This window comes from Salmo salar, chromosome 24 (genome assembly GCF_965601325.2).
Source record: "Salmo salar chromosome 24, fSalSal1, whole genome shotgun sequence".
In the NCBI taxonomy this organism is placed as follows: Eukaryota; Metazoa; Chordata; class Actinopteri; order Salmoniformes; family Salmonidae; genus Salmo; species Salmo salar.
Window position 1 is genome coordinate 38,480,121 of NC_138314.1, and position 144,179 is coordinate 38,624,299.

The 144,179-nt window shown below is 42.7% G+C and overlaps 4 protein-coding genes across 13 annotated transcripts in view; 2 read left to right on the top strand and 2 right to left on the bottom strand.

Annotated features, from left to right (window-relative positions):
* Positions 1-3,324: 3,324 nt before the first annotated feature.
* prr16 (proline rich 16) lies at positions 3,325-12,151 on the bottom strand. Its single transcript, XM_045706952.2, has 2 exons — positions 11,752-12,151; positions 3,325-4,198 (listed from the first exon to the last, which is right to left on the bottom strand). The coding sequence occupies exons 1-2, from the start codon at positions 11,887-11,889 to the stop codon at positions 3,464-3,466; spliced, it is 873 nt and encodes a 290-aa protein (XP_045562908.1). The 5' UTR covers positions 11,890-12,151; the 3' UTR covers positions 3,325-3,463.
* Positions 12,152-14,246: 2,095 nt separating this feature from the next.
* hsd17b4 (hydroxysteroid (17-beta) dehydrogenase 4) lies at positions 14,247-28,855 on the top strand. Of its 2 annotated transcripts, XM_014172544.3 has the most exons (24): positions 14,247-14,446; positions 14,952-15,005; positions 15,125-15,232; positions 15,686-15,745; positions 17,463-17,484; positions 17,651-17,697; positions 18,103-18,187; positions 19,871-20,058; positions 21,680-21,771; positions 21,874-21,898; positions 21,975-22,103; positions 22,769-22,872; positions 23,161-23,397; positions 23,660-23,711; positions 23,803-23,874; positions 24,263-24,366; positions 24,482-24,547; positions 24,717-24,786; positions 24,991-25,097; positions 25,675-25,761; positions 25,906-25,992; positions 26,082-26,220; positions 26,451-26,578; positions 28,087-28,855. In XM_014172544.3, exons 1-24 carry the CDS (start codon positions 14,389-14,391, stop codon positions 28,174-28,176), a joined length of 2,211 nt encoding a protein of 736 aa, XP_014028019.3. In that variant the 5' UTR covers positions 14,247-14,388; the 3' UTR covers positions 28,177-28,855. The 2 variants fall into 2 exon arrangements, with proteins under 2 accessions (XP_014028019.3, XP_082824826.1); XM_082968700.1 differs by lacking the exons at positions 14,247-14,446; positions 14,952-15,005; positions 15,125-15,232 and adding an exon at positions 17,100-17,212 and having other exon boundaries at positions 15,695-15,745.
* A 64-nt stretch (positions 28,856-28,919) lies between these two features.
* dmxl1 (Dmx like 1) lies at positions 28,920-92,278 on the bottom strand. Of its 7 annotated transcripts, none has more exons than XM_082968697.1 (45): positions 91,994-92,278; positions 90,737-90,939; positions 90,223-90,348; positions 83,228-83,305; positions 82,981-83,059; positions 82,562-82,697; positions 82,399-82,465; positions 82,084-82,262; positions 81,793-82,000; positions 81,091-81,262; positions 79,140-79,319; positions 78,130-78,365; positions 67,700-68,387; positions 67,477-67,598; positions 67,281-67,370; positions 66,571-66,670; positions 66,343-66,462; positions 66,011-66,232; positions 63,705-65,501; positions 63,431-63,541; positions 62,978-63,147; positions 59,215-59,312; positions 58,936-59,101; positions 58,393-58,666; positions 57,273-58,285; positions 53,670-53,861; positions 52,898-52,974; positions 51,568-51,689; positions 50,561-50,812; positions 50,038-50,228; positions 48,414-48,559; positions 48,227-48,312; positions 47,798-47,999; positions 45,146-45,263; positions 44,720-44,782; positions 37,016-37,102; positions 36,427-36,548; positions 36,020-36,158; positions 35,834-35,894; positions 35,514-35,641; positions 35,137-35,214; positions 34,489-34,580; positions 34,282-34,334; positions 31,289-31,506; positions 28,920-31,030 (listed from the first exon to the last, which is right to left on the bottom strand). In XM_082968697.1, the coding sequence occupies exons 2-45, from the start codon at positions 90,821-90,823 to the stop codon at positions 30,806-30,808; spliced, it is 9,171 nt and encodes a 3,056-aa protein (XP_082824823.1). In that variant the 5' UTR covers positions 90,824-90,939; positions 91,994-92,278; the 3' UTR covers positions 28,920-30,805. The 7 variants fall into 7 exon arrangements, with proteins under 7 accessions (XP_082824823.1, XP_082824822.1, XP_082824819.1 ...); XM_082968696.1 differs by having other exon boundaries at positions 50,038-50,225; positions 58,390-58,666; XM_082968693.1 differs by having other exon boundaries at positions 58,390-58,666.
* Positions 92,279-113,310: 21,032 nt separating this feature from the next.
* LOC106585847 (semaphorin-6A) overlaps positions 113,311-144,179 on the top strand; it is a 105,612-nt gene continuing 74,743 nt past the window's right edge. For all 3 annotated transcript variants that reach the window (XM_014172532.3, XM_014172533.3, XM_014172536.3), the window contains exon 1: positions 113,311-113,705. The gene's annotated coding sequence lies outside the window, so the exon portion shown is untranslated. The remainder of the gene's footprint in view (positions 113,706-144,179) is intronic.

Genomic DNA, 144,179 nt, shown 5'->3' on the forward strand with positions numbered 1-144,179 from the left:
GTCTCTTGACCAATTCTTCCACTTGACAAATTCTTGAGTGTAGAGCTGTACAGCTGTATCACCATTTGAAAAACAAACAAGTCCCAATTGCAATATTGTTTATCTTAAAAAAGGAGATGCAGCTGATGTCTCTCCTTTTAATAGTCTCCAAAGGAGCATAATAATCTGATGTCTCTCCTTTTAGTTTCCAAAGGAGCATAATAATCTGATGTCTCTCCTTTTAGTTTCCAAAGGAGCATAATAATCTGATGTCTCTCCTTTTAGTCTCAAAAGGAGCATAATAATCTGATGTCTCTCCTTTTAATAGTCTCTAAAGGAGCATAATAATCTGATGTCTCTCCTTTTAGTCTCAAAAGGAGCATAATAATCTGATGTCTCTCCTTTTAATAGTCTCTAAAGGAGCATAATAATCTGATGTCTCTCCTTTTAGTTTCCAAAGGAGCATAATAATCTGATGTCTCTCCTTTTAGTCTCAAAAGGAGCATAATAATCTGATGTCTCTCCTTTTAATAGTCTCTAAAGGAGCATAATAATCTGATGTCTCTCCTTTTAGTCTCCAAAGGAGCATAATAATCTGATGTCTCTCCTTTTAATAGTCTCAAAAGGAGCATAATAATCTGATGTCTCTCCTTTTAGTCTCCAAAGGAGCATAATAATCTGATGTCTCTCCTTTTAATAGTCTCCAAAGGAGCATAATAATCTGATGTCTCTCCTTTTAATAGTCTCCAAAGGAGCATAATAATCTGATGTCTCTCCTTTTAATAGTCTCCAAAGGAGCATAATAATCTGATGTCTCTCCTTTTAATAGTCTCCAAAGGAGCATAATAATCTGATATCTCTCCTTTTAGTCGCCAAAGGAGCATAATAATCTGATGTCTCTCATTTTAGTCTCCAAAGGAGAATAATAATCTGATGTCTCTCCTTTTAGTCTCCAAAGGAGCATAATAATCTGATGTCTCTCCTTTTAATAGTCTCAAAAGGAGCATAATAATCTGATGTCTCTCCTTTTAGTCGCCAAAGGAGCATAATAATCTGATGTCTCTCCTTTTAGTTTCCAAAGGAGCATAATAATCTGATGTCTCTCCTTTTAATAGTCTCCAAAGGAGCATAATAATCTGATGTCTCTCCTTTTAGTCGCCAAAGGAGCATAATAATCTGATGTCTCTCATTTTAGTCTCCAAAGGAGCATAATAATCTGATGTCTCTCCTTTTAATAGTCTCTAAAGGAGCATAATAATCTGATGTCTCTCATTTTAGTCTCCAAAGGAGCATAATAATCTGATGTCTCTCCTTTTAATAGTCTCTAAAGGAGCATAATAATCTGATGTCTCTCCTTTTAATATTCTCCAAAGAAGCATAATAATTTTAGATTAACATTGCTTCACAACTTTCTCAAACACGCCCTCTCTCTCTCTCTCCTAATATGTATGAGATGTATTATTAGCACTCTGATGTTTTGATAATGTACTGTAGGTGAGCACTATTTTGATATCTCCATTATAGATGGAACGCCTCTGGAACAAAACTGTCTTGCCATATTTCATTTTCCATTTTGTTTAATGTCTTTTCACTTTATTTCAATTTAGGAAGCATGTATCCAATTGAAATGAAAGACCTAACCAAGTGATACATGTTGAGTATATCAACAATTGTGTCTGGAACTGTAGTACGATATGGAAGAGTATGATAGCTAATTGTATGATAGCTAATTGTATGATAGCTAATTGTATGATAGCTAATTGTTCATTGGAACAACTGTAATTGTGTCACATTTATGCATATTCCTCTTTGCCAGGTCGGCAAGCGATGATGTCACGCAGAATCTTTAACCATCAGCTCAATGGATGTTAGAGTTTTGCACAATAAGTTTTACACCAGCATTCTAAATTTCCAGAATAGTTTCCCACCCACAGGCACATGCAGAACATGTACTGTAGCTGGGTGGGTGGGATTCATCATTGCGATAGATATCTCTATATATAGTTCTGCTGTGGGCACACTGGTGGAAGTCTTTTCTGATCACCCTACAATGCCCATTTCCTTTTAGTACATTTATGCATTTATGTATTTCAAGGGAATTGTTCTTAATTTGTTAGTATTCAATATGACATACATAGAGCTGTACTACTTGATGAAGGTTAACACATTTATTTTATTTCTCCAGAATAAAATGTTTTTTACTAATCTCATCCACAATGCGACCGGGCGAAGCAAGCCTGCAGGGCATAAGCTGATATCGCTACATCCTTCATGGCATTCCTCATGTTTGTTACATTTTTTTCATGTTTCTGTTTATTTAAAATGCTTGAATAAGCACCAATCCCTATCTAAATGTTGAATGCGGGTTAGTAAGCTTGTCCATGAGAGCAAAGACATCATGCATTGAATCTCAGCAGCGTTCACATCCCACTTTATGTCTTTGTTCACACAGACTCACACACATTTTACACACACATCGCTTTCCCATGTCTACTTTAGAGCATTGTCAACATTTGTGTTGGTACAAAGGCAGTATGAAATAGTGTTATCAGCACAGTAATAGCCTAATCCTGCTCATTAGAAGGCTTGCTAGTAGAAGGTGCTACTATTTCCATCCACCTCCAGGGTATGCCTAATTTGTTCCCTTCCAAAGCACTGAAATGCTTTGTGCTTTCATACCCTTTTGATCATTCCTTTCTGAATGACACGATAACATAATAAAGCACCACACACGGCCACTACTGTTTAATTACAGTTCTATAAATGTATGGTAAATTAAGATTAAAATACCAGCATATGTTGAATGGTAAACCATCTAACTAAGATTTAACCTCAAAACATCTGAGGTTAAACACTTTTGAATAGTGTCTGTTCAGTCCACCATGGGAGATTTGACATGGTTTGTCTTCACAAGCTAAACTCAATGTGACTATATTTATTTGACATCTTCCTATAACCTAAGCCACCAGTAGATGTTGCTCTAGATTCAGTAGTGTGACACCCTCCCCATCTCAAAAAGTGAAGTATGGCAGTGAAGCAATATCGGGTGACAAGAGATACTATATGCCATTATTGTATTACTGTCTCAGCCCTGTACACAGAGGTGTACTGGAGAATATTTGGGTCAGCGGTCGGATTTGAGGCAAGCTTGATTTGTTGTTTAACCCAGAGCATAAATGAATGACATGTTCTAACACAGCTTCTTGTTTCTAAAAAATCCCTTTAAAAAAATGATACAATGTTATTTCACATCTCTCAAACCAATCCTGCCAAACCCTTACACTAGCAGCACAGTTGTTAGATGCCACTCACTCACCTCACCGTTTATTCTCTCCTTGTGCATTTCTGAGCTCATGGCCAAGTCTTCTAGTGCTTTTTTTCCCTCATCGTTTAGATAATCCACGTTTGACTGGAGTAGAAAGTGCTCATGAAATAGAAAACACTATAAATTATTTAGAAATATTTAAATTAAGGGTGATTAACATCAAACCGTTGTGGTGGTTGATTTTCGAAGGATGGTTTTCTGTGGTTTCAGGGAAGGGTTAGAATGAGACACACAAGGCAGTTTTGTAGGTGGGAAACTATGGCTGACACTGAGGCCGCCATTTTCTAACATGAGCTGGGATGGTGGTGAGGAGGAGGAACACTGATGGACAGGGCTCATGTCATCAGTAAATTCTGGCTGTAAGTGCATATCTGTGTTGTCAACGTCATATTGCAGGTCACAGTCAGGGCAGTACCCGTGATACTGGACCTTTTCACTGAATCGGACCCTCTCCCGGGTTGCCTGAGGGCATTTGGTCTTTTCATGCCGTAGCAAAGGCATAGGCATAAGTCCTCTCTCTTCCTTTGTACTATTAGAGATGCAGTATGATAAGTCTCTGTTTGGCTTCCCTGGGAAAACACCATTACGCATAAGAGTCCCGTTAGCCTTGGCTAGTAGGCTCCCTGATAGTGGGTTCTTGTTGTGCTCCTCTGCTTTGATAGGTGTCAGCCTGGGAGGGGGCAGCGGAGGGTGGGGCTTCTTCATCACGGTCAGGATGGCGTGGCTGACAGACGGGGGCCTAAAGATGGCGATCTTGATCTTGTCAATGCTGGAGGCTGTGGTGGTGGTGGTGGTGCTGCTAGAGCTGCTGTTCAGGGTGTCTGTCTTGGAACTGTCTGTCATTTCCTCCTCCAGCTGTAGGTCACACGTGAGGGAGTCGATCTCATGCACAACCTGCACCAGGAGAAAAGGAAAAGGAGGACAGTACATATTTAGTTTGACAGACATTGAAATATAACAGACTAATAGAGTAGAAAATACAGCAGCAGCCAAAATGTTACTGTATGAAGCACTTGTTGTTGTCCAACCTGGTTAGTAAATAGTTAGGCAGGGGGAGGGAGCTTCTACTAGGCTAACATATGGAATTGTTTTAAGATGGTCATACCAAGGATCATTTAGCTATTTGATTTTGAGTTTTAGGACCCCTTTAGGTATATAACAAACAAAAAAATATATACTCTATATACTCTATATAAAAAAAATATTTGATGAAATATTGAATTTGGCCTTACTGCTATTAGCCCATAGAAACACATTGAATAACAGATTCATACATAGTCCAAAAAATTTATACAAAGGAATTTTGTTTTAAAGTGTCTGTCCTATAGCTGAGAGACATAAGAAAGATACAGAAATTATTTGTATTTTTTTTACCCATATTTACCCCCTTTTTCTTTTGCACTGAACTACTTCCATATAGATATACACTACATGACCAACAGTATGTGGACACCTGCTCGTCCAACATCTCATTCCATAATCATGGGCATTAATATGGAGTTGGTCCCCCCTTTGCTATAACAGCCTCCATTCTTCTGGGAAGGTTTTCCACTAGATGTTGGATCATTGCTGCAGGGACTTGCTTCCTTTCAGCCACAAGAGTATCACTGAGGTTGGGCACTGATGTTGGGCGATTAGGCTTGGCTCACAGTTGGCGTTCCAATCCATCACAAAGGTGTTCGATGGGGTTGAGGTCAGGGCTCTGTGCAGGCCAGTCAAGTTCTTCCACACCGATCTCGACAAACTATTTCTGAATGGACCTCGCTTTGTGCACTGTCATGCTGAAACAGGAAAGAGCCTTCCCCAAACTGATGCCATAAAGATGGAAGCACAGACTCGTCTAGAATGTCATTGTAGGCTGTAGCATTAAGATTTCCCTTCACTGGAACTAAGGGGCCTAGCCCGAACCATAAAAAACAGCCCCAGATAATTATTCCTCCTCTACCAAACTTTACAGTTGGCACTATACATTGGGGCAGGTAGCGTTCTCCTGGCATCTGCCAAACCCAGATTCGTCTGTCGGACTGTGAGATGGTGAAGCGTGATTCTTCACTGCAGAGAGCGTGTTTCCACTGAGTCCAATGGCGGCGAGCTTTACACCACTCCAGCCGACGCAGGCATTGCGCATGCTGATCTTAGATTTGTGTGCGGCTGCTCTACCATGGAATCCCACTTAATGAAGCTCCCGACGAACAGATGATGTTGCTTTCAGAGGCAATTTGGAACTCGGTAGGGAGTGTTACAACTGAGGACTGACTATTTTTACGCATTATGCGCTTTAACACTCGGCGATCATGTTCTGTGGGCTTGTGTGGCCTACCACTTCGCAGCTGAGCCTTTGTTGCTCCTAGACGTTTCCACTTCACAATAACAGCACTTACAGTTGACCGGGGCTGCTATAGCAGGGCAGAAATTTGACGAACTGACTTATTGTAAAGGTGGCATCCTAAGGCGGTGCCACGTTAAAAGTAATTGAGCTCTTCAGTATGGTCATTCTACTGCCAATGTTTGTCTATGGAGATTGCATGGCGGTGCCCTCAATTTTGTACACCTGTCAGCAAAACAACTGACATGTATGTGTTCGTCAGAGTCTCACCTTTTCATAGAGGCATATTCATATGTAGCCAAACAGTTTGGACGCTACTACATACGTTTTCGTGAGAAGACCAATTTTTGGGATGTCTCATGGTCTGACAAACACCGCTGTAGCTCGGCCACCTTCCACCGCAGATGCGGAAGGCCGTCATTGGTGGATGCGGTAGAATGAGACATAGACATCGACTCTAGGGCGTTATAAAGGCCCACTGCAGTCAAAAACTTGTTTTACAGTGCCTTCAGAAAGTATTCACACATTTTCCACATTTTGTTGTGTTGAATTTAAAATTGATTAAATTGGGATTTTGTGTCACTGGCCTACACACAATACCCCATAATGTACAAGTGGAATTTTGTTTTTAGACATTTTTACAAAGCTGACATTTTTTGAGTCAATAAGTATTCAACCCCTTTGTTATAATAAGTTCAGGAGTAAACATTTGCCTAACAAGTCACATAATAAGTTACATGGACTCACTCTGTGTGCAATTGTAGTGTTTAACATGATTTTTGAATGACTACCTCATCTCTGTACCCCACACATACAATTATAAGGTCCCTCAGTCTTGCAGTGAATTTCAAACACAGATCCAATCACAAAGACCAGGGAGATTTTCCCAATGCCTCGCAAAGAAGGGCGCATATTGGTAGATGGGTAAAAATCTTAAAGCAGACATTGAATATCCCTTTGAACATGGTGAAGTTATTAATTACACTTTGGATGGTTCATCAATACCCCCAGTCACTACAAAGAAACAGGCGTCCTTCCTAACTCAGCATGCGGAGAGGAAGGAAACCGCTCAGAGATTTTACCATGAGGCCAAAGGTGACTTTAAAACAGTTACAGAGTTTAATGGCTGTGATAGGAGACTGAGGATGGATCAACAGCATAGTATTCACTTTACAATACTAACCGAAATGACAGAGTGAAAAGAAGGAAGCCTCTACAGAAAGAAAGTATTCCAAAACATGCACCCTGTTTGCAATAAGGCACTAAAGTAATACTGCAAAAAATGTGGCAAAGAAATGTACTTTATGTCCTGAATACAAAGCGTTATGTTTTGGGCAAATCCAACATAACACATCACTGAATACCACTCTTCATATTTTCAAGCATGGTGGTGGCTGCATCATGTTATGGGTATGCTTGCCATCGGCAAGGACCAGGGAGTTGTTTTTTTAGGATAAAAAGAAACAGAATAGAGCTAAGCACAGGTAAAATCCTAGAGGAAAACCTGGTTCAGTCTGCCTTCCAACAGACACTGGGAGACAAATTCAAGGCCAAGAAACACAAGGCCAAATATACAATGGAGTTGCTTACCAAGACGACATTGAATGTTCCTGAGTGGCCTACTTACAGTTTTGACTGAAATCATCTTCAAAATCTATGGCAAGACTTGAAAATGGCTGTTTAGCAATGATCAACAACCAACTTGAAAGAGCTTGAAAAACAAAAGTACTAATATTGTGCAATCTGGGTGTGCAAAGCTCTTAAAAACATAACCAGAAGGACTCCCAGCTGTAATCGCTGGCAATGGTGATTCTAACATGTATACTTACAGTTAAAGGTTTGGACACACCTACTCATTCCAGGGTTTTTCTTTATTTTTACTATTTTCTACACTGTAGAATAATAGTGAAGAAATCAAACTATAAAATGACACATGGAATCATGTAGTAAATGTTCAACAAATCCCCAAAAAATTATATTTGAGATTCTTCAAAGTAGCCAACCTTTGCCTTGAGGACAGCTTTGCACACTCTTGGCATTCTCTCAACCAGCTTCATGAGGTAGTCACTGGGAATGCATTTAAATTAACAGGTGTGCCTTGTTAAAAGTTCATTTGTGGAATTTCTTTCTTTCTTAATGAGCCAATCAGTTGTGTTGTGACAAGGTAGAGGTGATATACAGAAGATAGCCCTATCTGGTAAAAGACCAAGTCCATATTATGGCAAGAACAGCTGAAATAAGCAAAGAGAAACGACAGTCCATCATTACCTTAAGACATGAAGGTCAGTCAATCTGAAAAATGTCAAGAACTTTGAAAGTTTATTCACATGCAGTCGCAAAAACCATCAAGCGGTATGATGAAGCTGGCTCTCATGAGGACCGCCACAGGAAAGGAAGACCTAGAGATACCTCTGCTGCAGAGGATAAGTTCATTAGAGTTACCAGCCTCAGATTGCAGCCCAAATAAATGCTTCATAGAGTTCAAGTAACGGACACATCTCAACATCAACTGTTCAGAGGAGACTGCGTAAATCAGGCCTTCATGGTCGAATTGCTGCAAAGAAACCACTACTCAATAATAAGAAGAGACATGCTTGGGCCAAGAAACACCAGCAATGGATATTAGACCGGTGGAAATCTGTCCTTTGGTCTGATGCGTCCAAATTTGACATTTTTGGTTCCAACCAGCGTGTCTTTGTGAGACGCAGAGTAGGTGAACGGATTATCTCCGCATGTGTGGTTCCCACCATGAAGCGTGGGGGAGGAGGTGTTATGGTGTGGGGGTGCTTTGCTGGTGACACTGTCTGTGATTTATTTAGAATTCAAGACACACTTAACCAGCATGGCATCCACAGCATTCTGCAGCGATACGCCATCTCATCTGGTTTGCGTGTGGTGGGACTATCATTTGTTTTTCAACAGGACAATGAACCAAAACACACCTCCAGGCTGTGTAAGCGTTATTTGACTAAGAAAGAGAGTGATGGAGTGCTGCATTAGATTATCTGGCCTCCACACTTACCCGACCTCAACCCAGTTGAGATGGTTTGGGATGAGTTGGACCGCAGAGTGAAGGAAAAGCAGCCAATGAGTGCTCAGCATATGTGAGAACTCCTTCAAGACTGTTGGAAAAGCATTCCTCATGAAGCTGGTTGAGAGAATACCAAGAGTGTGCAAAGCTGTCGTCAAGGTAAAAGCGTTGAAGAATCTAAAATCTAAAATATATTTTGATATGTTTAACACTTTTTTGGTTACTACATGATTAAATATGTGTTATTTCATCATTTTGATGTCTTCGCTATTATTCTACAATGTAAAAAATAAAGAAAAACCTTTGAAAGAGTAGGTGTGTCCAAACTTTTGACTGGTACTGTATGTAAATTAGATATTTCTGTATTTCATTTTCAATAAATTTGCAAAAATGTCTAAAACATGTTTTCACTTTGTCGGTATAGGGTTTTGGGGGTAGATGGGTGAGAAAAAAACTTTCTGAAGGCACTGTATATAACGTATATTTCCACACTATGCGGTTGGAATAATATTGTGAAATTGTGAAAATGATGATAATGTCCTTATAGTGTAAGAGCTGTTTGAAAAGTCTGCCTGAAATTTCTGCCTGTTTTGGTGGGATGGAGTTTTGGCCTGCCTGGTGACATCACCAGGTGGTTAATTAGTTAATAGACCAATAAGAGAGTTTCAGACCTCTTCCAATAACAGCTAGTCTTGCGTTTCCCCTCCCCACTCAGACCACTCGCAGACAGTCCTAGCAACATTTTTGCTTGAGAAATTACTCATTGCTGAGAAGCTATTTTTGTTTCTTTTTGACCATTTTAGTTGAAAACAATCACAGTAAGGTAATTGTTACCAGAAATGATTTGATATGGAAATAAAAACTGCTTTTTGGCCTTTAAACTAATGAATTATTATAATAACTTTGTAGACATATGGTCCTCTCAAGCCAGATTCGCATGCAACACAACAATATTACACAGTATTCTCTGATTAATTGCTGGTCGTATTTGATTAATTAATTTGCTAGACGTATTTGTAAGGTAAGGGCAAACTAGAAACTACCCATAATAGTCCAATGAAAAGAACACACACCAAACTGTATGAAGACTCTTAATCAAAAGCAAGACCCTCTGGCAATACTAACTTGATAACATACATGATCAGTTTATATAACAATGAATTCTGTGAGTATGCTCTTGCACGTGGTGGACATATTAAGATGAAATTGAAATGGTTGAAAGCACATACTTGGCCCCTCCATACATTCATAGTTGAGGTGATAATAATATACCTACAGGACAAGCAGTGAAAATTGCAAAGACATTTCTTTGTAGCAAATGACTACATCTTCCCTTAGGCATGTTTACTAGTTTTGAGTAGAAATAAACCTTGATTACTCTTTGTGTATGTGCATATAGAAAAATACACAATGTTCAACACTATTATGGAGATAGTCTGAAATTACTTGTTATTTTGTAATCTATTACTGACACAATACCTACTAATTAAGACCTATGAGATAGACCCTAAGATATAAGTTGCCTATCATTTCACATTTCAGTGGTAGCCAATACTTTGCCAAACCATGTCTGAGAACAGTATCCAGATAGTATACCATTTTAAAAGTCATTATATTTTTAAGTAATTGACGCTAGTGAAGTAATATCAGCATATCCACATTTAATGGAATATAAAACTGAGGTTGGGTTAAAAGCTCATGTAGAGTGAAATCTCCATGCAGTCTTAAATGGATCATTTAGTAGGACACAAAAGAGAGTCACAGTATCCATTGCAACATGCTTAGGGGCATGATAGTTCTCTCTGTGCCAAGCATCTGGGTTCAGCTCCCCTTAAACATAGGCTTGAATCCAATAATTCAAGTGTGTGAGTTGCACTAGATAAATACTGCATCTAAATGGGATTTACTGAAACATTGGCTTTGACAATGAACTGACAATCCCCGAGGTGGGTTGTTTTAGTAGCGCTGTTAGATTAACAGATAGTGTACACTCTCCTAAATAGAATATTGATTTGTATTTTTTACTTCTTATTTAACCTTTATTTAACTAGGCAAGTCAGTTAAGAAACAAAATCGTATTTACAATGACGGCCTAGGAACAGTGGGTTAACTGCCTTGTTCAGGGGCAGAAGAACAGATTTTTACCTTGTCAGCTCGGGGATTCGATCTAGCAACCTTTGGGTTAGATCAACGCTCTAACCACTAGGCTACCTTCCGCACCAGATTGATGTTTCTATAACATTGTGTTTAATTCAAATACTTGTTGAAAATGTTGAAAGAGAATCACTATGTCAGAGGAAATGTGTGTCTTGTATCCATCCATTACATCCATCAATTAAGAAGAACAGTGTAGGTTTCATCTAAAGTGACAACCTGTCGTGAAAGGGCGGGGATTTCAGCACCAGCAGGCCGGACAGTTCCTTTCGTACAAACATCAAGGTAGGCTACATCCACCCGTCAAAGCAGGTTAGATTGCGTGTCATTATAGGGACGATGGAAGACCACAAGGATCAATGTGTGAAATCAACAGAAAACAAATATAGTATGAGTTAAATTAATGAATGCACTAAAATTGATATTCCCAACAATTGTATATCACTTAGACACAATGACAGCGCTGACACAATCCTGATACTGTAACAAGGTGCCTATCGAGAAGAGAGCTGCTGTATAATTTGACAGGAGACAATGATCATAAAAACAGTAGGCTAGACTGCATTTAGATGATGAAATGAAATGCAAAACCATACCGGTGAACTACACGTGATCAATCATGATACATGTTTGCACTTAAATGATCAAAGCCCAGTGTACGCACTAAGGCGCAGCTGCGTTGTCATCCTTCGCACATACTACGTGTCCTATGTCTTTCATGTTCACTGATAAGATATTTGGTCACATACGAAAGGGCAATGCATAGGCCATGGACTTAATTATATCTGAGCCTTCAGATGTTTATTATGGAACAATCGTTTTCCCAATCAGCAAAAAATCTATACCCTAAACATACCTGCGTTAAATCAAAACAATGTTCATCTCAAATAAAAAACACAAAACATAAGCCAGTTATAGGAAACCTATTCCACCAACCTCTTTGAGTTCCTTGGCTACATCCCTCAAGTCTCCCAGTATGGTCTCCAAATCCTTCACGATAGTCTTGATCTGCTTTTTGACTTTAACTTTGGAGACTACTCCTTCGGCCGATTCTACATGTGATGTCCCTGACATCCTTCGTTGGCACAATGTATTTTTAAGGATCACAAGTAAATCCTTCCGCTGCCGTCAGACCACTTTGCCTATGCATTTTAATGTTCTGTTTTCTTCACTTTCCTCCCATACAGGCTAAATCACGCAATAATGTAGCGAAGCGTGGTGACAGCGTCCCGGCCAGCACGCCTGCGCAATAGAGCATAGCAAAAATAATATTATCTTAAAAATGTTTAACAAAATAATGTTGCTGGAGAGGTGTTTCTAGACAGTCGCTCGTGATCATTCCGCCGTTACCTTTAAACATTTCTGTAAAAAAACAAACAAATGCTGATATGTCACATTTCCTTGTGGCAAGATGCCTAGTCAGATATCCGGTACATAATTTTAATCAGACTGAAATAATAAGAGAATGAAAAGGAACATGGTACATAGTACACATCAATCCAATCCAAGTCCAATATTCTAACATAATGGTCCATAGGCTGCGCCAGACATCTCCATTGAATGGATTCTCTCTCAAAAATATATGTATATTCTATAGGCTACATACGACAGGCATAGTATATTCATAAACTGCAGTTACTTTACTGAATAAATGACAAGTGATAATAATCCCTTCTTCACATTGCATCTACATCGAAGCCTCCGTGGTGTCTGATAGCCTGCCCATACACCAGGGGAGAGAATGGTCTTTGCACGGCTGCGCGTGTCATGACACGCGCGCCGCAGAAGCAGGTCACCTAAGGCTGCTCTTCATGTTTTGATTTGGAAAGTGATACATTCGTGTTACTCACCATCATTTCCATAGTGTTATGGTTTAAAACAATGTTTCCGAACCGGTACACGTGACATTACCCTCAGCCAGCACTTTCACATAGGCTATGTCATCTATTCCAACACAAGCACACCTGATTCAAGTAGCCAACTACGGTTGGATCAGGTGTACTAGATAAATAGCCTTTAGATCACATTTGTCGAACGGCTGCGGTTCCCGATGACAGGTTCCTGGGTTAAAGCATGGCTGCATTGAAGCAGTTTGGGAAAGTTTTGCACATTTCTCTTTAGACTTTCTAACTTTGGAACAACATAGATAGCTTTCCAACTCATGATTACATAACATTCATCAAGTTCCTGGAATATTTTCCAATGGGCTTGTTTCTTCTGTTTGGACAACTTATCTTATATTGCCTGCATGTTTATATGAGAACAGCTTTTGACTTCTGCTTTTTTGGGTGATTATGCCTATAGACAAACTTTAAGATGTAATGAAAGAATATTTCCAACCATACTAATCGGCAATACTGTAGGCTATTTTGAATAACATCAGATAGGTAGGGTCATTTAGTCTTGAAGATCTCATGTCCAAGTTAAGCAATCACATCCATCATCATTGACCTGTGTGTGTCTTGCACACTTCACAAGGCATGGATTGCTTGCCCAGGGTAAGCAGTCATTTATAATACTTAGGCCCCACTTGGATATCTAGTTCAATTTTGGAATAAGCGGTGGGGAGCTTCTGTGGTTTGGTCTGTATCCTCAAACCTTGACCCAAAACATGTCTAGGCTATTTTTGCCATAAATGATCAGAGACAGGTTTGATCAATGATTTCATTTGAATAACTTCATATAGGCCCTATGACAAGGTAGGCTATGTGAACAGACTAGAGATATTGGCTTTGTGAAGCTGTGTTTTTTAATTTGAGAAAAAAATGAAAGGACATTTAAATGCTCCCACTTCTTTTCATTGATTTTCTCATAATAATGCAAAATGCTGAAGGCATACAATTGCAAGTATGTATCAGTCCAAGTTGAGTCACTCAAACGCCCACTAAATTGTCTTAATCCTTCCTCACACAAACAAAGTGATTTGGCTGGTAGTGCTGCAGCCTTAGTTGTATGTCAAGAATTTATCTAAGATCCCATGATTGAGGAGCCCTTTAAAAAGTGCTCCTCAATGTAATTGTCGAACTATAGCCTAGACTATAGCCTATTAACTCACCTGTATGTCTTATTGGCCAGAGTCAGAGCAGGGTCATCATCACTTATGTTGAGCCTAGTATTCAATTAGGCTACAACCTACTTAAGATATATTTTGTTTGCTTGGAGAACTCAATAACAATGCCGTGCCATCCACAATGGTTTGGAGAGTTGTGACATTTGTTTGACAAGCTTTTCTTTTTTTTCTTTTGCATCTGATGCCTCTAATTTGAATTCATTTGTGCATCAAATAAGCACTGGATCATTATAGCAAAAGGTTCAGCTCAAGACGTAAGCACTTTTCAGCAGAGGGCATTGAAGTAATTAACAGGTTAAATTATATAGGATTTATAATGGTTTGTACTTGGATCTCTGTGATTGGTTGTTGGTACCTTTGATTACCCAGCACCCCCCTTGCGGAAGTAAGGCAAAGTTCACCCTGATAGCTGTTAACACTCTAGTCGTTGCCCTGCTGTCTTCGCGTACTACCAGCACAGTTTTGAATCTGGACACAAAGTTAAAATCCAGAACTACTTCATCATGTCTGTGCCTTTGGTTTTCGACGGGAAAGTTGTTATTGTCACTGGGGCCGGTGGAGGTAAATGACTGCTATTCTTTGCTAACATAGCTAGCTCCATTGGGATATGCTCGTCTTGTTAACTAGCTACGTTGTGCAAGGTGGTGTTGTGTTTTAGTGGTGGTTGACATGGTTGTGAATCCATTGTAGGGATTGTGGCCAGGGGTATTCTTATTTGTCTGGTAGCAACAGTGGCTAACTAACTAGCTATCCTAACCAGCAGCAGTGCTTGGCGGCTAGGCGCTATGTCAGAAAGTAGCCAGCTTGCTAAGTTACTGTAGCAAGTTACCCACTGCTGTCATTGTTGCAACACTTTATGCTTGAATCTGATATCGCTCGGCCGTACAGGACAAAGTACATTTAGTTCATTCCAGATACCTTATGTGAAGGCATTCTTGCAACAAAGTACCCAGTAGCCCATCCACGCATGACGACAACATGGACTATACTGGACACTTTGCTGCAACCGTAAGTCTTATTTAACTTTTTCATTTGACCAAGTATTAACTTAAACTTATTTCCATAGGACTTGGGAGAGAATATGCATTGGCTTTTGGTGAGAGGGGTGCCTCAGTAGTTGGTAAGTATTGTGAATGTATGTTTTTAAGATGTACATTAAATAAGCTGGCAACTATACAGAAAATATGCTGTTCAATGCTTAGTTCTTGGTTTAATTGTTTATCTTTTCTCTGCACGCAGTTAATGACCTTGGAGGAGATATTAAAGGGGGAGGGAAGAGCTCTGATGCTGCTGATAAAGTCGTGGAAGAGATAAAAGCCAAGGGAGGCAAAGCAGTGGCTAACTATGGTGGGTAGATGGACCAAGTTATCTAACTCGATTTGAACTTTTGCACATGGTTCAAGAGTCTTGCGTGGCCAACCTTTCAAATCCTGTCTAGATCCCTGGAATCTGAAGTTAGGTTCAAGGCTATGTGGGCAGGTTACAGAGCAAAATCACAGCCTTGATACAGTCTCAAATTCCATCCTTCCATTGCCCAATTTTACTTCCTTATGTTTTTTTTTTGAGCCCTCAATGAAACTGCGACTGTAGACATCCAGAACTGTTTAGGAGCATTATATCAGCTGTGAAAAGAAGCCATGCACATTTGTCTGTTTGACGGTTCCCTTTTTTACCTGGCCACCCAGAAGAGCATAGACTGGTCTCTTTCTTCCCAGAGTTTCTTTGCCACCATCACACCTTGGTTAGGCATTTTGGGGGTTTATTCTCATGTTTGTTAACCTGCTTATATTTGCCCCACAGATTCTGTAGAAGATGGAGAGAAATTGATCCAGACTGCCCTGGATGCTTTTGGGCGAATAGGTGTGTATTTAGACAACTGGTTTCCTTGTTTAAAACCAATAACACTATGCACATTTAACAATAATTTTAAACATAGCATTGCTGATGGTGTTAAGTCAAGCATGATTGTACAGTGGGTTTGGAAAATATTCAGACACTTGGACTTTTTAAAAAAACATTTTATTATGTTAAATCCTTCTAAAATTGATAATTGTTTTTTCCCCCCACATCAATCTACACACAATGCACCATAATGAGAAAACAAAAACGTGTTTGAAATTTTATACATACGTTTTCAGACCCTTTACTCAGTACTTTGTTGAAGCACCTTTGGCAGCGATTACAGCTTTGTGTCTTCGCTACAAGTTTTGGGGAAAAACTCCCCAAATACAGGTGTGCTGTTCTTCTCTGCAGATCCCCTCAAGTTCTGTCAGGTTGGATGGGGAGCGTTGCTGCACAGCTATTTTCAGGTCTCTCCAGAGATGTTCAAGTTCGGGCTCTGGCAAGGCCACTCAAGGACATTCAGAGACTTGTCCAGATGCCACTCCTGTGTTGTCTTGACTGTGTGCTTAGGTTTGTCCTGTTGGAAGGTGAACCTTTGCCCCAGCCTGAGGTTCTGAGCACTCTAGAGCAGATTTTCATAAAGGATCTCTGTACTTTTCTCTGTTTATCTTTCCCTCGAGCCTGACCAGTCTCCCAGTCCCTGCCACTGGAAAAACATCCCCATAGCATGATGCTGCCACCACCATGCTTCACCCTAGGGATGGTGCCAAGTCTCCTCCAGATGTGATGCTTGGCATTCAGGCCAAAGAGTTTTGGTTATTAGGCCAGAGAATCTTGTTTCTCATGTTCTGAGAGTCTTTTAGGTGCCTTTTGGCAAACTTCAAGCGGACTGTCATGTGGCTTCCGTCTGGCCACTCTACCATAAAGGCCTGATTGGTGGAGTGCTGCAGAGATGGTTGTCCATCTGGAAGGTTCTCCCATCTCCACAGAGAAACTCGAGAGCTCTGTCAGTGACCGTCGGGTTCTTGGTCAGGGAGGTGACCAAGGCTCTTCTCTGATTGCTCAGTTTGGCCAGGCTGCTAGCTCTAGGAAGAGTCTTTGTGGTTCCAAACTTCTTCCATTTAACATTGCTGGAGAACTGATTTCTTGGGGACCTTCAATGCTGCAGAAATGTTTTGGTACCCTTCCTCAGATCTGTGCCTCCACAAAATCCTGTCTCTGAGCTCTACGGAGAATTCTACCACCTCATTGCTTGGTTTTTGCTCTGACATGCACTGTCAACTGTGTGATCTTTATATGGATAGATAGATAGATAGATGGATAGATATGTGTGCCTTACCAAATCATATCCAATCAATTGAATTTACCACAGGTGGACTCCAATCAAGTTGTAGAAACATCTCAAGGATGATGACTGGTAACAGGATGCACCTGAGCTCAATTTCAAGCCACATAGCAAAGGGTCTGAATACTTACGTAAATAAGGTATTTCAGTTATGTTATATACATTTGCAAACATTTAACCTGTTCACTTTGTCATTTTGGGGGGGAGGTCTGAATAAGGCTGTAACAAAAGTTGAGGGGTCTGAATACTTTCCGAATGTATTGTATGTTCAGGCTTGATTGAGCACATAATTACATGTTGATGTGCAAATGGTTTGCTTTGGCATCTTACAGTACATGATTTGGTGATGAGAATTTTGAATTAAACAGACCTGTTGCTTTTCTTTTCCAGATATTGTTGTTAATAATGCTGGGTAAGAATGTGATTTATCTAAATCTCTTTAATCAGATTTGATGAGCACTTTTTCCTAAATAAACTGTAGTGTTTCAGATGGATATGTGACATGAAAACTATTCCATTTTACTCAATGTATAGAATAGAGGTCAAAGTGAACAACACCCTGTTTTATTGATTTCAAGGATACTTCGGGATCGTTCCTTTGGCAGAACGAGTGATTTGGATTGGGGTAAGGAGTTTATTTCTGAGTACACATTCATTCTGTCAATCATCACGGAAGGAGAATTTTGCATATTAAACAGTCATGGAATGAATAGTAAATGTCTAACAGGCTGGAGAAGAGCTTTAATTCCAAGGACTTCAGCATAGAGAAATTAATGACTAATAAAGTCTGAGTAGTAATATGCAAGGACAGGATAACCTCTACATAGTTATTGTAATGCAACATTCGAGCCTGGTTCCTCTCTAGGTTTCTTCCTAGGTTCTGGCCTTTCTAGAGTTTTTCCTAGCCACTGTGCTTCTACATCTGCATAAAACCCCACTGTTTGGGGTTTTAGGCTGGGTTTCTGTACAGCACTTTGTGACAACGGCTGACATAAAAATGGCTTTATAAATACATTTGCTTGTATTTCAGACCTCATCCATAGAGTCCACCTGAGAGGGTCCTTCATGGTCACTAGAGCTGCCTGGAACCACATGAAGAACCAGAAGTTTGGGAGGTGATGTCAAGGGTCAGACCCAGCACCATGTTGCCTATGTAAAAGGAAGTTGAGATGACTGTTCTGCTGAATCCCAAATCGTACCCTAGAGCAGGCTCTGCAGTCCTGTAGATCAGTGTGGATTGGATAGGAATAAGCAACATGGTAATTGCCTTCTGATAGCCTGGATGGAATTCTCACCATCGCTTTGTTGTCATCTATTCCAGGGGTTCTTAAAGTGGGGTCCGTGGAGGTACCCCCCCCCACTTATTATTATTATTATTTGAAAAATATATTTACATTTTATCTAATTTGCAATTTCTGTTCTTAACCCTGGCCTACATGGGCCTGGGAGGCTCACAGGGATATTGGTATCCACAGTACTCCAATTGTACTTTTTAAAATCTTTTTTTTCCCCCCCAACTCCATACAACAAAATTCCCTATTACAAATTGTGCAGAATTGTAGGAAATCTGCTTGAAAATGGCAAAATTTGCAACCCATGCCAAGAAATGGGCCTTTAAAATGTTCCTGCTCGGGACTTGGTTTGTCAGGACATGCACTGCCATAGTCCTAATATAACTCCCTGCGTGCTATTTCTATCTCACTCAAGTTGTTCTGATTGAGGGGGGTCCCTGATGACTTTGCCATCATAAAATGGGTCCCCGGGCCCAAAAAGTTTGAGAACCCCCTGACCCATTCAATAATTTCAGCTCATAAGCAGTGCCTAGGGATTCAGAATTCCTTTTGCACATCCAATCAATCCAGCTCTCATACTGAGCACACTCCAAACAGTTAGGTAATGGCCGGTGCAGAGTATAGAGCTGTTTCTGTTAGGTAATTGCCGGTGCAGAGTATAGAGCTGTTTCAGTTAGGTAATTGCCGGTGCAGAGTGTATAGAGCTGTTTCAGTTAGGTAATTGCCGGTGCAGAGTATATAGAGCTGTTTCTGTTAGGTAATTGCCGGTGCAGAGTATATAGAGCTGTTTCTGTTAGGTAATTGCCGGTGCAGAGTATATAGAGCTGTTTCTGTTAGGTAATTGCCGGTGCAGAGTATATAGAGCTGTTTCTGTTAGGTAATGGCCGGTGCAGAGTATATAGAGCTGTTTCTGTTAGGTAATGGCCGGTGCAGAGTATATAGAGCTGTTTCTGTTAGGTAATGGCCGGTGCAGAGTATATAGAGCTGTTTCTGTTAGGTAATGGCCGGTGCAGAGTATATAGAGCTGTTTCTGTTAGGTAATGGCCGGTGCAGAGTATATAGAGCTGTTTCTGTTAGGTAATGGCCGGTGCAGAGTATATAGAGCTGTTTCTGTTAGGTAATGGCCGGTGCAGAGTATATAGAGCTGTTTCTGTTAGGTAATGGCCGGTGCAGAGTATATAGAGCTGTTTCTGTTAGGTAATGGCCGGTGCAGAGTATAGAGCTGTTATAGGTTTGCGCACAGGTGGACCCTGTCTTAAATTCATGTAGAGAAATCATCCTTATGATACCCCTTGATTTGCAGCATCGGCACCAAGAATACATGAGAAAACAGTCTTCAAATGTTCTAGAATAGTTTTTAGGTGGCTGCTAGCTTTTGACAGGCAGTGAAGCGGATGGGTTTCTTAACTATTGTTATTGCCACGTGCCTGAAACAGCCTTGGCGCTTCAGTCTAATTCAGTGCACAGTGTTGACTCAACGTGCCACGGTGCCCTGTCTGTGCCCAGGATCATCATGACTTCATCGGCTGCTGGCATCTACGGCAATTTTGGGCAGGCAAACTACAGCGCGGCGAAGCTGGGTCTGCTGGGATTGGCCAACACCCTAGCCATCGAGGGCCAAAAGTACAACATCCACTGCAACACCATCGCACCGACCGCAGGCTCGCGCCTCACAGAGACTGTTATGCCCCCAGGTCAGAGGAGCTGCTGAGAAACTGCTCTAAACAGGCTGAGCAGCACACATTACTGGGTCATCTTATTAAGACTCAATGATTTGAGTTGATCTGTTGTGTAATATTGCGATGAGTTCCCAGTGCTTGACATGTACTGATGGGTGCCTGTATTGTTTACATTTAGATGCAGGAGCTCTACATACCTTTGAGCTAATATCCTATTAAAGCAATAAGGCCTGAGGGGTTGTGGTATATGGCCGATATACCACGGCTAAGGGCTGTTCTTATGCGCGACTGAACATGGTGTGCCTGGATACAGCCCATAGCCGTGGTATATTGGCAATATACCACAAATCCCAGAGGTGCCTTATTGCTATTACAAACTGGGTACCAACGTAATTAGAGCAGTAAAAATAAATATTTTTGGCATACCTGTGGTATACGGCCTGATATACCATGGCTTTCAGTCAATCAGCATTCAGGGCTCAAACCACCCAGTTTAATACAGGAACTCGAGCAGTAGAAAACGTTTGAGGTGCCGGTACTCTGCTCCAGTGATCTGCCTAAGTCAAGCACTGTTGCATCACGTAATATTATGAAGGAAAAAGGAAACCGCACACTGCTCTTGATAGTATCACTGATATTTAATAAGCTTACGTATCGGCCTAACGGCCTTCGTCAGAGCTTTTGTGAATTTTCTGAAAACAGCACCTCTATGTAGACCTAGCCCCACCCACATCCGTTCCACGCATGGAAAGGGGTTGGAGGCAAAGGAAAATAAATAAGTGCTACCAAACATAACAATATGCATTTAAATATCAGTGATACTATCAAGAGCAGTGTGCGGTTTCCTTTTTCCTTCATCCTGTTTCAACTGTTGCCATGCACCTGCAATAAGATTGCTCAGATGTGCGAGTGCCTTTTTGAATTTTGCATCATGTAATATTGACATGTAAATGTATTACTAAAGTTACCTGCTATTGTTAAACTAGTGCACTCACAAACTGAGTAAACACTGAGATGCATCATGCCTTCTGACAAATGACGTTTATTTATGGGTTGGGCATTTAATGAGGTGTCGTAGATTGCTTTGGTGGCCTCTGCTTGGCTGACATCTTTTATTTAATTTTCTCTGGTGTCTGCCACGTGATGCCCTTTTTATATCCCATATGAAAGTCGTGTGATACTGCCCCCTTTGCTGGTATTGAATAAAAAAACTGTAGGGCATGGGTGGTAACTCATTCCACAGAGGGCAGCTTGGAGGAGGGAATGTCTTCTGGGCTCTCTATCCTGTGTTTAGTGGGGCTCTCTGTATCCCATGACGACAACGAGGGGCTAGTACATCAGCTGGTAAACTCATTCCACAGAGGGCAGTGTGTCTCTGGTTTTCACTCCTCCCTTGTACTTGATTGATGAATTAAGGTCACTAATTAGTAAGGAACTCCCCTCTCCTGGTTGTCTAGGTCTTCACTGAGAAAAGATCAAACAGAAATCTGTGGAATGAGTTCGACACCCCTGTCCTATGGTTTATGAAGTTTCAAAAAATATATCTGTATATACCAGCAAAGGGCTGGAATATCCCCACAATGTGCATACCTTTTCATGTTATTAGCAAGTTAACGTTTAGCTTTTTTTGTCATAGATCTGTTGGAGTCCTTGAAAGCAGAATATGTGGCGCCCCTAGTTCTGTGGCTGTCTCATGACCAGTGTCAGGAAAATGGAGGCCTGTTCGAGGTTTGTTTGAGAACTGTATGAAATGTTCACTTATGCCTTAAACTGTATCGGCTTATTCCCAATCCTTACTGATTATTCTGTTCATGTTCTCTCCCTGTTAAGGTTGGTGCTGGCTGGATTGGAAAATGTGAGTTGAATCTTTTATTGTCATTTGGGAGTATTTTCACCGTTGTACAATATTTTCCATCAATGTGTTTGTGTAGTGCGCTGGGAGCGTTCACAGGGCTGCATTGTGAGGAACAAGAACCAGGGCATGTCTCCTGAGACTGTACGAGACCAGTGGGACAACATCTGTGACTTCACCAATGCCACCAAACCTGCCAACATCAATGGTAACCAAGTGGAGCAGCCCTTAGACTGAACACCTATGCTGCCATATTTTACCTCTGCCAGATACGGTACAGATATTATTCATTGACTTATACACAGATGTATTGAATTTAAACTTTTATAAAACATTTTTTAACAATAGTATAAAATGCAGAAAGTTACTGACTAGGTAGGTGTCAGTGAAACATTAAAATAATAGTCTTTTGGTGTTGTAATAACAACCAATTTCATGGGACAAGGTCTGCGGTGTAAACCGAGTGGCTCACCAGGGATCAAACCTCTAAGAGAAGGGGGGGGACAAGCTAGTAATCCAGTGAACAAACTCATTGGCTTGTGCTGCTATGACACAATGTCAATTCCACCGCCGCTATTTCCCCCTCGTCTTTGAATAAAGAGCACAGTATCGAGCGGAGCGCCTTTGGGTCAGACACAGAAGAGAACATGGCAAGTGTTCATCATTATTCTCTCCTCCCTCGGCTTGCCCTTGGATGTGCAGCAGTAGCATGGGGGTGGCAGCCTCCAGAGGAGTGCCTCATTACCATGACTTTGTAGTGCTCCTCATTTGTACCTTATTAGAGGACTTGTGGCCGTCTTTGTTCCACAAAATCCTTATTGAGTGACCGTAATGAATCTCCTCTTTTCCTGTTTTTTATTTATATATTTTTAGAGTCCTTGGCCACATTGGTGGAGGTGCTGTCAAGAGTGGAGACTGAGGGACTTGCCCCCAACCCCACCAGCGCTATGGCCACGGCTGCATCTGGGATCAGTCCTGTGAGTGGAGAGGTCAACAGTACTAGGCTGGATTGAAGTGACATCATGCCTGTTGGTGACAGATGGTCCCATAATGATGCTCTGTGGGCCATGTCTTCAAAGATGTCTGTTTGGAGTGTCTTTGACACCAAGGGGCCATGGCTCCAAGTCATACAGTCCCTGGCAGGCTGATGTCAGTGTGTCCCTAGCTGACCTACGGGGCCTGGTTCTATCTAAAGGCATGCATAGTAACGACATGGCTTGTGTCCACTTCGTACTGTGCTGATTGTCGCTGTGCTTCCCCTTCAGCTGGAGGCGGTGGGACAGAAGCTTCCGGAGTCGACCTTCAGCTACTCCCACACTCAGTGCATCCTGTACGCCCTGGGAGTGGGCATGTCCACCAAGGATGACCACCACCTCAAGTTCCTGTACGAGGGCCACGAGGACTTTAGCTGTCTGCCCACCTTCGGGGTCATCCCCTCCCAGGCGGCCATGATGGACGGAGGGCTAGGTTCCGTGCCTGGACTCAATTTTGACTTCACCAGGGTAAAAGCTCCAGGAAACAATCCCAATCATCTTTATTTCTGCAAGTACAGTAGAATTGACAGTTTATATGCATTATATAGAAAATAGATGCAGTGAACTCATCCCATACAGAAGTTGCAAGCAACTGTTGCTGTTCTCACACATTTCATTTAGTGGGTAAATAATACATTTTATTTTGCTTGGAACAAAGACTGAAACCGCTATTGTAACCATAACCAATTTACTCACCTTTGTTCATTCTGATATTGTCACTCTCTCTCAGTTGTTGCACGGAGAGCAGTATCTGGAGCTTTTCAAACCATTACCCACCTCCGGTATGTGTGCCCATTACAGATTCTAAGTATCTCTGAGAACAACATTTTCTGCTTACAAAAGCCTGTTAAAATAATTTGTCTGCATTTGCAGGAACACTGACGTCTCAGGCTAGAATCGCAGATGTGTTAGACAAAGGATCTGGCGCAGTCATTCTCCTGGATGGTTAGTTTTGTTACGCTTCCTTGTCCCTGAGAATTAGTGTGGTAGTGTAAAGGGTATGTAAGTGACATTCCACAGGGTTGCATGAGATGAGCGAAGAAATAGCAGAGGAACTTTAAGAATTAGTTATGGACCTGATATTGAAGGAAGGAAATTGAACACATGCAGTCTAAAGATTCTTTCAGAGAAACATGAAAGAATATTTTATTTTCTCCTGTGGAATGTAATTAATTTTTTATTTTTAAATAAGCTATTTAGCAGGCACTTTTATCCAAAGCGACTTAATCATGTGCACACATTTGAAGTCCACTGTCCTGGCATTGCAAGCGCCACACTGTACCAACTGAGCTACAGAGGACCATTTGGAAGATAACATTGTCTTTCTCCACAGTCCACACGTACAGTGGAAAAGAGCTGGTGTGTTACAACCAGTACTCTCTGTTCATCGTGGGGGCTGGTGGCTTTGGAGGAAAGAGAACATCTGATAAAGCCATGGTAACACCACCAATGCTTTCAAACTTTTCAGAAGTAGTACCGTTATTTTTTTCTAGAACAAAATTGTTGACACCTACTATTTTTCTTTCAACGTAACTTAATCTCATTCTTTCAGAGCACAGTGGCGCATCCAAATAGAGCTCCTGATGCTGTGATGACTGACACCACAACAAGGGACCAGGTTTGTTTTTCATCTAATGTATACACTGATTTTTACTACTAGTGCCCAAACTGTTAGGATTCTTTTCAAAAGTTGAAGCATCATATACGTAGCCATAATGGCTCAACAGGAGCCGGACTCTCAGGATATTTCTAAAAGGAGTGACTTGACATTGATCCCATGCTTTCAGGCTGCCTTGTATCGTCTGAGTGGCGACTGGAACCCCCTCCACATAGACCCCAGCTTTGCAGCAATGGGAGGTGAGTCTTCTGACCTGGTACCAGATCTGTTTTGGCAATCGTGTCAACTCCTTGTCATGCCAAAAGAAGAGTGCCAAGGAGTTGACATGATTGCACCAACAGATCTGGCACCAGGCTTTGAGTCTTCTATATGAATAAAACACTGCACAGTGTTATGCAGGATATTGTGTTGAATCATAAAGACCACTTCTCTCCATTTTTCAGGATTCAAATCCCCTATTCTGCATGGCCTGTGCTCCTTTGGGTTTGCGGCTAGGCATGTGCTGAAGCAGTATGCCAACAACGATGCCTCCAGATTCAAGTCCATCAAGGTGAAGCACGATCTTGGCAGTAATGTCATAGACTGAATAGAAAGGCCGTTCCCATCCAAGTCAATGATGGCATAATGGGGGGACTGGCGGCCGTTGCGAGTGTACCCATCAATCTGTGCTGTGATTTGAGTCAGCTCAACTGACATTACAAAAATATATTAAATTGCATGAGTGACATCAGTTAACTTTCTACATTACCATGGAAACCAGGCAGCCATTGCGAGTTTACCGGTCAAACTTCCAGGGTTAGAGGTTCTAAGCCCATTCTATGTTAACAGTTCCCTATATCTTTTTGGAGCTTGGCACTTCATCAAGAAAAATAAGAACACCCTATCGTTGCGCTTACCTTTTCTTACACTTGTCTCTTGACTATTACTGACTTTGCTGATAGCTGCTTTATCGAGGAAGGTTTGACTTATGACTGTGAGATGTGGTTGTCTCACCTAGCTACCTTAAGATGGGTGCTCTAACTGTAAGTCACTCTGGATAAGAGAGTCTGCTAAATGTCTAGAATTGAAAATGCAATCAGCTGTTTTTAAACAACCATTTTTTTCCTGGTCCCTACCGGGTCCTTTAGGTTCGCTTTGTAAAGCCAGTGCTACCAGGCCAGTCCCTACAGACTGAGATGTGGAAAGAAGGAAACCGAATTCACATTCAATGCAAAGTAAGCAGTTTTATCATGGTTGTGCTAGAGGTTAATAGTGATCCATTAAGATTGAAAGAATTACCCAAATTAAGTCCAGTAACCTCTTTCCATGCGATACAGAATATCCATGTTAAATTGATTGGGTTATGTCTTATTCCTCAGGTCAAAGAGAGCGGTGCTGTGGTTTTGTCAGGTGCCTATGTGGACTTGCATGCTGCTGCAGATGGCTCCCCACAAATTCTTCCTGAGGTACATCAGTCAGACTATTCATGTGTGACGTCATTTCCACCTTTGTGTTTTTGCCTCTGACTAGTTTTTCCTGTTTTGAACCCTTCTAGGCAGGGGGACTCAAGAGTGAGCTGGTGTTTGCTGAGATCGGCCGTCGCATTAAAGACCTAGGGGCTGAGATGGTGAAGAAGGTCAATGCAGTGTTTGGCTGGGAGATCACCAAGGGGGGAAACACTGCAGCCCAGTGGAGTAAGTGAACCCTTGTTGCTTTCCAAGCCCTTCTGTCAATCAATGCAGTCATGTTGAACCTATGCGGCCCGCTTCCCGGGCCCTGATTAAGCCAAGTCCTGGACTAAAAATGATTCTCGATGGAGAATTACCATTGTGCACTTTAGTCTACTACTAAACTTAATCTGGATCTGAGAAACTGGCCCATAGTGCTAATGCCTCAATCATAATTTCATTATGCTCTCCCCCAGCCATTGATTTGAAAACTGGAGCTGGCGCCTTACACAAGGGCCCGTACAGTGGCAAAACCGACGTGACCATCACTGTATCTGATGATGACTTCATGGAAGTAGTGCAGGGAAAACTCAACCCTCAGAAGGTACAAACATCTCCCCAAGCCTACATGCCTGGCAACATCTGTGAGACACTGTAGAAAGCTGCAAGATGACTCAGCAGAGAGAACTGCCAATGTGTAGCACATTCACACTTCAAGCTTGTTTTATTTATTTTTTAAACTAAGTACATCCCAGTAAGAGTGGGTTTTCTTGGCAGGAATGAGCTACATTTAACCTTTCATTGTTTTGTGACTTTTGATCAGGGATGGACAACTGGTGGCCCTCCCTTTTTGTAGGCCCGCGGATCAATTTCTGTAAAATAAAATGTTGAGAGGTAGAATACACAAGGTGCAGTTTTGAAATTTGTTGTGCATCAGCAGTTTCTCAACAAAATTTCACTTAGGGCCTTTTACTGCCTGTGGGTATGCAGACCTGTGAGCCACTGCAGCCCATCATGAGTTCAGATTTGTTTGTGGCTCCCAATAAAAGTTGCCCGTCCCTGATTTTTATACAGAACAAAAATATAAACGCAACATGTGAAGTGTTGGTTTCATGTGCTGAAATAAAATATCTGACATTTTTGATATGCGCAAAATTGTGTGCACAAATTTGTTGACATCCCTGTTAGTGAGCATGTCTCATTTGCCAAGATAATCCATCCACCTGACAGGTGTGGCATATCAAGCAGCTGATCATGAAAATAAAAGGCCACTCTCTAAAATGTAGTTGTTTTCACACAACACAATGCCACAGATGTCTTGAGGGAGTGTGCAATTAGCATGCTGACTACAGGAATGTCCAGCAGAGCTCTTGCAAGAGAATTGAATGTTAATTTCTCTACCATAAGCCGCCTCAATGTCATTTTTTGAGAATTTGGCAGTCTTGTCATAACAGCAGACCATGTGTAAACCACGCCAACCCTGGACTTCCACATCTGGCTTCTTCAGCTGCGGGATGTTCCGAGACGCGCCACCTGGACAGCTGATAAATGTGGGTTTGCACAACTGAAGAATTACTGCACAAACTGTCTCTGGGAAGTTCAGCTGCGTGCTCGTCGTCCTAACCAGGGTGAGGAAGCTGAAAATGTCCCAGTTCTTCCATGGCCTGCATACTCACCAGACATGTCACCGTTGAGCCTGTTTGGAATGCTCTGGATCGACAGCGTGTTACTGATCCCGCCAATAGCCATCAACTTCACACATGCCAATGAAGGAGGGGACAACATTCCTCAGGCCACAATCAACAACCTGAGCAACTATGCGGAGGAGATGTCGCGCTGCATGAGGCAAATGGTATCACACCGGATACTGACTGGTTCTGATCCAACCCTACCAACAAAAATCTGACCAACCGATGCATATCTGTATTCCCAGTCATGTGAAATCATTTTATTTCAATTGACTGATTTCCTTAACTGTAAATCTTTTTAAATTGTTGCATTTTGTTTGTTCAGTGTCGCTCCAGGAAGCCCTTAGCTTATGAACATTAATATTGGGTTGTAAGAGCATATATTTTTATCAAAGTGACCTGAGACTTGTACTTGTTCTTCCAGGCGTTCTTTGCAGGCAAGCTGAAAGTGCGAGGGAATGTCATGCTGAGCCAGAAGCTGGAGGTGATCCTCAAAGACTATGCTAAACTGTGAGGTTGAGCCACAGGAGAGCCACTCAATCAGTTATCTAACTTGTTTGTTTCACCTGAGGTAGCAGCATTAATTGCCAATGTGCATAAAGATGGCAGAACTCACGTCATTGTTATAATACGCCAATAAATCAGCACAATGTTCTTTTCTTTGGTTTTTCAAATTGCACCTCTATTTGTTGCACTAATTTCAATGCATCATATGTGGTGAAATAACCTAAATGCGAGTTAAAATGATCATTTGTCCAGTGATTTAACGCTATTTCAACTAATAGATGTGTTACCTGGGGCTGCGATCATGATTTGTACTTTGACGCTGATGAAATGTATAGCGACGTTTAAGATAGCACTTATGTGGAATTCTGAATGTCAGTCAGATGATGGGTGCATGGGGCCAATAAATTACTGATGCAGAAGGTGTGAAACTGTACATGAACAATATACTAGTGTCAACTGGGGATGCTTGCTGTATTCCAGGGCAATGAAAAGGCTAGCAGAACCTGTCTACATCTTTTCACTAAAATGTCATTTGTGCTCCCAGATAAGGCATTGTTTTTTTTCTCCAAGTGACCTGACTTCCCTAAAATCCAATGTAACCTACATTAATGTAATAAAACTGTACCCATAGTGTTGGCTTGGTGCAACATGCTACACTCATTTCTAATAAATCTAATGCACTTTCATCATGTGGCTTCTGACCGGGATAAGCTTTAATACCCTTTAATCAAGGTTCCAAACAGACAAGTGTACGTTACATTAAGTTGCTTTATTATATTACACTTGTAAATCTGACTTAACATATTCATAAAATTAGCTTTCTGAGCATATTCACAGTGTAAAGGAAGAAAAACATGGAACCCCTATTGTATATGATGGTTCTAGTTAAATACTCAACCCTTGTCTGCGATGGCTATAAACCTAGACGTTATAGCATATTGCACTAAGCAATTTGTATCAGGAAATTAACATATCTCCTACGCATCGTTGATTAAAGATTTTATTCAATTACTTTGCAATGAGTATGCAGTGAAATGTGTTTTACAGGGACAGCCATAGTTGTACTGCACCCCGGGAGGAAATTAGGGTTAAGTGCCTTGCTCGAGAGCACACAGATTTTTCACCTCAGTGATTCGAACCAGCGACCTTTCGGTTACTGGCCCAACGCTCTAACCATAAATCAATGTACTTTGATTCTTATGATATTAACCATCTGCCCCTGGAGGAAATTAAACAAACCCAATTCTGCATCATGATCAGACAGTATTGTTTAAAACACAATCCATAAATATTACTGGTATTTCACAGAATTGTCTTCATAAAACATCACAGTAAAGTTGTGAGGTGTAGTTTGTTCTATTTACAGAATGCAATAACTATTTTATCAAGAAAGCTTTTCTCCAGCTTATACCCCAAATATAGATTTTTCTACAGCAGCTATGTGACAGTATGTCAAGGGGGTGAAGTTATTGGGAATAATCGATATCACAATATACATGGGCCTAGATTCAATCTATAAATTTATAAGGTCATTTCCTGAAGGCAATGCATTTTGTAAAAATAAAAATCTATTTTTATTCGTCAAACCACACAAGTACCCCACTAAGGCAGCCAAATTCTGATTTTTTTTTAACCAATCATAAGCTCTGAAAATATCAGATGTGATTGGTCAAAAGACCAATTAGTGGAAAAAAGATAATTGGGCTGCTTGTCAAAATGCATCCTAACTGACAAGCTAGTTAACTCCATAATTTAAGTGACTTATCTATGCATCTGTGGTTGATTTGGGGATGGGAGGAGGAAAGTGCTGTGTTGGAATAAAACAATTTCATACTCAAGACACCCATTCAAATTAGTGCTCTCTTTCTCTTATTGGCTAAAGAAAAGGGCGCTGACGTGGTGTTACTATATGCTTCTTGATAGTTACAGCATTCTGTCTAAAATAATCAAGGGGAAGAACAGACCAATTATATTGGTGTCCCCTGATAAGTGGGTCCTTATTAAAGCTACGAGTGTACCTCAATAAGATGAAGATCACTTGATTGGTCAATTGCACACAAGGTCCAACCAAAACTAAATACCACTCAACAATACCTAGGGGAAATGGGTGCAGTACCAGTATGAGTTAAATATTTATAAGGACACATCACCACTGTTTGAATCTAGACCACAACAATACTAAACAGAATATTCTACTTAAGGCTTGGCTTGCTCTCTGGGATCTAAACTATGCACCGCATATCATTTTACCTTATTTATGAGCAAACAAAGCGAATTCCTTATGATTCGATAATGTGCTTTATATCAACTGGCCTTAACAACTCAAGCAAGCAGGGATGTCAGTATTTTAGTCTTAAAATGGATGCAGAGCACTGTAGAAACACCTGACATCCCAAATCATACACTGCACAGATAATCTCATCTCTACACGACTCATCTTGACATGTAAGATTCCAATATGATGATTGCCTTAGAAAAGTGATCACTGGTGAGAGGAGGAAGCTTGCGTCCGTTTTTGAGTGTCCTCTCCTTGTGCAGACAGACAGTCAGTCCCTCCACACTCATCTTGCAGTAACTTGTGCAAACAAAGGCAGTCTTGGTCACGTAAACCACAAGCTGAGGCTGTGCTCGGTTAGCTAAATTATGAACTTGACGTCGTTCTTCAGGTTGCCATTGTTGACGCTGAAGCGGTCAGGGAGAATCCTCATCTTCATGGTACCATCGGCGCCACAGGAAAAGATGTGGTTGGCCGGGCCCACCTCGATCTGCATCACGCCCGTGCCCAGATTCCGGAACAGGGACTGACGAGCGTGTTCGTTGGGGAACTGATGCAGTAAGCACTGCGTGGACAGGCTCCACACCTGCAACAACGCACCACAGTCAGGGTTGGAGCTAAAGTAACCTTTTTGTTATACTTGCATACGATTTATCGATTTAAATCTTTAACATGCAAATATCTATTGTAATCCTGATTTTGCAATAGGCTGCTCACACCACCCTACTCCCCTTGAACCTCCCAAAGTCCACCCATAAACCCACCCTATACCGATCCTTGACCCATCCTAACCCAGTCACCTAGAAAGAATAAACAAACAACAGGTGCAGTGAGGGGAGGGCACCTTGATGTTGCCCTCGGCAGAGCCGCTGATGAAGCTGCCCTCGGTGGGGTCCACGGCCAGGGCCTTGACGGGGGAGTCGTGGGCCTGGAAGCTCTGGCGCTGGTGCCTGTGGGGGAGCTCCAGCACACTGATCCAGCCCTTCCTGCCACCTGTGATCAGCAGCTGCTGCCTGGCGGCCAGCGACAGCACCGTGGCCCCCGACTCATGACAACTAAAGGCTGCAGAGAGAGGAGGGGCAAAATAGGAACAACTTAAATGTAGCTAACTTGGCCACTCTGTATTATTATTGATGATGTACTGCCTTCAATAGAAAGAGCCAGTGTTGGAGGACTCACCGTGCACTAGACTGTTAATAGTGTTGTGGAGGACTCACCGTGCACTAGACTGTTAATAGTGTTGTGGAGGACTCACCGTGCACTAGACTGTTAATAGTGTTGTGGAGGACTCACCGAGCACTAGACTGTTAATAGTGTTGTGGAGGACTCACCGTGCACTAGACTGTTAATAGTGTGTTGGAGGACTCACCGTGCACTAGACTGTTAATAGTGTTGTGGAGGACTCACCGTGCACTAGACTGTTAATAGTGTTGTGGAGGACTCACCGTGCACTAGACTGTTAATAGTGTTGTGGAGGACTCACCGTGCACTAGACTGTTAATAGTGTTGTGGAGGACTCACCGAGCACTAGACTGTTAATAGTGTTGTGGAGGACTCACCGTGCACTAGACTGTTAATAGTGTTGTGGAGGACTCACCGTCCACTAGACTGTTAATAGTGTTGTGGAGGACTCACCGTGCACTAGACTGTTAATAGTGTTGTGGAGGACTCACCGTGCACTAGACTGTTAATAGTGTGGTGGAGGACTCACCGTGCACTAGACTGTTAATAGTGTGGTGGAGGACTCACCGTGCACTAGACTGTTAATAGTGTTGTGGAGGACTCACCGTGCACTAGACTGTTAATAGTGTTGTGGAGGACTCACCGTGCACTAGACTGTTAATAGTGTTGTGGAGGACTCACCGTGCACTAGACTGTTAATAGTGTTGTGGAGGACTCACCGTGCACTAGACTGTTAATAGTGTTGGAGGACTCACCGTGCACTAGACTGTTAATAGTGTTGTGGAGGACTCACCGTGCACTAGACTGTTAATAGTGTGGTGGAGGACTCACCGTGCACTAGACTGTTAATAGTGTTGTGGAGGACTCACCGTGCACTAGACTGTTAATAGTGTTGTGGAGGACTCACCGTGCACTAGACTGTTAATAGTGTTGTGGAGGACTCACCGTGCACTAGACTGTTAATAGTGTTGTGGAGGACTCACCGTGCACTAGACTGTTAATAGTGTGGTGGAGGACTCACCGTGCACTAGACTGTTAATAGTGTTGTGGAGGACTCACCGTGCACTAGACTGTTAATAGTGTTGTGGAGGACTCACCGAGCACTAGACTGTTAATAGTGTTGTGGAGGACTCACCGTGCACTAGACTGTTAATAGTGTTGTGGAGGACTCACCGTGCACTAGACTGTTAATAGTGTTGTGGAGGACTCACCGTGCACTAGACTGTTAATAGTGTTGTGGAGGACTCACCGTGCACTAGACTGTTAATAGTGTTGTGGAGGACTCACCGTGCACTAGACTGTTAATAGTGTGGTGGAGGACTCACCGTGCACTAGACTGTTAATAGTGTTGTGGAGGACTCACCGTGCACTAGACTGTTAATAGTGTGGTGGAGGACTCACCGTGCACTAGACTGTTAATAGTGTTGTGGAGGACTCACCGTGCACTAGACTGTTAATAGTGTTGTGGAGGACTCACCGTGCACTAGACTGTTAATAGTGTTGTGGAGGACTCACCGTGCACTAGACTGTTAATAGTGTTGTGGAGGACTCACCGTGCACTAGACTGTTAATAGTGTTGTGGAGGACTCACCGTGCACTAGACTGTTAATAGTGTTGTGGAGGACTCACCGTGCACTAGACTGTTAATAGTGTTGTGGAGGACTCACCGTGCACTAGACTGTTAATAGTGTGGTGGAGGACTCACCGTGCACTAGACTGTTAATAGTGTTGTGGAGGACTCACCGTGCACTAGACTGTTAATAGTGTTGTGGAGGACTCACCGAGCACTAGACTGTTAATAGTGTTGTGGAGGACTCACCGTGCACTAGACTGTTAATAGTGTTGTGGAGGACTCACCGTGCACTAGACTGTTAATAGTGTTGTGGAGGACTCACCGAGCACTAGACTGTTAATAGTGTTGTGGAGGACTCACCGTGCACTAGACTGTTAATAGTGTTGTGGAGGACTCACCGTGCACTAGACTGTTAATAGTGTTGTGGAGGACTCACCGTGCACTAGACTGTTAATAGTGTTGTGGAGGACTCACCGTGCACTAGACTGTTAATAGTGTTGTGGAGGACTCACCGTGCACTAGACTGTTAATAGTGTTGTGGAGGACTCACCGTGCACTAGACTGTTAATAGTGTGGTGGAGGACTCACCGTGCACTAGACTGTTAATAGTGTGGTGGAGGACTCACCGTGCACTAGACTGTTAATAGTGTTGTGGAGGACTCACCGTGCACTAGACTGTTAATAGTGTTGTGGAGGACTCACCGTGCACTAGACTGTTAATAGTGTTGTGGAGGACTCACCGTGCACTAGACTGTTAATAGTGTTGTGGAGGACTCACCGTGCACTAGACTGTTAATAGTGTGGTGGAGGACTCACCGTGCACTAGACTGTTAATAGTGTGGTGGAGGACTCACCGTGCACTAGACTGTTAATAGTGTGGTGGAGGACTCACCGTGCACTAGACTGTTAATAGTGTGGTGGAGGACTCACCGTGCACTAGACTGTTAATAGTGTTGTGGAGGACTCACCGAGCACTAGACTGTTAATAGTGTTGTGGAGGACTCACCGTGCACTAGACTGTTAATAGTGTTGTGGAGGACTCACCGTGCACTAGACTGTTAATAGTGTGGTGGAGGACTCACCGTGCACTAGACTGTTCATTGGATTCACCAATGTATCCCAAAGACACACATTCCTATGGAGACAAAACAAAGCATTACTTACAGCGCATTAGACCAACTGAAACAGGCCCTCCATAACATCAGCCCATTTGGTCCCCAGTGAAGTGATAGAGAGGTTTGATCACATGGCTCTGTAGCAAGGCTACGTAGCAGGGCTACGTAGTGTACCTGTTGTCTGTTGACAGCCCTGCTGTGGCTATGAGGGAGGATGAGCCCACAAACACAAAGTCGTGAGCCGTCTTATTATGGCACTGCAATGTCTGTGGAGAGAAGAACATCACCAATAAATAACAACAACAACGCTTCCAGACAGTAGGAGGCACAGCTAACTGCCAAAATAAAGGAAACACCAACATACAGCGTCTTAATAGGGTGTTGGGCCACCACTAGCCACCAGAACAGCTTCAATGCATCTTGGGATAGATTCTACAAGTGTCTGGAACTCTATTGGAGGGATGCGACACCATTCTTTCACAACAAATTATGTTGGAAAATGCTCCAGAGTCTCCGATAAGAGTTCAATTGGATTGAGATCTGGTGACTAAAACGGCCATGACATATGGTTTACATCGGTTTTATGCTCATCAAACCATTCAGTGACCAGCCTTGTCGTGTGGGGGGGGATTTGTCATTCTGCCCATCATTTTTATACATGACCCTAAGCATGATGGGATGTTAATTGCTTAATTAACTCAGGAACCACAATTGTGTTGAAGCACCTGCTTTCAATATATGTTGTATCCTTCATTTACTCAAGTGTTTCCTTTATTTTGGCAGTTACATGTAGACAGAGACAGACGAGTGCTTTGTTCCTACCAGGTAGGGTTTAGGGGTGTTCCCAGTCGTATTGGTCTGCCATAGACGTAGGGCTCCGTCAGCGTCAACGATACCAAACTGGACAACACAGCCAAGAGATGACCATATTAGGAAGATCATTCAAATAGGGAGTAAAAGTAATGTCCAGCAACTACATCCATTCCTCAGCAGTAGCCAAGTTGTTTAGGGACTGAGATGGGCGGGGAAAACGTTACTCGGTGGATAATTCAATGTAAACTAAGTGTGTTCCAAATGGCACCCTATTCACTTAACAGTGCACTACTTTTGACCAGATTGTTATGAGCCCTGGTCAAAAGTAGTGCACTATAAAGGGAAATTGGGAATAGGGTGCAATTAGGGAAGGAAAATGTAGTCACCTTGTTTCCTTGGTGGTTGAATCGTATCCGTGTGACTCTGGAATTGCCTGGACTTCGGAAGCAGATGATCTGCTGAGAGTGGCCCCACTCAAACATCCGGACACTTCCGTCCTGCGCTCCTGTTAAGTCTGAGGGAGGGAGGGACTTGGTAATCAAAACCACAACAATAGGATTCTCCAATCCCAATGTAGTACTGACAATAAAAGGACTTGTGTATATTCTTGGAATATTAGCACAAGGCAAGGATGATAACACATAGCTAGCATGTGTGGCAGTTTCAGTCATTGTATACAAGCAGGAAAGAAGCCACATCTACTTACAGTAAGGCAAGGTTGGGTGGGAGGTCATCCTTCTCACGTTGTTGATGTTCCTTTTGATGAGCTGCACCAGGAAATAAAAGGACAAGATATTTGACAAGACATGCTAGTAGAATGTACTGCATTGTGCTCAATATCAGTGGCAAAAGAAAAGAAAAGGAACCGCAGTAAAAGCTCTATCGGTCTCACCACGGCAGCGCCTCTCCCCGTCTGCAGGCCCCCGAGCCAGGGCATGTTGATGGGCGTCCCTAGGCTGCTGTGGGTGTAGGGGGTGGTGCCGTGGAGGGTGTTGAAGTCATCCCGGGCCTGGATCACCAGGAAGTCATCACTAGTGTGAGAGTGTGTGTGTGTGTGTGTGTGTGAGAGAAGAGTTTGAGAGGACACTCCCAGACAGAACAGTATTAACACAGTGCTGACTGCATCCAAGAGCTAAGCTTGAGGCTTTTACTTCTTGCCAATCTGAACATCTCTGATATGGTCAATAGGAGGTATTCAGCAGCCAAATCACAGGTAGGGACACAGAGGGACACTCAGTTACTACACAACTCTAGAAAACACTTTATTTTCTTGTTTGGGTAATTGAGATCCGAGCTCACCCTTTGGCCTCGGCCTCGGTATCGTCGTCGATCCACGTCAGAATCTGAGTGGCCAAGATGGAGGACACGTCCAGTTCCTGGATGTCATGAGTGGAGGCCATGACTAAGCAGTTCCGATTAGCCTGGGACACAGAGAGAATAGAGAAAGAGGAGCGAGAAAGAATAGAGAGAAATCCAAATCAGTCCTTCCACTTCACACAGCCTACATGTGTAGAACAGACGTCTCCTGTGGAGAACATGTGTAGAACAGACGTCTCCTGTGGAGAACATGTGTAGAACAGACGTCTCCTGTGGAGAACATGTGTAGAACAGACGTCTCCTGTGGAGAACATGTGTAGAACAGACGTCTCCTGTGGAGAACATGTGTAGAACAGACGTCTCCTGTGGAGAACATGTGTAGAACAGACGTCTCCTGTGGAGAACATGTGTAGAACAGACGTCTCCTGTGGAGAACATGTGTAGAACAGACGTCTCCTGTGGAGAACATGTGTAGAACAGACGTCTCCTGTGGAGAACATGTGTAGAACAGACGTCTCCTGTGGAGAACATGTGTAGAACAGACGTCTCCTGTGGAGAACATGTGTAGTACCTTGTTGATGGCGAAGGCGGTAATGATGTCCGAGTCCTTGTGGATGATCCGGGCCTTGCCTCCGGGGTAGCCCAGATCTGCCTCGCTCTGTAGAGCAACGCATGAATCATTACACAGTCTCTGCATGTCTGAATCATTATACAATCTCTGCCCGTCTGAATCATTACAGTGTGACCTAAAGGAAGTGGTGGGAGATGAATGGACGACGCATGCCTGTCTGCAGTAGCAGGGTGTGTATCTCTAACAGAGCCTTGCCTCAGGGCTACAGGGTGGGAGACTAGAGCATCAAGAACCCACAGTTATCAGGATTAGTGCCATTTTCAACCTCTAGAGACAATGCTCAGCACATGAGGCTCAGCAAACCCACTGAGATGGGCGTCTTATTGTATAATATAAAAGGGGTGTATTGACACAAGACGGCGAACGGAGGATGGAGGCTTTCACAGAACATTAGGTTGAATTACATTCTACATCACAATTATTTAAAATGGTAAATACCACATTTCCTCTCAGAGTGTTCGGCTTGACTATGAAATCTAAATATGGTGACTTGCCATTTTCACATAGTACTTATCTTAACCCGACGAACATTCAACGTGACACTCTGGGCCTGCTAATCAGAACCTATTGGACTTCATGACAGTCTCATTCTCCTCTGCACATTCTGTGGAATTAGTGACGAACTATTGCAACTTAATCACTGTATAGACTAGGAAAAGGCTTTATCACAGAACATGCATTTCATGTCATTATTTTACCGTTCAATAATTCTGAAAGTGTTATTTATGGTTCTATTAAGTAAAATCACACCATATACCCTCAAGACCGTATATATAGTGAATGTTGTCTTAGATCTAGTCTACTGTATAACATTCAGATAAAAGCATGGCAATGTCTTTCATGTAGCTCTATACCATGACAGTATAAACATTGTTTGATTCTTTATGAAGCTGTTCATTACAAAATTCATACAAATCTCAGATTGCCTAATGAAAGCAATGCACATGCATTTGTGATCCAACTCTTGTGAGCTCATGCTAACAAGATTTCAATAAAACCAATGCAGCTTTTTGAAATGAGCCAAATTGCTTAACTAATTGGTTCAATTATTTCAAGAAACTTGGGAAATTTGCCAAATGAATAATGCGCTGGGAAAGTGTGACATACACTTCCGTATTTTATTTGTTCCGTTTTTAAATGGACTTCAAGTGCAAAATGCACAAAATGCAATGTAAAACCTTCATAAAATGCATTAGGTTGAAGTAAATTAATTCACTAATCTAATTTGATATACAATGCATCTGGAAAGTATTCAGCCCCCTTGACTTATTCCACATTTTGTTACGTTACAGCCTTATTCTAAAATGGATTACATTGTTTCTTCCTCCTCATCAATCTACACACAATACCCCATAATGACAAAGTAAAAACCAGTTTAGAAATGTTTGCAAATGTATTAAAAATAAAAAATAAAATATTACATTTACATAAGAACGTTTGAAAAGGCACACACCTGTCTATATAAGGTCCCACAGTTGACAGTGCATGTCAGAGCAAAAACCAATCCATGAGGTCGAAGGAATTGTCTGTAGAGCTCTGAGACAGGATTGTGTCGAGGCACAGATCTGGGGAAGGGTACCAAAAAATGTCTGCCGCATTAAAGGTCCCCAAGAACACAGTGGCCTCCATCGTTCTTAAACCACCAAGACTCTGACCGGGCGGCTGGCTCTAGGAAAACTGCGCAATCGGGGGAGAAGGGCGTTGGTAAAGTAGGTGACCGGTAGCGCAGCGGTCTAAGGCACTGCATCTCAGTGCAAGAGGTGTCACTACAGTCCCTGGTTAGAATCCAGGCTGTATCACATCCGGCCATGATTGGGAGTCCCATAGGGTGGTGCCAATTGGCCCAGTGTTGTCCAGGTTTGGCCGGGGTCGGCCGTCATTGTAAATAAGAATTTGTCCTTAACTGACTTACCTAGTTATATGATGGTTAAATGTAATCATTATTTTTGTTTTAACCCGATGGTCACTCTGACAGAGCACTAGAGTTTCTCTGTGGAGATGGGAGAACCTTCCAGAAGGCCAACCATCTCTGCAGCACTCCAATCAGGCCTTTATGGTAGAGTGGCCAGACGGAAGCCACTCCTTAGTAAAAGGCACATGACAGCCCGCTTAGAGTTTGCCAAAAGGCACCTCAAGACTCAGACCATGAGAAACAAGATTCTCTGGTCTGATGAAACCAAGATTGAACTCTTTGGCCTGAATGCCAAGCGTCACGTCTGGAGGAAACCTGGCACATCCCTACGGTGAAGCATGGTGGTGGCAGCATCATGCTGTGGGGATGTTTTTCAGTGGCAGCGACTGGGACACTAGTCAGGATTGAGGCAAAGATGAACGGAGCAAAGTACAGAGAGACATCCTTGATGAAAACCTGCTCAAGAGCGCTTCAGACCTCAGACTGGAGCGAAGGTTCACCTTCCAACAGGACAACGACCCTAAGCACACAGCAAAGATAATGCAGAAGTGGCTTCGGGACAAGTCTCTGAATGTCCTTGAGTGGCCTTGCCAGAGGCTGGACTTGAAGATCTCTGGAGAGACCTGAAAATAGCTGTTCAGCGACGGTCCCCATCCAACCTGACAGAGCTTGAGAGGCTCTGCAGAGAGGAATGGGATTAAGTCCCCAAATACAGGTGTGCAAAGCTAGTAGCGTCATACCCAAAAAGACTTGAGGCTGTAATCACTGTCATACAAAGTACTGAGTAAAGGGTCTGAATAGTTATGTAAATGTGATTGTTTTTTTATTTGTAATAAATTAGCAAACAATTCTAAAAAAAAATGTTTTTTTTGCTTTGCCCTTATGGAGTATTGTGTGTAGATTCATAAAAATAAATAAAACGTGTGATCAATTTTAGAATAAGGCTGTAACTTAAAATGAGGAAAAAGTAAATGGGTCTGAATACTTTCAGAAGGCACTGTGTGTGTGTGTGTGTGTGTGTGTGTGTGTGTGTGTGTGTGTGTGTGTGTGTGTGTGTGTGTGTGTGTGTGTGTGTGTGTGTGTGTGAGATACATACATAAACTCAGCAAAAAAAGAAACGTCCCTTTTTCAGGACCGTCTTTCAAATATAATTCGTAAAAATCCAAATAACTTCACAGATCTTCCTTGTAAAGGGTTTAAATGCTGTTTCCCATGCATGTTCAATGAACCATAAACAATTAATGAACATGCACCTGTGGAACGGTCGTTAAGACACTAACAGCTTACAGACGGTAGGCAATTAAGGTCACAGTTATGAAAACTTAAGAGGCCTTTCTACTGACTCTGGGAAAACAACAAAAGAAAGATGCCCAGCGTCCCTGCTCATCTGCGTGAATGTGCCTTAGTCATGCTGCAAGGAGGCATGAGGACTGCAGCTGTGGCCAGGGCAATAAATTGCAATGTCTGCACTGTGAGACGCCTAAGACAGCGCTACAGGGAGACAGGACGGACAGCTGATCGTCCTCGCAGTGGCAGACCACGTGTAACACCATCTGCACAGGATCGGTACATCCGAACATCACACCAGCGGGACTGGTACAGGATGGCAACAACAACTGCCCAAGTTACACCAGGAACGCACAATCCCTCCATCAGTGCTCAGACTGTCTGCAATAGGCTGAGAGAGGCTGGACTGAGGGCTTGTAGGCCTGTTGTAAGGCAAGTCCTCACCAGACATCACCGGCAACAACGTTGCCTATGGGCACAAACCCAACGTCGCTGAACCAGACAGGACTGGCAAAAAGTGCTCTTCACTGACGAGTCGCGGTTTTGTCTCACCAGGGGGTGATGGTCGGATTCGCGTTTATCGTCGAAGGAATGAGCGTTACACCGAGGAGCAGTGGAGCGGTGGAGGGTCCGTCATGGTCTGGGGCGATGTTTCACAGCATCATCGGACTGAGCTTGTTGTCATTGCAGGCAATCTCAACGCTGTGCTTTACAGGGAAGACATCCTCCTCCCTCATATGGTACTCTTCCTGCAGGCTCATCCTGACATGACCCTCCAGCATGACAATGCCACCAGCCATACTGCTCGTTCTGTGCATGATTTCCTGCAAGACAGGAATGTCAGTGTTCTGCCATGGCCAGCGAAGAGCCCGGATCTGAATCCCATTGAGCACATCTGGGACTTGTTGGATCAGAGGGTGAGGGCTAGGGCCATTCCCCCCAGAAATGTCCGGGAACTTGCAGGTGCCTTGTGGAAGAATGGGGTAACATCTCACAGCAAGAACTGGCAAATCTGGTGTAGTCCATGAGGAGGACATGCACTGCAGTACTTAATGCATCTGGTGGCCACACCAGATAGTGAGTGTTGCTTTTGATTTTGACCCCCCGTTTTTTCAGGAACACATTATTCCATTTCTATTAGTCACGTGTCTGTGGAACTTGTTCAGTTTATGTCTCAGTTGTTGAATCTTATGTTCATACAAATACTTACACATGTTAAGTTTGCTGAAAATAAACGCATTTGACAGTGAGAGGATGTTTCTTTTTTTGCTGAGTTTATATACATACATATAAATAAATAAAGTGCCAGTCAAAAGTTGACACCTACTCATTCCAGGGTTTTTCTTTATTTGTACATTGTAGAATAATTGTAAATACATCAAAATTATGAAATAACACATATGGAATCATGTCGTAACCAAAAAAAGTGTTAAATACAAAATATATTTTGATTGATTTAAGATTCTTTAAAGTAGCCACCCTTTGCATTGATGACAGCTTTGCACACTCTTTGCATCCTCTCAACAAGCTTTATGAGGTAGTCACCTGGAATGCATTTAAATTAACAGGTGTGTCTTGTTTAATGTTAATTTGTGGAATTTCTATCCTTCCTAACCCTACCTTGTCACAACTCAAATGATTGGCTTAAACGCAGAAGATGGCCCTATTCGGTAAAAGACCAATTCCATATTATGGCGAGAACATATCAAATATGCAAAGAGAAACAACAGTCCATCATTACTTTAACCTGTTGGGGCTAGGGGGCAGTATTTTCACGGCCAGATAAAAAACGTACCTGATTAAAACTGGTTACTACTCTTGCCCAGAAACGAGAATATGCATATAATTAGTGGATTTGGATAGAAAACACTCTAAAGTTTCTAAAACTGTTTGAATGGTGTCTGAGTATAACAGAACTCAAATGGCAGGCCAAAACCTGAGAAGATTCCATGCAGGAAGTGCCCTGTCTGACAATTTGTTGTCCTTCTGTTGCATCTCTATCGAAAATACAGCATCTGTGTTGTTACGTGACACTTTCTAAGGCTTCCATTGGCTCTCTAAAGCGTTCAGAAAGCGGAAGGACGTGTCTCCTGTCTCTGGGCAAAGTACAGCAGCATAGTTTGTAAGTGGCCTGCCTGGGGACAGTGAGACTGATGCACGAGACTTCTCCATTTTTTTCTTTCAGTCTTTGAATGAATACAACGTTGTCCGGTTGGAATATTATCGCTATTTTACGATAAAAATAGCATAAACATTTATTTTAAACAGCGTTTGACATGCTTCTAAGTACGGTAATGGAATATTTACAATTTTTTTTGTCACGAAATGCGCTTGTGCGTCACCCTTCGGATAGTGACCTGAACGCACGAACAAAACGGAGGTATTTGGATATAACTATGGATTATTTGGAATCAAAACAACATGTTGTTATTGAAGTAGAAGTCCTGGGAGTGCATTCTGACGAAGAACAGCAAAGGTAATCCAATTTTTCTAATAGTAATTCTGAGTTTAGGTTGCCCCAAACTTGGTGGGTGTCAAATTAGCTAGCCTGTAATGGCCGAGCTATGTGCTTTCGCCGAAAAGCTATTTTAAAATCTGACATAGCGTTTGCATAAAGGAGTTCTGCATCTATAATTCTACATCTATATAATGTATTTTGTCAACGTTTATCATGAGTAATTTAGTTCACCGGAAGTTTTCGGTGGGTATGCTAGTTCTGAACATCACATGCTAAGGTAAAAAGCTGTTTTTTTATATAAATATGAACTTGATTGAACAAAACATGCATGTATTGTATAACATAATGTCCTAGGAGTGTCATCTGATGAAGATCAAAGGTTAGTGCTGCATTTAGCTGTGGTTTTGGTTTTTGTGACATATATGCTTGCTTTGAAAATGGCTGTGTGATTATTTTTGGCAGGGTACTCTCCTGACATAATTTAATGTTTTGCTTTCGCTGTAAAGCCTTTTTGAAATCGGACAACGTGGTTGGATTAACGAGAGTCTTATCTTTCAAATGGTGTAAAATAGTCATATGTTTGAGAAATTGAAGTTATAGCATTTTTGAGGTATTTGTATTTCGCGCCACGCGATTCCACTGGCTGTTGACTAGGGTGGGACGCAAACGTCCCACTGGCCCAGAGAGGTTAAGACATCAAGGTCAATCAATGCGGAAAATTTGCAGTCACAAAAAGCATCAAGCATTATGATGAAACTGGCTCTCATGAGGACCACCACAGGAAAGGAAGATCCAGAAGTATCTCTGCTGCAGAGGATAAGTTCATTAGAGTTACCAGCCTCAGAAATTGCAGCCCAAATAAATGCTTCACAGAGTTCAACACATCTCAACATCAACTGTTCAGAGGAGTCTGCATGAATCAGGCCTTCATGGTCAAATTGCTGCAAAGAAACCACTACTAAAAGACACCAATTAGAAGAAGAGACTTGCTTGGGCCAATTAACACGAGCAATGGATATTAGAGCTGTGGAAATCTGTCCTTTGGTCTGATGAATCCAAATTTGAGATTTTTGGTTCCAACCGCCATGTCTTTGTGAGACGCAGTGTAGGTGAACAGATCTCTGCATGTGTGGTTCCCACCGTGAAGCATGGAGGAGGAGGTGTGATGGTGCTTTGCTGGTGACACTCTCTGATTTATTTAGAATTCAAGGTACACTTAACCAGCATGGCTACCACAGCATCCTGCAGCGATATGCCATCCCATCTGCTTTGCGCTTAGTGGGACCATCATTTGTTTTTCAACAGGACAATGACCCAACACACCTCCAGACAGTGTAAGGGCTATTTGAAGGAGAGTGATGGAGTGCTGCATCAGATGACTTGGCCTACACAATCACCCAACCTCAACCCAATTGAGATGGTTTTGAATGAGTTGGATAGTAGAGTGAAGGCAAAGCAGCCAACAAGTGCTTAACATTTGAGGGAACTCCTTCAAGACTTTTGGAAAAGCATTCCAGGTGAAGCTGGTTGAGTGTGCAAAGCTGTCATCAAGGCAAAGGGTGGCTATTTAAAATATATTTTGATTTAAGACCTTTTTGGTTACTCCATGAGTCCATATGTGTTATTTCATAGTTCTGATATCGTCACTACTTTTCTACAATGTAGAAAGTAGTAAAAATAAAGAAAAACCCTTGAATGAGTAGGTGTGTCCAAATGTTTGACTGGTATTTTCTACATTGTAGAATAATAGTGAAGATATCAAAACTATGACCGTGTTTTTATGTATTTCATGATATAATCTTGAAGTCCAGTTAAAAACAGAAAACGCGGACATGGAAGCGGACGCGGAAATAGATTACATTTTCCCAGCGTTAAAACACAGGTGTCAATTAAAAACAGGGAAAAAAACTGAAATGATTTTACTGGTCAATGAACATGATAATTACAACCCATAAACCCCCACCACCAAAATGATCCAAAGCAGTACCTGGTTACAGCTAGGCTCCTCCATCCCTGAACATTTGTCATTTTCATTGTGGTCCTCAACCGACTTAATTATTTGAGAAGCCCCCAAGACATCAGACAAAACAATGTGATGAATCATGCAGAGTCAACAGGAAACACAATCTAGAATTAGACGGTTAATTATCAGGGTTTAAGAACAATATTATTCACCAGAAATCCATAAAGTAAAAGGCAATTAGGATATAAATACAGGAACCATGCAAAACAAAAGCATAAATGCGTCAACAGGGATAGAAAAAGTTAATGACTCTCTCTGGGACTAAAAATGATGTTTTAGGTATTATTCAATGGGAGATGTTATTCAGTGACAGTATGCAATGTGTCAGTGCTCAGACTGCTCAGCTGTCTGCATGCGGTGGGTGGATGGGTGAAGTGGAGCGGTAGCTACCTCGTTTTGGTCTCGTTTTTTGGTGAAAATATTGCGGATGAACGTTTCCTGCACCTCTTCCTGTTTGACCAGGTACTGCCACAGCCTCTTCACAGGCAGGGCAGAGTGGTGACTGGACCTGTAGCCACACAACACTCCCCTCGGTTATACAGCTCACTTACAAAAGGCATTTATGACATTGTGTGGATCATATCAGAGTGTACCGAAAACCTACATTTACAGCAGTGGTCACTAACCTTTTCGGAGACAAGATCACTTTCGATGTCAAAAAGCAAGCCTAGATCTGACACTCAGATTTATTTTAAAAATGACTTGTAATGCGCATATGCAATATTAACTTAATAAAAACATTTCTGTAGGAATGTTTTGTGCAGTAGGACTGATACATTATCACAGCATATTGACTATGCTTGGTCTGCCAATATTGTTCTTCTCAGACCATATTATATTTTAAAACTCAATCTTTTATAACAAATTAGATCATTTGTTGTATCAGTTGGGAGGCACAGCTGAGAATAAATTGAAATAATTAGCTTTTTTATTTTACTGGACTGATGGTCAGTCTCAGTGGTGGGAGAGAAAAGCAGAGGGTCCATCTCTTTTTCTCTGGTGAAACTGACCTGAGAGAGGAGACACTGTCTTCCACTTGACGGCCCAACTTGAGACAACACATTATTTCTGTCTCATGCACAAATTCATGTTGTTCCTATGACCAGAGAAAGTGAAATATCCCTTGATATTAAAATATACACGACAAGCTGCTAATAATACAAAATCTGGCCTATCGATATACTTGGCTACTCATGTACTGCAGCTGCAGTGCTGGTTGTAGCGTGAGTGGAAGTAGCGAGAAACACGTTTTATGTTTTGCAAAAGTGCTGAATAAAAACAGTGTTAACAGAGTTGAGTAAAATGTAAACATGAAGTCACTCATAGAAACAGCAGCTCTTTGCTGTATTGTTTGACAGTCGCTCTCTGGTCATGGTTTTAAAAGTTATGAGATCTCACGTAAGCTTGTATCAAACTCTACTGTTGGGTGGTGAAAGCTGTATGCATGGTATTTTGAGCTAACCGACTGGCCAGAGCAGTAGGAGCACTTGATTTAGCTCTCCTGATCCATCTGGTAGGTGGAGTTTGTCCCTTCAGACAAATGAAATGGTTCAAAATGGGAACACTTCGCCTACCTAGCGCGGAGGGCCTCTGAATCAAGTGCACCTACCATCAACCTCGCAAGACGAATAGAACAAAAACAATAGCACGCAAGGCTTTGGGCGCGTTCCTCTGCCCAGGCGTTGCTGATGCTTGCCAGATCTTATAATGACTGGATAGGTATTTTACGTATCAGCTAACCCCATCATATGTTATAGCAATCTGTCAGTCGATGACGTGGCATGTAACCTCTGATCAGGGGACCAGCATCGTTGGCTTTTCTACAGAAACGCCTTGATGGCCGACCAGGAACGCGCCTTGATGGCCGACCAGGAACGCGCCTTGATGGTCGACCAGGAACGCGCCTTGATGGCCGACCAGGAACGCGCCTTGATGGCCGACCAGGAACGCGCCTTGATGGCCGACCAGGAACGCGCCTTGATGGTCGACCAGGAACGCGCCTTGATGGCCGACCAGGAACGCGCCTTGATGGCCGACCAGGAACGCGCCTTGATGGCCGACCAGGAACGCGCCTTGATGGCCGACCAGGAACGCGCCTTGATGGCCGACCAGGAACGCGCCTTGATGGCCGACCAGGAACGCGCCTTGATGGCCGACCAGGAACGCGCCTTGATGGCCGACCAGGAACGCGCCTTGATGGCCGACCAGGAACGCGCCTTGATGGCCGACCAGGAACGCGCCTTGATGGCCGACCAGGAACGCGCCTTGATGGCCGACCAGGAACGCGCCTTGATGGCCGACCAGGAACGCGCCTTGATGACCGACCAGGAACGCGCCTTGATGGCCGACCAGGAACGCGCCTTGATGGTCGACCAGGAACGCGCCTTGATGGCCGACCAGGAACGCGCCTTGATGGCCGACCAGGAACGCGCCTTGATGGCCGACCAGGAACGCGCCTTGATGGCCGACCAGGAACGCGCCTTGATGGCCGACCAGGAACGCGCCTTGATGGCCGACCAGGAACGCGCCTTGATGGCCGACCAGGAACGCGCCTTGATGGCCGACCAGGAACGCGCCTTGATGGCCGACCAGGAACGCGCCTTGATGGCCGACCAGGAACGCGCCTTGATGGCCGACCAGGAACGCGCCTTGATGGCCGACCAGGAACGCGCCTTGATGGCCGACCAGGAACGCGCCTTGATGGCCGACCAGGAACGCGCCTTGATGGCCGACCAGGAACGCGCCTTGATGGTCGACCAGGAACGCGCCTTGATGGTCGACCAGGAACGCGCCTTGATGGTCGACCAGGAACGCGCCTTGATGGCCGACCAGGAACGCGCCTTGATGACCGACCAGGAACGCGCCTTGATGGCCGACCAGGAACGCGCCTTGATGATCGACCAGGAACGCGCCTTGATGATCAACCAGGAACGCGCCTTGATGATCAACCAGCCGAATGCAATTGACTGGTTGGTGACCACTGATTTACAGAATGTTATGGCAAACATATCAATATACAGAGAATTCCTGTTTGGAGCTCACCTGAAAGGTGTGTTGGAGGGCTCAAACAGGGCTTTGTGTCTGAGGATGGCAGGGCCTGAGGCAGCCGTCTCGTCCAGAGGGTGCGTGGAGATGTACTTGGAGGGCGGCCCCCCGAAGATCTCCAGCCTCTTCAGCAACACCTGCTCCCAGCGCTGGAGGGTCTTCAGCACCGCGTGACACAGAGGAGAGCCCACAGGTAGATCTAAGAGAGACACACAAACACTAGGTGTCATTAACAACAGTACATTCAGAGGCGTGAGACTTCACAAAAAGGGCAGGCAGTTATCTAAAAGGGAGGCTGGTTCAATATCACAGAATCCCTCTCTTAGTTTGGACTTCACAAGCACTAATGCTTCCAACTAAAATTGTCTCCACAAATAGACATTAGTCCAGTGGTTGTGTAGGCTAGTTGTCGTTAGTGTACGGTACCTAGTAGGTCGTGTCCTGCCATGGGGTAGAATGACTTCAGGTTTCCTAGGACCAGCTGGACCATGGCCAGGCGCATCAGACACCAACTGGACACACACACAGAGAGCAAAATCACCATTGTTATGTCCAACCATCACTGACAAGCATAACGTCCATTTGCTTTGATAGTGCTGCCCACCGACTGTACCTGTAGGAGTTGGGATTGGAATGTTCTTGGCTAGGAGAGTTGGGGTCAATGTCTCCAAACTCGTCTTCATCATCATCCTCGTCCTGACTGCCTTGGCTCTCCTCCGAGTCGTACTCCACCCTGCTCTCTGACGGAGGGAGAAAAGGCTGTGGGAGGAGGAGGAGGAGAAAACACTATAAACACAGACATACAGTTGAAGTCGGAAGTTTACATACACCTTAGCCAAGTACATTTAAACTCAGTTTTTCACAATTCCTGACATTTAATCATAGTAAAAATTCCCTGTTTTAGGTCAGTTAGGATTACCACTTTATTTTAAGAATGTGAAATGTCAGAATATAGTAGAGAATGATTTATTTCAGCTTTTATTTCTTTCATCACATTCCCAGTGGGTCAGAAGTTTACATACACTCAATTAGTGTTTGGTAGCATTGCCTTTAAATTGTTTAACTTGGATGTCTGGAGATGTTGCTTCAATATATCCCCATAATTTTCCTCCCTCATGATGCCATCTATTTTGTGAAGTGCACCAGTCCCTCCTGCAGCAACGCACCCCCACAACATGATGCTGCCACCCCCGTGCTTCACGGTTGGGATGGTGTTCTTCGGCTTGGAAGCCTCCCCCTTTTTCCTCCAAACATAACGATGGTCATTATGGCCAAACAGTTCTATTTTTGTTTCATCAGACAAGAGGACATTTCTCCAAAAAGTACGATCTTTGTCCCCATGTGCAGTTGCAAACCATAGTCTGGCTTTTTTTATGGCGGTTTTGGAGCAGTGGCTTCTTCCTTGCTGAACGGCCTTTCAGGTTATGTCGAAATAGGACTTGTTTTACTGTGGATATAGATACTTTTGTACCTGTTTCCTCCAGCATCTTCACATGGTCCTTTCCTGTTGTTCTGGGATTGATTTTCACTTTTCGCACCAAAGTACGTTCATCACTAGGAGACATAACGCGTCTCCTTCCTGAGCGGTATGACGGCTGCGTGGTCCCATGGTGTTTATACTTGCGTACTATTGTTTGTACAGATGAACGTGGTACCTTCAGGCGTTTGGAAATTGCTCCCAAGGGTGAACCAGACTTGTGGAGGTCTACAATTTTTTTTCTGAGGTCTTGGCTGATTTCTTTTGATTTTCTCATGATGTCAAGCAAAGAGGCACTGGGTTTGAAGGTAGGCCTTGAAATACATCCACAGGGTACACCTCCAATTGACTAAAATTATGTCAATGAGCCTATCAGAAGCTTCTAAAGCCATGACATCATTTTCTGGAATTTTCCAAGCTGTTTAAAGGCACAGTCAACTTAGTGTATGTAAACTTCTGACCCCCTGGAATTGTGATACAGTGAATTATAAGTGAAATAATCTGTCTGTAAACAATTGTTGGAAAAATGACTTGTGTCATGCACACAGTAGATGTCCTAACCGACCTGCCAAAACTATAGTTTGTTAACAAGTAATTTGTGGAGTGGTTGAAAAACAAGCTTTAATGACTCTAACCTAATTGTATGTAAACTTCCGACTTCAACTGTACATACATGTTAGAATGAGCTGAATGACTGGGTCTTTCAGAGGGGCGTGGTTTAAGTTAACTATGAACCTGGAAGTGTACACTACTACGGTACCTTTGCGATAAAGTAGTCCCAGATGCTGAGCTCCGGGGGGACAAAGTGCTCTTTGAAGATGGAGGTCTCTTGCTCCACCACAGGGCTGGTTGGGCTGGGGCTCTCTGGCCCCTCTCTGGAGGCACTGCGTGACGACGACGACGACAGCAGCTTGAAGCGCCTGGGCTTCCTATCGAACTCCTCACTGGCTGCTGAGACAACCACACACATGCCATATTTATTGGACATACTGGACTTGCCATTTTTCAAGGTAGTGATGCTTTATATTAGTGCGTAAAACTGACATCATATTATGGATATTAATGAGATGAACAAGAGCTGCAGTGTGTGTAGACTGTTATTACAGCTGGGCTGGAACACGCCTGATTCAACCAATCACAATCTTCAACAGATCTTTGAATGAGGGGTGAAGCCTGCCCACACGGCTCCGAGTTGCCCACCCTTCCAGTTACATCAGCCTCTACATCTGGCGCGCGCACACACACACACACACACACACACACACACACACACACACACACACCTGGAGGTGACTTGGTCTGACTGGGCTTCTCTGTGATGGGGGTACGCGCCCCCCCTCCGAACACAGCCACCCACAGCTTGCTGTTGAGCGGGTGGGCCACGATGCGGAACAGCTCGTTGCTGGAGTGGGTGGCCAGGCCGTGCACAAACAGGCTGAGGAAGACGGCCGTCAGGATCTCACACAGCAACACGGCCAGGCCTGGCTGGCTCTCCTCACCAGCAGAGTTCAACAGGCGGATCAGGGTACTGATACCTGACACACAGAGACCGTGAGGGAGTGAGAGTGAATGAATTGACTAGAATTAAACAACCACTTTATTCAAAAAACATATTTCAGTATGTTGTTCATTAGTCCACTGTAGATGTGGTCCCAATAAATCGTACACTATAAAAAAAAAAAAAAAAAGATGAAGCACTTTCAGTAAAAAGCATCACACTTTTTTGCTTTTTAATGAAAGAACAAAATACTATTTAACAAAATACAAAAATGTGTTTTTGTGTTTAAAGTGATCCTTTAAAAGTTGTATGTTTAGGACTGTGGTGTTAAAAGGGCAATCTGCAATTGCTACATACATTTGACTTATAAATGAATACTAAGTACCCATTGATTCTTGAAGAATATTACTTAGAAATGCTTCATAAGATTAGTTCAACTCTCGTAACCCATCAGAACCCAAAATATATATATATTTTTACTCCAATGTTTGTAAACAATGTAATTGTAAACAAACACTATCGCCTCAAGCCATGGTTAAAACTGTCATTTTGATCTCATGGATGGTCAGTCATTGCATCCCATAGCTGTCTATGAATTTGAGAGTGTTTACATTTCTCCAGACCCATCCCTCAGCTTTTTAGCAAAACAGGGGCGGGGTCTACACTTTGTTATTGCTTGAACCTCAGATCGCCCCTTTAATGTAGCAAACAAGAAATGGTTCTCCAAACAGGATACATGGGGCTCATTTGTGTGAAATGAAGTGAAGACTGGTGGAAGTAAAGTGGGTTTACCTGGCCACTGTGCTGGGTGGGTGTTGGGTAGTACAGTCTCCTCCATGCTCACGGTGCGTACCGGGTGGTGCTGGAAGGAGAGGATACTCTGGTACACTATCCCAGTGAACTGGTTCACATGGCTGGGAGGAGAGAAAGACAAGGAAGGACACCCACGGAGTCATTTAGCAAGAAGGAAGGAGACGTTCCATTAAACAAGGGATTATCAACCAGGGGGAAATGGCGACGTGTACATAGGCCTATATGGAGCAGACTGTAAATGTTTTAACTTCTCTGAATCCAGAGAAGTTTTGCACGGCGGGAGGCAGACCCATTTAACACATAAAACACTGCTGTGGCTCCTCACCCTCTAGTTACAATAAAGAATTCAGGAGATCTATAGATGAAGCGCAGAAGTATATTCTGACATCAAACAGTCTTCTCTAGATATTTAATGAGTTGGGAGGCAGCATGGCGTTCCATCTCTCACGGGGGGGATATATAGCTCTCTCAACATGATGGTTCTATTTCAGTATACTGACGGGTATATTAGAGTGCATTGTATATCTACTAAGTCCTCTATTAAGCTTGCATGAAAGAGCTGATTCCTGTCACATAACACAGAATTGAGTTACTGGAAGTGTACCGGCTAAATCTGCAATATTAGAACATAAAGTGCTTCTTTAGTGGACAGAGCAGGTTGAAAAGGACCGTGAAAGTGTCTGCTGTGCAACAACATAAAAAGCCAGCGTCCAAAGCCTTTCACATGTTCGCCAGATGGAATCACCTACCATGAGTTGAATTTAGAGTCAACGTTTCGACAAACCTCTAGCACGACTGCGGCGTGGGTTTTCATTAGCATAACAAAAGGGGAGTGTTGAATTAGAAAAAGCTAATTTAGTCGGACTGCACCGCTTCATTCTCCACACGAGAGGGGGAACTGTTGGGCACGGCTCAAAACAAAGTCCTTACTCATTTACAGATCTGTGAGCTTTGAAATGCCAAGGTCAGGCGGAGGGCCGGGCGCAGTCACGTGATTCCTATTTTAAGGTCATTCAACTGCTAGATGAGTCAAAGAAAAAAAGCCTTTTCTCTACTTTTTAACGTCATACACTTTTCTCCTTGTAGTAGTACAGCTGTTAGAGAATCAAAAAAACAGGACAATGTTTTAATGATCATTATCACATACATGCACTGACAGGCAGATTCTCAAAATCAGATGCACGGTGCAGTTCAAATGTCTGAACTGTTGCCTAATGTGCATTTCCCAGCATGCTCTTGGTTGTGTGCCGTTCTAGTACAGAGATCAGGAGCACAGATCAAAGTTGGCGGCGTTAGGATTCAGACTAACCTGTGGTTGTGGCCGTCGCAGAGACACTGGTATATGCAGGCGGACAGCGAGGCTGCCAGTGTGTGCATCACATAGATCTGGAAGAGCAGGAGGTGAGGTATTAGACAGACACATTAGGAGCAGCAGAACACTCCCTCCCACCATCAACTACCACCCCTGTCAAATTCACAGCACATTACCGCCCCTGTCAAATTCACAGCACATTACCGCCCCTGTCAAATTCACAGCACATTACCGCCCCTGTCAAATTCACAGCACATTACCTCCCCTGTCAAATTCACAGCACATTACCGCCCCTGTCAAATTCACAGCACATTACCTCCCCTGTCAAATTCACAGCACATTACCGCCCCTGTCAAATTCACAGCACATTACCACCCCTGTCAAATTCACAGCACATTACCTCCCCTGTCAAATTCACAGCACATTACCTCCCCTGTCAAATTCACAGCACATTACCGCCCCTGTCAAATTCACAGCACATTACCGCCCCTGTCAAATTCACAGCACATTACCTCCCCTGTCAAATTCACAGCACATTACCTCCCCTGTCAAATTCACAGCACATTACCTCCCCTGTCAAATTCACAGCACATTACCTCCCCTGTCAAATTCACAGCACATTACCTCCCCTGTCAAATTCACAGCACATTACTGCCCCCCCCATCCACCACGCACAACCAACACAAGTATCCACTCTGATCTCTCAACATGCTCTTTGTTTGGAGCACACAGCATGACGATAGCCTTGGCTGGTACACATGTGTCTGACCTCGTTGTTGACGACGTCTGGGTGTGGCGGGGAGTCCAGTGCGTTGATGGTGTGCAGGATGTCGTGGGTGAGGTTGGTCAGATGGACAATGGGGTTGGCCACCACTGTCTTGGCACTGGCAGTGCAGGCCAGCAGGAGAGGAATGGAGGCGTGGTGCAGGTAGGGGGCGACGGCTGACTGGACACCGTCATCCTGTGGACATAGAGTAGTGTGGCGTGAAGTGTGGCTCCAAGACTAACAAAGAAAATACATAAACAACTGAGCTGCAGTTGGAGCTGTCTGAGCTAACTCTGTGTGTGTGTGTGTGTGTGTGTGCTGAGCCATATGGCAGACTGAGCATCTACCACTATAACATTGTTTTTGGCCCCCCACTTTTTTTATCTGAAATGATCATCACCCACTGAGTAACTTCACATATAACAGTTTAAAATGTTTTGAGCTAGTAATGTCAATATTTATTTTTACAAATTAGCTATGACATTCATAGACAATTAATGTAATGCAACTTCACCCCCATTTGGAACTTTACAGAAAGCTGCTCTCTTCTCCCGCTCTGACCAGTACATCTTGCAAAAATGATTGCTGTCCATGTTATGAAATTACATCTTTACCCTGTTAATTTAAAAATGACCAAATGCACTGGCTGTTAGAAGCAGAACTACCAAAAATATTTTGTATAGTGAACCTGGCAATCGAAAAGCCCCAATCATCAGTTAAATGTGCAATCAGCAGCAAGATGTGAGCTGTGTCCACGATGGTAGACTACACAGCCCCGCTGGTAAAACACAATTTTCTACACCGCATTTGGTAACAATGACATATAAAATTACATTGGTTGTCCCTAAAGCCTATGATTTATTATTGCAAAAGCCATTTTCCAAACATCTGAATGCTGAAGGTGCGGCGCAGATATAGCCTACGCATATTTAAGCAGGGATAGGGGGCGGCCTACTTCTCGTTGGCGCGAGAAGCTGCATCTCCTGCACTGTGCGCAGTTATCTGAATTTTAGATCAATGTCAAACGCAGTTACGGGTATAAAAGTTCAATAGGCTGAAGGAGAGGACGCATCAACTCAGTCACAACATGAGGTATTTTCGTAATAAGGCAGAAAAAAAGGAACAAAACACGTCAATGAACAGCCGATTCGGTTTTATTACCGATTAATGCTTTACTTGGATCCGTTTGGGATCCACGGACCGATGCATTCGCATTTTAAACATTTGAACCGGTAAACGATGCGTATCGGCGAATTGTTACATCCCTAAAAAATAATTGCTACAGAATTGCATCCTGGCTACTATTCTGCGGTTCACTCATCAGATCAGATGCTTTGATGTCAAACTTAAAGTAAGTCATCTCAGACAGAGGCGTTACTGTCACGTGGTATGACAGGAGCATCTGACGTTCCAAACGCTCCAGAGGAGAGCAGTGTTTGTGTGTTCCTGGTGTTGGTGACTCGATGCGTGTCTCCCTATAAGTAGGACGAGACATCAGAAGAGAATTGGAATCAGTCTTCTCTGTCAGACAGCCACTGCAGAAGTCACTGATTCCAACCATCAGCTACGCGAAACCCCAGCCCGGCAAACGCGAGGCTGAGACAAAATGGCAAGCTCCGTTTTCTTTGCTTCAGTTTTTGTGTTGCCCTTCCTTCGTATCCCTCCTCAGAGAACTTGCTGTCAAGTACTGAGATGCAAGAGCCTTTTTCTTAGTCTTGTTTCCAACAAATATACTTTTTTGTTAGAAGAGTTTTAATAGTACAGTGAAAAAAAATATATATATATATAAACACTGTGTAAAGTGTTGGTCCCATGTTTCATGAGATGAAATAAAAGATCACAGAAATGTTTAATACGCACAACAAGCTAATTTCTCTCAAATTTTGTCCACAAATATGTTTACATCCCTGTTAGTGAACATTTCTCATTTGCCAAGTTAATCCATACACCTGACAGGTGTGGTATATCAATGATCTGATTAAACAGCATGATCATTACACAGGTGCACCTTGTGCTGGGGACAATAAAAAGCCAGTCTAAAATGTACAGTTTTGTCACACAACACAATGCCACAGATGTCTTGAGGGAGTGTGTAATTGGCATGCTGACTGCAGGAATATCCACCAGAGCTGTTGCCAAAGAATTTAATATTAATTTCTCTACCATAAGTCGTCTCCAATGTTGTTTTAGATAATTTGGCAGGAGGTCTAACCGGCCTCACAACCGCAGACCACGTGTATGGCGTTGTGTGGGTGAGTGGTTTGCTGATGTCAACATTGTGAACAGAGTGCCCCATGGTCGCGATGGGGTTATGGTATGGGCAGGCATAAGCTACGGACAATGAACACAAATGCATTTTATAGATGGCAATTTTAATGCAAAGAGATACTGTGACAAGATCCTGAGGCCCATAGTCGTCTCATTCATCCACCGCCATCACCTCATGTTTCAGCATGATAATGCACAGCCCCATGTTGCAAGGAGCTGTACAGAATTCCTGGAAGCAGAAAATGTCCCAGTTCTTCCATGGCCTGCATACTCACCAGACATGTTACCCATTGAGCATGTTTGGGATGCTCTGGATCGACGTGTACGACAGTGTTCCAGTTCCCGCCAATATCCAGCAACTTTGCACAGCCATTGAAGAGGAGTGAGACAACATTCCACAGGCCACAATCAACAACCTGAGCAACTATGCGAAGGAGATGTGTCGCCCTGCATGATGCAAAATGGTGGTCACACCAGATACTGACTGGTTTTCTGATCCACGCCCCTACCTTCTATTTTTAAGGTATCTGTGACCAACAGATGCATATCTGTATTACCAGTCATGTGAAATCCATAGATTAATTGATTTCAATTGACTGATTTCCTTATATGAACTGTAACTCAGTAAAACCTTTGAAATTGTTGCATGCTGCGTTTATATTTCTGTTCAGTATAATCATAAAACTGGGTGGTTGGAGCCCTGAATGCTGATTGGCTGAAAGCCTTGGTATATATCAGACAGTATACCACGGGTATGACAAAATGTAATTACGTTGGTAACCAGTTTATAATAGCAATAAGTCACCTCAGGGGTTTGTGATATGGCCAATATAGCTATGATCCTTATTGATGTCACTTGTTAAATCCACTTAAAATCAGTGTAGATGAAGGGGAGGACACAGGCTAAAGAAGGATTTTTAAGCCTTGAGACATGGATTGTGTATGTGTGCCATTCAGAGGGTGAATGGGCAAGAACAAATATTTAAGTTCCAATAGGGTATGGTAGTAGGTCCCAGGCATACTGGTTCGAGACAAAAACTGCAATGCTGCTGGGTTTTACATGCTCAACAGTTTCCCATGTGTATCAAGAATGGTCCACCACCCAAAGGACATCCAGCCAACTTGACAACTGTGGGAACCACTGGAGTCAACATGGGCCAGCATCCCTGTGGAACACCTTGTAGAGTCCATGCCCTGACCAATTGAGGCCGTTCTGAAGGCAAAAGGGGGTGCTAATGTTCCTAATGTTTTGTACACAGTATATATGGCTATTGTATCCATTTGTTACTCATTTCAATAAGATTGACAACATACAGTGTGTGTTAGTGTGTGCTGTACCTGTTGGGACTCCTGAAGCAGCAGGATGAGTTCCATGCGCACCGAGGCCAGGCCTCCTCCGTGGGAGCCGTGCAAGCTGCAGTAGCTGAGGAACATGCGCAGGAGAGGCTGGTTGCTCTGGAGCCAGTGTCTGCGGGTGCGCTGGGCCTCACCAGGCTGGGCCTGGGCCGCCTCCTCTCCACCTGGCCCTGCCATTCCCAGGGCCAGCTCCGGCAGGCAGGGCTTGTAGCTGCAACACCTCTGCAGGGCCACCACCTCCCTCTCCAGCCACTGGCACAGCTGGTAGCGTAGCTTCCCCCCGTCCAGCTCGTAACCCGTGGACAGGGTCCGCAGCTCCGTGGTCAGGATCTTCAGGCAGGCGCTGAATTTGAGTTGAGCGGCCAGGATGTCCTCAGAGGGCATGAGGACGTCACCCTCGTCCAGCAGCGTCTCCGTCAATGGAGAGGTGGCGTCTTGAAAGACGCTACTGGTGTTGTCGGCACTCTTCATGGCCAAGCCCTGTGGTTCGTCGTCGTCGTCCTCCTCCTCCTCCTTGTCGCTGTCCCATTTCAACTCCAGGGCTTCATCCTGAACCGACACAGAGGGCTGGCCCCAGTCAAAACTCAGCACAGAGTCCGATTGGCTATTGGACAAGCTGTCTGACACAGACTCGAAGCCGTTCAACGCGGGCTGAGACCAGTCCAAATCTGACGCCTGTTCCTTTTTCGTCTCGCTCAGGTCGGGGTTGGTGGTATCGTCTTGGTGGAGCTTGGATCTTTTGACAACTTTGGGCATTTTGGAGAGGACCTCCAGGGCCAGCATGGGGCAGCCGGCCTGCAGGTGAGCGTAGGCTGCGGTGAAGAACAGCCTCCTCTCCACCAGGCTGATTGAGTTTGCCATGCGACCCTCCGCTGTCAGACCCACCCTGGTCTTCTCAGACGAGCCAAAATGGCGGCGCAGCAGTAAGGGATGTGTGCGGAGGTAGGTGTAGAAGTTGAAGACCTCCGGGCTACAGAGGGACGTGGACGAGGTACCTGCAAATCACAGCTTTGTCATTTCCCCAGGCATTCACATCATCAATTTACCTCAAAATAATCAAACGTCAAATCTAAGGGAAAAAGCATCGTTCTCTTACTACTACCTGGTTGAGTTGTGTGGCCAGCCTGAGTGGGGGACGCTAGGTTTGGGGCAGCAGGCTGCTCCAGCAGAGTATCCAGGGCCCGGCTGTAGTCCTCCAGTACCCAGTAGGCCGTGCTGCGCAGGAAGGGGTCCTGGTGGGCGGGGAGCTGGCGGTCTTGGCCCAGCACGTGCCTCTGCAGGATGCGTTTGTAGGTGGAGGACGTCTCAAACTCGGACTCATAGAGCCGGGAGATCACCAGGGCCAGCTGCAGGTCCTGCATCTTCTCCAGGCAAACCTGTACAAGGCAGGCCAAACCTCATCCAACAGTGTTGAAAGCATTTGCAGTAGCAGCACAGAAAAATACCTCACAGGAATATCAAATAAGGTCACCTCTACCCTTTGCATGGCCAGATGTAATTTGCATAAATGCTCAAAGATACAACTTTGTATTTAATTATATATATTTTTAAAGAGAGAGCTACCTCTCTCCTGAAAACCTTTGTATGAAAAAGGTGGACATCATATCTACTGTAGCTGCTGACAGCGAAATTAGGACATTTTTACCTCCACAGCGTCCTTGAGGGAGCCTGCCAAAAGAAAGAAGGCTGCAGAGTGCTGGAAGCGCTGCTTCCCCAGCAGAGAAAAGGCGTTCTTCAAGGCAGCCCTCCTCCACCTTTCCTCACCGAAGTTGTTGCTGAAGAACGTTGTCATTTTGGCATTCTTCTGAGACCTTGATGGAACAACACACGTTGGCATTAGAATATCTCTAATGTGAAATAATTGTTTTTTAACTTTTTCTGGGCTTATGGGAAATTATATTCAAGAACTTCTCATAGACGTTACCTGTACAGTCCCCAGACCACTGCTTTCTTTTTCATAGCGAGATAGAAGATGGCGGCGTCCAGAGGATCGTTCTGCCTTTGAAAAGACGCTTTTGCGACCTGATGAATAACAGAGGGAGAAAAACACATTTGTATATAGGTCATTCCACATTCTCTGATTTATATTACTGAATTCTGTGTTGCAGCACAATCTGATTCTGTTCTCCTTTTGTATCTCAAAGGCAACCAATAACTCTTATCTATACACACACACGTTCAAAAGCTAGAGGTCACTTAGAAATGTCTTTATTTTTGAAAGAAAAGCACATTCTGTCCATTAAAATAACACTGAATTGATCAGAAATACAGTGTAGACATTGTTAAGGTTGTAAATGACTATTGTAGCTGGAAACAGCTGATTTGTAATGGATTCTACATAGGTGTACAGAGGCCCATTATGAGTAACCATCACTCCTGTGTTCCAATGGCACGTTGTGTTAGCTAATCCAAGTTTATCATTTTAAAAGGCTAATTTATTATTAGAAAACCCTTTTGCAATTATGTTAGCACAGCTGGAAACTGTTGTCCTGATTAAAGAAGCAATACAACTGGCCTTTAGACTAGTTGAGTATCTGGAGCATCAGCATTTGTGGGCTCGATTACAGGCTCAAAATGGCTAGAAACTCGTCAGTCTATTCTTGTTCTGAGAAATGAAGGCTATTCTATGCGAGAAATTACCAAGAAACTGAAGATCTCAGTTTAGTATCTCACATTTTTACTATTTTATACATTGTAGAATAATAGTGAACATCCAAACTATCAAAACTAAATAACACATATGAAATCATGTAGTAACCAAAAAAGTGTCAAATCAAAATATTTTATATCTGAGTTTCTTCAAAAGTAGCCACCCTTTGCGTTGGTGAGAGCTTTGCAGATTTTTTTGCCTCATCAATCTACACACAATACCCCATAATGACGAAGCAAATACAGGTTTTTAGAAATTGTAGCAAATTTATAAGAAATACTAAACTGAAATATCACATTTACATAAGTATTCAGACCCTTTACTCAGTACTTTGTTGAAGCACCTTTGGCAGCGATTACAGCCTCGAGTCTTCTTAGGTATGACGCTACCAGCTTGGCACACCTGTATTTGGGGAGTTCCTCCCATTCTTCTCTGCAGATCCTCTCAAGCTCTGTCAGGTTGGATGGGGAGCGTCGCTGCACAGCTATTTTCAGGTCTCTCCAGAGATGTTCGATCAGGTTCAAATCCGGGCTCTGGCTGGTCCACTCAGGGACATTCAGAGACTTGTCCCGAAGCTACTCCTGCATTGTCTTGGCTGTGTGCTTAGGGTCGTTGTCCTGTTGGAAGGTGAACCTTCACCCCAGTCTGAGGTCCTGAGTGCTCTGGAGCAGGTTTTTATCAAGGATCTCTCTGTATGCTCTGTGCTCCGTTCCCTCGATCCTGACTGTCACCCAGTCCCTGCCGCTGAAAAACATCCCCACAGCATGATGCTGTCACCACCATAATTCACCGTAGGGATGGTGCCAGGTTTCCTCCAGACATGATGCTTGGCATTCAGGTCAAATCTTTGTTTCATCAGACCAGAGAATCTTGCTTCTCATGGTCTGAGAGTCCTTAAGATGCCTTTTGGCAAACTCCAAGCGGGCTGTCATGTGCCTTTTACTGAAGAGTGGCTTCCGTCTGGCCACTCTACCATAAAGGCCTGATTTGGTGGAGTGCTGCAAAGATGGTTGTCCTTCTGGAAGGTTATCCCATCTCCACAGAATTACTTTTACCACAGGTGGACTTCAAATCAATTTGTTGAAACATCTCAAGGATGATCAATGGAAACAGGATGCACCGGAGTCTCATAGCAAAGGGTCTGAGTACTGATATAAATGTCATATTTCAGTTTTACATTTTTTATAAATACGCAAGCATAAAAAAAGCAACTGTTTTTGCTTTGTCATTATGGGGTACTGTGTGTAGATTGATGTATTATTCTTAAAATCTTTTTAAAAAAAATCAATTTTAGAATAAGGCAGTAACATAACAAAATGTGGAAAAAGTCAAGGGGTCTGAATACTTGCCGAATGCACTGTACAGTGGGGGGGAAAAGTATTTGATCCCCTGCTGATTCTGTACGTTTGCCCACTGACAAAGAAAGGATCAGTCTATAATTTTAATGGAAGGTTTATTTGAACAGTGAGAGACAGAATAACAACAAAAATATCCAGAAAAACACATGTCAAAAATGTTATAAATTGATTTGCATTTTAATGAGGGAAATAAGTATTTGACCCCCTCTCAATCAGAAAGATTTCTGGCTCCCAGGTGTCTTTTATACAGGTAACGAGCTGAGATTAGGAGCACACTCTTAAAGGGAGTGCTCCTAACCGCAGCTTGTTACCTGTAAAAAAAGACACCTGTCCACAGAAGCAATCAATCAATCAGATTCAAAACACTCCACCATGGCCAAGACCAAAGAGCTCTCCAAGGATGTCAGGGACAAGATTGTAGACCTACACAAGGCTGGAATGGGCTACAAGACCATCGCCAAGCAGCTTGGTGAGAAGGTGACAACATTTGGTGCGATTATTCGCAAATGGAAGAAACACAAAAGAACTGTCAATATTCCTCGGCCTGGGGCTCCATGCAAGATCTTACCTCGTGGGGTTGCAATGATCATGAGAACGGTGAGGAATCAGCCCAGAACTACACGGGAGGATCTTGTCAATGATCTCAAGGCAGCTGGGACCATAGTCACCAAGAAAACAATTGGTAACACACTACGCCGTGAAGGACTGAAATCCTGCAGAGCCCGCAAGGTCCCTCTGCTCAAGAATACATATACATGCCCGTCTGAAGTTTGCCAGTGAACATTGAATGATTCAGAGGACAACTGGTGAAAGTGTTGTGGTCAGATGAGACCAAAATGGAGCTCTTTGACATCAACTCAACTCGCCGTGTTTGGAGGAGGAAAAATGCTGCCTATGACCCCAAGAACACCATCTCCACCATCAAACATGGAGGTGGAAACATTATGCTTTGGGGGTGTTTTTCTGCTAAGGGGACAGGACAACTTCACTGCATCAAAGGGACGATGGACGGGGCCATGTACCGTCAAATCTTGGGTGAGAACCTCCTTCCCTCAGCCAGGGCATTGAAAACCGGTCGTGGATGGGTATTCCAGCATGACAATCACCCAAAACACACGGCCAAGGCAACAAAGGAGTGGCTCAAGAAGAAGCACATTAAGGTCCTGGAGTGGCCTAGCCAGTCTCCAGACCTTAATCCCATAGAAAATCTGTGGAGGGAGCTGAAGGTTCGAGTTGCCAAACATCAGCCTCGAAACCTTAATGACTTGGAGAAGATCTGCAAAGAGGAGTGGGACAAAATCCCTCCTGAGATGTGTGCAAACCTGGTGGCCAACTACAAGAAACGTCTGACCTCTGTGATTGCCAACAAGGGTTTTGCCACCAAGTACTGTCATGTTTTGCAGAGGGGTCAAATACTTATTTCCCTCATTAAACTGCAAATCATTTTATAACATTTTTAACATGCGTTTTTCTGGATTTTTTTGTTGTTATTCTGTCTCTCACTGTTCAAATAAACCTACAGTCTGATCATTTCTTTGTAAGTGGGCAAACGTACAAAATCAGCAGGGGATCAAATACTTTTTTCCCCCACTGTATGCATGCATGCATGCATGCATGCATATATTTAATTTAAGGGAGGAAAAATTATCGCAAAAGGTATATGGGACACATGGGCTCACTTTTTCAATACACCTCCGGAGTTTATTGGTGCTCCTGAGCCACCAGCCCATGCCCATGGCGCGGAGCTCGGGCCAGGTGGGGTCTCCTTTCTGCAAGGCAGGTAACATGTGGAGCAGCTCGTCCTCGGCCTCGGAGTGGAAGGCCCAGGCGTAGTGACAGGTGGACAGACCTGGAGGACCAAACACAGGTTGTCAAGACAATCAAACGTCACACTAGTCTACACAGCACCAGGCTGGAGGAGCTAGAGTTGTTTGACCATGTAATAATATGTTCATTTACCCACATTGATTTAATTTATGTATTCTTTACAAAAATAAAATAGGCTAATCAGCATAGGTCAGCCATGCAGGAATTAAACCCACAAGTCTAGTGTTGCAACAAGCATCATGTTCTAGCCATCTGAACCTCAGTGGGCTGCTGTGCTCAGTTGTGTTGAGTTCAGCCCTGCCTACCTTGGCGAAGCAGCTGGGCGCGATGGGCAGGAGGCAGGGTGGTCAGCAGGAACGAATGGAGCCTCACAGCCAACAGGAACTTCAGACCGCACTCATCCAAAGTCTCTCCACCTAGTCAATGGAAAGAATATGACCATCAGTACTCCTCCTCACAGGCCTTCTACTAGAATAAAACAAATACACCCCCTTTGTTCATATTAGTCCATTGAACAACATTTTGTAAGGAGAAGGACTATTAAGGACAGTCTGTGTTGGGTTAAATGAGATATCGTACCTTTACCCCTGCTCTGGCTCTCCCGGATGTCAGTGCTTGTGGTGGCGATGGTGTCAGCCAGGGCCATGAGGGACATCTGCTCCATGCGGGTCAGGCCCGGCAGGCTGGAGTGGAGCAGGTGGCTGGACAGAACCTGGGCGTGCTCTGGCCCAAAGAAGGTGGGGCTATATTGAGACAGGTCTATGACCTTAGCACCGCCGTCCTCTTGGTCGCTGTCCATATGCTCCAGGTCGTCCACACCCACCCCGCTGCTCTGGAAGAGCTCATCGTAGGCGTCCGTCTGACTGGACCCATGGCCACTGTCTCCACTCAGACTGGCCACCTTGTCCTTGGGCTTGGGGGAGCAGTCCTCGTCGGCCGCCAGCAGCGCGTACAGGGGCAGGGGAGGGATGGAGTCAATCTCTGTGTAGTCCGAGCTCTCACCCTTGCTGAAGAGCTTGGGGTCTCTGGAGGTGCTGCCGCCGGCGCTGATGGTGCGCGAGCGGAGACGCTTGTCTTGGTTGGTGCCGTTGTCTTTGAGGGCCACGATCTCCCCGGCAATGCATTTGACGAGGTGGGAGAGGATGGCCTTGGCCCGCCGGACCTTCCCCAGGTCCATGAGCTCCAGCAGCTGTACCGGGTGGTACTGGGGCAGCGTGGGGAACAGGTGGTGTGCCGCCTCAAACAGCCCATAGTCCTCCATCTCCGCAGGCAGGTCGTACACTGTCCTCTTCCCACTCAGCTTCTGGGCCAGGCTGGTCATGGACCTGGTCAAGCTCTTCTTGGGAGGAGAGGGGTTCAGGCCCTCCTCATGGCTCTGTTTCATTGCAGCCAGGAGGGACGACACGCTGCCCATGTCTGTGGTCATGGTGTTCAAGGCCGTGGACTTGGCCGGGGGCTGCCACTGGGAGTACACGTGCATCTCACAGTCCATGCCCACCACCAGGATGCCGTCTCTCACCCAGGACAGGGAGACGGGGATGGGCAAGGAGCCTTCCACGGAGGAGACCAGGTCCACGGAGCGCAGGAGGACCAGGCGGGAAGAGCTCTGCTCCCTGGGGCCCTCAGACAGGCCCAGTTCAGGAGGTTTGCCAGAGAGCAGGCCGTACATGTAGAGTTTGGAACCAATCCCCACAGTAAGAATGTGGGAGCCGTCCTCCCTGGAGACCCAGTCCAGGTGGACCAGACTCTTACCAGAGGACCCCAGGCAGGCGTCATTGGGCAGATAGATGTCCAGGTTATTATTCTCCACATTCAGGCCCTTGGCGCCACTCTCCATGTTATTGTTACCAGTGGGAGTGGAGGCATCCAGGACGAGGGTCTGCTCTAGCACCCAGTGGGAGCCACCTGTGGACTCACACTGGAATAACCCTACATGGACCAGTGGTTCCCTGACACCCTGCTGAGGGTTAGGGCTTTGGTGGTTAGGGTTAGGGCTCAGGTGGTTAGGGCTCAGGTGGTTAGGGTTAGGGCTCAGGTGGTTAGGGTTAGGGCTCAGGTGGTTAGGGTTAGGGCTCAGGTGGTTAGGGTTAGGGCTCAGGTGAGGGCTAGGGTTGTGTCGGTAGGCCACTGCAATGCGGCTGGTGTGACAACAGCTGACCGTGACTGGTCTGCCTGACACGGTCACGGCACTGCTGTTGCCCAGCCCCTCCTCCACCAATAGAGGCCATTCCTCCCAGGTGTATGTCAGCTCCTTGGTGTCTGGCTCCACTGCAGACACCCTGCACCTCCAGAACCTCACCTTCCCGTCTGAACAGGAAGTGGCCAGGAGATAGGGAGCGCCACCTGCCGGCTGCAGGGAGGACGCGCTCAGATGACCTGGAACAAGAACAATCATTGGTTAGTTAGTTTAGCCATACTTCCTGGGTAGGCTTGTACACTTGCGGTGGCAGATAGCCTAGTGGTTAGAGCGTTGGACTAGTAACCGAAAGGTTGGTGGATCGAATCCCCGAGCTAACTAGGTAAAAATCTGTCGTTCTGCCCCTGAACAAGGCAGTTAACCCACTGTTCCTAGGCCGTCATTGTAAATAAGAATTTGATCTTAACTGACTTGCCTAGTTCATTTTGTATTTTTTTTAAGACACAAACTCTATACTGAAATGTAACAGTTAAATGCCAGCAAAGTAACAAAGATGCATCCACTCCCCAAAACCTTGGCAAACAAAGGGCTGTTAATTATCTCTTATCCAATTTCAGTTGAACTGGTTCCATTCTATAGAATTAGCCAACACTTTGTGAGGTGATTACATTCCTGTGGAAGAACAAACAGAATTGTCCCATTATACAGGAGAAGAGGGCGGTGTGACTGTGGTTCAGTGCCCTCTCACCTGCTGAGGGTGTGACACTGATCACCTCAACGCCGTCTGGAAGAGCTAGCTCCTGGCTGTACAACCTGTGAGTGGCCAGGATGAGGCGACTGGCACTCTGCAGGTTGGACGTGCAAGGCTTGTTCTTCTGGGCCGAGGGGGAGCTGAACGTCTCAAAGCTAAAGGAGCTGTTCATTGGTGACAAAGTCACGTTCTCCTTTTCAGGCGGAGCGCCGGTCTCGTCTGTAAAGACACACAAAAACAAATTGTTTTTTTAGAGCCAGGTTAAAGCTGGCTGGCACACAATGCCCAACAATGCTGTAACATAGAAATGGACCCTTGAGGTCACACACCCATAGTGATTTGGCCAGCTGCCAGTTGCAGGTGCCACATATGCAGGAAAGACCTGCCAGTCTGGGTAAACTCTACCACCACCAGGAAGAAGCGGGCGGAGAAGCCTGGCTGGCTGGAGGCTGCAGGAGCAAAAACAAACACACACAAGGACATGTACATCACACTGAATGAGATGGACTAGAGAGTAAAGTGAAGGTTGTATTAGTGAGTGTGTCTCCTAATCCTACTAGTCTCTGTAGCGGGAGCTTCCTGAGTGGCATCTCTCCGCTCACTGCCCAGAATCAGATCCTCTTCAAACACATGCAGCAGCTGAGTCTCCTTCCCCTGCTGCAGAACACACATTTTACATTTATATTTTTTGTCATTTAGCAAGACGCTCTCATCCAGAGCGATTTACAGTAGTGAGTGCATACATTTTTATACTTTTTTTGTTGTTGTACTGGTTCCCCGTGGGAATCGAACCCACAACCCTGGCGCTGCAAGCACCATGCCCTACCAACTGAGCTAGACAGGACACACAATAGGACAGGAAATACTTTGTCACCGAGGGGAAAAGTGTCTTGAACAATTAAAGAGTGTGCTAATGCTTCCATACATAAATACATAGAATCTAACCATGCATCATCATCATAATACACACACACACAAAAGTTAATTATTTCATGCCAAGGCCAGGCTGTGACTTGGTTGGTAGCTCCGCATGATTTAAGGCCTACTGGCTAGGCTACAGTGTAAAACATCTATGGCATGGCTGAACTTTTCATTAAGATGGCAAGAAGCCATTAAACAATGTGTTAAATAGAGTTCAGTCATGTATTGAATATCGGATTGCGCTTACTATGCCTAGCAAACCCCAATCATGGTGCTGAAAAAGGTCAGTGAAAATCTGTGTGCACTCAATAGAACATATTTCCTTCTTCCATAAACATATACTTACGAAGTCAGTAATGGCATCTAGCTCGATGATACAACCTGGTTTAGCAGTCGATTGCTGGCTGATGATGTTAAAAACTTTGCCGACATATTTCTGAGACAAAGTTAAAAAAAAGATATATATATTTGTAAATGTTTAGAAATCGAGAATAGTGAGGGTAAATAAAAATGGTTAATCTGAGATATGGTGGTGGACTTACTGAAATATCTGGGTTGGAGAGCTCACTGAGTAGTTTCTTGGCTTCAATAACAGCCTGGTAAAGCCTCAGCGAGTGACCGTCACTGGCCACAAAGCAGGCACTGGGAGAGTTGCAGTAGACACCTGCAGTAGAGAAGAAAACTATTGCAACAAGCCATCTGCTGACAGATATTGTAGCTACCAGAGTTTTCAAAGGTAAATCCACTGACTGTCTCCTTCCTTACCAAGGCAGTTGCTGGGGATGAGTGTGGGCAGCCAGGCTACATTGGAGAAGGCGGAGGAGTGGAGAGAGTTGATCCTGGCCAGCTCAGACACCCCTCCAGAGAAGGACAGCGGTCCCACTGGATCCACCCTCCACAGAATGAGCTCGCTGTAAATGGCGTTGGGGTCCTGCGACACAGCGCCCAGGGACACCCGGCTGGGCCCGCCCCCGAGGGGTTGAGAAAGGGTGGTCGAGGGGGCGGGGACACTGTCCACGTCGGGGGTGCGCAGGGCATTGTGGTGTGAGGTGGTGAGCAACAGGGGCAGCAGGGAGTGGCAGGCCAGGTCGTTGAGGTGGAAGCGATGGCCGCAGTAGCGTGACTTGTGGGACACGCTGAGCACAGTGGAGAAGGCCGACTCCTCTGCGAAGCTGACCGCCCATTGGTTGAGGGAGCCATCGGAGTGCGTGGAGATCATGAGCACGTTGGGGGTGAAGATGCTGAGGCGCAGGCTGCTGGAGTAGGAGGTCGCCTTGCTCTGGCCGTAGGGAATCAGCACCGACGAGGAATGTGGTAGGCCGGCAGGCCGCTGGCGGCCATGTTGGATGGCTAGGTCCACGTTCTTGTTACAGGCGTACATGACCACGCTGCGGCTCAGGGAGTTGGCGTCGCCCGTGGGGAAGGCCACAGGAATCCGGGACACAAAGGACACCTGTCACGGGACAACGGAGACATGATTGGTCAGTCGGTGCTGCTTCACTTCTTCACCAAAGATAATTAGCATATTATTACTTTATGCATTACGCTTTCTGCCATTTTTATCAAATGAAGGCAGCCAGCCCTAATAAACCTGGATGTCATTGAGATTCCATCAGCAGCGTTGACTGCCGGATCAAGAGGCCCAACCATTATACTGCAGATAAACGCATTTCCAATTTCAAATAATGTCAGACTTAATTAGAATATAATTAACCCAGCGTCAGTGGGTGTAAGCTGTACAATGCAACTGTCAAAATGATTCGTTTCTTGGAGACAGCTAATGTTGTTTTCAACGAATAGCACGTTGATTTATGTTAATATTCCACGTATTAAAAAGACACAAAAAAGAAACAAAAATGAAATCAGTCAGACCACTTAACACAGTGCCTACAGAAAGTATTCATACCCCTTGACTTATTCCACATTTCATTGTGTTACAGCCTGAGTTCAAAATGGATTAAATCAATTTCTGTTCTCACCCATCTCCACACAATATGACAAAGTGAAAACATTTTTTTTTAAATGTTTGCACATTTGTTGAAAATGAAATACAGAAATATCTAATTTACATAAATATTCACACCCCTTTGCTGACACTCCAAAATGAGCTCAGGTGCATCCGATTTCCTTAGATCATCCTTGAGATGCCACTACAACTTGATTTGAGTCCAGCTGTGGCCAATTCAATTGTTTGGATATGATTTAGAAAGAAACACAGCTGTCTATATAAAATTTTCAACAGTTGACAATGCATTTCAGAGCAGAAACTATTGTGAGGGAATTTTTGTTGTCTGAAGAAATAGCCTCGAATTTTACATCTTGTCTCATACAATCATTGGTTCCTGTAGATGCTGGGTAGAGATATGAAGGGAAGACCGTCATGACCCCTCTTCAGACCTTTTGTCAGAACGCCCAGAATATGTTCTATAAGATAGGAGACGGCGCCAGTCACATACAGGAACCAACCCTATGAACTATGCCTGTGAAGCTTGTTTGTACAGCCGTAAAATAAGAGAACTAATGGGACTGCCACGACAGAGCTCCTGGCAGACTTCAGACTGGTACTTTAGGGACTGAGTGTCCCTGTGTTGAATTTCCACAACAATTTGGAGTCAACGAAACAGGATGATTGATTCTGCCTGCAGAGCTTTCTAGTGAGGGTCTACGAGGAAAACCAGTGGGGCATTTTATGTAACGTGAGGGAAATTCCCGTCTGACCAAAAGATGACGGGGACCCGCCCAGACCCATACTGCGAGCTGCCCAGGAGGAGACACATCATCCGCAAATAATTGAGGGACAGAGAGTTTTTTGATCTATAACCTTAGTAAGGGGGTTCCGTCCACCACTGCCCATCGTAGTCTGGGACTACTAGTAATAGCACGTGGTGCTGTTTAATATGTATAGGAAGTAGAAGTCTATAGGCATTTCTGAGAATTGTCCATGTGATCTGGGACCACTGTACCATAGTTTCTGGGAGGCTAGAGAACCGTTGAAGATAAATATGGTGCACAGGATGCAGATGGGGTGGTGTGGATATAAATACCTAAGTTGATTGATAACAGTATATAGGGATTCTGTGTGGTGTGAAGATATAGCAGGAGAGAATACTAAACTGAGCAAAAAAAACAACAACAAAAAACATCCACACTGTCAACTGCTTTTATTTTCAGCAAACTTAACGTGTAAATATTTGTATGAACATGACGAGATTCAACAACAGACAAACTGAACAAGTTCCACAGAAATGTGACTAAAAGAAATTGAATAATGTGTCCCTGAACAAAGGGGGTGTCAAAATCAAAAGTAACAGTCAGTATCTGCTGACACCAGCGGCATTAAGTACTGCAGTGCATCTCCTCCTCATGGACTGCACCAGATTTGCCAGTTCTTTCTGGGAGATGTTGCCCCACTCTTCCACAAGGCACTTGCAAGTTCCCGGACATTTCTGGGGGGAATGGCCCTCACAGATCCAACAGGTCCCAGACGCGCTCAATGGGATTGCGATCCGGGCTCTTCGCTGGCCATGGCAGAACACTGACATTCCTGTCTTGCAGGAAATCACGCACAGAACGAGCAGTATGGCTGGTGGCATTGTCATACTGGAGGGTCATGTCAGGATGAGCCTGCAGGAAGGGTACCACATGAGGGAGGAGGATGTCTTCCCTGTAACGCACTGCGTTGAGATTGCCTGCAATGACAACAAGCTCAGTCCGATGACGCTGTGACACACCGCCCCAGACCATGACGGACCCTCCACCTTTCTTTCTTTCTTTTGGTGTTTTTCAGAGTCAGTAGAAAGGCCTCTTTAGTGTCCTAAGTTTTCATAACTGTGACCTTAATTGCCTACCGTCTGTAAGCTGTTAGTGTCTTAGCGACCGTTCCACAGTTGCATGTTCATTAATTGTTTATGGTTCATTGAACAACCATGGGAAACAGCGTTTAAACCCTTTACAATGAAGATCTGTGAAGTTATTTGGATTTTTACAAATTATCTTTGAAAGACAGGGTCCTGAAAAAGGGACGTTTCTTTTTATGTAGACTTACGTAAGTGGTGTGAAATGTAAGTGGTGTGAAAGTTCTGGGTGGTCCCTTTATGGATCATTTGATAAAGATAAGGTTAAAGCATTGTATGACTGTCTAAACGGGTCTGTCTAAAGATTGGCGCATATCCACTTTTGGTAAAGGTACGGGACTTGATTTACCCCCAACTAATAAAATGATAAAAGCTTATGGGATTCCCTCCACCCCGGTAATACATTTTGAAACAATACCCATGCCCTGTTCAATAGGACCAATGAATGTTGAACATGATTTTCTGTTAACTAAAACCCCAAATTGGCGCAGCGGTCTAACGCACTGCATCTTAGTGCTAGAGGCGTCACTACAGACCCTGGTTCGATCCTGGGCTGTATCACAACCGGCCGTGATTGGCAGCCCCATAGGGCGGTGCACAATTGGCACAGGTTAGGGGAGGGTAAAATAATAAGGTTCTTAACTGACTTGCCTAGTTAAATAAAAATGACTTAATGCTACAATTTATTGAAAAACTGTTTTCCAGTCTGTCCTGAACCACTCCCCCAGGAGGAGTAGGGGTCTGACACTGTTTTCCAGTCTGTCCTGAACCACTCCCCCAGGAGGAGTAGGGGTCTGACACTGTTTTCCAGTCTGTCCTGAACCACTCCCCCAGGAGGTGTAGGGGTCTGACACTGTTTTCCAGTCTGTCCTGAACCACTCCCCCAGGAGATGTAGGGGTCTGACACTGTTTTCCAGTCTGTCCTGAACCACTCCCCCAGGAGGAGTAAGGGTCTGACACTGTTTTCCAGTCTGTCCTGAACCACTCCCCCAGGAGATGTAGGGGTCTGACACTGTTTTCCAGTCTGTCCTGAACCACTCCCCCAGGAGGAGTATGGGCTGACCGGGTTTTCCAGTCTGTCCTGAACCACTCCCCCAGGAGGAGTAGGGGTCTGACACTGTTTTCCAGTCTATCCTGGACCACTCCCCCAGGAGGAGTAGGGGTCTGACACTGTTTTCCAGTCTGTCCTGAACCACTCCCCCAGGAGATGTAGGGGTCTGACACTGTTTTCCAGTCTGTCCTGAACCACTCCCCCAGGAGGAGTAGGGGTCTGACACTGTTTTCCAGTCTGTCCTGAACCACTCCCCCAGGAGGAGTAGGGGTCTGACACTGTTTTCCAGTCTGTCCTGAACCACTCCCCCAGGAGGTGTAGGGGTCTGACACTGCCTCCCAGTTTATACTGTCTCAGGTGCCAGACTTACTATGGAATGATTGGGAGGGTCTTGAAGGAAACAGATATGGAGACTAGTGAAATCAACAAAGTAAATGGTAATATTAGTGGCTTTCAGAAAGCACTCTAATAATGCAATATCTTAGTAATTTGAAGAAGACAATGTTTCAATAAAAGGTCACATGACAAATGGAGGGATTGAGCCTTGGGACAATATATTAGAGACTGCCATCTGGTGTTTGGGTTAGAGATAAGCTTCCTGTGGACAAATAGATAACCCACCAGTGAAAATACGTGCTACTCACTGAACTCAAACAGGCTGTAAAAGGGACATAGTGGGACAATTGGGACAGAGGTATGAATAATTGAAAAAGATACGTTTTTGAAAATGTCCAATTATCATTACTCAATGCTATAGTTTGGGTAACACCAGTGATTTAAGTAAGAAGGTAATGCCACCTAAAACAAAAATCTGTTTCCATTACGTGGAACTGTGTCCAAAATGTAAGCAGATCCAAGTAAATATTTGTAGTACCCAAATATTGAGCTGATAAGCCAGCACCAACTTTGAAGGACCTAGCAGATTTGTTAAAACAACATGTTTCATATTTTGACTAGTTGATGTCACAGGGACAGTCAGTGCAGGACATATGTCAATGCAACAGGTCAACATTATGAGATTACAAGAAAGGGCCTCTGGGATTGTTTACTTTAGAAGGTGCCTATTCCACTTAACGGGACACTATCAACTAGATTTTGTATACAGGATTTCCTGCCCAAAATGTAGTAAACTCGATTAAGAATTGTTAGGACTGACTAAGTTTACCAATGATTCTGTATCTCTTCATTTGAAAGGCTTCCTGAGGCAGGTGCCTTAGGAGAGACGTTATTGAGACTGTGTACTACACAGTACAAAGGTGCCTGGATCCAGCTGTTAAGGGAGCTCCCAAATTAAGTAAGGCCTGGCCAATTTGTTTGTTTTTACCCTACGTTTTACCACACATGCCAGCAACCACACACAACCCAAGTGTTATATACTGTGATTTATTGTGTGGGGTCTTTTTCTTTTGGTTTTAGTGGGTTCTCACAGATTAGAAAGGATGCGCGTTAAAAGGGCACACAAATGACATTTTCTGAAGCATCTATTGTCCGAATTTTGGTTGTATACATGTAAATTCTTTTTATAAGAAATTTACTGAAAAACCCAATGTAAACCTGGTACACAAAATGTTTGAAATGTTTTTAAATAATGAGTGAGGTACAGGGAAAGAAAAGGGAAAGAAACACTCAAGGGGGTTGAATGACCTCTGTTCGGACTTTGCTAGAGACATTGGGTGAGATTTAAATGTAATTTGTAAACACTGATAAATCGGGAAGAAGTTTATAATTGATCAATAGTCCCGTGTGTGATTCGGCCCAATCGTGGTGGTGTTGTTATTTTTGGATGCATAAATCACATTATAAGTCATGTCAAAAGGGAAGAAGTGCATGTTGTTGTGTGTATTGTTTTGTTTTTGTCTTGCTTCAATAAAAATCTCACCAGAGTGGGTCTGCTGGATGGTCGGGATTTCTCCCTAAGGATTAGCCCTCTAACTCCCTGACTCTGTAATTCTGCAGTGAGGTCGCCAAGATGATCGGGGAGTATAAGCCAATTTGTGTTATTCTTTTTGACACGTGTCTTAGACATTTGGATTAATAATATTGGTAGTAGTAATAATTTGTCATACAGTAAATAGTTGGTCTGAATTTCCTGAATCAGAAATGACCCAAACTAAACTGTTGTTCTGGTCTGTCCTCTCTCAAGGTTATGGCGAAGGTGACCACAGATGGTATCTCGATGCACGAAAGGGATAATTCGACCAAGAACAGTGTGAGCCTCATCACCCTCTAACCGGCTGAAGCAATGGCGACAATACCGTTCAATATGGCGCTTCACCACTTCTACCTGAAACCTGAGTCCGAGCCAGCAACCAGTACACAGCATCCAGTCAAAGCTATCAACTGCCTTTTCTCTCAGGAGTGCAACATGAGTCCACGTGGAGTGAGCATGGAGAGATATCCCGTCCAAACTTCTCTTATGCTGCTGACGTACTGGTAGGAAATTGGACAAGACATAATGGACCATAAAGGATGATGCTCAGGTGCTTTGGAAAATCAGATTATTCCCCAGATATTGAAACGGGAAATGATCAAGGGTCATAGACTTTGAACATGTGTCATTGGGAGGACAAACTGAAACACTATCTGAAGAAGAAAATGAAGAAACGCCAGAAGAATGAGTGCCGTGAAGGGGGGGGGGGGGGGGGTCAACCGTGCCCGTAATTGATTTAGGCTTGTCCAAAATTGTTTATTTGGGGTATCAGGTTGATTGTGGAGGTCTGCACACTGAAAAATGTAGTCATTTAGGGAAAAAAATGCATTGAGATGTCGATCTGTCATTTACATGCCACTCACAACAAAAGCTCCAGCTGAAATGTCATTTCCAGAATCCGTAAATGAAATTGTCTAATGAAGCATGTGTAACTGTATGAAGCGAAAGTCTTAAGTTAAAACCTTCTACTGCAATGGTTTTGCAAGTTGGATTGTACAGCCCATAATGAAGGGTTTGAAAAGATGAAGTGTCTGGTTTTGTGTGTTGATTTCGCTTACTTATGATGTATTTTGATAGAACCTCCTTTGATAGTTTAAGCAATAACCAAATGAATAAAATGTAAATAATTATCAGTGAGAAAAGGGAATGTGAGGGAAATGTCTGAAGACAACTAGTCCCGTGTAGCTCAGTTGGTAGAGCATGGCGCTTGCAAGGCCAGGGTTGTGGGTTCAATTCCCACAGGGGACCAGTATGAAAAAAATAAATAAATGTATGGACTCACTACTGTAAGTCGCTCTGGATAAGAGCATCTGTTAAGTGTGCAACGGGTGGCTTCTTTGAAGAATCTCAAATATAAAATATATATTTTGATTTACTCAACACTTCGGGTTACTACATGATTCCATGTGTGTTAGTTTTGATGTCTTCACTATTATTTTACAATGTAGAAAATAGTAAAAATAAAGAAAAACCCTTAAATGAGTAGGTGTTCTAAAACTTTTGACTGGTACTGTATGTAAATGAGATTTCCGCATTTCATTTTGAATACATTTTTTTTTTTTTTTTATTTTTTTTTTTAATTGTATAGAAGGGTGCGATTTTTATTTATTTTAATACATTTTGAATTCGGGCTATAACAACAAAATGCGGAATAAGTCAAGGGGTACGAATACTTTATGGCACTGTATATCCAATTTATTATTTTACTGCAGTGGTCACCAACCGGAATTCCTAGTCGATCACCACACATTTCTTTCGATTTTTTTTTTAACCCTTTTTCTCCCCAATTTCATGGTAGCTCCAGTCTTGTTCCATCGCTGCAACTCCTGTACGGACTCGGGGGAGGCAAAGGTCGAGAGCCGTGCGTCCTCTGAAAACACGGCCCTGCCAAGCCGCACTGCTTCTTGACACACTGCTCGCTTAACCAGGAAGCCAGCCACACCAATATGTCGGAGGAAACACCGTACAACTGGCAACCTTGTCAGTGTGCATGCGCCCGTCCCGCCACAGGAGTCACTAGAGCGCGATGGGACAAGGACATCCGGGCCAGCCAAACCCTTCACGGACCATGCTGGGCCAATTGTGCGCCGCCTCATGGGTCTCCCGTTCGGGGCAGGCTGCAACACAGCCCAGGATCGAATCCAGATCTGTAGTGACGCCTTAGACCGCTGCACCACTCAGGAGGCCTCACCACACATTTCTGTAGAAAAGCCAACGATAAAGGCTTGCGCTTCTTTTTTTCTTTTTTTTATTGCGCTGTTGGCGGTAGGTGCCTTTGATTCAGAAGTCCTGTGCACCAGTTAGGCAAAGTGTTCCCGTTTTGAACCATTTCATTTGCCTGAAAATATTTTAAAAATTTGCCTACTCAGCAGACCAGAAGATCTGTGGCGAAATCGAGTACATCTACTGCGCTGGCCAATCGGATAGCTCCAAATTACCATGCCTATAGCTTCAGTGCCAACTGACCCCGGCCACAGTAAACTTTGATATTAACCTACATTAGATTTCATAACTTTATAAAAGACCAGAGAGAATGTCAAAGAATACAGCAAAGAGCTGCTGTTTTTATGTTTCTCTTTTTATTCAACACCATTACAAAACATAAAAACATCTCTACTTCCACTCGCGCTGCAATGAACGAGTAGCTAAATGTATCAATAGCCCTGCGTTCTTTATTATTAGCAGCTCATCGTGTCTATTTTAATATCAAGGAATTTCACTTTCTCTGGTCATAGGAACAACACGAATTTGTGTATGATTTGGATGTGGTGCGACTCGAGTTTAGCCGTCAGGTGGAAGACTGAGTCCCCTCTCTATGGTCCATCCGCTGAGACAAACATATAGTGTTCAAAACAACTGGGAACTCGGAAATCTCAGACTTCAGTGGGTTCAACACAACTAGTAACTCTGGGGGGAAAAAAACAAGATCCGACTTGGAAGAATCTTTTTGAACGGTCATCCAACTCAGAATTCAAAGTCGGGAACTCGGGCATCTTTCCAGAGCTCAGACCTGAAGATCACTGACATCATGATTTGATGTTCTTTTTTCACAGTTGTCTTGAAAGCACTATGGCCATCAGATGCAGGTACCATCAGTCCAGTAAAATAAAAAGCGAATTATTTACATTTTTGCTCAGCTGTGCCTCGCAAGTGCTGCGCCAAGTGATCTATTTTGTTACCAAAGCTCGAGATTTGAAATATAATACAGTCTGAGAAGAACAATATTGAAAGGCCAAGCATACAGACAATATGCTGTGATAATGTATTAGGCCTACTGCACAAACCTAATTCCTCCAAAACTGTATTAGGTTAAAAGTCTGAGCGGTAGTTCATGGCTTGCTTTTTGGCTGCACAAGTGATCTTGACTCAGAAAAGGTTATGTTCTATTGTGAAGCAGAAACCATAGAAATGTCAGTTATGCAGCTTTACTGATACTTTTTATGACAGGGTAGGTCAATCCATCAGAGATCACATGCAGTTCGATCACATACATATACAGTGCCTACGGAAAGTATTCAGATTCCTTGACTTTTTCCACATTACTTTTTGTTACGTTACGCCCTTATTCTAAAATTGATTAAATAGTTTTTTCCCCTCATCAATCTAAACACAATACCCCATAATGTTAACTCAAAAACAGCTAATTTATTACAAATAAAAAACAGAAATATCACATTTACATACACCACGGTTCAAAAGTTTGGGTTCACTTAAAAATGTCCTTGTTTTGAAAGAAAAGCTAAAATCTTTGTCCATCAAAATACCAGAAAATGTATCAGAAATACAGTGTAGACATTGTTAATGTCGTAAATGACTATTGTAGCTGGAAACGGCTGATTTGTTATGGAATATCTACATAGGCGTACAGAGGCCCATTATCAGCAACCATCACTCCTGTGTTCCAATGGCACGTTGTGTTAGCTAATCCAAGTTTATCATTTAAAAAAAGGCTAATTGATCATTAAACCCTTTTGCAATTATGTTAGCACAACTGAAAACTGTAGTTCTGATTAAAGAAGCAATACAACTGGCCTTCTTTAGACTAGTTGAGTATCTGGAGCATCAGCACTTATGGGTTCGATTACAGACTCAAAATGGCCAGAAACAAGGAACTTTCTTCTGAAACTCGTCAGTCTACTCTTGTTCAGAGAAATGAAGGCTATTCCAAGCGAGAAATTGCCAAGAAACTGAAGATCTGAACATTATGGGGAAAAACAATTGAATCCATTTTAGAATAAGACTGTAATGTAACGTAATGTGGAAAAAGTCAAGGGGTCTGAATACTTACCGAAGGCACTGTATTGTGATGCAAAACAACAGAAATGTCAGCTAGGTTGCTTTACTGATGAAGATAACATACCTGGACCTGCCGGAACATGCCGGGCTGATATTCATCCAGCCAGTCCACATGCCACACCAGCAGAGAGCCATCCATGGGGTGGATACTGAACAGCATGTCTGCCCCTCTGTTCCAGTCCTCCAGTAGCACCTCTACCTGGTGCTCCACCGCTGCAGCAGGCAGCTGGGTGGACGCCACGTCGGGTCCTCGCTCTGCCGCTCGCCTAGAAGCCTCCTCTACCTCCTCATAGTCAGGCTCTGGGAGACAGACCGACAGACAGGAGAGCTCACATCCAAAGACCTTTCATTTCTAGGTTAAAGCGGCAATCAGCAGGTGAAACAATAAAGCGATCTCCCCAACCGTTTTGTTAAACAGCTGAGGGATAGGGCTGGAGAAATGTAACTACTCAAATTCATAGAGCTACGGAAGCCAGGGCTGACCATCCATGACAAAATTACAGTTTTAACCGTTTTGTGACTATATAGTGTTTCTTTACGTTTACTTTGTTTACAAACAGTGGAGTAAAACAAGCTTTTATTTTGGGTTCTGATGAGATACGACAGATGAACTAAGCTCATGAGGGATAAGTTATATTGTTCAAGAAACAGTGGGTACATTTCATTAACTCCAAATTGGATGAAGCAACTGCAGATTGCCTCTAAAAAAGTTTATTATATTCGTCTATGACTTTTTATTTTATGACATGTTGTGCAATCTGGTAAAGTGTGAGAACGCAATCATTTAGGGCACATGTGTCAAACACATTCCATGGAGGGCCAGGTGACTACGGATTTTTGTCCACCCTTACTTGAAGGATAAATTAAGGTCATTAATTAGCAAGGATCTCCAGGACAAGGGTTGCCTACCCCTGGTGTATTCACTAGGAACAAAACCTAAGCAAACAGCCACAACTCTGAGGTACTAACATGAACTTGTCCAATTAAAAAAAGCTTGTTTTCTTTACAAAGCATTTTCCGTTGCAAAACATTGTGTCCTAATGAATCCACCCCTGCCCTCTACCTAGTACCTACCCTCCTGGGAGTGTTCCGAGTTGTTCTGCTCCACACTGCCTCTGAGCTGCTGCAGGAACACCTCCATGGCCAGGGTGAGAAGCAGCTCCTTGTTGTTGAGCCAGTGCACGGTGAAGGGCCCGCCAGGCTCCTCGTCATCTCCCCCACACAGCGACGTGATAGAGGGCAGCAGGGGGATATCTGCTCCAAACAACACACCCATACTGAATCACTTAACTGGTGTACAGTCATTTGTGCCCAGAGTTGGTCCTGGTTGCAGAGCCCTGCATTACCCTGGGACTCCCATATCGCCCGACAGAGAAATGTGCCGCGCGGTCGGAATGGATCATGCTGCGGGCGGGCAGCGGACGGTCAGAAAGACAAATATTATTTTATTTCCGCAAATGATTTAATAATGGCCGTATCGCCGTTTAAATGCACTGTGATCTGTTATAAAACCACTTATCACATGAATCCCTCTCAGTCATTCTGGCTCCTCTCCTGGCCTCTAACTGGGGCTCGTTACAAAACCGGCTCATGCCTGCTTCAAACAGTAGTGGTGGCAAATATATATATATATATATATATTTTGATCTGATGTGATTGAGTTTGTGGCCACTTGTGATGAATTATAAAAGCAATTATCAGCTTGCAGTTCTCACTGGAAAGTATGTTAATCATTTTCTACAGGTAATGAAATAATGGCTATTATGATTGGGCACTAGTCAGCCTATCAATAGCCTATTTGTTGCCTTTCCATTCGCTTACTGACAGTTTGAATTGAGATGATTGGAATTGGAGGTTTACAAGGTGAACAGGGACTTTCTGTCTGGGCTGCTTTAAATGAGTTTGACTTTATTCCAACCAGCAAATGTCTTGTGAAATCATGCATTCATTGCACAATATAATGCATAAGATGGAGGTTTTGAAGATGTGTAATTTTAACAGCTCCTGGCGGGAGCAGGTGGGATGTCGGCAAAAAAACCTGCAGGGGTGGGCGCAGTATGAAATTGTGCAATCCTCTACCTGGTTGTTCTTTGGCAGGTCACATGATCCCATAATATGTGTGATGATCAGTAGAGTTGGGAATTGCCAGAGCCAGACCGATGTGGTATTTTTGGTCCGATATCGATTCCGATTTTTTGGGGGGACAAAACGTACTCTTTCCGATATATCTGACGATATACTGTTTCACAGTGGGGAAATGAAAAAGTGTCATTTTTCCACACTGAATTCTCCTGAATTGGCATCCAAAAGAGCAATTGTCCATTAACTATGCTTAAAAATGCCGATTTCATACATTGTGACAATGACATCATGAGTATGGCCGCAATTGTTCAGATAAACATAAGATTCCCTTTTTCCATCCCATTTATTGAATATCGTTTAACGGTTGAATTATCGTCCGATACTGCTATAATCGGCCGATAATGTCAGTGAACCGATTTCACAAGACTTAGGTGCCGATACGATTGTATACGTATTGCGATCCAATACTGTGATTGTATTGCGATTCCATGGTCCAAACATTGCTCACAATATGTCTGCTGCAGAGGGAAGCGAGAGCCATGAGAAAACGAGTTTTGATCATTCATGGAAATAAAAAGTGTGGGAAACAAATTAGCTCCCCATTCTAAAAAAAAATATGGAGTACAAGCTATGAAGGAAAAATACTGGTATTTTGGTGCAGGTACAGCCTAATAATATTGCGATGTTGTCAAAACGATACAATATATTGTCAAAAATCTGTATCAACTCCACCCTCCATCACTAACGGTCAGTTAGAGGGGCTTATAATATTGACTCTTAGGCATAACCTCTGCGTTGTCATTCTTATGCATGAAGTACAGAGGGGGTTTACGACAGGCTCTGTTATCCTAAAATGAACTGTTAAGCAATGTAAACAATGTAAACATCCTTGAATTAATGCCACTGAACTTAATGCCACTGAACCACTGTTTGTGTGCGGTACCTGTGGCAGGGTTGATACTGGCAGCGATGTGGAAGTGGCAGAGAGCGTTGGCATGAGGCACGCTGTTGGTCTTGTGGTTGTGGTGACTGTTCTGCTGGGTCGGGAGGCGGCCGGTCAGTGAGGGCTGGGCCACACCTCTCAAGGGGGCTCTCCACGACTCCTGCAGATTCAACTGAAGCAACAAAACGGCTCCTAAGTAGGTATCTCGCCCTCATATGCTTTGGAAAACCAGACCGAGAGTAAAATAGTACCTCTGATATCGCAGTCAGTGATGTTAATGAATAACTCAGCAATGTTAGCAGACTTTCCTCTGGGCATTGAATATACATTTGCATATCTATTTTTCCTGCAATGTAATTCGTCCCTTGCTCCTTAATATTTTCTGGCGAGATGCATAACCATGTAATGACAGTCTTCCAATAAGGAAAAGTTCTGTACACAACTAAAGTGAAGGCAATGCATCTGATCATATAACTAGAGCACCTCAACAAAAAACTAAATATGTTTGTCAGCAAAATGAACAGACGTACTTTAATTAATGGATGTACTGTATAGAAACAAGATTTTTTTAGTGATGTTCTCAAGGGCTGCGAAGCATGGAAAATGAGCTTCCTGTCAGATATCCTTTTAGCTCTAAGCCTGTTACGCTCTCTAAACTTCTCACCAGCCTGATGGACTACACGGTGGAAACATTCTTCCTACCTCCAGGGGATTCCTGTCCTGCGTTTTGATACGAGAGGGAGTCTTCTTGCTGCCTGACGATTTCAGTGAGTCGCTGCTCTGTCCGTTATTATTAACGTGACTGAGCGTGTGTCCGGACAGCAAGCTGTCACTGGGAAGCAGGGTCTCGGCCCACAGGCGACACACACTGTCCTTACAGCATGTCAGTAGAACATTGCACACTGAACCCCTGGAGGGAAAAACACAGAGGACACAACTCCATCAGGTCAGGTATGGATAAACATATTCTAAAGACTTAACGATGGGCCTTACCGTGGCATGTACTTGCTGGTCTTCCTCCAGGAGAAGCCCGTTACAGAGCGTGGGTGTGCCAGGTAGACAAAAGAGAAGTCGAGCTCGCCCTGAGCGTTGTGCTCCGGTGGGGTGAATAGCTTGGTCACGCCAGACTGCCATTTGCTGGTGCCGTACCACACTTTGACCAGACAGTCGTCCTGAAAACAACGGCATCACCGGGAGTTAGTACACAAAGGATTACATGGCTGTTGTTAGAATGCGTTTCTCTGTAAGGTCTTTACTTAAAAAAAGGAACATCTTTATGCACATGAATGGACACCAAAGGCCACCCACCTGTCCGGCAGTAGCAAAGAATTCTCCATCTGGAGAGAACTTCATGAGCTGAATTGGGGAGGCGGTTCTATTAAGACGAGGGGGACACAACAATACATCAGATGGATCCATGAGAATGTTTTTTTTTCTAAACATTAGGACTATTTCACAGTGCAGTTCTTACTTGCAGTGCCAGATACACCTCCAGGGACACTGAGGGTCACCAATGGTCATGTCTGTCTGTTCCCCTTCCTCATCAAAACCATCGCTGATATTGGACCACAGCTGGAGGCTAGCGGACCCAGTTAAGAGACGAGTGCCTGTGTGCAAAATATAAAACAAAAATCAGACAATGGAGATTATTTTTAAAGAACACAGGGCTTTTTAATTTGCAAAGATAGTATCAAGAGCAGTGTGTAATCTTAACGTGGATCCATAAAACTTATTACAGAGCAGTGATACTATCAAGAGCAGTGTGTGGGTTTCTTATTTTTTCTCATGTTATTCAACTGTTACTATGCACCTGTAACAAAGATAGCTCAGATGTTCGAGTGCCTTTTGGATTTGGAAAGATACCAAATATACATAGAATAATGGATTTACCTGTGGGGTCCCAGGCCAGGTTACGCACTATGGACTGCAAAACAAACTGTCCACTCTTCTGCCACTGGTAGCTCAGTTCCTGTAAGAACACAAGCATTCAAACGATCAAATCCAAATTGTCAAAACCAAGTCATTAGGAACAATAAATTAATCATTTCCTCACATATTACTTGTATCAGGAAGTTACACTGCAGCGCAGTCAGTAAGAATCAATTACTATTAGAGAATCAATACAATTAGCACTTACTGCTGATGTCCTGTCCTTCTGGTTCATGAGCTGAACTGGCTCAAAGACACAGACAATACTTCCATAGGAAGCTGCAACCTGTCAGCAGCAATTGAAGAGAAGGGACATTTTATTCAATGTGAAGGCTTGACCTTCTCACTCTCATTATACCATAACAAGTACCAAGCACAATACTTGTGACTTTTGAAAGGACTATGAGCTGCAGCCTAATGGTTAGAGTGAAGATGATTAAAGGTATGAGTACTGCAATTATGACTTAAGATAGTTGTGGTAACAGCATCCTCACAAATTGTAAATAACCACATGAATTATAAAACATCTTAGCAACCTTAGAAACGTAATGTAATTTTACTGTAGCCCTTTACACTCGTACCTGTATACAGGTTGAACATAATAGATTTGGACACCGATACATTTTAAAATTGGAATGAAATTGCGGTACAGTAACATGCTTTATATGACGTCAGAACTCTGGCTGTGCAGTTCACATCGGAGTATGGATTTTGACTGACAGATGTTCAGAACTTGGGTGACAAGCCAATCCCTCCCACTAATTGGGCAACTTTTGCAAATGTTTTGTTGTCTGAGTGAGGTAAATTCTGTAAATTAACAGGCCTACGCATACTGAATAAAAATATAAAAACAACATGTAAAGTGTTGGTCCCATATTCCATGAGCTGAAATAAAAGATCCCAGAAATGTTACAAAAAGCTTATTTCGCTCAAATTTTGTGCACAAATTTGTTTACATCCCTGTCAGTGAGCAGTTCTCCTTTGCCAAGATAATCCATTCACCTGACAGGCATGGCATATCGAAAAGCTGATTAAACAGTGTGATCATTACACAGCTGCACCTTGCAATTGGCATGCTGACTGCGGCAATGTCCACCAGACCTGTTGCCAAATAATTGAATGTTCATTTCTGTAACATTAGCTGCCTCAAATGTCGTTTTAGAGAATTTCGCAGTACGTCCAAATCAGCCTCACAACCGCAAACCACATAAGCCCAGGACCTCCACATCCGGCTTCTTCACCCTGTGATGAAACTGTGGGTTTGCACAACCAAAGGATTTCTGCACAAACTGTCTCAGGGAAGCTCATCTGCGTGCTCGTCATCCTCACCAGGGTCTTGACCTGACCTCAGTTTGGCTCCGTAGTCAACTTCAGTGGCCACTGACACACTGGAGAAGTGTGCTCTTCACGGATGAATCCCGGTTTGAACTGTACCGGGCAGATGGTAGACAGCGTGTATGGCGTCATGTGAGTGAGCGGTTTGCGGATGTCAATGCTGTGAATAGAGTGCTCCATGGTGGCGGTGGGGTTATGGTATGGGCAGGCATACAACGCACTCGTAAAGTATTCCCCTTTACTTTTTCCACATTTTGTTACGTTATAGCCTTATTCTAAAATGGATTCAAGTATTTTTTCCCCCTCTACACACAATATCCCATAATGACAAAGCGAGAACAGGTTTAGAAAGTTTTGCTTATTAAAAATAAAAACCAAATACCTTAGGTATTCAGACCCTTTGCTAAGACTCGAAATTAAGCTCAGATGCATCTAGTTTCCATTGATCATCTTTGAGATGTTTCTACAACTTCATTAGAGTCCACCTGTGGTAAATTCAATTGATTGGACATGATTTGGAAAGGCACACACACCTGCCTATATAAAGGGCCCACAGTTGACAGTGCATTTCAGAGTAAAAACCAAGCCATGAGGTCGAAGGAATTTTCCAGTAGAGACAGGATTATGTCGAGACACAGACCTGGGGAAGTGTACCCAAAAATGTCTGCAGCATTGAAGGTCCCCAAGAACACAGTGGCCTCCATCATTCTTCAATGGAAGAAGTTTGGAACCACCAAGACTCTTCCTAGAGCAATCGGTGGAGAAGGACCTTGGTCAGGGAGGTGACCAAGAATCCGATGGTCACCGAGTTCCTCTGTGGAGATGGTTTTCCTTCTGGAAGGTTCTCCCATCTCTACAGCACTCCACCAAATCAGGCCTTTATGGTAGAGTGGCCAGAAGGAAGCCACTCCTCAGTAAAAGGCACGACAGCCCGCCTGGAGTTTGCCAAAAGGTACCTAAAGACTCCCAGACCATGAGAAACATGATTCTCTGGTCTGATGAAACCAAGATTGAACTCTTTGGCCTGAATGCCTAGCGTCACGTCTGGAAGAAACCTGGCACCATCCCTAAAGTGAAGAATGATCGAGGCAGCATGCTGTGGGGGATGTTTTTCAGCGGCATGGACTGGGAGACTAGTCAGGATCAAGGGAAAGATGAACAGAGCAAAGTACAGAGAGATCCTTGATGAAAACCTGCTCCACAGCGCTCAGGACCTCAGACTGAGGTGAAGGTTCACCTTCGAAAAGGACAATGAATCTAAGCACACAGCCAAGACAAAGCCGGAGAGGCTTTGGGACAAGTCTTTGAATGTTCTTGAGAAGCCCAGCCAGAGCCCGGACTTGAACCCGATCGTACATCTCTGGAGAGACCTCAAATTGCTGTGCAGCGACGCTCCCCATCCAACATGACAGAGCTTGAGAGGATCTGCAGAGAAGAATGGGAGAAACTCCCCAAATACAGGTGTGCCAAACTTGTAGTGTCATACATAAGACTCTGGGCTGTAATCGCTGACAAAGGTGCTTCTAGCGGTTAGAGTGTTGGGCCAGTAACCGGAAGGTTTCTGGATCGAATCCCCAAGCTGATAAGGTAAAGATCTGTCGTTCTGCTCCTGAGCAAGGCAGTTAACCCACTGTTCCCCAGGCGCCGAAGACGTGGATGTCGATTAAGGCAGCCCCTCGCACCTCTCTGATTTCCCTTTCAACAAAGCACTGAGTAACGGGTCTGAAAACGTATGTAAATGTGATATTTCAGTTCTTGCTTCGTCATTATAGGGTATTGTGTGTAGACTGAGAAAAAAGGCTGTAATGTAACAAAATGTGGAAAAAGTCAAGGCGTCTGAATACTTTCCGAATGCACTGTAAGCTACAGATAATGAACACAATTGCATTTTATTGGTGGCAATTTGAATGCATAGAGATACCGTGATGAGATGCTTTAAGCCCATTGCCATGGCATTCATCCGCCAGCATCACCTCATGTTTCAGTATGATAATGCATGACCCCATGTCTCAAGGATCAGTACACAATTCCTGGAGGCTGAAAATGTCCCAGTTCTTCCATGGCCTGCATACTCAACAGACATGTCACCCATTGAGCCTGTTTGGAATGCTCTGGATCGATGTGTACGACAGCGTGTTCCAATTCCAGCCAATATCCAGAAACTTTGCACAGCCATTGAAGAGGAGTGGAACAACATTCCACAGACCACAATCAACAGCCCGATCAACTCTATGCAAAGGAGATATTGTGCAGCATGAGGCAAATAGTGGTGACACCAGATACTGACTGGTTTTCTGATCCACGCACCTACCTTTTTGCATATCTGTATTCCCAGTCATGCGAAATCCATAGATTAGGGCCTAATGAATTTATTTCAATTTTATTATTTAACTAGGCAAGTCAGTTAAGAACAAGTTCTTATTTATAATGACGGCCTAGGAACAGTGGGTTAACTGCCTTGTTCAGGGGCAGAACGACAGATTTTTACCTTGTCAGCTCGGGGATTTGATCTAGCAACCTTTGGGTTACAGGCCCAACGCTCTAACCACTAGGACACCTGAATGGTTTCCTTATGTAAACGGTGTATTTTGAAAGATGAGACATTTAGGATTATAATAAATACCCCTATGATGTCATACAAGCAAGCCAAATACCTGTGAGTCCAGAAGTGCACATTTCCACATTATAAAACTCATGTAATATATATTGTCAGTTTATGATCACTATGTTTGATGTACATTTACAAGGGTTGTTCCGAACCGAATTAGTCTGTCTATTATTAAGAAAATTCACCGTGGCACACGCTACTGTTATCATGATACCAGGTTTAGTATCACAATACTCGATATCACCACGATACTAAATATCAAAACGATACCACAAAAAAAAGACTACATATTAGCCAAAGTCACAGAATGGCACTTGATCCAAACAGATAAACTCAGCCACAGCTCTGTTAAATCGTTAGTTCAATATCATTACATTTGAACATTGTCACATTTTTGGAGACAACCATGTATGCATGAATTGAGTAAATGATACAATCAATTTGACTTTGTAACTTCAAAACAATATATTGTTAATCATTTATTTGAATGCTAAATATCCATTGATAAACCGGGTAAATCAAGATGCAGCCTAGGTCTATTCACAATACAGGTGAATGCATATTATTCAATAGGAGTGTGTGTATGCTGTGAGTTATTGAGCTTGTTTTAGCTGATTCCATTGGGCTACAAATGATAATTTTATTGGCAACTGATAAGATAACTTACTACTTTATTGTGCTGATTAACAACATTTGCATAGATGGGTTAGCTGACAACGTCACGGAAACAATGCACACGTTTCTATGGGGCAGAAGTCCGCCATGTGGGGAATCGTTTCATCTTTTTCTTCATACCATGTCTTATTTTGACTGACCTCATGTTTATGCTAATATGGGTAAAATTCACTAACTAACAACAACTGTAACGAGGTATTTGACAACAAGTGCTCATTGTGCAAATGTATTTACATGTTGAATAAACATTGGCGACGAAATATAGTTTACATGTCATCAACCTAAGCCAACCGCGTCTGTTTTGCCCCATAACTGTGCACACGTCAAATTTGTTGCTAGACAACCAACCCTTCTATAGAATAAGCAATCTCTTATTTTCTAAGTGTGCCTGTATAAGAAATGAATGACAATTTCTTAGGCAGAATGTGGCTGTGGAATCTGACTTCGTGGTTGTGGAATCTGTTTTGGTAAAGGAAGATGAAGAACTGAATGAGTTTTTGGTGACAAGGAGACAAGGTGAATTAATAAAATGTTGGTGAGTCAACTTTGAAATCAGCAATTTTTGGCGTCATTGTTTGCATATTATCACGAACAAAGTACTAGGGTAGTGAATTCAGCTGTAAACTAGCAAGGAAAGTCAGCTTACAATTAAAGCTGGAAGCTACCTGCATCGTCTTGCATTGTAAGTGTTCTAGCCTGTATGGACATTGTTTTTGCAGACAGTAACGAACAGTTTCAACATAACGTGTCGCATTATTCAAGTTAACTTCTGTGCAGCATGTGGGGACTAGGGAGCAAATGCAGCGCAGACAGATCTAGCAATGAATGAGTAAGTAGAGCAAGCTCTTTGCACTATAAAAGGGACTGCGCTGATACGTACTTGATCCTCTCAAGCACCCGAATGCACTCATGACTCCTTTCTATGAATGGCAATGTGAAAGCCTAACACCGTCATGCTAGTCTTGTTGACAACAGATCAAGCTTTCAAAATGATGCCCGCTTGACCCAGATTGCGATTTATAACGGGCCGTTCTTGGATTACGTAAACAGTAATTGTGTGATGGCGGGGATGCAGGGATGAGTTCCAAATAAAACAACTACAAGTGTGCTTGCTGTAGTTCAACGGCACAGCTTGGAGAGTAAACAACAACAAAAAACACCTTATAGTTGACTTTTCTTTGAGTAAAAAAAATTCTCTCTCTACATATAAGAGAGAGAGAGAGAGAGAGAGAGAGAGAGAGAGAGAGAGAGAGAGAGAGAGAGAGAGAGGAGAGAGAGAGAGAGAGAGAGAGAGAGAGAGAGAGAGAGAGAGAGAGAGAGAGAGAGAGAGAGAGAGAGAGAGAGAAATGACTTAGGAACTGGGCACACTATGGAGAGATGTGTGGACACTTGGAGACACCAGTTACTCCTCTCACTCAAACCTTTGTAATTTTATGGTTTTATGTTGCATCTACCCCACGTTTTCCATAAATATTCTTATCATGTTACTGAAAGTAACCAGAGGACCTTATGATTTATCAACAAATGCGGCGAAAAGTACAGTAAATGTAAAATGCACATAAAATCAACAGCGTAATGTTCGGATTCAGTCTTGTGTCAGGTGAACAGTTGTGTCCTCACCTTTGGTCGAATAATCTTCCCACACTCTCCAAACTGTTCCCTGTCAATTGCTACCATGGTTACACATATGCTTTTTGTATTTATTCTGTAAAAAACATTTCAATTTATCATATAGGCCAATTCCCATGAGTGTAAAGGGTTAAGCATTTTACCACATGCTAAATGCCTACTTAGCATAATTTGAAATCTGCACCAGACCCAATAATTAACACATAGGCCAACATACTTGATTCCTCTTTCTAACTCTGCAAGTTACTGGCTGATCTAAAACGAGGTAGTCCATGGTCAGGCACAAAAATAACTGTAGGCTAACTTCCTTAGATAATACAGGTTGTGTCTAATAAGGAGACTATTCCAACAGTCAGGAGAGCTACATGTCATGAGTAGTGACTAGTGAGTCACAACATACCACATTTTCCCACCGTGTATTGGCTGGCTAATTTTGTTTCTCTTTCTTCATTTCCTTTTTCTGAAATATTGTGATATCTTTTGCAGGGTGTAGCTGGCCAAGCTCAATGACTCGTACACAGCTTAAAATGCATCGTTGACCTAGGACAAACACAATGGAGCCAGGCAACATGGCATTTTGATAAGATTTAAACAGAGTTTAGGCAAAAGGCCCGCTTCTCTTGAGTTGCTGTACTGTGTTCCATCTTGTTAAAATTTACTCGGATTTGGGGGATTGTTCAACGTTTGTAATATTGCATCATAATGCACATATTTGCTGCTTAGAAACAATATAGCAAATAAATGGTCAATATTGCTAAAGGTTTAGCTACAATATAGCCTATAGCAAATTGATGGTCAATATTGATACAAAGCAACGGCAATGTAAACAATATGACATGGATATACAAATAGGGTCATATTAGCATGCAAACTCAACTGGTTCTTCGCCAAACAGCATTGTCTATAAGTTGCAGTAACTACACCAGACAAGTAATACAAGAAACAATGTCTCTTACCTGGCCTCCCTGTAGTGAGCTGTCCACACAGCCCACCTGGATGTTCCCATGCTTTGCTCCTGGGATGATCTGTAGCCTTTCAAAGTCACTGCCCAAAATCACAACGTCACAGCCAGAGGCATATGCCTATCACATGAGAGGGTGGGATGAGGGAGGAATGTTACTCAGTTAGGACAATAATCACAAAGAACTGTCAAGGGTGATTTAATGAAAGTTGAACTTCTAGTATGACTTTGCATTGCATGACAAGCAGATGATATCTGTAGTATGCATACTAATACCATGAATAAATATACGGACAAAATGCAGACTGTCAACACGGCATAAACAGCACAATGTAACTTTTGCCTGCACTAGAGGACAGAGAGAAAAATAATCTGATATTGATCGGCTCAGTGAAAGACTGTGGGTATAGTATCAGATTCTCTTCTCTGAGCAGTGCTGCTGGACTAGCACAGAGCACTCCCAAAGCATCCTTAAAATGTAGGGAGACTGACTGCCTGAAATATCTTACCGTGAATGGTTGGTTGTTTATGCTACCTACAGAAAAACAATTGTCCCCTGGGTTGACAGCCCCAGTAAGGACTTGGTGAAGATTCATGGTCCTTTGTAACTCTGTCTTCCTGCCCTCACAATGTGGCCTTGATCCAGGACAAATTCATGAGAAACCAATGCAATGACGTGGTCATTGTGCTTCAAATCATAAAGTCAGTTCCCCTGTGAGAAAGAGAAACACGTCCGTTGTTAGTTGTGCTACTGACAGTTAAGACACTAGCTAGGTAACTTGTTGCCACCGCACTCAATGTCATATTCTCAGCAAGACAATCTTCAGTGGCAAACATCACCAGACATGTCAGTTAGTGAGACAACTAACGTTAGGTTGATAACTTGGTATAGTAAAACATTGCTAATTAGCAAGTAATCCATGTTTTGTGCACTGCACTACTTAATTAGATCACAAGCTTAGCGATAGACATTCATTTAACTAAGAGCAATAATTGGGTGATATTTTTCTATGGATTAGACCTATGCTAGCAAAACCAGTGACATTTGGCTGGTAAACAAAATGACTACATACCTTGCTAGCCAATGACAGCAAACTAGCAGTAGCAGGTAGCTAGCTGTAGCTAAAGATTACAGCTAGTTAGTCAGCTAATGACAATGTTGAGACATTAGCCCATAAGTGCATTTGACAATTTACACCCCTGATCCCATGAAATCACCGCTCTTACATGGAAAACCAACCTGAATGTAGAGGTGTTTGGCCCGCAAGCTAAAACGGACACCGGCATAACAATCGTTTCTAAACTGGAAAGAGGTGAGCAAGTTCCGTGTGCCAACTCACGTGACACAATCACTCGGAAATAGATGACAGATAGCAACCCATTTAGCCTTTAGCTAAATAAAAGCAACATATTGTCTATCATTGTGATATTTCTTTTTTTTTAAGATATAGCTATCAATTAGCAAGTGGTCAACTATCAAGTCAATTCACGCAACAACCAACTAGCTAGCTAGCAAAGGAACGGGCAGGCTACCTAGCTTTGGGACACAACATCGGGAGTCACTGTAACTAATACATAGATTACAGATGTTTCTAGCTAGCCATGTCGTTGCGTCGTTACAGGCTTACTAGCTAGCTATCGTCAACTCAATTAACTAGTTATCTGCAGTTTCGATAGAAAATATTACGTTATAGTATAGAACACTATTGGGCGAAATCCGAAATGTAACGTTACAGCTAGCTAGCCTAGTGTCAAAATGCACTTACTTCTCGTCGTTTGGTTTGACTCATGAATGCATCGCCACCTCGCGACCTGCTATCATATGACTGCTAGCAAGCAGTCTGTCATTCAGTCACGTTGGTAGCTAGCTATTCGTCTTGTAAAATAACGGACAATTTCAAATAGTATGCTAAATACACACGTTAAACCATTTAGCTAACTGTGGTATAGAGTTAGCTAGTGGCGCTCCTCTCCCGTGTGACGGTCATGAAACCGTGCTATGGATTGTGGTCATTGTAGTAATTGATGGTGCGTGATTTCATCAATGACGATGCTGTTTGCAGAATGTGTTTGCCCTTTACGGGTGACCTCTACATACGGAGAGGAGCTTATGATAAACCCTCGAAGTTCCAGAATGGAATGAAAATGGCAGCCATATTGGTCAGGGAGAAATCCTACCCAGTCTAGGGAAAGGGAGATACCTAGTCAATTGTACAACATAATCCAGATTTGTCTTCCACAGAAAAATTAAAGTAAGGCCTGTGATTTATCAGAAATTGTGTAATAGAATTATTGTCAACCTAAAATCGTGTCATATAATTATAAATACAGTTTATACAGGTTTTATACAAATTGTATGTATAAGTAGTCTCTACAATATATGTAAACAGACCATAAATGTCTCAAATTGTGTTGTCTTGGAAAGCTGTGAGTGCTATTATATGATACAATATCAGTCCTACCATCAACTGATTTCAGCTAGTGTATGGCTGTGTATTGACTGCATTGTTTGAATGGAATGTTGGCATATTGGCAGTTAATACTAACAAACATATGGTGCAAATACATTCTTGAAATGCATCAATTTCTTATCACAGAACTGGCAAACCATGGTTGACCAACTCCCTGACCAAAATAGCTGACCTTTAGACCATCAGAAGAAGGTTCATGTCCAGTATTCTAAATTATAATTCCTTACTTGCTACACCATTCAATATCCTCATGCCTTCATAACTTGAGGCTCCCGAGTGGCACAGCGGTCTAAGGCACTGCGTCTCAGTGTTCAAGGCATCACTAGACACCCTGGTTCGATTCCAGGCTGTATCACCGACCAATTCCCAAGTCATTCCCCAATAATGATAAAAAAACAACAAGGGAGTTGTACTCTTTATGTCCAAAAAGGTCATTTCTGGACAATATTTCTGTCCATTTAGGGGACGGACCACTTTTGGCTCAAGAGCACCCCCAGAGGCAAACATTCTGTATAGTTCTTTAATTTTCTCTTTTCCTCGGACTATCCTCCTCACTGCTGACAGCGATGGGTAAATCAATGATGCTGATCTGGGCCTATAATTTGTATGAACATGAAATGTTTTAATTTCTTTTACGAAGGGAGAGCGTAGACGCAGTCCCCCACTACCAAAAATGATGTAGTCGAGATTCCCACATTTGTAGAATTCACAGAAGTCAGCACGGCCAATATTGCAGATTATACCTTTAAAGCTAGAAGAGTTAATTGAAACAATAACAAAGCATTTACCTCACCTCTGTTAGTCAAAAGCTAAGAGATGGGCCTGGAGAAATGTAACCACTCTCAAATTCAAAGACAGAGCTATGCATGCAAGAACTGAATATCCATTATATAAAAATGATAGTTTTCAAATTAAATACAATTTTGCAGATGTTATCGCAATGGCAGCAAAATGTTTCTAGCTCCGACAGTGCAGTAATAGCTAACAATGCAAAACAATACAGACAAATCCCCAAAATGTAAATAAAGAAAATAAGAAATTTCAGAATGAGTCTGGAATATAAATATATATACAGTATATGTATATAATGCTGTGAAATAGATCGTATGGGCAGTAATTGAATAGAAAAGCTGTGTACAGCAGTAGTTATATTGGATGAGCCTTGACTAGAATACAGTATATACAGTTGAAGTCAGAAGTTTACATACACTTAGGTTGAAGTCATTAAAACTCATTTTTCAACCACTCCACAAATTTCTTGTTAACAAACTATAGTTTTGGCAAATCGATTAGGACATCTACTTTGTGCATGACACAAGTCATTTTTCCAACAATTGTTTACAGACAGATTATTTCACTTATAATTCACTGTATCACAATTCCAGTGGGTCAGAAGTTTACATACTCTAAGTTGACTGTGCCTTTAAACAGCTTGGAAAATTCCAGAAAATGATGTCATGGCTTTAGAAGCTTCTGTTAGGCTAATTGACATCATTTGAGTCAATTGGAGGTGTACCTGTACCTATTTCAAGGCCTACCTTCAAACTCAGAGCCTCTTTGCATGACATCATGGGAAAATAAAAATAAATCAACCAAGACCTGAAAAAACTAATTGTAGACCTCCACAAGTCTGGTTCATCCTTGGGAGCAATTTCCAAATGCCTGAAAGTACCACATTCATCTGTACAAACAATAATACGCACGTATAAACACCATGGGACCACGCAGCCATCATACCGCTTAGGAAGGAGATGTGTTCTGTCTCCTAGAGATGAATGTACTTTGGTGCGAAAAGTGCAAATCAATCCCAAAACAACAGCGAAGGACCTTGTGAAGATGCTGGAGGAACCAGGTACAAAAGTATCTATATCCACAGTAAAACAAGTCCTATATCGACATAACCTGAAAGGCCGCTCAGCAAGGAAGAAGCCACTGCTCCAAAACCGCCATAAAAAAAGCCAGACTATGGTTTGCAACTGCAAACTGCACAAAGATCATACTTATTGGAGAAATGTCCTCTGGTCTGATGAAACAAAAATGGAACTGTTTGGCAATAATGACCATCGTTATGTTTGGAGGAAAAAGGGGGAGGCTTGCAGGCAAAAGAACACCATCCCAACCGTGAAGCACGGGGTAGCAGCATCATATTGTGGGGGTGCTTTGCTGCAGGAGGGACTGGTGCACTTCACAAAATAGATGGCATCATGAGGAGGAAAATGATGTGGATATATTGAAGCAACATCTCAAGACATCAGTCAGGAAGTTAAAGCTTGGTCGCAAATGGGTCTTCCAAATGGACAATGACCACAAGCATACAACAAAGTCAAGGTATTGGAGTGGTCATCACAAAGCCCTGACCTCAAGCCTATAGAAAATTTGTGGGCAGAACTAAAAAAAGCGTGTGCGAGCAAGGAGGCCTACAAACCTGACTCAGTTATACCAGCTCTGTCAGGAGGAATGGGCCAAAACTCATCCAACTTATTGTGGGAAGCTTGTGGAAGGCTACCCAAAACATTTGACCCAAGTTAAACAATTTAAAGGCAATGCTACCAAATACTAATTGAGTGCATGTACATTTCTGACCCACTGGGAATGTGATGAAGGAATAAAAGCTGAAATAAATCATTCTCTCTACTATTATTCTGACATTTCACATTCTTAAAATAGAGTGGTGATCCTAACTGACCTAAAACAGGGAATTTTTACTAGGATAAATATCAGGAATTATGAAGAACTGAGTTTAAATGTAGTTGGCTAAGGTGTATGTAAACTTCCGACTCAATCGGGTTGAGGTCAGGACTCTGACTGGGCCACTCCAGAAGGCGTATTTTCTTCTGTTGAAGCCATTCTGTTGTTGATTTACTTCTGTGTTTTGGGTCGTTGTCCTGTTGCGTCAGCCAACTTCCGTTGAGCTTCAATTGGCGGACAGATAGCCTAACATTCTCCTGCAAAATGTCTTGATAAACTTGGGAATTCATTTTTCCGTCGATGATAGCAAGCTGTCCAGGTCCTGAGGCAGCAAAGCAACCCCAAACCATGATGCTCCCTCCACCATACTTTACAGTTGGGATGAGGTTTTGATGTTGGTGTGCTGTGCCTTTTTTCCTCCACACATAGTGTTGTGTGTTCCTTTTTTCTGTCCCGTTGCACTTTTGCAAACTTCAGACTTGCGGCAATGTTTTTTTTTGGACAGCAGATTCGTCAACAGAGATGTTAGCGTGTTCCAGAGATTTCTGTAAGTCTTTAGCTGACACTCTAGGATTCTTCTTAACTTCATTGAGCATTCTGCACTGTGCTATTTCAGTCATCTTTGCAGGATGGCCACTCCTAGGGAAAGTAGCAGCAGTGCTGAACTTTTTCAATTTATAGACAATTTGTCTTACCGTGGACTGATGAACATCAAGGCTTTTAGAGATACTTTTGTAACCCTTTCCAGCTTTATGCAAGTCAACAGTTCTTAATCTTAGGTCTTCTGAGATCTCTTTTGTTTGAGGCATGGTTCACATCAGACAATGCCTCTTGTGAATAGCAAACAAAAATGTTGTGAGTGTTTTTTATAGGGCAAGGCAGCACTAACCAACATCTCCAATCTCGTCTCATTGATTGGACTCCAGGTTAGCTGATTCCAATTAGCTTTTGGAGAAGTCATTAGCCTAGGGGTTTACATACTTTTTCCAAACTACACTGTGAATGTTTAAATGATGTATCAATATAGACAAGAAACATACAATCATTTCTGTGTTATTAGTTTAAGCACACTATGTTTGTCTATTGTTGTGACTTAGATGAAAATCAGATCAAATTTGATGACCAATTTATGCAGAAATCCAGGTAATTCCAAATGGTTCACATACATTTTCTTGCCACTGTACATCTAAGTGTGATACGTGCTGCTTTGTTTTGGACCAACTGCAATTTACCTATGTCTTTTCCGCACATGACCACACAGCTGGGCATTAGTCCAGGTGCGACAAAACCAGGGCCTGTAGGACCTGTCTGGTCGACTGTGACGTCAAGAAGGCAAAGCAACGCCCTATCATGGACAGACCTCTTCCCACTATGGTGTTGAAGGCTGTGCTGTAGTCGATGAACAGCATTCTTACATATGTAGATGGGTAAGGGAAGTGTGCAATGCAATGGCGATTGCGTCATCTGTGGATCTGTTGGGGCGGTATGCAAATTGTAATGGGTCTAGGGTGTCGGGTAAGATGGAGGTGATATGATCCTTAATTAGCCTCTCAAAGCACTTCATGATGACAGAAGGGAGTGCTTTGGGGAGATAGTCATTTAGTTCAATTACCTTTGCTTTCTTGGGTACAGGAACAATGACTGAAATCTTGACACAATGGTTACATCAAGCTTGTGACTCATTCAGGACTATCCGTAAGTATTGTAGCATCCACATTCATTTGGAAGTGTTTAGATACATATTCTGTTCTTATTTACAATAAATAAAACTCAAAAATGACAATGCCTTATTTACCAATGATTTTCTATTGGGAACAAAATAATCTGAAACACAACCAAAACAAACAGCAAATCCATCCAACAGATGGAGAGTCACAAGCCTGATGTAATCATTGTGTGCTATGAATATGGGACCAAATACTAAACTTTTGACTACTTCAATACATGTGAATTTGTCCCAATACTTTTGGTCCCCTAAAAAGTGGGACTATGTACAAAAAGTACTGTAATTTCTTAACGGTTCACCCGATATGGATGAAAATACCCTCAAATTAAAGATGACAGTCTGCATTTTAACATCATATCATTGTATCATTTCAAATCCAAAGTGCTGGAGTACAGAGCCAAAACAACAACACAAAATCGTCACTGTTCCAATACTTTTGGAGCTCACTGTATATCATGGTCAAGAGCATTTAACATAAAGCAAAGCTATTTTGAGTAGTGCAATATGGTCTACATTTTCATGAGCTCTAAAAAAGCGATCTGTACCTTATGTACAGTGGTTAATGTAATCTAGCCAGAGGTAGGCTAGCCTACCCCCCCTTTAATGGAAGCCCTCTGGGTTGTGGGTTTGTGGTATTATCAGGCCGTCTGGTGTTATTACTGCGTGTCCCCCCGCAGGGATATTTGGTCAAGAATCGCTTTATTAATCACTGTGTATTGTCATAATGACAGTATGCCTGCCTTCATTGTCAAGGCTAACGTCACAGTGGAAGTGCAGGGAGGTCATTTCAAGGTCCAGTAAATAGTGCAGAGATAAGTGGGACAGACAGTCTCCTGAATAATTAAAAGTCTGACATGTCATTGACATTAAGATGGTTTAGGGATATATCTTTTTTTCTACGGCAGTTGGTGAAACTGTTGACTGTGCTGATCAGAAGTAGGTCACAACGTCATCAAAGATGCAGTCCATGCCTCACACTAAATATTACATTGCTTAGAACACACACACACACGGCAAGAATTCCTACAAAAAACCCCGGTTTTATTTTCATTTTTTTTTCTAAATGACCGGTGTCCTCATATGTAGCTATGGGCCTGCACACACCACAGGTTTCGTCTCCCTCAGTATAAACATGTCACATTATCTGTGTGTACATGATAGTATCCCCCCCCCCCATTGAATACGGCTTTGAATAGAAACACACTGACTGGAAAAGGCTAGAGAAAAGCTGTGCCCCAAGTGTGTTATGTCAGGTAATCTGCATAAGAACTTGTTTTTCGGAATAAAATGTAATTCTCTTAGGCCTCACTGGTGGCTAACTTTGTTAGTGAGTGCACGGATCAGACTTCTGCAAAAATAGATATTATATTTTGACATGGCAAACAATTGCAGTTGCAATAGCTAAGTAAGAAAGGAAACTAAAAAAATAGATGATTTTATATCTTAAGAGTCTAAGCCGTTGGTGGGTGGGGGTTCTAAGCTGACATATGGAATTGTTTTAAGATGGTCATAGCATGGATCATTTAGCAATTTGATTTAGAATTGTTGGACCCCTATTGGTATACAAAAAAATATATATTAAAAAATGATTTGATAAAATATTGAATTTGTCCTTTACTACTATAGCCAATAGAAACACATTGAATAACACATTCAGAAATGGCAAAAGACATCCAACAAATAAGTCATAAGGAATAAGGTTTGGAAGTGTCTGTCCTGTATCTAGGATATATAAGAAAGCTCACATATTTAACCCCTTATTTTTGTTGGCACTAAACTACCTCCATACTTCCATTCATTTTATAAACCAGTACTGGTTGCCTTCAGACGAGTCCCGTGACACTTGTGGGGGTCGTAGAACAAAACAGAGACGACCATCGTGTTAGTGAGAGTGCAGATGCAGATCCACTGCAGATGCAGAAGGCAACAGTGGATTGACACGCAGCCCAGATATCTCTAGCTTAAACTGACAGATTTTGATGTTTCTATATTTCATAGTTGACGTCTATCATCTGTCTGGCAACCCATCTGCCAGATATCCTCCATTGAAAAGATCACACATCATCCCCATCCAAAATACATGGTCCAAGTAGCCTCAATGCTGATAAAAACATTGGAGAGATTTGTGATTCAACATCACTTACTTGCCACAGTGGAAATGAAGCTGGACCCATACCAATTTGCTTACAGAAATGAGTTCAGCCAGCACCTAATCCTCAAACAGACAGATCAATCAAAGACTAACGCCAGACTCTCTTTATAGATTTCTCCTTCGCTTTCAACACCATCCAACCCTACATCCTACATGCCAAAATGCAACAGCTGGACAGTGGACATTTAACCCACCCATCATTTAACTGGTACCATTGGTTCCTTACTGATTGAGCTCAGCTAGTACAACACTCACAAATCCACCTTGGTCTGTGTGTACAAACTGTGTAGCACCAGCATGAGTTAGCTCACCTGTACTTTCCATTTGGCACACCAATGACTAAATGGGGTTGACCATCAATCATGACATCATTTAGTTGTCAGATGACACCTAAACAGTGCTTCAAGTTCCTCAGGTCCAACAGGTTTAAAACCTCGTACTCAATTGACCTGCTTAACAAGTATCAAGGAGGACAGTTAGGGTATATAGGGATGTATAAGAAGACCGATGATTCATTATTGTGCAGTGTACAGGGATCATGGATGTGCAATGTATTAATTAAGAACATACATATAAAAAAAACAGAAAGTAATAGACTTGTATTTGTAGGGGAAGCAGTAAGTAGCAGGATGTGTTAGATGTATTGTGCTATCTGTTTGTCGACCATGTTTGTTTGTTGACCATGTTTGTTTGTTGACCATGTCTGTTTGTTGACCATGTTTGTTTGTTGACCACGTCTGTTTGTATACCACGTGTGTTTGTTGACCATATTTGTTTGTTGACATGTCTGTTTGTTGACCATGTTTGTTTGTTGACCATGTCTGTTTGTTGACATGTCTGTTTGTTGACCATGTCTGTTTGCTGACATGTCTATTTGTTGACCATGTCTGTTTGTTGACATGTCTGTTTGTTGACATGTTTGTTTGTTGACATGTCTGTTTGTTGACATGTCTGTTTGTTGACATGTCTGTTTGTTGACATGTCTGTTTGTTGACCATGTCTGTTTGTTGACATGTCTGTTTGTTGACCATGTCTGTTTGTTGACATGTCTGTTTGTTGACCATGTCTGTTTGTTGACATGTCTGTTTGTTGACATGTCTGTTTGTTGACCATGTCTGTTTGTTGACATGTCTGTTTGTTGACATGTCTGTTTGTTGACCATGTTTGTTTGTTGACCATGTCTGTTTGTTGACATGTCTGTTTGTTGACCATGTCTGTTTGCTGACATGTCTATTTGTTGACCATGTCTGTTTGTTGACATGTCTGTTTGTTGACCATGTCTGTTTGTTGACATGTCTGTTTGTTGACATGTCTGTTTGTTGACCATGTCTGTTTGTTGACCATGTCTGTTTGTTGACATGTCTGTTTGTTGACCATGTTTGTTTGTTGACATGTCTGTTTGTTGACCATGTCTGTTTGTTGACCATGTCTGTTTGTTGACCATGTCTGTTTGTTGACATGTCTGTTTGTTGACCATGTCTGTTTGTTGACCATGTCTGTTTGTTGACCATGTCTGTTTGTTGACATGTCTATTTGTTGACCATGTCTGTTTGTTGACCATGTCTGTTTGTTGACATGTCTGTTTGTTGACATGTCTGTTTGTTGACATGTCTGTTTGTATACCACGTGTGTTTGTTGACATGTCTGTTTGTTGACCATGTCTGTTTGTTGACATGTCTGTTTGTTGACATGTCTGTTTGTATACCACGTGTGTTTGTTGACATGTCTGTTTGTTGACCATGTCTGTTTGTATACCACGTGTGTTTGTTGACCATGTCTGTTTGTTGACATGTCTGTTTGTTGACATGTCTGTTTGTTGACATGTCTGTTTGTTGACATGTCTGTTTGTTGACATGTCTGTTTGTTGGCCATGTTTCTTGTTGATCTGGCTCGATTTAGTTTGTCACAATACACCTTTGTACGCAAAGTACATTTGTGAGAAAAGATCTAATTGAATCTAATTTTGTTATATAAATGAATGTTCCAACAGTATAATTATCATGTCTGACCAAAAATGAAGAGCACATTGAAAGCATTTTTATTGTGTACATTTGCATGTTAAATATCATGCACAAGAGGGCAGTGTTGAAACATGAAAGTACTTCAGTGGGGAGAACTTCCTAGCTTTACAAAACAGTCAAGCCTTTTTAAACAAATGCAATGCTTAATGGAATATTAATTTTGGAACAACCATAACTCTCTTAAGGAAAAATGTTTTTTTATGGAAGTTTTTCATAATGGGGTTTCCCCAAAGACCATTGGCCCAATTTACAGTTGTATCATTGTATGAGAAGTACAGCAAGCTAGAATATATTATTAAAGGTATTGTTCATCTTCTTTATGGTTGACATACAATGCTCCCATTAGCTTTGGAGAGGTCGAACAATTCCTAATACATAATCCATGGCTTTTATTTCCCCTCCTCTTTAAAGTGTTTTGTAGTGTTATTATATCCAGACTTGATGGGTAATAATGTTGTATTTTCCAAGCTGTAATTACTGTATAAGAGACAGGAGGGAGGGCAATGTCAAAATGTGCTTGAAGTTGCAGTGTGCCCATCCTTTGATGTTCAAGGAACAAAAATGCAGGCCTTCAAACAAATATCTGAGAAGGCCATACGCACCTTAATGACACATAATGACAAATAAAACAATAATTATTTGAAGAGGAAACCATCATCATTTGGCCCCAGTAATCATAAAATGGGAAATGATGTCATTTTGGTGAATTAGTGTACTTTAAACACCTTTTCAACGCTAAGCTTTGTTCTTGGCATAAATGTGTGAAACTGTACTTAGAGAAAGCTTTGCGCTCTTAGCAGCTACTGCATGTTCAGGGGATTCCTAGTCCAACTGTACCATGATGATCACATTGCTTTTGTTATCGCCATTTTTGTTAGATTGTGTGAGTTTTGAATTCCTCTTTTCTGTGGTGCAGTGTCAACGCTGTCTGTCTAAGTGAAAGCGTCCTCAGCTGTGTCTGTTGTTGAGTCACCTGGAGGTGTCTGTGTGCGCTTCAAGTGCAGCATCCTGCAAAGGTGACTCGGACTGTGGGAACAATTAATTACCGTATGAGGAAGAAGGGCTGGCAGCAGCAGGATATCCCATCACATTAACTGCACCCACTTCCTGAATCGTTTCCCAGCCGCAGCATCCAGGAAGAGGTTGCCAGGGGTCAAGTAGCCTCCTCCCACAGTCATTATCCTTCCATCACCTGCATGCCTGCCGTTGTTGTGCTGACAACAACAGAACTACAGTACTTTCTCTCTCACAGAGGAGAGCTCAGGGAGCGTCTGCTGTGTTCTCTTTTTGTTATTCTGGGTAGCTTGTGGCTGTGTTTCGAAAAGACTGAGACTTAAATAAATAACTCATCACATGATTTGATGAATTTGTTTTGCTGCTGAAAATTTCTATTTACATTTGAATTCAATTGAATGTTGATAATGAACAACAATATGTAGTATAATGAAGTATTATAATGTATGCATGTTGTGTAAGGTCAACTATCAAAAGGACAATTTGTTAACTAGTCATTTTCAATTATGCAAATTAATGTCAAATGTATTTTGGTCTGCACAGCACTAACATTGGAGATGTTTCTCCAGTGGCAGACGTCATTCACAATCTCTTAACCACCTTAGATTTTCTTTTGGCACAAACTTGGTTCCTAAAAGGTAAAAAAATAATATTGAAACTGTTTTTTAATTATATATGTTACACAGCTTAATTTCACGGCACTCTTCACCTATGATGACACAGTCTATGTGCCTTTTGAATATAGCTATAAATTGACGGGTGGTTTTCTGGTTCTTCAAATGCCTTTGCATCATTCATTGTTTGGCAGCCCCTCTCTTGTCTCTGAAAATGCTAAGTGAACTAGGCTTAATGAGGAAAGGAGTATATTTTCTTTTACAGGATTTAACAATAGGAGATAAGCAGATGCTCTGAGCACTTCTCACGCAGATAGCGTACTCTCACCAAGGCATTTGAAACCTAGTTGAGAATGAAAGACAGGTGTGCAGAGATCATTTTTCGCATGTCCTTTTCCACATACAGTAGATATTCTTTGATGAACGTGTTTATAACTACTATATATATATATATATATATATATATATATATATATATATATATATATATATATATATATATTGCCTCAGTGATTGTATGAGGAAGAGGAAAATAAATGTGATTTTGTAAATGTACTTTTTGAAAAGAAAAGCAGTAATAGAAACATTAACTGGAATTACTTTCTTATATAGCAAACCGTTGTCAGGGAATAAAAATATCTAAAATATAGTAAATATGAATTGATTTCCTTTGGCGCCATGCTGTTTGTTGTCTGTTTATTGAATATTGATCCATCACCGTACATCTTGACATCAATAGCCCATTATAAAATTACATATATGTTTAATGTCCTAAATACTGTAGATCACAAATGTACCTGCGCCAGACATAAGTGACTATGTAAAGACCGGTTGTTTGAGTTATGGACCTTTAATGCACCTGAAATGGTCTGATGGGCCATTATCTTTCATGGTAGTTGGTTATTATCCCAGGTGATTTATGCTGTGCATGTGGATCCTCACCCACAATGACCTACATTGCTTTCATCTGACACATCAATCATGTATCAGTTCAAAGTCAGGTCTGTCTACACTGGAAAGTCAAAAGCCTGATTGTGATGTTTAATCATGGGTGGATATCAGTTTCTCTTGATTCCTTTCAGTTAATCAAAACATTGTTATTGTTCATATACAATACATGTAGATACAACATGGTGAAGGTGCACTGATTTCAGAGCAGAAACCCTTGCCTTCCACACAGTCTTCACCATGGGCAACACGTGCAAAGCTGCAGGTAATTGAATAAAACAAGTTTCCGAGACCCCTGAGAAAGAACATATGACTCAATAGAGAGTTCAGATGATGCTAAAATATGCAGAAAAATACGCCCGCCTTACGTGTACATACGCATCCACGTTGAGAGGGTGACAGAGATGGATTGGCTAAAAAATGTATGAGCACTATCATGTGTTAGCACTGGAAGGATTATTTATTCAGCAGGGCCTGAGCACAGTTGTCATTAAAACATCTGGTTTACCCACAGCTGGCAAGAGATGGGGCTAATGGGGACCCCCCCCCCCCCCCCAAACCAGGGACTCAAAGACGCACATGTGACTCACAGAGCCGAGGCAGGGCGGGTTCCTGGTCCAGTTATCCCGTGCCTGAAGCAGATGCCTCCCTGCTGCACCAGGTCCATTTGGAAAGGCACATGACGGCGGATGCCTACTGAAGCCCAAAACACTGGGCTCTTTAACTGTCACTCGTCACTATAGGGACTCAGGGCAGAAACACTGACTTATTCATGCTTTTAAGCAAGCCTTGGTGCATGCTCTGGCTCAGACTCAAGTTGCAGGTTTCTGAGTGAATCTCTACCTCAGCTTTACAACGTTTTGCCATTATAGGTCACCAGGCTTACCTTAATTTAATATGCTGAGGTAGATGTCTGAAGCTTTCAGTCAGAGCTCAGAGCTCATTTCTGAAAGAGCTGACGTGCAAACTGCAACACTATTCTAAAACAGTGATGATGGGACAAAATATAATGGTTGGCATAACTGTACAAACAGTAAAACCATGGTCAGTAAGAATAATGGTCAAACCTATTCTGGATAATCATCTACCAGAGTCATTTTAGTAGCCTACTGTTTATCACTTACAACATATCACTTTAACACAGTGGGTAGCTGTTATGATTCAGAGAAGACGAGGATCCTGCTGGAATTAAGTAGAATATATAATAAAGGGAACGCGTATTACCTGAATATACATTTATTTATATATTAATAACATGTTACTGAGAGTATGGTGGCCTATGTGTTGATGAGAAAACCGTTTCACTGCAATTTTCTCTGAGACCAATTAAATAGTGTGAAGCTGTTCCCTGACAGAGAGAAGGTGTTAAAGACTACATGCCCTCTCCAATGCCACAGAATTAAAAATGTTCCTGCCGGAATGAGGTGACAGCTCTGGTCATCATCATGTGCCATTCTTACGCATCTGTCTGTCTGTCTGTCTGACTTTTCAAAGGATCCTCCACTTGAAATGCATAACAACTCCATTTCAACTTGTCACGAATGCTCCAATGTTTTTATTGTACATGTCAACTGGAAGCTGACACATCCCCTTGTGAAATAAAACAAGAATATTATAAACTGTTCAACAGTAGTGGATACTAAAATATATAAAAGTTGAAATTGATGATCAAACATATTGTGCCGTCTTTAACTTAGACAATAGTATGAAATAATAACTGTCTCTTGGAGCATGGGTGACTCTCTTCTCTCTCAAGACTGCATGTGGCAGGGCCCCATACCTTTCCTACAGTACATACAGTAGCTGAGACTGCATGTGGCAGGGCCCCATACCTTTCCTACAGCACATACAGTAGCTGAGACTGCATGTGGCAGGGCCCCATACCTTTCCTACAGCACATACAGTAGCTGAGACTGCATGTGGCAGGGCCCCATACCTTTCCTACGGTACATACAGTAGCTGAGACTGCATGTGGCAGGGCCCCATACCTTTCCTACAGTACATACAGTAGCTGAGACTGCATGTGGCAGGGCCCCATACCTTTCCTACAGCACATACAGTAGCTGAGACTGCATGTGGCAGGGCCCCATACCTTTCCTACAGTACATACAGTAGCTGAGACTGCATGTGGCAGGGCCCCATACCTTTCTTACAGTACATACAGTAGCTGAGACTGCATGTGGCAGGGCCCCATACCTTTCCTACAGTACATACAGTAGCTGAGACTGCATGTGGCAGGGCCCCATACCTTTCCTACAGTACATACAGTAGCTGAGACTGCATGTGGCAGGGCCCCATACCTTTCCTACAGTACATACAGTAGCTGAGACTGCATGTGGCAGGGTCCCATACCTTCCATACTAGCTGTCTCATTGTCACAGCAGGTGAACAACAGCAAAGGGTTCCTGGTAACAAAGAGGAATTAACCAGCAGACTTAAATCCAAAGCCTGGGCAACCAGTTACCAGTCACAATTTAGAGAAACAATCGACAATTCCAGTATCCTGGGATCTTTCCCTTGACAAGTTTTTTATTTAACCTTTATTTAACTAGGCAAGTCAGTTAAGAACAAATTCTTATTTACAATGACAGCCTAGGAACAGTGGTTTAGCTGCCTTGTTCATGGGCAGAACGACAGATTTGTACATTGTCAGCTCAGGGATTCAATCTAGCAACCTTTGGGTTACTGGCCCAACGCTCTAACCACTAGGCTACCTGCCGCCCCGGTTTAATGCATCAGTGGCTGTGTCCTCCCAAAATAGGCCATTGAACACACAAGATTAGTACATCTGGGATGGCTTGGCTGTATCTTCACAGCGAGATCAACTTTGATACATAGCTGATCAAGCTAGCCCAAGTGTATAACCCAGGTGTATTCATACCCACGCAAAACACTTATAGGATATCAAAGGTTGTCAAGCTAGTAGGAGCATACATTCAGTGCCTTCAGAAAGTATTCACACCCCTTGAATTTTTTCACATTTTGTTGTGGTACAGCCTGAATTTAAAATGGATTAAATTGACATTTTGTGTCACTGGCCTATACACAATACCCCATAATGTCAAAGTGTAATTAGGTTTTTACAAATGTTTACAAATGAATAAAAAATGAAAAGCCGAAATGTCTTGAGTCAATAAGTATTCAACCCCTTTGTTATGGTAAGCCTAAATACATTCAGGAGTATAAATGTGCTTAACAAGACACATAATAAGTTGCATGGACTCAGTGTGTAATAACAGGATTTTTGAATGACTACCTCATCTCTGTACCCCACACATACAATTATCTGTAAGGTCCCTCAGTCAAGCAGTGAATACAGATTCAACCACAAAGACCAGGGAGGTTTTCCAATGCCTCGCAAAGAAGGGCACCCTTTGTAAGGCTAAAAATAAAGGTGAAGTTATTAATTACACTTTGGATGGTGCATCAATACACCCAGTCACTACAAAGATACAGGCGTCCTTCCTAACTCAGTTGTCGGAGAGTAAGGAAACCGCTCAGGGATTTCCCCACTAGGCCAATGGTGACTTGGAACAACAGCATTGTACTTACTCCACAATGTTAACCTAATTGACAGAGTGAAAAGAAGGAAGCCTGTACAGAATACAAATATTACAAAACGTGCATCCTGTTTGCAACAAGGCGCTAAAGTAATATTGCAAATAATGTGGCAAAGAAATACATTTTGGTCCTGAATACAAAGTGTTATGTTTGTGGCAAATTCAATACAACACATTACTGAGTACCAGTCTCCATATTTTCAAGCATAGTGATGGCTGCATCATGTTTTTTGGCTGTGCGTGTAATCATTAAGGACGGGGGAGTTTTCAGGATAAAAAATAAACGGAATGGAGCAAAACACAGGCAATATCCTAGAGGAAAAACTTTGTTCAGTCTACTTTGCACCAGACACTGGGAGATGAAGTCCAAATCTACAATGGAGTTGCTCACCAAGAAGACAGTGAATGTTCTTGAGTGGCCGAGTTACAATTTGGACTTAAATCTACTTGAGAATCTATGGCAAGACCTGAAAATGGTTGTTAAGCAATGATTAACAACCAATGTGACAGAGCTTGAAGGATTAAAATAAAAAATAACGGGCAAATGTTGCACAATCCAGGTGTGGAAGGCTCTTAGAGACTTACCTAAAAATTCTCACAACTGTAATCGCTGCCAAAGGTGCTTATACAAAGTATTGATATTTCTGTATTTCACTTATAAAACATTTGCAAAAATTTCTAAAAACATGTTTTCACTTTGTCATTATAGGGTAGTCATTATTTGTCATTATGGGTGAGACTTTTATTTATTTAATCAATTTTGAATTCAGACTGTAACACAACAAAATGTGGAATAGGTCAAGGGCTGTAAATACTTTCTGAAGGCACTGAATGTTTTGTTTTGGTTGGAGGATTATTTGGCATGTTATTTATATTGGATTAATGCCACCGGTATGGCTATGTCACATGGTATGGCTATGTCACATGGTATGGCTATGTCACATGGTATGGCTATGTCACATGGTATGGCTATGTCACACGGTATGGCTATGTCACAAGGTATGGCTATGTCACACGGTATGGCTATGTCACACGGTATGGCTATGTCACATGGTATGGCTATGTCACATGGTATGGCTATGCCACACGGTATGGCTATGTCACACGGTATGGCTATGTCACATGGTATGGCTATGTCACACGGTATGGCTATGTCACATGGTATGGCTATGTCACACGGTATGGCTATGTCACATGGTATGGCTATGTCACAGGGTATGGCTATGTCACATGGTATGGCTATGTCACATGGTTGTCACACGGTATGGCTATGTCACACGGTATGGCTATGTCACACGGTATGGCTATGTCACATGGTATGAATAATATTACCATACATAATAACAGGTTTATCAACTTGCATAATGTAGATTTGTTCCAAATGCATTTGACCTTTAGAGCACTTTGTGACATTTGCTGATGTAAAAAGGGGTTTATAAATGCAATTGATTGATTGATTGAAACAGCGTTCTATGATTTTACGTTACATAATTTTTATGTTGTCCACCAAAGAGAGCACACTATCAAATACATGCAGGTCTAGAAGAACACATAGCACAAGAACTTTAAAGAGACAACAGCCATTTATCTGGGATAGTTGATCATCTTTTGGTTATTGACTCACACACAAGGATCCACTTGCACTGCTACCAAGTGATGTAATAGTGAGTTACTCAAATGCAATTCAATATAATTCATGATGATAAAGGAGGAATATCGAACCATGCTGTAGGCATACTTAAGCAGTAAGGCCCAAAAGGGGTGTGGCATATGGCCAATATGATTGTTACATTAACATTCAAAATGTAACACTATAATCAGAGTTTTACACTCTGTAGAGTGGCACTATCTGACATGGTGTTAAAATGAACACTTTAAGTGTTGATTTAACACTGCAAAATGTATTGTATACAGATTAAATATGTTATGATGAACATCACAGGGTGGTGAAAGTGTATGGTGATGAGATTGATGCGCCTTTCCAATGAATATTGAGGGTCTTACTCTGGTGACATGAAGATCGATCCCTGGCAACCATTTGACAAATAAAAAGAATCTAGTTTTTATCCATAATAATCTCATCATGTAGACTTGCCTATCCAAACACTGTACCTGCGAGCGTTTGGCTAGAGCCAAAGATTGAAGGGGTTTGATTAATCTTGCCCAAGCACCCGTGTGGGTGTGTTTTCACACGACGCAACACGGAGTGCTTGCATACAGCCGTGGTATATCAAATCAAATCAAATGTTATTAGTCATATGCGCCGAACACAACCGGTGTAGACCTTACAGCGAAATGCTTACTTACAAGCCCCTAACCAACAATGCAGTTTAAAAAATATGAATAAGAATAAGAAATAAAAGTAACAAGTAGTTAAAGAGCAGCAGTAAAATAGCTATAGCGAGACTATATGCAGGGGGTACCGGTACAGAGTCAATGTGCGGGGGCAACGGTTAGTCGAGGTAATTGAGGCAATATGTACATGTAGGTAGAGTTATTAAAGCGACTATGCATAGATAATAACAGAGAGCAGCAGCAGCGTAAAAAGGGGGGGCAATAGTCTGGGTAGCCATTTGATTAGATGTACAGGAGTCTTATTGTCAGGGCTTTCAGAAGGATCGGACAAATACGCAGCGTGATCGTAGTTCCACATCTTTTATTCAATCGTAAACCTAATACAATATACAATAAACTTGAAATACAAAACAAGAAAGTCGTGACGCAGAGCAGGCATACACTACTCACAAAATGAACAACCCACGGCATACAATTGGAAAACCCCCTACATAAATATGATCTCCAATCAGAGGCAACAAGAAGCAGCTGCCTCCAATTGGAGATCAACCCAAACAAAACCCAACATAGAAACATAAAACCTAGAACTCAAAACATAGAAATAACAACCCAGACTGTCAACCAAACACCCCCTGTCACGCCCTGACCATCTACTATAGAAAATGACCTCTTACACTGGTCAGGAGGTGACACTTATGGCATGGGGGTAGAAGCTGTTTGGAAGCCTCTTGGACCTAGACTTGACGCTCCGGAACTGCTTGCCGTGCGGTAGCAGAGAGAACAGTCTATGAGTAGGGTGGCTGGAGTCTTTGACAATTTTTAGGGCCTTCCTCTGACACCGCCTGGTATAGAGGTCCTGGATGGCAGAAAGCTTGGCCCCAGTGATGTACTGGGCCATTCGCACTACCCTCTGTAGTGCCTTGCGTTCGGAGGCCGAGCAGTTGCCATACCAGGCAGTGATACAACCAGTCAGGATGCTCTCGATGGTGCAGCTGTAGAACCTTTTGAGGATCTGAGGACCCATGCCAAATCTTTTCAGTCTTCATGACTGTCTTGGTGTGCTTGGGCCATGTTAGTTTGTTCGTGATGTGGACACCAAGGAACTTGAAGCTCTCGACCTGCTCCACTACAGCCCCGTCGATGAGAATGGGGGCGTGCTTGATCCTCCTTTTCCTGCAATCAACAATCATCTCCTTTGTCTTGATCACGTTGAGGGAGAGGTTGTTGTCCTGGCACCACAGGTCTCTGACCTCCTGCCTATAGGCTGTCTCGTCGATCAGGCCTACCACTGTTGTGTCATCGGACGAGCGTCGGAGCCGGTGTAGTACGATCCAATGTTAGTCCTGTATTGACACTTTGCCTGTTTGATGGTTCGTCAGAGGGCATAGCGGGATTTCTTATAAGCTTCAAGGGTTAGAGTCCTGCTCCTTGAAGCAGCAGCTCTAGCCTTTAGCTCAGTGTGGATGTTGCCTGTAATCCATGGCTTCCGGTTGGGGTATGTACGTACAGTCACTGTGGGGATGACGTCATCGATGCACTTGTTGATGAAGCCAATGACTGATGTGGTGTACTCCTCAATGCCATAGGAAGAATCCCGGAACATATTCCAGTCTGTGCTTGCAAAACAGTCCTGTAGCTTAGTATCTGCTTCATCTAACCACTTTTTTATTGACCAAGTTACTGGTGCTTCCTGCTTACAGCAGGAATCAGGAGGATAGAATTATGGTCAGATTTGCCAAATGGAGGGTGAGGGAGAGCTTTGTACGCGTCTCTGTGTGTGGAGTAAAGGTGGTCTTGAGTTTTTTTCCCTCTGGTTGCACATTTAACATGCTGATAGAAATTTGGTAAAATAGATTTAAGTTTCCCTGCATTAAAGTCCCCGGCCACTAGGAGCGCCACCTCTGGATAAGTGTTTTGCTGTTTGCTTATGGCGGTGTACAGCTCATTGAGTGCGGTCTTAGTGCCAGCATCGGTCTATGGTGGTATGTAGACAGCAATGAAAAATACAGATGAAAACTCTCTAGGTAGATAGTGTGGTCTACAGCTTATCATGAGCTACTCTACCTCAGGTGAGCAAACCCTTGAGACTTCCTTAGATATCGTGCACCAACTGTTGTTTACATATATGCATAGTCCGACACCCCTTGTCTTACCAGACTCTGCTGTTCTATCCTGCCGATACAGCATATAACCAGCCAGCTGTATGTTGATAATGTCGTTGTTCAGCCACGACTTCATGAAGCATAAGATATTACAGTTTTTAATGTCCCGTTGTTAGTTTAATCTTCCTCATAGGTTGTCAATTTTATTTTCCAATGATTGCACCTTAGCTAGTAGAACGGCGGGCGGGGGGGTTTATTTGATAGAAGGCAGCCCGGCCTCCGTCCTCTTTTTCTCCGTCGTCTCTTCGCGCAAATGACGGGGATTTGGGCCTGTTCCCGGGAAAGCAGTATGTCCTTCACGTCAGGCTCGTCGGACTCGTTAAAGGAAAGAAAAACAGCTTCTGCCAGTTCGTGGTGAGTAATCACTGTTCTGATGTCCAGAAGTTATTTTCTGTCATAAGAGACGGTAGCAGCAACATTATGTACAAAATAGTTTACAAATATTGGCCATACCACAAACCCCTCAGGTGGCTTATTGCTATTGTAAACTGGTTACCGACGTAATTAAAACAGTAAAAACTGATGTTTTGTCATACGATATATCACGGCAGTCAGCATTCAGGGTTCAAAGCACCCAGTTTATGAATTATAATAGCACGCCTATAATACAATTTGTTGCAGCAAGCATCTGGACTAGTGGCTTTCTGGGACACAATTAACATTGCCATCACAGGTGGTCTGTTATTAGCCTACATAAAGCAAACACTCCCAAGCTGAGCATGAGCCATTATGAATCCTTGGCCTTCTTAGAGTGTAAGCCCCTGGTTACAGATTGTCAGCCTGATTTCAAAGTGCCTTGCTTCCATCCAGAGTATTACATGTTTTTTTTAGGTGTAGAAAACCACAAACAAAAGTAGCTGCAACTTCAGCAGGATTTGCTGTTATTCTGATAAGGGGCCAAAAAACTGATCGGCTTCTATGTTATGTGGAACCGACTGAAGGGCGATTATGAACACTGTGCAGTGGCTGGAGAGGATGGGACCACCGGAGTGGGGTCTCCCATTGATGAAGACAAGAGAGGCTTTGAACCTGGTTGCATTCATTCCCTTTCGCATTGGCTGGCCACAGAAATCTCAAAGCAATAGGGGTACCAATGCGTAACTGTGGGCATCATCATTGTCACCCCAATATTGTTTCTGACACTTTGTGTGCGAGCCAGAAAGGGTTCACTTTTCCATATGGAATAAATACAGTTTGTTGTAATATTGTTGTTTCTCTTTTAAACTAATAGTACAGCCCACACAATCATTATATTTTGTCATTTAGCCTATAGTGGTTTATTTTTTGAATTGTGTATTTTCGTTGAATACCAATGTAAATTCTAAAAATACAGTCGTCCATAAAGTGGCACCCATGAAACAAAAGATCCTGTTTCACTAGCACACTCCAGTCTAGGGCGTATAGCTCCTCCCTGTGTGTAGCGGGTGACAGCTGGGATCGCTGTGCACTAGTAAGAAGGCTTCATCTCGAAATAGGATGACCTGCAGCTTTTGTAGCGGGACTGAGTTCGCTTTCCACGAACGGTTCGGAATCCTCAATTGTTAGTTATTGGATGCCAGGTTGGTCCTGCTCAGTTTTCTCAAAGGAGTTTTTAAAACCGCTGGGTTTCAAGTGGATTTCCGATGGATATTCCGACTTGAAGAGTTGTGTAGGCTACAAGCGCGGCATGTAACAAAAAAAATCTCAAGAGGTTTAGAAAAGTAGCGTTTCGCATTGTTTTTTCGAAATGATCATTGTCTGAGCTGCTTTATGAACATTATTTTGAATGGATTAATAAAAGGACGAACGATACATTTACCTCAAGGCATTTCCATTCATGAGCTGAAGGTATTGTATTTTTATTCTCTAACTTTGTATGTGCATAATAGTAGCCTATTTATTTGGAACCTATGGCTATAATGTTTTCCCAATCACTACTAGGACAAGTGCACAACTAGGCGCCTGCAACAAGGTAACTAACTATACGTCACTTCAGTAACTTTATAATTCTTTATTTCTGTTGCAGTTAATGAATAACAATTCATTGGGGAAATGTATAATTATTTCGTAAAGATAATAGTTATTTTGCCAATTTAAATATGTGATGTTTGTGCGTAAATACGTATTTACGCGTATTTATCCAAGCTGTTTCAGGTCCATTCCATTGCATTTAGAATTACTGCGTGCTTGCAAAGCTTCAGAAAATAGCCTATATGTTATTATAGACAACTCTGCGACAATTTCCCCAGGTGATGAAAGCGTTTATAATTTCAACGCCTGTCATTTATGGGGACAAACTCTCCATTGCTTTTAGTGTGCTGTGAACTGATAGGCTACAGGACTCAGCATTATAAACTACTTGGATAATTTCTCTGCCCTTCGTTGTTGGCCCCTCCATGGTAGCGTAATGTAGAGATGCAATTCTCATGTGTGAGAAGACAGACAGGCATTTCAATGTTCAGTGTTGGCAAAACGAATATATCACCTGTGTCTTTCCGGTATAATACGGTATTTCAATGTATAGGCCTTTATCTGTCTTCAACACGAATCATACATTATTTATGGTTGTGGAGTTAATTGTAGCTATTTCATTAATTTCGTTTCATTTTTATCTACCCACAATTCAGACTGAAATGTCTTAACTGGTGTAATATGGTTGTAGTTACATCACTTCTCTCCCACACACACACACACACACACACACACACACACACACACACACACCACACACACACACACACACACAGAGAGAGAGAGAGGAGTGAAGCATTGTCCACACAGGGTTTGTTGAGTGACTCCAGGCTTTAAAGGCCATTTCAGGGCGGGTCACTGTTGTAATTGCTCCATTGGACACATGTGTTATCAAATATGTTTTACATGTAATGTATTTCCTTTAGAAAGGGATATGGCTGGTGCAACATATGTCACGGGTCACTACTTCAACGTAGTACATAACATAAATATAACAGAATATTTCATGTTCATATAACCATTTTTTGGTCATTTTGCTCCATGTTGAAATTTCTCTTTGACTTTTCCAAAATTCTTAAATTGGGTTACAAGCAAATAAATAAATTCCCTGTAAATCAAAAAAGTTTGTTCATTAACATTAAATACCTCCAAACACAATTTTTACAAAAAACATTCACATTTGTGACCCATTTCAGGAAACTAGGCATATGTCACGGGTCACTACTTCACATAAATTACAAGCTTAGTCATTTCAAATTTCGCTATATAAGACCAATTTGAGCCAGTCAGTCACATTTATTGACCACAATATTGTAACCAAATGACGATCATTGTATCAATGGAAACCTTAAGTTTAATCTTGTATAATGAATACAACAGAACACATTAACTGGAATGACATTCACTCTCACGGATGGCCAAAAAGAACAAACTGAAAGCCACGCCCCCAATAAGCTATGCCTCTAACTCTTCTGATTGCCCCCAATGTTACATTGCCCCAACCGCTATACAATGAGCATGCGCATGAGGTGTCGAAAGCAATTTAGAAGCATTCATTAAATTTAATGAACCAAAACATAACGTTAGAACACACCATTCAATTAAAGCACTTCAGATGAACAACAGCGCCATCTCACTTTTTACAGTGATATCCTGGAAGCTGTGTTTAGGTGCAGTACAGAGGCCCCATGCAACACCCAGGGCTGCTAACACCTCGGCTCTCTCAGCCATTTCTCCCTCTCCTCAACCAGTTTGAAGACGTCTGGCTTGCTGTATTTGCAAAGGGACTCTAGTCAAGGGATGTTTCTCAGTGTGTATAGATGCTTCATGGCCTGTGTGTTGATAACATCAAAACAATGAGGAATAGCCTGTGAACAAAAATATATATATATATATTTTTTTTACAGTAATATGTGATATTTGAGGGAATTACTTTTAAGATGAGAGGGTCTTGTAAAAACACATTGATAGGAAAAAAGTATATAATCCATTATTTCATGAAATCACAAAAAAATATTTGATGCGTTTCCATCCTCTTCACTAGCCCATGGAGATAAGGTCTAACAGTTAAGTTGAGATGAGATACTAGAGAAGATATGTACTGTAGGTAGGCTATCCGTGTGTGGAATACAATCCAGTATTGCTACAGTGGTGCGCAATAATCCTGGAGCCATTTTGAAACACCTGCCATAAATGCTAGACTGTTTACAAGATATACATGAAAAGCGGATCATGCTGCCATTGATGTATGTGTACATGTGTGCCTGTCACTGTGTGACTAACTACCTTTGGAGAAAGCATAGTTTTTTTTGTCACACAGAAAAAAGGGGAAACACAAAACATCAGCATGCATTGTGGGTAACCACTGTTTGGAGCAATGCTCTGTGGAGCATTTGATCTGCAGCTTCCTAACAATAGCAATGAGGTTGGCATTGTGTGTGACTGATGTGGATTTGTCACACTGGTGTGCTTGTATACGCTGTGCAGGGGTGTAAGTTGGTATTTACATTTGTCAGTCAAGGACAGATGGACGTGCTCGGTATTGAATAATTGATAAATGGCATGCCTATGTGAAATGAATTGCACTCAATTACGCAAAGCGAGGCCATGTTAATCATTGATTCAAATTCAGTGTCAATACGGTAGGTCGAGTAGAATTGTGTATTTATGCATTTTTTATGATTGCATGTTTAATTCATGTTCATCCAGTGTGATTTAGAATTTATTGTAATCAATTAGAGTGTATGAGAGCATTACAATCCTCACACTCATCAAAATGTGATTTATTTATGATATATATATATATATATATATATATGTGTGTGTGTGTGTACACACAGTATATTAGAGCATTGAAAATTGTAGTTGTAAATTATGCTTCAATCATTTAAAAAACAGCTTTCATTGCATTTTATTCGACCTCCATTAGTAGTCCACTGATAGCAGAATCATATACATTTTAATACCATAATCCTGTGGGGAAATTACATCTCAGATATGGGATATAGGCTATGTTTCAATGTGAACATTAACCGGTCTTCGCTCTAGCGCCTTTCACCTTTTTGCTAAATGGAAAATTCAAATTTTGTGTGTCTATGGGGATATTTTCTTCAAAAACTCATTTTCCATGAGCATCTCTCTGTGTGCCTCCTGCTGATAGAAAATGATAAACACCTAGCATCCTCCAACCACCCCCACAATAGAATGGTGTCATACTCAGGTGAAACCAATAGCGTGCTGGTGTTCAGAAGCTGCATGGCATTTAGAGAAGGTTTTCTTCCGCTCATCAGTCCCCTTATTGCAAATATCATGACATCATGTTTTGTGGGAATGCTCCACTCTAAGGTGAAATCGCATCCCGTTATATTAAAAACCTGACCATTGATCTGACAATAATGAATTAAATGAAATGTATTTGGTTGTGGGAGATATGGTTCATTCTGTTCTGTACATTACACCTCATTTCAAGTGTACTGATTTGTTAACATCGTTGCTGTTGTAGCTTAGCCTCTGTTTCTCACCTTGCGTTAACTCCCCAGGCACTCAATACACTATATATTTTTTTTAATTAGTAGGCCTTGTGTAAAATTCCCTTCCCTTAGACTCATTAAATTAACATAATTGAGGGCATTTTTAGTGCCAGAAAAGCCAAAGGCATACAATATGAAGCTTTTGGACAGAACCTCTTAAGTCAATGGCTGAATTGGCAGACTGTCTGTTGGCATGTTCACTGTTGCTCTTTGGCAAGACTTTGTTTATGGAAATGTATTAAATGAAATTGTGATGAGAGGAGAGTTGACGTAGCCAAACTGCTTGTATCATAGACGTTATCAGAGATGATCCACCTGTCTCTGCAATGGGGTTTTATTGTCTGCAAACAAACTAGAAACTGTCGTAGATAGACTAGTGTTGATAAGGGTCTAATGTGATGCCAGACATCCCATAGCCTTTGGTATGTAAATAGTTAAATGTCCTGAATGTGTACTGTACTTATACAGGTATGTGGCCATGAGTCACAAACGCTGCTCGCTGTGAACACTCATTATGAACAACTGTGGCTTCCGGTTATGGTTAGCTCATTGGCTGCTTCCTGTTATGGTTAGCTCATTGGCTGCTTCCTGTTGTGGTTAGCTCATTGGCTGCTTCCGGTTGTGGTTAGCTCATTGGCTGCCCATGAAGTATGCATTGATGCTCATGTAGGACTACATGGTTCTACAGCAGCCTGTCCTGTGGGTGTTCAATGCCTCTTTGTTGAGGGGGTGTTCAATGCCTCTTTGTTGAGGGGGTGTTCAATGCCTCTTTGTTGAGGGGGTGTTCCATGACTCTTTGTTGAGGGGGTGTTCAATGCCTCTTTGTTGAGGGGGTGTTCCATGACTCTTTGTTGAGGGGGTGTTCCATGACTCTTTGTTGAGGGGGTGTTCCATGACTCTTTGTTGAGGGGGTGTTCCATGACTCTTTGTTGAGGGGGTGTTCCATGACTCTTTGTTGAGTGGGTGTTCCTTGATCCTGTGTTGAGGGGGTGTTCCATGACTCTTTGTTGAGGGGGTGTTCCTTGACTCTGTGTTGAGGGGGTGTTCCATGACTCTTTGTTGAGGGGGTGTTCCATGACTCTTTGTTGAGGGGGTGTTCCATGACTCTTTGTTGAGGGGGTGTTCAATGCCTCTTTGTTGAGGGGGTGTTCCATGACTCTTTGTTGAGGGGGTGTTCCATGACTCTTTGTTGAGGGGGTGTTCCATGACTCTTTGTTGAGGGGGTGTTCCATGACTCTTTGTTGAGGGGGTGTTCCATGACTCTTTGTTGAGGGGGTGTTCCTTGATCCTGTGTTGAGGGGGTGTTCCATGACTCTTTGTTGAGGGGGTGTTCCTTGACTCTGTGTTGAGGGGGTGTTCCATGACTCTTTGTTGAGGGGGTGTTCCATGACTCTTTGTTGAGGGGGTGTTCCATGACCCTGTGTTGCGGGGGTGTTCCATGACCCTGTGTTGAGGGGGTGTTCCATGACCCTGTGTTGCGGGGGTGCATGTTGCCTGCGTCGCAAGGCCCTCTTTCCTCCTTCCGTGCCGCGGTGTGTGGCGGTGAATCACAGAGAGGGGCGTACATCTGTCCCCCTCCCCAGGCCCACCGCGATTGGCACAGCATTTCTCATCTATTAATCATGGAGGCTGCTCTCTTGTTCGGTTGCCATAGTTTCAGGGTCTGAGATGGTGTTGGGGTGCCTGGAGAAGGCCAGGAGAGATTGCAGGGCAGCACTCGGAGCAGCCTCTCTACCTGGGTGTGTGCTTGAAGAGGCAAAATGGTTTACAATTTCATCTCAAAGCAGTATGCTCCCTCTATAGAAGGAGGAATAAAATGTAAGGAGGGTTTCACAGTAGAGCTCATACCTGGAATCATGTGTCCTTCACTGAAGAGGCTGAAGCTATGTCTACTGTAAACCAAACAAGCCTTATTGTCCTTTGTTTACGATGGGTGACTCAGAGATAGAATTGGCTTCCACTATTACACAGAATGTGTTCGGAGAGATTGATGTTGTTGTCTGGTTATTTTTTTTAAAGTGGATGTTGGGGAGTTTCGAGGAGACCACTTTCCAAAATAAAATGTATTTTTTCTATCAGTATGTTGAGATGATCAGTGTTGAACATTTATTTTTGAATTCCTCTAAGATGGTCTTTCTTGGTCATGTTGTACCTCCCAAAGGAGTCTGTAAACTCTGCTGCCTTGTAATGATTTAATGTGGCCATATTGTTGCTGTGCTTCATCACATTACACCTTGCCAGTGGGTATTTTCAGCGGAACTAGTGCCTAGTGGCAAAATCAGTCTCTAATCATGGGACTTTCTTCATGGCCTTTCATGTGGGCCACATTAAGAAGAAAGAACCTTGTCATTGTAAGTGCCATTGGGCTGAAATCCAAGCCTAGTGGGATTTAGACGCTGCAATTCTCTCATCTGAGTGACCTTTCTGGAGGGAATCATACCATGGGTTTACAATGGAGAAATGGGCTGTTTGCTCAACTTACCCATTTAGATGTTTTATGGCTTTGAAGTGATATGATTGTAGACTCAGTGACATCATCTTGTTATCATTCCCCAGTGCAGGTGACTGGTGTGGGTGCAGGGCTGCTGGACTCTAGAAGGGTTAGCTGACAACATAATGAAAAGGATGTTCGCGCATCGATGGGGCAGAAGTGTGTTCTCATTCTGGACGATCACATAGGTACCAACAATGACAAGAAGCTGCCATGTTGGGAATCGCAGGTGGCTCATTTCAGCTCATTGGATCTTGTTATTGATATCATGTCTTGTTTTGAGGTGTTTTGACTGATGTCATGTCAGTGCTAATATTGCAAAACATTTGCTAGCTAGCTAACCAACAACTGTAACAATGTATTTAAGAGTCAACAAGTGCTCATTGTGCAAATGTATTTGTTTTCAATACAGTTTGGAAAGGAAATATAGTTTATATGTTGACATTAATCCTTTGATTCTAAGCCAAACCGCCAGTTCTGCTCCACGGTTAAATAACCCCACCCGTCTATTGTAGGTATTGATATTTGTGTGGAGAAATGCACCTTGTGTAAAGTGATATGTGATTGATGTTACTCCCAAAGGTCAGGTCTATCTCAAAAGCTTATCAAAGCACACCCGTGGTTAGTAAGTGTTATTTAATACATCAGATGTCATTTGTAATGCCCTCCCAAGTCATGTCAACTTTCAGACGATGACAGAGTATTTGCAATAGTGCTTTATGAGGTATTTCCACATTTCTAAGTTTACCCATATGAAAGCAATCTCAGCAATTTACCAGTTGTACAATTGGACTACATGGTTCTACAGCAGCCTGTCCTTATGTAAAGATACATTTGTAAACCTAATTGACAAATAGATTTTTCATTAACTCTAAAGAATGTTACTAAAGACATACAATAAAAAATATTCACCACAAAGAAATGTATTCACCATCCCTCAAATCTGGGGGAAAAACGGGTCTTACTACTAGGGCACAGTTGTTGGTAGACTACATTAAGAGAACCACCTGAACCCCCCTCCAATCAGGACAAAAAAGTGAACAGTAATACCTCTGTCTGTACATTTATGACATATCTAGTGAACAAATTGCAGCCATGTGGCGTGGTCATGTGACTGATAGTAGAAGCACACGACCACAAGGCCCCCAGTGTTTCAGCACTAGTTCCTGCCTGTCCGTCATCTCATGTGGAGCGGTGGGCTGGGAACACTTATCATCACTCTCACAGAGGCCACACAATGCCCTCGCTCACGTTTCACTCATCCAAGAGAGGAACAGCTAGGTTCCGTGGCCAGCCCTGATTAAATGTATGGCAGCGGATGCTGTATTGCTTCATACATAGTGATGTGTTCATTGTCTCAATTCTGATTTTATTAGTCGCGCTGCACGTTTCATTCATGTCTTTACAGCCTGTGTACAACTGACAAATCTGCTCTTTATTGATAATGCTGCTAAGACAATTCAACGCTAGCTGATTTAATTGGGTTTGGAGACAGTATTAAGATGCATGGCCCTGTGGGTAGTCTACTGATGTAGCAGTCAGAGGGAATATGGTTTGACTTCAGAAACAGTTGGATAATCTGGTAGACCGAGCATTCTGTCATTTGTTTTCTTCCCCATGCTGTTCATATAACAGTTCAAACACGTTCCTCAACGACAGTCCATTTTAAGTAGCTAGTGAATTAGGAAAAATTACCATCAGCAATTCATTAGTCACCCTCTCTTAGGTTACGGCGGGCTCCCCTGTCAGCTGATTATTGCATGTTGAGCTAATTCAAGGTAACCAGAGAGGAAGGGAGGAGATGATCTCCAGGCACCGCAGCACAGCTCCCGTTCATCATCTGACCTACATAAGAGAAGAATCCTCTTGTATTGTTGTTTCTGGAGAACAGTACCTCTCTCTACCACTCCCTTCAGGGTGCTGTGAGGGTTTATGTCCCTCTGAGGTGCAGCCTGCCTGCGTCCATACTGGGTTTGTGTCCCAGTGCCAGCTAGCTAGCTAGCTAAATTCCCCTGCATGGTTCATATAGGGAGATGTTATCTAAAGCAAACACCATTTCATGCAGCCTCTGCAGATAAGGTGGGTTGTTGCTGTTAAATAGTGGTGTCGTTGTGCAGTCACTAATTTCTCACGCTAACAGGTGAATGGCTTAATGTGGCCTTGTGTTCCACAGGCTGGCTGCTCATGACTGTGGCTGAGACATTGGTAAGTGAATGGTCAAAGATAACGGACACTGTATTTAAGGTGACGTGATGTTGAATCAAGGTTTTCACTTCCAAAATATTGTTTTGATCATTGAAGTAATTAGCCAATGATTGGTGTAAGAGTTGGCCATATTGTCACGCCATGTCATTCCATGAAAGTGGAGATTAATTGAGTTACTGATTTCCAATAGTTTGATGCTCCTTCTCATTATTTTCTGGAAGTCATCTGCTTTATAACTAGTATCATCCTAGAAGTCTCACCTAGATGTAGCTACTGTATCTCAGGAAAATCAGATACAGTATCTCTCAGGAAAATCAGATACAGTATCTCTTAGGAAAATCAGATACAGTATCTCTCAGGAAAATCAGATACAGTATCTCTCAGGAAAATCAGATACAGTATCTCTCAGGAAAATCAGATACAGTATCTCTCAGGAAAATCAGATACAGTATCTCTTAGGAAAATCAGATACAGTATCTCTTAGGAAAATCAGATACAGTATCTCTTAGGAAAATCAGATACAGTATCTCTTAGGAAAATCAGATACAGTATCTCTCAGGAAAATCAGATACAGTATCTCTCAGGAAAATCAGATACAGTATCTCTCAGGAAAATCAGATACAGTATCTCTCAGGAAAATCAGATACAGTATCTCTCAGGAAAATCAGATACAGTATCTCTCAGGAAAATCAGATACAGTATCTCTTAGGAAAATCAGATACAGTATCTCTCAGGAAAATCAGATACAGTATCTCTCAGGAAAATCAGATACAGTATCTCTCAGGAAAATCAGATACAGTATCTCTCAGGAAAATCAGATACAGTATCTCTCAGGAAAATCAGATACAGTATCTCTCAGGAAAATCAGATACAGTATCTCTTAGGAAAATCAGATACAGTATCTCTCAGGAAAATCAGATACAGTATCTCTCAGGAAAATCAGATACAGTATCTCTCAGGAAAATCAGATACAGTATCTCTTAGGAAAATCAGATACAGTATCTCTCAGGAAAATCAGATACAGTATCTCTCAGGAAAATCAGATACAGTATCTCTTAGGAAAATCAGATACAGTATCTCTCAGGAAAATCAGATACAGTATCTCTTAGGAAAATCAGATACAGTATCTCTCAGGAAAATCAGATACAGTATCTCTCAGGAAAATCAGATACAGTATCTCTTAGGAAAATCAGATACAGTATCTCTTAGGAAAATCAGATACAGTATCTCTCAGGAAAATCAGATACAGTATCTCTCAGGAAAATCAGATACAGTATCTCTCAGGAAAATCAGATACAGTATCTCTCAGGAAAATCAGATACAGTATCTCTTAGGAATGGTTGTGTTTGTTGGAGAGTAACAACCAGTCTAATTACAGGACCCCATATGTCTCACCTCCACCATGAGTATAATAAGACGTGACTTTCTATTTGAGTGCTCATTGCTTTCCCCTAAGGCAGTGTAGACAGTTATTACTGCATCACGGTAATTTCCATGGCTGTAATGCTGGACTAATTGCTAGAGTAAATACTACCTCTGCATCGGTCTACAATATTTCCTGAATGGAAGTGTGAACGACGCGTGCCTCTAGTATTTCCACACAGTTTTAGTCTCTAACTCTCCTTGCCACTATATTGAAATTGAAAAGAGCTTGTTTAAGTTTCATTTAGTTTTGTTTAGTTACATTTATTTGCACCAAAGAAAACAAGTGATAAACAACAATACAGATTTTAAAAAATGAGGTTGTAAGCCCAAGGGCTGGCTTTACAATCAGTACAAAAATAAAAAAGGTTTGTTAAAACAGATAACAAAACCTAAAAATTATAAATGTATAAATGAATTGATCAGTAATCACAAAGTATTTGTTTTGTTTAAATGTTTGTGTGCATATGTGTGTGGGAGAGTTAGTCTCCATGGAGGAGATTATTGACAGTCTGACCCTCAGTCTTCGCTTGAAGTTATTTAGGGATGATGAAGTTTTGGCAATGTGAAGATAAGAATTCCAGAGTATGGTACCTCTGTATCTGATAGAGACTATGTGAGATGCAGCAGTGGGGAGGGTGAAGGTTATCACAGTGTCTTGTGTTATTGTAATGAGGTCTGTGTGTAGCTTGTGTAGAGGAGTCAGGCGCAGGACAGCAGATATGAATAAATAAACGTAATTTACTCAAAATAGACAAATATAATACAATAAAGCGTCCCACATAACGGACCGTCTTACATACAAACAATTACTCACAAACAAACATGGGGAACAGAGGGTTAAATAATGAACAAGTAATTGGGGAATTGAAACCAGGTGTGTAAGACAAAGACAAAACAAATGGAAAATGAAAAGTGGATCGGCGATGGCTAGAAGGCCGGTGACGTCGATCGCCGCCCGAACAAGGAGAGGAACCGACTTCGGCGGAAGTCGTGACAGTTATATACACTACCGGTGAAAAGGTTTAGAACACCTACTCATTCCAGGGTTTTTCTTTATTTTTACTATTTTATACATTGTAGAAAAATAGTGAAGACATCAAAACGATAAAATAACACATATGGAATCATGTAGTAACCAAAAAAAGTGTTAAACAAATCAAAATATATTTGAGATTCTTCAAAGTAGCCACCCTTTGCCTTGATGACAGCTTTGCACACTCTTGGCATTCTCTCAACCAGCTTCATGAGGTAGTCACCTGAATTGCATTTCAATTAACAGGTGTGCCTTCTTAAAAGTTAATTTGTGGAATTTCTTTCCTTAATGCGTTTGAGCCAATCAGTTGTGTTGTGACAAGGTAGGGGTGGTATACAGAAGATAGCCCTATTTGGTAAAAGACCAAGTCCATATTATGGCAAGAACAGCTCAAATAAGCAAAGAGAAACGACAGTCCATCATTACTTTAAGACATGAAGGTCAGTCAATACGGAAAATTCCAATAACTTTTTAAGTTTCTTCAAGTGCAGTCGCAAAAACCATCAAGCGCTATGATGAAACTGGCTCTCATGAGGACCGCCACAGGAATGGAAGACCCAGAGTTACCTCTGCTGCAGAAGATAAGTTCATTAGAGTTACCAGCCTCAAAAATTGCAGCCCAAATAAATGCTTCACAGAGTTCAAGTAACAGACATATCTCAACATCAACTGTTCAGAGGAGACTGTGTGAATCAGGCCTTCATGGTCAAATTGCTGCAAAGAAACCACTAATAAAGGACACCAATAAGAAGAAGAGTGCATGAAATGAAATGAAATGTATGAAATGTATGCATTCACTACTGTAAGTCGCTCTGGATAAGAGTGTCTGCTAAATTACTAAAATGTAAATGTAAATGTAAGAGACCTGCTTAGGCCAAGAAACACGATTAATTAACATTAGACCGGTGGAAATTTGTTCTTTAGTCTGGAGTCCAAATTGGAGATTTTTGGTTCCAACCGGCGTGTCTTTGTGAGACGCCGTATGGGTGCACGGATGTCCGCATGTGTATTTCCCATTGTAAAGCATGGAGGAGGAGGTGTGATGGTGTGGGGGTGCTTTGCTGGTGATACTGTCTGTGATTTATTTAGAATTCAAGACACACTTAACCAGCATGGCTACTGTACCACAGCATTCTGCAGCCATACGCCGTGGAACTATAATTTGTTTTTCAACAGGACAATTACCCAACACACCTCCAGGCTGTGTAAGGGCTATTTTACCAAGAAGGAGAGTGATGGAGTGTTGTATCAGGGGTCCTGGCCTCCACAATCCCCCGACCTCAACCAAATTGAGATGGTTTGGGATGAGTTGGACCGCAGAGTGAAGGAAAAGAAGCCAACAAGTGCTCAGCATATGTGGGAACTCCTTCAAGATGGTCGGAAAAGCATTCCAGGTGAAGCTGGTTGAGAGAATGTCAAGAGTGTTCTAAGCTGTCCTTAAGGCAAAGGGTGGAAAGCCAGGAAGAATCTCAAATATAAAATATATTTAACACTTTTTTGGTTACTACATGATTCCATATGTGATATTTCATAGTTTTGATGTTTCTCTAATATCCTTCAATGTAGAAAATAAAGAAAAACCCTTGAGTGAGTAGGTGTTCTAAAACTTTTGACCAGTAGTGTAGATGGATTTCAGAATTAAGCTGGAAGAATCCATTGAAGGGTTTAAGTAAACCATCTGGGAGGAAGGAGTATTTGTAGATGAAAATGCATAATTGCTGTACATTAACGTCGTAAATAGACAAGATATTGAGTTTCTTAAACAAAGGTGCAGATGGAGCCAGGTAATTAGAGGAGGTGGCTAGTCTTGCACATTTCTTTTGTATGATGAGTAATTTGTGTAGGTAGGAGGCATATGTACTGCGGTTGGAGGAATATTGATTGTTCCCAATAGAATGTTAGTAGAATCCAGGGTGCTTTTTATAGCCATTAGTAATGATTATTTATTCACTTGGATGCATTGTATTACATCTGGGAGGTTATTGAGCCGACACTGAGACACTAATCAATGAAAGCATTAATAGCCCTGTTTGTCCTGTGCCTTCTCACTCTCCCAGAGCCAAAAGCTTTGACCTAGGAACTCATGAGTTGTTCAAATGGACAATTATGTTTTTTTCATCGTCGTGTGGGTTGTCATGAGAACGGCCTTGCCCAAGAAGACTATAACATTGAAATAGGCCCAAGAGCAGATCATTATACAGAAGACTTGAGTTAGGAAAAGAAAGCCTAACATACAATTGAAAAGCAACTTCAAGTTTTACTTGAAAATACTAATAAAAAAATAAATGTACCTGTATCTTTGTATTGGATTACATGGATATAGAACTCCATCCTTAGTTTCTAGAGTTGGGCTCTCAAGTTCAACTAGATGCCAAATAAAGCCAGTGACAACACAAGGCTTTTATGGCATTGTGATGGTTGAAACTTAAGATAACGAACCCAGTTATAAAACAGTTGTTGCTGTTGTGTTAAAGTGCCCTCTGGGTGGTGTAGGGCATGGGCTGGGTTTGTGAGCCAGGGCTCTGGTATCTAATGGGTAGGGTATGGGCTGGGTTTGTGAGCCAGGGCTCTGGTATCTAATGGGTAGGGTATGGGCTGGGTTTGTGAGCCAGGGCTCTGGTATCTAATGGGTATGGTATGGGCTGGGTTTGTGATCCAGGGCTCTGGTATCTAATGGGTAGGGTATGGGCTGGGTTTGTGAGCCAGGGCTCTGGTATCTAATGGGTAGGGTATGGGCTGGGTTTGTGAGCCAGGGCTCTGGTATCTAATGGGTAGGGTATGGGCTGGGTTTGTGATCCAGGGCTCTGGTATCTAATGGGTAGGGTATGGGCTGGGTTTGTGAGCCAGGGCTCTGGTATCTAATGGGTAGGGTATGGGCTGGGTTTGTGAGCCAGGGCTCTGGTATCTAATGGGTAGGGTATGGGCTGGGCTGGGTTTGTGAGCCAGGGCTCTGGTATCTAATGGGTAGGGTATAGGCTGGGTTTGTGAGCCAGGGCTCTGGTATCTAATGGGTAGGGTATAGGCTGGGTTTGTGAGCCAGGGTTCTGGTATCTAATGGGTAGGGTATGGGCTGGGTTTGTGAGCCAGGGTTCTGGTATCTAATGTGTAGGGTATGGGCTGGGTTTGTGAGCCAGGGCTCTGGTATCTAATGGGTAGGGTATGGGCTGGGTTTGTGAGCCAGGGCTCTGGTATCTAATGGGTAGGGTATGGGCTGGGTTTGTGAGCCAGGGTTCTGGTATCTAATGGGTAGGGTATGGGCTGGGCTGGGTTTGTGAGCCAGGGCTCTGGTATCTAATGGGTAGGGTATGGGCTGGGTTTGTGAGGCAGGGTTCTGGTATCTAATGGGTAGGGTATGGGCTGGGCTGGGTTTGTGAGCCAGGGTTCTGGTATCTAATGGGTAGGGTATGGGCTGGGTTTGTGAGCCAGGGCTCTGGTATCTAATGGGTAGGGTATGGGCTGGGTTTGTGAGGCAGGGTTCTGGTATCTAATGGGTAGGGTATGGGCTGGGTTTGTGAGCCAGGGTTCTGGTATCTAATGGGTAGGGTATGGGCTGGGTTTGTGAGCCAGGGCTCTGGTATCTAATGGGTAGGGTATGGGCTGGGTTTGTGAGCCAGGGCTCTGGTATCTAATGTGTAGGGTATGGGCTGGGTTTGTGATCCAGGGCTCTGGTATCTAATGGGTAGGGTATGGGCTGGGTTTGTGAGCCAGGGCTCTGGTATCTAATGGGTAGGGCATGGGCTGGGTTTGTGAGCCAGGGCTCTGGTATCTAATGGGTAGGGTATGGGCTGGGTTTGTGAGCCAGGGTTCTGGTATCTAATGGGTAGGGTATGGGCTGGGTTTGTGAGCAAGGGCTCTGGTATCTAATGGGTAGGGAATGGGGTATAAATTATCTGCTGGGACATGTGCTGGGGGCCAGATATCCTAGTGGTCAGAAAAGTGTCTGATCCTGTGGAAGACAGTGGTCATGTTTCCTTTGTGTTGTTGGAGTCATATGTCTGCTAGACCTCAGGCCTCATGACGTCCATAAACGCTGCTGGACTATCACATGCATGCAGTATTGGAAATGGTGTATCCATATATGGGACATGATGAACATGTTTTTGCCAATGGGACTAGAACTGATTACAGTTGTCAACAGATTGTGTTTCCACCTGCCCCATAGGGTTAGGGTTAGGGTTAGAGTTAGGGTTAGAGTTAGGGTTAGAGTTAGGGTTAGGGTTAGAGTTAGGGTTTCATAGGCCGGGATGTAAACTAGAAGTTTATCACAATAACCTTCAGCAAACTTCTGCCCAAAACAGATGAAATGAATAGATAAGACAAATAGACCTGTGTTATGTATAGGGCCAACCACATGATATTTCCTGTGTTCAGTTTCAGTCAATATGGATGCTGTTTGGTGTAATGTGGTGGATCATTGTGTCAGAGAACTGATATGATAGAGAATCTGAACTAGGTCGTGGTATTGCATTCACCTGTATGTCTTCTAGTGAGGAAAAGGAATGGCATTGTTACATAAAGAGACATTTATCTCTTTGCTGTTGCCTGGCCTCTCAGTGTGCTGTATGGTAGGTAGTTAATTCTGTGTGTGTGTGTGTATGAGGCTCCTGAGTGTACGTATGCGCGTGTGCATATCTCTGTGTGTGTGTCTGTGTGTGTGCCCCCTGTGAAGTAATTGTGCTTGCATCCTGCTCATACAGAGGCAGGGCACTCATTGTACACTTCAAATAACAGGGCTTGAGTATTGACAGTTTTGGCCCAGTGGAGATTTGTCAAGGTTATACATTATTCTGCAGTTTTCATATGGTAATCGTTTCCGAACTTGTTTCTCAAACAGAGTTGTTTTAATGAATAAAGTAGTCATTCATTGTATGCTTCTGGATGGAATGTGACAGCCTGTACTGTTTACGGATGTAGGATCTTAATTTGAGCCAGTTTGCTTCAGCAGGAAAATAATAATTAATGGACATTTTGTAGGGGTTGATACATTTTTCATAAGGGAAAATCAAGTCTTAAAATTTCAAATTGGAAATTACAAACTTCAGAAGCATTTTTTAAACTTTCAAATACACTACAAGTTTTAAATGTCCTGCATTGCAGGAAAGTTATCCTGCAACAGGGTGGTCAAATTAAGATCCTACATCTGTAGGTGGCTTAATTGACCATAGAGGTTGAAGGGTAGAGAGGAGAAAGGACGAGGATACTTCATTATAGCCCACGCTTCACTGACATTTCTAGTTCATATAAAACCCATTATTTTATTGGTAAACACAGAACAAGAGATGGCTTCCACTGAACTTCCCTCTTTTAATGAGGAACGTGTCAAGAATTATCATCATTATAATTACATTTCTGTTGAGTTCCTATTTACTGTACACAGTAGCCATTACAATGACGGGATTGAGGAACATTTGAGAATGCCTTTTTTTGTGCCTTTATAAAAGCGTTGTAAATGAGTGTGTGTTCCTCATCAAGGGAGACATCAGCTGTTTATGTGAGATTTCCTAATCAATGTTATTAAGTCATATTTTCCTGAAACCGAGAACACTGAGTAACCCCATTAGGTTTTGTTTATAACACTGAGTCCAAAGTGGATGGTTGTCGTATTTGTATATGTCTATGGGAGATGTCTATGTCAGATTAAAGCTATTCTGTAATGGCTGCAGAGACCAACTAAAATGCAAGGTGGAAGGCCACAGGAAGACTGGCAGTCCTCCTCCTTCCATCTGTCTCAACCAGGAGGTGGCCTGTAATCAAAGATGGCGACCGGTGATACCAGGTTTTCCATTATTTGGTTTAGCGGCACCCAATCTCTGTAGCTATTTTAAGGCACCCATGAACTTCCTATGTTGTGGGAACATTGAGTCATTGATGTATGGCAGCCAGCTCTGACTGTGGGGACCCACAAAGTAGCGGTTTCACCTTCATATTACATGTGAATCATGGCCAAAACGTTTAAATTACACCCTCAACTTCATGTGGCCTTCTCAACTTTTTTACTCAAGAACTCTGTTGAGTTTGATCATTTGATAATGTTGAATTGTATGCACTCTGAATCTGCATAACTCTCTCTCTTTATATTCTGGATGGTATTTCTCTGGCGTGTTGACTAAAACTAGGATAAAATGCTCACTGACTGACCAATGGTGCATTAAATAGCCTGCCTGAGCACTGTTGATTATGAATAACTAAACCGTATGTGCATCACTTACCGTGAAGAAAACACTTTCTCACCGAGTGTTTTTACTTGTTAGTGATTTGGAAGGGAGAGGAGAATGTTTCTGTAATGACTTTTACAGAGGTTTATTTCCCTCAGAGTGGTACACAAAGGCCTGGAGTGTGGCATCGTTTTAGGTGATTCCACTGGCAGGAGAGTTAGCCTAGCGACAGTACCAGCGACATTTCCACAGTGCGAAGCCAGCTCTGGTGGAAGAGACCTCATGTCCAGATTTGGCCTGCATTCCAGACCCTAGTTTAAGCCAATGGTCAGTCTGAACTATCTGGCCAGAGGTTAAAGAAGCGAGGGAAAGAATCGGCAAACACTCGTGACGTCGGGAAACACTCGTGACTTGAATGAGGCAATTCATGTTCCACATTTAAATAATAAAATAAGCATGACACTGAAATGAACAAATTCCCCCTGTCCTTTTACAAGATAGAAGCCTCAGTAACAGTTAAACATTTAATTTGGGAGGTATTCCATTTGTTACATGTGTCCAACCTCAAAATCAGACATGCACGTGTCATATAATTAGGCACACCTCCCCATTCTTTTTCTATTAAATTGCGCAAACTCCAAACATATCACGGTGCGTGTTGTGATAGCACTTCTCCCTGGAGCCTGCAGCCTTGATGGCCTGGTCGAAGTGGCTATCAGAGGGTCTAGGTTTGACGTCAAATGGCCATAAAAGCTGTTGATGAAAGACCACATCAGTTTTACTGACTCTACACATCACATTATTTGTCTCGTCCATGTTGTCCATCTGCAGGTTACGTCCACCAACACTTGTGGCTTTGCTTATTCAGATCATGATTTTAAGACAGTGTTGTTGTTGTTAGTGTGACTTGGTGATTGGTGGGGAAATCCTCTTTAACGGACCTGGAAAGCCAACATCCTGTGAGACATGGCAGCACAAACAAGGTATAGCATTTCATAACCAAGTGTAACTATGGTAACCAGACATGCTGACCATGTCGTAGACTAGAAAACCTCAGGATGGACTGTTTGATATCACTAGCAGATGACAGTTAGGCTCCATAGGCATGACGGAGGTTATATGCGTGGACTGTTTGGGGGTCCCTCTATTCATTGGCCATGTCACCCCATGGGGGTTGGCTAATTGGTCGCCCCGGCTAGCTCTTTTTTGTTCACAAAGGCGTCGGGCCCCATCCGTGGCGGTGGAGGGAGTTAGAGAAGGGCCACATGGGGGAAGAGGGAAGCAGGTTTCCCATACAAAGCTCTGCTGGGAATAGCCCGAGCCGAAGGGGGTCTTGCCGGTTTGGGGGAACAGATCCTGACAGTTGTTGGCCTCCACAAGTTATCCCTGACCCACATAGCCACCCATGTGTGAGCCGTTTCTTTACAGAGCTCCTCTCTCTTGAAACATTGAATTATGGGTGTTCCTGAATCTCCCTCCTTGTTTCTCCACTGGGAGCCAGAGGAGGCCCCATGTAGGCTGACATTGTTCCCCCCGACCCATGGACAATGAACTAGTTGGCTCCGCCAAGCAGAAGAGTGCTTCACTCAGGGAGAGAGTATTGATTATTCTATACGCTGAATGTCTTCAGCTGCACTAGGATACAGGGAGAAGTCGTTATTGCTCCTGAATCATGGAATCATAGACGTTAGTGGGTCTTTAACATACTCTATATTGATTACGCTGGGAGAAGAATGGCATGTTGTCTGAGGATAATGTGTTAATTAGCCCCTGGTGTCTGAAAGCACAGTTAGAGACATTGCGCTGCTGGGTATTGCAATGCTAGCAGCTCCAAGAAGGGAAAGAAACATTGAATGAGAAAAAGGTTAATGTTACTACTGCTGATTTTATGCCTTATGCTTTTTCATCCGTTTAGGAGTCATTGCTTTTTTTGTGTGAAGAAGCTGATGACCTAGTCTTGATACTTTATCTTAAAGCCATATAGACTATGAATGAGTGAAATGTGAGCAATGAGTAGGTCATGGATCATTTAGAATTTCCCTCTTCTCCATTTGGCCATGATTAGTGTTCAATCTGAACGGTCTGAAAACATTTCATTTGTGAACGACTCTAGTAAATCAAGTGTCAACACATACCCCCTCAACCGCCTCAGCACACGCAAACGCACACGCACGCACTGGACAACGCTGCAAGAAAATGTACGGGTTCCACTCTGGCTGTACATCTGTGGACTGACTCCTTGAAGAAGTCAGTCACTCTTTTGATGTTGCAAAACATTGACAGACAGATAAAAGTGTAAATTGAATGATAAAAGCTGTTTGATTTCTACAATAGTCTAAATGTTTTTTGGGGGGTTATGTTTTTGGGGGTTATGTTTTGGGGGGGTTATGTTTTGGGGGGGTTATGTTTTGGGGGGTTATGTTTTTGGGGGTTATGTTTTTGGGGGTTATGTTTTTTGGGGGGTTATGTTTTTGGGCGTTATGTTTTTGGGCGGTTATGTTTTTGGGGGGTTATGTTTTGGGGGGTTATGTTTTGGGGCGTTATGTTTTGGGGCGTTATGTTTTTGGGCGGTTATGTTTTGGGCGGTTATGTTTTGGGGGGTTATGTTTTTGGGGGGTTATGGTTTTGGGGGGTTATGTTTTGGGGGGTTATGTTTTGGGGGGTTATGTTTTGGGGGGTTATGTTTTGGGGGGTTATGTTTTTGGAGGTGATGGGAAGATACAATCTCTTTACTGTCCTTTATAAATGATTTTATCACTCTTATCAAAAAGAAGCATAGAAGGGCCTTTTTGCTTTTTAAAAGACATTTGTTTTCAGTGAAAATAGGAGGTATAACAAAAAACTGGCAATCATCACAAACACTTTTTCACCTAGGAGGATCTGGCCCTACTGTTCCTTTCCCAGAATACACTCACATACAGCGCACACATATTCAAACACTCGCCTGTGCAGGCACGCACGCACGCACGCACACACACACACACACACACACACACACACACACAGTAGCATGTCATCAAAGGCTTAGAATTAAGCTGTGTGTATGCTGCTTCCCCTTCACTGGAGCCCATTTTAGGGGAGGAAACCACATGAAACAGCCTGAGCCCTCCCACTCCTACTCGGCAGCCATTATAAGATTAGACAACTTTACTGGATCTTATAATCAGTGATGTCAGGCCCAGATGAAATGCCCAACAAAATGCTTTTTGATATCGCACAAGAAGCCAGAGCCATATGCAGGTCATTACAGACCCTCAAAACCAGCTGCCGTTTCCAGACCTGACTGAAACTCAAGCATAAATTACCATATCATTACCATATCAGAGATCAAGACTGGTCTGACATCACTTTTTCAAATTACTCCGAAAGGTTGTTAAAATGCTAATTCAACAAAATGGCTAAACCCTCCGAGAGGGATACAGTTTCTAACATTTGCTAACAATTCCTTACCTCGTCTTCAGGGTGAGGGATGTAAACTAGAGGAATTGACTGTGCTATTCCTCTTTACCCTGTACGAAAAGCTGGCTAAGCTTCATAATCTTGTAATTACAAGGTTGCTACTGGAAATAAGCCATTGAAGGTTCATGTCCTTCCTAACACAATTAAGTGAATATTCTGAAGTCTGTCCTTTTTGTGGAGAAGGAGCTTATAGATGAATGTTGTGTTTTTATCATCAATTACCTTCTTCATGGCGAGCTAACTGAGCTGTTTGTTCACTCAAAAGTTTGTTTTCCGTGTTCTAATATTTGATTTATTCTGATGATGTTTTGTAATGTCTATGAATTATGCAACATTCTCTATATCGCTTGGCAAATTCATATTATGTCATTTTGTTATTGCCTTGAGCACTTGCTATACAAGTTAGTCAGTTCTATACTGAACAGTGTAAGGGAAAAAATATAGTATTTCTCAAGCTCTGACACTCAGACGTTGCCGCTAAAGTGTCACCACAGTGGCAAGCGTTAGAATGACATCATCAGAAGTGGACAGATCCTGGGAAGGTCCACTGGCAGGGCTGTTCAGAGCTACTGTATATCGTGGCAGGATAAAGGCAAGTGGGAATCCAGCAGGGAGGCGGGGGAGGGAGGCGGCGCTGACTGGAGCAGGGAGTGCTCTGAGGTCATGCCATAGGGGCCAACCCGTGGGGCCCACCCTGAATGCACTGGCAGCCGTCCTCACCACTGTGGGGGGAATGCCAGATAGCTGGGTCCTGGAGACGCCGCAAGCCTTGTCCAATGAATGGCTGCATGTTAATTATTTCCACTCTCTCTCCACAGCCTGATTTTGAACAGGTTGACGGGGGTAGTGGAGCTCTCAGGGAGTTCCTGTGAAGTGTGGTAGAGGGTAGCAGGATGTAAGGAATGTGTCCTCTCAATAGGGCATTTAGAAGGGTTGTCTTTACAGGTTAGGGTAACACTTTCTATGAGCCTCCTGTGTGAGATGCATTGTGAATGCGTTTATAATGTATTCTATTACAGACATTAAACCAAGATATTGAACCAAATCTGGATTGGAATATGATTCTCCTTTCCTCTGAGTAGATGACAGTAATATGCACAGCGTTGTACGTAGTTGTGTTAATTGAACTCAGACTTTTCTGGTATTTATTTATTTGCACTTCCACGCTTTCATGTTTCAGTGTGTCTCTTTGTTTGGCATTAAGTAAACATGAGTGTATAGACTGTATGTCCCATGTGTCCCGTGCCCCTCCTTCTCCCAGTGATAGAAACACATTCCCAGTGATCTCGGTCGTTCATGCCATTGGAGCAGTGTAATGAGTTGTAAACAGCAGCAGCCCCGCTGGCTGTATTTCATTACACTTTTGGCATGGTTGTGCGGGCGTTTTGATTGGAGCTGCTCTCAATGAGCTTATGTCAGACCTTGATTAGATGGCGAGCTTGCCGGGCAGCTAAAATAGTTAATCTGTTTCCCGCCCACCCTTCCGCAGTAGCTTACTGCTGAGGCCCGCCCGCTAGATTAGTTTCTGTTGTCCACTCCTTGCTGCCTCTCATCACAGTGGCTACTGTTTCCATTTCCTTTGATATAGCCATCTAATAGGGCCATAAGACATAACCATATGTTGCAAATCCACTCCTAGACTGGAGGACTTCTCCACTGTAGTTATTTTCTCTGAGTCGCTACACCACGCCATTAGAATGCATCACGTCAGTGTGCCACGACAGACTTTACAGAGGCATCATTTCGAAAGCCTTTCTTCATGAAGGTAGGAAATGTTCGAGAATGCCGCTGTGAATGAGTTTGTATAAACCACAATTATCACCTAGAGAGTGGCAGAGTGTTAGTTCTAAATGGGAAATGTTAATTAATTCTGACTTTACGGAGGTGACCTAATCTTGTATAGTTGAATAAAGAGCAGCTGCTTTGATTTTCAGTGCTGGCTAGAGGGGGGGTTCTGTTCCCACCAGATAGAGACACATCTAGAGTAAAGCTTTCACTAATCCCCTCAATGAGCCACTCCAAGGAGGATTCACCTGAAATGCTCAATACTGAACTGTGGTCCTGCATTGCTTAACATTTTCATGCAGTGACTTCTTATTGGAAATAGTTTTCACTGTGTCCCAAATTGTTGTCTGCCTCCCTTTCTTTCAACATCACCCTCTTCAATAGGAAAGTAATTCCCGTCAGTCAAAGTGGAGTAGGATATGTCCTACATTAAATCAAATGAAGTGTATTTAGTTTGGCCTTAAAGCAGTCATAATATTTGGATAGTAAAGGAATAATGTGTTTCTAAAGCTGACAAGTAAAATAAGTCATGTTGACAAAAGATATGCATTGCTATGCAAATACCCCTTGACTATTGCTCAGTATGTTCAAAGCCCCAGAAAGAAAGTAGCCTGATAACTTCAGAGGGGTACTCAAAGCCAGCGTGAGTAAAAGACTTGGGCAGGGTATTAGGCCTTAGTATTGTCTGCCATGGGGGCTGATTGTCTCCAGTATTAAATGCAGAAACAGTTAAATGGTTTAAGGCAGAGGATGAGCAGGCTTATGGTCTTAAGTCTTAGTGCCTGACACCGCCAGTAAAGCAGACAGATGTCATTGTTAATGCAAGTAATTGCTATCTGAACTCCTGGATACGAGACTTGTCCTTGGAATAAGCATGATGGTGGTATGGTGGGGGTGGTGGTTGTGTAGGTGGTGGTTGTGTAGGTGGTGGTTGTGTAGGTGGTGGTTGTAAAGTTGGTGGTTGTAAAGTTGGTGGTTGTATAGTGTAGGTAGTGGTTATATAGGTGGTGGTTGTATAGGTGGTGGTTGTATAGGTACAGGTTGTGTAGGTGGTGGTTGTATAGGTTGTTGTTGTATACAGTAGGTGGTGGTTGTGTAGGTGGTTGTATAGGTTGTTGTTGTATACTGTAGGTAGTGGTTGTATAGGTGGTGGTTGTATACAGTAGGTGATGGTTGTATACAGTAGGTGATGGTTGTATAGGAGGTGTCTGTATAAGTGGTGGTTGTGTAAGTGGTGGTTGTATAGGTGGTGTTTATATAGGTGGTGGTTGTATAGGTTGTTGTTGTATACAGTAGGTGGTGGTTGTATAGGTGGTGGTTGTATACAGTAGGTGGTGGTTGTATACAGTAGGTGGTGGTTGTATACAGTAGGTGGTGGTTGTATACAGTAGGTGGTGGTTGTATACAGTAGGTGGTGGTTGTATACAGTAGGTAGTGGTTGTATACAGTAGGTGGTGGTTGTATAGGTGGTGGTTGTATACAGTAGGTGGTGGTTGTATAGGTGGTGGTTGTATAGGTGGTGGTTGTATACAGTAGGTGGTGGTTGTATAGGTGGTGGTTGTATACAGTAGGTGGTGGTTGTATAGGTGGTGGTTGTATAGGTGGTGGTTGTATACAGTAGGTGGTGGTTGTATAGGTGGTGGTTGTATACAGTAGGTGGTGGTTGTATAGGTGGTGGTTGTATAGGTGGTGGTTGTATACAGTAGGTAGTGGTTGTATACAGTAGGTGGTGGTTGTATAGGTGGTGGTTGTATACAGTAGGTGGTGGTTGTATAGGTGGTGTCTGTACAACACAATTCTGTTACGATGGGAAAACATTCTGACATTGTTGGCAGAGGGCATCCAACTGCAATACTTGTATAGTATGTTTATCCTGTCATCTGTACTGTGAGGATTATGACACTGAAGCACCAATTTATTGACAAGCTGTATAGTAGGTAATGGTTGTATAGGTGGTGGTTGTATACAGTAGGTAGTGGTTGTATAGGTGGTTGAATAGGTGGTGGTTGTGTAGGTAGTGGTTGTATACTGTAGGTGGTTGTATAGGTAGTAATTGTATAGGTGGTGGTTATATCGGTCATGGCTGTATAGGTGGTGGCTGTGTAGGTGGTGGTTGTATAGGATCTGGTTGTATAGGTAGTAATTGTATAGGTGGTGGTTGTATCGGTCATGGCTGTATAGGTGGTGGCTGTGTAGGTGGTGGTTGTATAGGATCTGGTTGTATACTGTAGGTGGTTGTATAGGATCTGGTTGTATAGGTGGTTGTATAGGTAGTAATTGTATAGGTGGTGGTTGTATCGGTCGTGGCTGTATAGGTAATGGTTGTATAGGTTGTTGTTGTGTAGGTAGTGGTTGCATAGGTGGTTGTATAGGTAGTGGTTGTATACTGTAGGTGGTTATATAGGTGGAGGTTGTGTAGGTAGTGGTTGTATAGGTAGTCATTTTATAGGTGGTGTTTGTATCGGTAGTGGCTGTATAGGTGGTGGCTTTGTAGGTGATGGTTGTATAGGTAGTGGTTGTATACTGTAGGTGGTTGTGTCGGTAGTGGTTGTATACTGTGGATGGTTGTATAGGTGGTGGTTGTATCGGTGGTGGCTGTGTAGGTGGTGGCTGTATAGGTGGTTGTTATATAGGTGGTTGTTATATAGGTGGTTGTTATATAGGTGGTTGTTATATAGGTGGTTGTATAGGTGGTTGTTATATAGGTGGTTGTTATATAGGTGGTTGTTATATAGGTGGTTGTATAGGTGGTTGTTATATAGGTGGTTGTTATATAGGTGGTTGTTATATAGGTGGTTGTATAGGTGGTTGTTATATAGGTGGTTGTTATATAGGTGGTTGTTATATAGGTGGTTGTTATATAGGTGGTTGTTATATAGGTGGTTGTTATATAGGTGGTTGTTATATAGGTGGTTGTTATATAGGTGGTTGTTATATAGGTGGTTGTTATATAGGTGGTTGTTATATAGGTGGTTGTATTGGTGGTTGTTGTATAGGTGGTTGTATAGGTGGTTGTATTGGTGGTTGTATTGGTGGTTGTTATATAGGTGGTTGTATTGGTGGTTGTTATATAGGTGGTTGTTATATAGGTGGTTGTTATATAGGTGGTTGTTATATAGGTGGTTGTATTGGTGGTTGTTATATAGGTGGTTGTATTGGTGGTTGTTATATAGGTGGTTGTATTGGTGGTTGTATTGGTGGTGGTTGTATAGGTGGTTGTTGTATAGGTGGTTGTTGTATAGGTGGTTGTTATATAGGTGGTTGTATAGGTGGTTGTATTGGTGGTTGTTATATAGGTGGTTGTTATATAGGTGGTTGTATAGGTGGTTGTTATATAGGTGGTTGTATAGGTGGTTATATTGGTGGTTGTTATATAGGTGGTTATATAGGTGGTTATATAGGTGGTTATATAGGTGGTTGTATAGGTGGTTGTTATATAGGTGGTTGTATTGGTGGTTGTTATATAGGTGGTTGTTATATAGGTGGTTGTTATATAGGTGGTTGTTATATAGGTGGTTGTTATATAGGTGGTTGTTATATAGGTGGTTGTATAGGTGGTTGTATTGGTGGTTGTTATATAGGTGGTTGTTATATAGGTGGTTGTATAGGTGGTTGTTATATAGGTGGTTGTTATATTGGTGGTTGTTATATAGGTGGTTGTATAGGTGGTTGTATTGGTGGTTGTTATATAGGTGGTTGTTATATAGGTGGTTGTATTGGTGGTTGTTATATAGGTGGTTTTATTGGTGGTTGTTATATAGGTGGTTGTTATATAGGTGGTTGTATTGGTTGTTGTATAGGTGGTTGTTATATAGGTGGTTGTTATATAGGTGGTTGTTATATTGGTGGTTGTATAGGTGGTTGTTATATAGGTGGTTGTTATATAGGTGGTTGTTATATAGGTGGTTGTATTGGTGGTTGTTATATTGGTGGTTGTTATATAGGTGGTTGTTATATAGGTGGTTGTTATATAGGTGGTTGTTATATTGGTGGTTGTTATATTGGTGGTTGTTATATAGGTGGTTGTATAGGTGGTTGTTATATAGGTGGTTGTTATATAGGTGGTTGTTATATAGGTGGTTGTTGTATAGGTGGTTGTTATATAGGTGGTTGTTATATAGGTGGTTGTTATATAGGTGGTTGTTATATAGGTGGTTGTATAGGTGGTTGTATTGGTGGTTGTTATATAGGTGGTTGTATTGGTGGTTATATAGGTGGTTGTTATATAGGTGGTTGTTATATAGGTGGTTGTTATATAGGTGGTTGTTATATAGGTGGTTGTATTGGTGGTTGTATAGGTGGTTGTTATATAGGTGGTGGTTATATAGGTGGTTGTTATATAGGTGGTTGTTATATAGGTGGTTGTTATATAGGTGGTTGTATTGGTGGTTGTATAGGTGGTTGTTATATAGGTGGTTGTTATATAGGTGGTTGTTATATAGGTGGTTGTATTGGTGGTTGTTATATAGGTGGTTGTATTGGTGGTTGTTATATAGGTGGTTGTTATATAGGTGGTTGTTATATAGGTGGTTGTTATATAGGTGGTTGTTATATAGGTGGTTGTTATATTGGTGGTTGTTATATTGGTGGTTGTTATATAGGTGGTTGTTATATAGGTGGTTGTTATATAGGTGGTTGTTATATAGGTGGTTGTAATATAGGTGGTTGTTATATAGGTGGTTGTTATATAGGTGGTTGTTATATAGGTGGTTGTATTGGTGGTTGTTGTATAGGTGGTTGTATAGGTGGTTGTTATATAGGTGGTTGTTATATAGGTGGTTGTATAGGTGGTTGTATTGGTGGTTGTTATATAGGTGGTTGTATAGGTGGTTGTTATATAGGTGGTTGTTATATAGGTGGTTGTTATATAGGTGGTTGTTATATAGGTGGTTGTTATATAGGTGGTTGTTATATAGGTGGTTGTTATATAGGTGGTTGTTATATAGGTGGTTGTTATATAGGTGGTTGTATAGGTGGTTGTATTGGTGGTTGTTATATAGGTGGTTGTATTGGTGGTTGTATAGGTGGTTGTTATATAGGTGGTTGTTATATAGGTGGTTGTTATATAGGTGGTTGTTATATAGGTGGTTGTATTGGTGGTTGTTATATAGGTGGTTGTTATATAGGTGGTTGTTATATAGGTGGTTGTTATATAGGTGGTTGTTATATAGGTGGTTGTATAGGTGGTTGTATAGGTGGTGGTTATATAGGTGGTTGTATTGGTGGTTGTATAGGTGGTTGTTATATAGGTGGTTGTTATATAGGTGGTTGTATAGGTGGTTGTTATATAGGTGGTTGTATTGGTGGTGGCTGTTTAGGTGGTGTCACGTGTGTGTGTAGGTGGCAGGGAAGTCAGGCGCAGGAGAAACAAACTTGGTGTAACTGGAGTAGTTTAATAAAGTTAAAAACAAACTCCAAAATCAAAGTACATAATAAAATAAACATGGGTATAATAACCCGTCGCGCACCAATCCAACAACACGAGCACATAACATCAAACAATCTCTGACAAGGACATGAGGGGAAACAGAGGGTTAAATACACAACATGTAATTGATGGGATTGGAACCAGGTGTGTAGGAAGACAAGACAAAACCAATGGAAAATGAAAAATGGATCAATGATGGCTAGAAGACCGGTGACGTCGACCGCCGAGCACCGCCCGAACAAGGAGAGGCATCGACTTCGGCAGAAGTCGTGACAGGTGATGGCTGTTTAGGTGGTGGTTGTATAGGTGGTTGTATAGGTGGTGGTTGTATAGGTGGTTGTTGTATAGGTGGTGGCTGTATAGGTGGTTGTTGTATAGGTGATGGCTGTATAGGTGGTGGCTGTATAGGTGGTGGTTGTATAGGTGGTTGTTGTATAGGTGGTGGCTGTATAGGTGGTGGCTGTATAGGTGGTGGCTGTATAGGTGGTGGCTATAAGGTGGTGGCTATCTAGGTGGTGGTTGTATAGGTGGTGGCTGTATAGGTGGTTGTTATATAGGTGATGGTTGTATACTGTAGGTGGTGATTGTATAGGTGGTGGCTGTATAGGTGGTTGTTATATAGGTGATGGTTGTATACTGTAGGTGGTGATTGTATAGTTGGTGGCTGTAAAAGTAGTGGTTTTATAGGTGGTGGTTGTATAGGTGGTTGTATAGGTGGTGGTTATATTGGTGGTGGTTGTATAGGTAGTGGTTGTATAAGTGGTGGCTATATAGGTGGTGGTTGTATATGTGGTGGTTTTGTAGGTGGTGGTTGTATAGGTGGTGGCCTTTTCTGTTATAATCTCCACCCGGCACAGCCAGAAGAGGACTTGCCACCCCTCATAGCCTGGTTCCTTTCTAGGTTTCTTCCTAGGTTCTGGCCTTTCTAGGGAGTTTTTCCTAGCCACTGTGCTTCTACACCTGCAATTTTTTTTAGGCTGGGTTTCTGTACAGCACTTTGTGATATCGGCTGATGTAAGAAGGGATTTATAAATGAATTTGATTGATTGATTGATTGATTGATTGATTGATTGATTGATTGATTGATTGGTTATATAGGTGGTGGTTGAATAAGTAGTGGTTGTGTAGGTGGTGGCTGTTTTACCCACAGACTCATTGGGGGAAAGAAAGGATGTCATCTTTCCAAAGCCAGCATTGCAGCAGATAGCAGCAGATATCAATGATAGCAGGGGCATGGTTGGTATTGCCATTAGTTGAGTGGATATTTGAACCTAATCAGTCTCAAAGGGATATGCACTGTGTGTCTTCAATTCCATTAAGTTGATTTACATTATTCAGCTAACTCATTAATCAACATTTCCCCTGGATTTAAGCTGCCCGTCAACCTGAAACATGCAAAAAGAAAGGGAGAGAGAGAGAGAGAGAGAGACAGATGGAAACTCTTCCGTCAGAGAGCCTTAGACAAAATAGCTGGGCCGGGTGTAGTTTACTCAGATTGTGCTCATCTTTGTGGATATTTTATCTGCATGAACAAACCCAGGGCCCAAGCCAGTGTGTTTATCTCAAGGCCCAGATAGGTTAGCCAGCAGTCAGCCAGTGATGATGAATCACATTGACAGAAGGAATCAGGATTAAATGTTAATGGAAGTCTGCTAGTGGATTTAGCTCCCTATGGAATAAGATGAGGATGCATTCCACAGGGAAAACAATTTATACAGAAATTGGAATTTGCATTTTGTTTGTTGGCTGTCGGTTCATGGTGGAGATTTATCGGTTAATGATATACACTGAGTATACACTGAGGATACACTGAGGATACACTGAGTATACACTGAGTATACACTGAGGATACACTGAGTATACACTGAGTATACACTGAGTATACACTGAGTATACACTGAGGATACACTGAGTATACACTGAGGATACACTGAGTATACACTGAGTATACACTGAGGATACACTGAGTATACACTGAGGATACACTGAGGATACACTGAGGATACACTGAGTATACACTGAGTATTTACAATGCTTCCCACAGTTGTCAAGATGGCTGGATGTCCTTTGGGTGGTGGACGGTTCTTGATACACACAGGAAACTGTTGAGCATGAAAAACCCAGCAGCGTTGCAGTTCTTGACATAAACCGGTGCACCTGGCACCTACTACCATACCCCGTTCAAAGGCACTTAAATATTTTGTCTTGCCAATTCACCGTCTGAATGGCACACATACACAATCCATGTCTCAATTGTCTCAAGGCTTTAAAATCCTTCTTTAACCTGTCTCCCCCCCTTCATCTATACTGATTGAAGTGGATTTAACAAGTCACATCAATAAGGAATCATACTGTAGCTTTCACCTGGATTCACCTGGTCAGTCTATGTCATGGAAAGAGCAGGTGTTCTTAAGGTTTTATACACTCAGTGTACACCAGTGAGGTGTGAAGTGTAATATACTGTACCTGTTACCAAGGAAACAGCTATTTGTTAACACCTATTTACAACATTATTGACATGATACTACACAGCAGTTCCATTGTCTGTATCCTTGAGCTGAATGAGCTGAATGCTGGTATGATTACCTACACAGGGCAACATCATATTCATTCACCACTGAGGTCATTTAATCACTGAGCTTTCCCGTATGTGTCTAATGATTGAACAAACTCTTGAGAAAATTGCTGGACCACAGTATCTGTCTATATCTACTAAGTAAGCATGTTTGATGTCCAGTATGTGTCTGGTTTCCATAGGGGAATACTTTTGAAGCTTCTCTCCCTCTTTCTCTGTTTACGATCTCAGAGTACAGTTTACAGAAGTTGGTTTAAGCTGCTCC

What these genes read in the sequence shown, in the direction of transcription:
- hsd17b4 (XM_014172544.3), top strand. Translation starts at nt 14,389, where the DNA reads ATGTCTGTGCCTTTGGTTTTCGACGGGAAAGTTGTTATTGTCACTGGG. An exon ending in TCAATTTTGACTTCACCAGG is followed by an intron (nt 23,398 to 23,659) that starts GTAAAAGCTCCA and finishes ACTCTCTCTCAG; the next exon opens with TTGTTGCACGGAGAGCAGTA. An exon ending in CAGCTTTGCAGCAATGGGAG is followed by an intron (nt 24,787 to 24,990) that starts GTGAGTCTTCTG and finishes TCCATTTTTCAG; the next exon opens with GATTCAAATCCCCTATTCTG.
- prr16 (XM_045706952.2), bottom strand. Translation starts at nt 11,889, where the DNA reads ATGTCAGGGACATCACATGTAGAATCGGCCGAAGGAGTAGTCTCCAAA. An exon ending in TAGCCAAGGAACTCAAAGAG is followed by an intron (nt 4,199 to 11,751) that starts GTTGGTGGAATA and finishes CTCCTGGTGCAG; the next exon opens with GTTGTGCATGAGATCGACTC.
- dmxl1 (XM_082968693.1), bottom strand. Translation starts at nt 90,823, where the DNA reads ATGAATCTTCACCAAGTCCTTACTGGGGCTGTCAACCCAGGGGACAAT. An exon ending in AGAAGGACAGGACATCAGCA is followed by an intron (nt 83,060 to 83,227) that starts GTAAGTGCTAAT and finishes GTGTTCTTACAG; the next exon opens with GAACTGAGCTACCAGTGGCA. An exon ending in AGGTGTATCTGGCACTGCAA is followed by an intron (nt 82,466 to 82,561) that starts GTAAGAACTGCA and finishes TCGTCTTAATAG; the next exon opens with AACCGCCTCCCCAATTCAGC.